General features: G+C 43.0%; 1 protein-coding gene and 1 pseudogene across 3 annotated transcripts; one reads left to right on the forward strand and one right to left on the reverse strand.

Moving 5' to 3' along the window:
• Nucleotides 1–5,177: 5,177 nt before the first annotated feature.
• On the reverse strand, nucleotides 5,178–65,692 carry SERPINE2 (serpin family E member 2). Of its 2 annotated transcripts, none has more exons than XM_080933006.1 (9): nucleotides 65,010–65,351; nucleotides 32,223–32,503; nucleotides 27,500–27,727; nucleotides 21,812–22,009; nucleotides 13,988–14,186; nucleotides 12,724–12,824; nucleotides 10,852–10,938; nucleotides 8,284–8,367; nucleotides 5,178–6,706 (listed from the first exon to the last, which is right to left on the reverse strand). In XM_080933006.1, the coding sequence occupies exons 2-9, from the start codon at nucleotides 32,479–32,481 to the stop codon at nucleotides 6,669–6,671; spliced, it is 1,194 nt and encodes a 397-aa protein (XP_080789132.1). In that variant the 5' UTR covers nucleotides 32,482–32,503; nucleotides 65,010–65,351; the 3' UTR covers nucleotides 5,178–6,668. The 2 variants fall into 2 exon arrangements, with proteins under 2 accessions (XP_080789132.1, XP_080789131.1); XM_080933005.1 differs by lacking the exon at nucleotides 65,010–65,351 and adding an exon at nucleotides 65,521–65,692 and having other exon boundaries at nucleotides 5,179–6,706.
• A 77,251-nt stretch (nucleotides 65,693–142,943) lies between these two features.
• On the forward strand, nucleotides 142,944–143,190 carry LOC308433233 (protein S100-A6-like; annotated as a pseudogene). The gene has a single exon. The product of its transcript is annotated as a protein S100-A6-like (transcript).
• The last annotated feature ends 989 nt before the right edge of the window (nucleotides 143,191–144,179 follow it).

A 144,179-nucleotide genomic window follows, 5' to 3' on the forward strand; every position in this document is an offset into this window, starting at 1 on the left:
GAGGAAAGACCCTCATGACTTGATTATTCACAGAGTAACTTTTTGCCAGGGTCATGGTATATAAAAATTGCAAAATGTTCTAGTAAGCTCCATTCTGTCTCATCCTTTCTCTGCAGACAAGATGAGGTTATCTGCAGAAAAAAAAGGTTATTTTAAAACCTGAGAATATCTCACTGAAGATGTTTCCTTTATACAGGTACCTTCACATAAAACCTTGAGACATTCACAGTGACCTACGGCTATGAGACAAAGGTAGAGAATGCTCATCTGACCACACTGATGAACTGAGCACATAGAGATGTTTATGGGGAGCCCTGATAGGTTGCCATGAGGATTCAGTTTTGGGCTCCAAGACAGTTGTCACATCCTGGAAGAGCTGATCCTAAACCTGTCACATCTCAGCTTAGAGCTGGGCTCACTGACTCCAGACAGAGGCTGGTCTGCTAACATTCCACTTCTATTTTTCCACATGATATTCAGTTAAGCACATTTGCAAGCGTTAGTCAACAGTTTTGTGGGCATAATGGAGAGCTGTGATTTCTATTTAGCAAGCTTCTCATTTAAGTCACATCTGTATCTTTTCCACAAGACTCAAGAGAGAAGGGGAAAGTGGTTTGGAAAATGCTGGAGGGGATGTGGGTTGGTGGAATTGCAGATTGGTTCAGTAGCCCTGGAAATCCGTGTGGAGAATTCTCAAAAAGTAAAAAATAAATCTACCATATGACCTAGTTATACCATCCTTGGGCATCTGCCCAGAGATGCTCAGCTGTGTTCACTGTGGCTCAGTTCACAGTAGCTAAGAAGTGAAGACAATGGACAGTAGATGTAAATATGCCCTGTGCATTTTATGGATGAAAATCAGCTGGCAGAAATGAACTCACGGACAGGTAACTATATAAGTGGATGGAAGTAGAAAAGTCATATTGAATGAGGAAATCCAGACCCAGGAAGGCAAACACTGAATGTTCTCTGTCATCTGAGACTCCCAGCTCCAACTACCTGGAGTGACTGCAGAAATCAGGAAAGTAAAATGGGGGGCAGGAAGATAACAAGGGGAGGGCGATAGCAAGGTATATGAAATCTAAAGTGGGAAATGGGAAAATTTGGGGTGGGGTAGTTAGGGGAGGGAGATGAATACAGAAGGGGAGAGTAAAACAACCATAAGGTTGTCTGAAAGTTATGAGGGATCATATTGTTATCTAGCTACCTTAGGATACCTATAATACATGTGAGTCTATATATATATATATACATATATATGCACTTTTATTTATTTTTTGAGACAGGGTTTCTCTATGTAGTTCTGGCTGTCCTAAAAATCTCTCTGTAGACTAGGTTGGCCTCAAACTCAGATTTACCTGCATCTGCCAAGTGCTGGGAATTAAAGGTCTGAGCCACTATGCCCAGCTACATATATAAATAAAATGTTCCCATGTAGGCATACTTTGCAGTAACCAATAGCTCTCATTAAAATTAAGACCTACTCAATAAGAGGCAAATCATGCCTGGTACTAGAGACCTAGCAAACTACCTCGGGTAGTGAAGTTGGAGATCCTACAACTGCTACTTTACTAAACAATCATGATCCCCAACTATACTCTAAATACTATCCTAATACCTACAGATAAGTGGAGACCTTACCCCTCATCCAGGAGACATCTTTTTTTATTTTATTTATTTATTTATTTTTTTTGCAGCAGGAGACCATTACAGAAAACTATAACCAAAACTGCAGAGCTGTGAAACCCAGTCCCACCTGATACATCTGCAACACAACGTCTGCATCCAAGACTCCATGGACACCGTGGAAGACAGAACAGGAAGATTAAAAGCCAGAGGTACAGAAACTTTGCTAAGATAGTGTGTCTTGTAGAGATGGTGATTCAACACACATGGCCACCTAAACATGACCTTAACGAGGAAGGCACCAATAGACATGTGAATACAGAAGGAAAGCTAATAAGCTCTCAACCCCAGACAAAGAACTACAGGTAGTTGAGGAAGATTGAGAGTGGGAGAACGTCTTCCCCAAAGGAAGAGCACATTATCCAATACCAAACAGTGAGTCCTGAAACATTCGTACAAGTAACATTTTACACACCAGGCAGCTTGTATTTACATATATAGGAACACACTCGCACGAGTGCACACACACACACACACACACACACACACACACACACACACACACGTTCATGCATACTTAATGAAAAAGAGGCCACAAATCTGAAAGAGAGCAAGGAGGGTGGGTAGCACATGGGAGAGTTTGAAGGGAGAAAAGGAAAGGAACAAATGACATAATTATGACAGCAAAAAATTAAAAACACTGTGAAGAGTTTAGTAGTTCAGGAGTCTTCAGGGATGTAACTGTAGAGGACCTGCCTAGTACATGCAAAGCCCCAGTACCACATAAAATGAGCATGGTGACCCATGGCTGTAATCCCAGCACTTGTGAGGTAGAGGCCATAGGCCCAGACGGTCAAGGTTATCCTCAGCTGCATAGAGTTTGAGATCCTGTCTGAAAAAGAACAGCAATGGCTATCAACCTTGTGGCATCTTCAAGTAGACTCTCAGTAGGCAGCGAACACAACATTTCAACCTTCGTAAGGAAATGTAAGCACACAGCTGTCAGCCACAGCTTAGCCAGATCTCATCTCTACCACAAGTCATGGCTGATGGGTCCTGGAAGGGAGTGTTTGGTGTCCTGTTGACTCATGGAGCCGCTGTAGTTCAGACTCCTTCATATGAAGCCCAGGAGCCACTCAATTATTCATTTTCAGAAAAATAACACAAAACAAACAAAGAAAAAACAGAAAGTGACAGGCATAAACCCTTAAACCCTTTTGCAACGTTCTGGATGACTGAAGTTTTTTTTTTTTTTTTTTTTTTTTCCAGGTCACCTGTCATTATTTATATCATGGGACAAATACTTGATAGTCCAGTAAGGCATCAGAGCACCTAGCATATCTGGGTCAACGTCTGCTCTCATTTTCCAGTGTCCCAGGAGAAATTGAAAGTACCCATCTCATTAAGTGACAGAGTTATTTCACTGGTAGTTGGCTCCATTTTCCCCTAGGTCTACCATTTTGTTACTTTAAGAAAATTGCAGCCGGCTTCTTGCTCAAACTCAGTGTGCCATCTAATCTATGGTAAATCATTCACTCAACCATGTCTGCAGAGTAGAAGTCTCTCACAGGCCTGTAATTTTCCTAGCGGTCTTCGTATCTTAAAAGGATTCCAGTTTCCCTCCAGGAAAAGAGCTTTCAGAAAATTGATATTTTTGAAGACAAGGCCTGAAGACTCATTGGCTTAAATATGTCACAAGGGAAAAGGCTACACGTTAAAAGTTAGGAGAAACATTTCCCCTCTGGTTCCAGGGATTGCAGATGGATTTGATTCCAGAAGTCAGCTAGGAGCAGTGTGTGTGTGTATGTTCAGTAGAGGAACAGCAGAGCTGTTGGGATTGAGAGAACTAAGGGAGAAGAGGGTACCCTGACTCATGACTTTGCAAGTTCTGAATGTCACTGCACTTGAGAACTTTACCAGACACTTGAGAATTTAATGTAACCAGTGAAGTATGGCCAACATACTGTTGGAGAGCAGGAGAGTAGCCCATCTCTATACAACACACTAGGTCCACCCCAACATCCCTGTACAATATTCCAGCATCTCTATACAACACATTAGGTTCATTCCAACATCCCTATACAATATTCCAGAATCTCTATACGACACACTAGGTCCATTCCAACATCCCTATACAATATTCCAGCATCTCTATACAACACACTAGGTCCATTCCAACATCCCTATACAATATTTCAGTATCTCTATACAACACACTAGGTCCATTTTAACATCCCTATACAATATTCCAGCATCTCTATACAACACACTAGGTCCATTCCAACATCCCTATACAATATTTCAGTATCTCTATACAACACACTAGGTCCATTCCAACATCCCTATACAATATTCCAGCATCTCTATACGACACACTAGGTCCATTTTAACATCCTGTCAACTCTGGTTCCTTTTGGAAGGAGCACCAATAGGGAGAGTTGGGAGTCTAGGGACTGTTTGACTCTGTAGATATTTGAATGTCTTCTCTCTTGGTCTTATTTCCCTTTTGTCCTGCTTCTGTATCTCATAAACATACTTGAAAAGGGCAAGCAATTGTTATGCTAAGACTGTGTCTGCGCATCCCAAGTTTATTTGGGAAAAGGACCACTCCCCTGCACTTGATACCTGGTAGACACTTGTGAGGTTTAAGTTTTAGAGGTCAACCTGCCTGTAAGGAAAAAAGAATGTATGCCCATGTATGTGGTAAAACACTGCTCCTGGGTGTGTCTGTGAAGGTGCTTCTAGAAGACTGGCAGTGAACAATGAAAGACCCGTCATCACTCAGGGTCGGGGCTGGGGATGGCATCATCCCACTCATTGAGAGTAAGCTAAGCTAGGACAATACGGAAAAGGCAGCATTTTCTCTCTTCTGGAGGTGGGACCCTCATCTCCTGACTAGACATCCGAGCCCAGATTCACAAGTCCTTGGCCTCTGATACATCATTGTTCCTCCACCTTGGGCCTTACGGTTTGGATTGAGATGTGCTGCCATACTCTGTGGTTCTCCAGCTTACAGAGGGTGTACTGCAGGAGTCTTGGCCTCTATAATCATGAGACAATTTCTGTAAACCAACCCCCTCTCATGTGTCTCTCCCTGTAACATACTAGTTCTTTACCCAGAATTCTCCAAACAATACAGCACACAAAATGACATACAGAGGAAGACCGAACATAATTCTGATTCCATGGCCACTGGTACTACACTTTTAAGTGATTCACAACGTGCTCCTGACTCAGGGTATATAAAACCTACTAGGACTGGCTTTAGAAGGCATAACTCACAAGGGGCACAGTTGTTAGAATGTGCGAACTCTTCAAAATAGGGTTTTAGCATTGACGTTCCTTTCTTCTGTGGATGTAGATACACACAACAAAGTGGTTGCAAACAACATAGTCTAGTCTCCTTTACAAGTAACAATTATTGTAAACAACAAGGTCAAATAGTGCTGACATTTTGTTATTAGCGTAAGGCCCAGAACTTCTGGGCTTAACAAATACATTCTGAAGTTTTGACAAGAAGTGCTTTAAATCGTTTAAATTTTGTTTACATTTGGTGTGTGTGTGTGTGTGTGTGTGTGTGTGTGTGTGTGTCTGTGTCTGTAACTTCAGTGTGCATGTGAAGGCCAGAGAACAACCTGTGGGACTCAGTTCTCTTTCTACCACATGGGTCTTGGAGGTTGAATACATGTCCATCAGCCTTGGCAGCAAGCCCCTTTACCTGCTAAGCCGTCTAACTGTTCCAAAGTTTTTAGCTCTTCTGATGACAGGCTACACAAGTCAGAACCTCATCTTAAAATGCCCTTTATGTGGTAACATAAATGTGATATTTAAATTCCATGTGAAAAATTATCCCTCTGAATGAATGAATGAATGAATGAATGAATGAATGAATGAATCAAACAAACAAACAATAGTAAATTCAAAGATCCACCATTCTAGCTTGTTACCATAAACCAAAGATTTACTGTAGCTTAGATTTTTCAAGATACAGAAGTCTCCAGACATTTCTTTCTGTACTTTTTAAAGACCGAAGTCTGCGGAGAATCCTTAGGCACTGCTCCAGGGAGCTGAGAGCAGAGCTGGGATTACTGTGGCAGCCACGCAGGCAAAGCCCCATAAACGGAGAAACATCCAGACAAGGAATAGCGATGGCTTGCCAGGTTGCAGGAAAAAGGACAGAAAACGTCCAGGGGCTTTGAAGCTCCTGCAAGCTACCGAAGTAGAAAGGCTTCTTACCATAAGAGGCAGAGTAAGGTTTCCGAAATGGTTGCGTTTTTTTTTTTTTTTTTTTAAATACCATTTTCTTCAAACAGAAAAACGGCCTCTTTTAAATTTGTACTACCCGGAACACTTTATTTCTTTTTACTTTATACAAAATACAAAAACGCCAACCCAAAGAGTACAGAACAGTAGTGACGGGCACGTGGCTTGACAGCAAATTGTGTCCAGCGAGACGTTAGTTTTCCAACTTTATTTTAGTGAACACATGCAGTATATAAAACAACACCAGCAACAGAAACAACACTCGAAGAGGCTACGGCTTTCGCTAGCTCCACCCACCACCAACCTCAGCCTTTGGGTGGAAGTGGGAGAAAGGAATTAAAAGGGCAAGTGATATTGTTTTCCATAAAAACATAAAAACTACTACAAAATGTCCCCCTCCCTCCTGTCACACTGATTAAACCTCTCCCAGAAAGTCACACTTAAACCCAAGAACAAAACAAAAATGCTGAACTTGACAGACAGCAAATACTCGAGAGGGTTGTTAACCTAGGTAACCGATCAGTAGTTTAAAGAAATCTTCTAGACATCTTGAAGGCCGCCTGTTCTTTCTTCACTACAGCATGCTAACCATCCTGCCTTTTCTTCTGACACAGCCCTGACCAGAAACACTTGTGTCACTTAACTGTCTCCATGAACCAGGTTCAGGAAAGAAAGCAGTGTATAAAAATATTTAACAGAACTATGAAAGATGTGGGGAAGGGAGTCTTTCTTCAGAGCAAAGTCGTCTTGACTTTGCATGGCTTTCTTTTGTCCGTCCTTCAGGGTTTGTTCACCTGTCCCAGGAACAAGATGGCACCTAGAGGGTTAAAGAGAGATAATGTCTGACATCATAAAATGAATTCATGGTGCAAGACAGAGAGGGTGCTGCTTGCTGGGGAGAGAAGGAGCCATGGCTAACCTCTTGCTCAGCTGTGCTATTCTGTAGAACTTTCCCCAAAGGCAGAAACAGTCTCCATCTTCACTGTGCAATTGATACAGTCATATTTGGAGCTAAGTTGAGGACAGTGTGACAGAAGGTGACATTTTAATTACGTGTCATTTTAATAGACTTTAGGTTAAGTAGCTAGAAACTCCAGCATTAAACTGATCAGCTCTGATGCATTAATGAGGTCATATCAAACATGAGATAAAAGAATAAGGAACTATACCTTCCGATTAAAATAACAGCACCCACAGTGCATGGATGTGAAGCCAACATTTCCATAAAGGCTTATACGTCACAATTAAGTAAAAAAGGGGGGAGCTGTAAAAAAGGGGGGAGCTGTTAGTATTCCTACTTTACTTCTAAGAAGATCTACTGTAGCTAGGTATGTGTGTGCCACTGTGAGTTTATGTGTACTGAATGTGTGTGGGCGCCAGGTCACCTGGAACTAGAGACGCGGGCAGTAGGGACAGGTCCTCTGCAAGAGCAATGAGCACTCTTAACCGTGAGCCATTTCTCCAGCCCTACTGGCCTTATTTTTAAAAGTTATTTATTAATTTTTTAAAAAATACTATCATTTAATCAAGCAAGGTTTTCATACAATATATTTTGATCAGTTCTTTTTAAAAGATTAATTTAGTGAGCTGATGAGATGGCAAAGTAGGTGAAGTAAACATGTAAACATGAGGACCTGGGTTCACTACCCAGCACCCATGGAAAAGGACAAATGTGGTGATGTACTCATAGCTTATATTCTCACAGAGACAGAGGAGTTTCTAGGGCTAGTGAGCCAGCCTAGCTTAATCTTCAAGTCCCACGACCCTATCTCAAAAAAACCTCAGGAATGACAAACAAAATTTGACCTGTCCTTTATACACGAATATATGTGCACATATATCCATACAGCTGCCCCCACTTACCACACACACACACACACACACACACACACACACACACACACACACACACACACGCACACAGTAAAAAAAAAAAAAAAAATCAAAGCCCAATTTAACATCTGAGTTGTGGAGCTCAGCTCCTTTGAATGGACAGTTCCTAAGACATTATATCTGAGTGACCTCACAGAAGCTAAAGACACAGAGTTTGTTGTGATATTTAAGGTATCTTTAAGACTACAAAAAAAATTCAACAGATGTCAAGAGTTTCAAAGGTTGTGCTGCACCTTTTCATATGTTAAAAACCACCACCTTCTTCCAAATCTACACTCTGGGCAATAGCTAAAAGATCCCAACAAACTCTGTAACACGGACTTCATTTTCTTCCCTCTTTAAAGTGTGTGTGTGTGTCGGGGGGAGTTTATAGTATCCATAACGTCTCCTATAGATGACGCAGGGAAAACAGGTAAGTGCCACACTGATGGGGTGCCGGTGCAGCTGCAACGGACCTTTCTACACACAAACAGCTAGCGATAAAACAGAAGAACCACTCACCTGTGGGATTGTGTCGGATGGAAAACATGAAAGGCCTGTCTACAATGAACCAGGGAGGCGACGACCTTGCAATTAGGATGGCAGCTATGGGAAGAAGAAGAAGTGATGTTACCCACTAAGCACCAGGGCAGCGACTGGACACCCAGAGGCTGGTGTCTGCGGATATGTTTGCTTGCCTCATAAGCAGGCAGGCTATAACGGTCTCAATGGTCACTGCGTATTGGCCTGGCCTTTTTGGTTACTGTCTCTCTTAGTGTGTAAAAGCCCCATCCGACCAATAAGTGTACTTTGTTCTCATAGATTTATGGGGATTGAATGACATAAAACACACGGAAGCTCTTGGGACAGAGACTGCCACCAAATGAGCATCCAGAGAATACTTGCTGTTATTATAAGCTATTTTTACTCATACCATCTGTGCTGATGAAGTCTCTGGACCTCTTTAGTCTACCCACATCGTTTCTGCACATCAAAGGCCAGCTCAGAATGCTTAACTGTTGGTTCTGCGCCTTCTCATTTAGATACCCTTTCTGACAATGACATAGACTGCTCAGTGGCACCTGCTCTAGGACACCCCTGCTCAACTCATTAGCTGCAGACCATCTGCCTTAGAAAACAACTTTTTGTTATCCTTGTAATAGCGGGGATAAAACCCAGGACAATGTGACCGCTGAGCAAGTCATTTGCCACCCGAACTATAGCCTGAAAGAAAGGTTCTTTAGACACGTAAGTCTTAGACCTGCCTACTTTCCCCAGTGGCTGATCCTGTTTGGCTATGGTAAGGCTAAGGAGAGAAAGAAGGGTGGGATAACTACCAGTGCCTGGCATGCTGGTTCAGTCCTTTGCTCAAACTTCTGAAGGGCATGAAAGGCGTGGCTTGCTCTTAGAAAAGGAATACTCAAAAGTTACGCTGGGCAAACTGCTTAACCCAGAATTACAACTAGATAGCATGAAGTACATAGATTGGTATCTCCCTAACATTCCTACAGTGAGGCACTAATCTCCTAACATGATTACACGTGGAGACAGGCCCTTTAATGGAGGATATTAAGGACACAGAAGGACCTAGTGATGAGGCTCTGACCCAACAGGACGGATATCCTTATTAAGATGAGGAGGGGCTCCAGGGACATAACAAAATCACATGAGCACACAAACAAGTCTCAGGAGCACACAAAGCCATCAAGAGAAGTCAAACCTGCTGCCACCCAGACCCTAGACCTCTGGCCTCAAGAACCGTGGGAAAATAAACACCTGTTATTTAAGTTCTCTGTTCTCTGTCATCATTATGAGAGCCCGAGCTAATTCAGCACCCACAGAGTGCTGACACAGAGGCCGGGACTTGGTATAACAGTCTGCTGTCATGGTCTTGAAATCCCTAGTACAATTCAGACCAAGGGAGTCTATAGTCCCTTTCACACAGGGCTCCTCTACAAATCATGTGGCTGGTCTGACTGGAATGGTAGTTGGCAAAACGGACAAACCGTTTTTGTCAAATTTAACAGAGAGCAGCTAGAGAAGACAAAGGATATTTTAAAAAAAATCATCGAAACTCATATTCTAGGTTTTTATGTTAAATGCTATTTTAAAGCAACAGAAAAATATTAAGCATCTTTTGAGAAGTGATAAGGCACTGACTCTACAGAATGAATGATAACTTCGTCCCATGACTAGAAATAGTCAAGCATCCAGCAGGATGTCCAGTGAAGCTATGCTATGAGCTTACAATCTCATATCCAATCTTCTTATCTCAGTACACAGGTTACTGATGGCTTTACTGGTGCTGATGGGGACAAGCTTAGGTCTTCTTTCTTTATAATCTAAGAGGACAGAGGCAGATACTCTAATGGTCAAAGAAGGCTGTAGACGATGCTGATTCTCCACATTGTCCTGGGGAGACTCAAGGAGCTAGGCCCCTGTACTTGCTGTTAGGTTTCTATCTAAAGATAAGCCTTCTCTGCTGGCAAAGTAGCCAGATGTGCTTTATCCTGCTGAGAGCAGGGACCACTATGCAATGGTACTTGGGCTAGGTCTATACTGCCAACCCCTGGTTTGATAAATACAGCTTTATTGGAAGACTGGGAAGGCCATACCTACTCAGCTGCATGCCTTTGGTTGCTTTCCTGCTGTATTTGCAGACTTGAGGATTGGGCTGAAATAACACACTAGCTAGCTCTTTTCCAGGGAGATGGTGACTTCCTTCCTAGTTGAAATTTCTACACCAACATGATTTATCTTTTCTAAGTGTTCAAACCCGTGGCCTTGTGTATGCAGGGCAAGTACTCCACCCCCGAGCTACACTTGATATCAACGTTGTGGTTATTATCATTGCTATCACTACCATCATCATCAAATCTTACCGATACTCACTGCTGACTCCAATGCTCCTTCCTATCTCCCCCTTCTCCTCCTCACCGCCACCACCACCAGCTACTTCACCAGCCCATACTCATTGCTGTCTCCCAAGGGTCAGCTTTCAAGGCTCCCTAGGAGTCTGCTAAGCTGAAGAGTGAGCCTGGAGTCTGGTTTGCTATTGGACGTGGCCTTGCCATGTGACCCAGCACTTACTTGTTGCTGCCGAGGCTTTGGTTCCATCTTCACTGACTTCGATTTTTGCTTTTTGCAAGATGTGAGAGACATGAAGGCTCTCTGACCCTGTTCCCAGAAAATACAACATCAGCACTTCTTTGATGAGCTTGCCATCTACAGTTATTTGCCCAAAGCTATGGCAAATCCCAGTTTATGAAAAGGGTCAGAAGTCACTCGACAGTCCTGCAGATTGAGGGCTGTGGGTGGCTGTCACTTGCAGTAGATTTCGATGAATGCTAAATGATTTGCGATTGATACTTCTGGGATGGATTCCCAGACCCCAAATGGTTTAGCGACTCTAATCACTTCAACTCAGATGACTATTAATTTTGTCTTAAAAAGTGAAAAGAACAGAGATCTGTAAAGATGCCATTTTTCCCCCAGAGGAAGAAGAAGAAAGACAATAATAATATTATCCAACTAGACTGTCTGTCCCAGAGAGGATTTCAGATGGGGAAACTGAGGCTCACAAGGTTAAGAAATTGTCACACGGTTAGTTAGGCTCCAACCACACCATCTGTCAGCGCAGCAGTATGAGAAGAGCACTCCTGGGAAGGGCCAGGCACAGAACTGCAGCTGTATCTTGGGGACCCTCCAGTGAATTCAGTTCCAAAAACAACCGAACAAATCCCAGGGCTGCAACTACCCAAGAGGACACCAACTCATCAGCATGAGCCCGAGAGGACACGGAGCTGGTTAAAGAGAACAAAAGAGCTTATTTTTGGCCACCTGGTTTTTATTTGCATTGTCTGCACAAATAGCCAGCTCTAATGTGGCTAGTTGAGACAAGGTGCAAGTTTATATGGCTCAGGTCAGCTTCGAGGTTAAAGAGAACAGCTCAAGAAGACTCAGGGCACCTGGTCCTCCTATTTATTATTCAGACCATAACAGGTGATTTTGAACAAGTGCTTCTTTCTCAAACTTTATTAGGCCAAGGATCCCATTAAAATAAAAGTATGATTCAGGGGTCTGGATCTGAACCAAGTCATGCATTTCTAACAGGATTTCTAACAGGTTATGCTGATGTGCTGGGCTGGGAACCAGGAAAGAAAAGAGAATGGGAAGATGGAGGCAGGAGACATTCAGATACTCTTGAGCACACAGTGGGGTTGGTAATAAAACTAACTCTACCAGTCAAGAGTTAAAATACACACTAGAGTACTGCGCATGTCAGCATTACAGCTTGTCATTGGAAACTGTGTTCTCAGTGTGGAAGTTAGAGACCTGACCCATTCAAACCGTTCCAGGCAGAGTTACATGTAACGGCAAACAAGGAGAGGTGATGTACTCTGCTTGGATGAAGGACAGTCTCAATCAGACGCATTGAATTAGTTAATTCAGACCAATGGCAGAATACATTTTAGATACAAGGCAAGCCTACATTACTCTGTGGAAGTAAGCTAAATGTTTGAGAATTCAAAAACTTTCAGGTTTTTTTTTTTTTTTTTTTTTTTCAAACCCAAGGGGAAAAGTTGATTTAAAAAATAAAGAACTATGGAGTCCTAATCAAGAGGCAAACTCTGGGGTTACAAAGTTCCTCAGCGGTAGAGCACTTGCCTAACAAGAACACAGATTCAAGTCCTAGCATCGAGGAAGGAAAAGAACCAAGTGTTTGGGTAGCAGGCAATGCAGAAGTCCTTATCCTTGTGGTCCCTCAGGCCTCATGTGAGATGCAAGAGGAAAGGATGAATGCTAACTGAGCCAGTGATACTCAACAGCATCCTTTGGCAATACATCAAGCTAAACTTTGCACAGGTTTAGAGCAACACACTCCTGATTTTGCTATTTCTTTTCGTGAGCAGAAGGACCTGTAACACTGTCTTGAAGTTCTATGTTTTAAACTCAACATACTTGTTATTTTTGCAAAATTTGCCTTTGATGGCTCAAACATCTCAGTGATGCCAAGGGCTTTCAGTGGCTCCTTCAGATCTGTTTGTGCCACAGCTGTGAACCTATAGGAAAGCAGAAAATATGCTGGGATTCAAACATGACAAAAATCAGCGCATAGTTTGATATAGGTTCTTTAAGTAAAACCTTGTTATCTCTCTGAACTGCAGCCTGACGTCTAAACCTAACAGTTAAATGCCAGCAAGTAGACAACACACTCTCTACCCACTCACAATGGGCATGGCCATCCAGGTATGACAGGCAGTCCATACCAGATATTCAGTTAAGCATTATTCAGTGGCTTTCTATAAGAGTGTGTTAGGATGCATTTAAGATGTCTTTATCTTTTCAGTGAATTTTTTCTGCATGCATGTACACCTGGCCCCAAGGCAGACAGGAAAGGGCATCAGGTCCCCTGGAACTGGAGTTATAGATGGTTGTGTACCACCATGTGGGTGTTAGGGACAGAATTGAGGTCCCTTGCAAGAACAGTGAGGACTCTTAACCATGGAGCCACCTTTTCAGCCCCCTCAGGAGGAGGACTTCTGATGCTTGTAGTGGTACCACACTGACTACTCAAGACTTATTGGATTAACTCAAGTTATTAGCATCCTCTGTTCCCACTGAGGTGTGGATAGACACCCTGGATTGTGGGGAAGCTGGTAATGATGAAAAGTTCACAGACAGGAGACAGATTCCACACACCCACACACACATCCTGGAGAAAATGTCCTTTGAACTGCTAGAGATTATGATGCACACAGAATTGCGTCTGCTTTTGCCCTAGTCACAAGTTGTAACATCAGAAATTCCATCTATAATTTACTTTGGAGGGATAAAAGGAAAGCTGCCTTAAATACTGATGGAATCAGCCTCATGGGCCTTGGTCTTTCATAGCTTCCAGCCTGTACCCGAATGAAGTTCCTTATCTTACCAAGTTCCTTTGACTACTGTGTTCTAACCCATATGTATGTCTCAATTTTCACATGGAAAGCTATGCTAGAAGTTGTCACAGAGTCATGAAGACTTCGTACTCATCAGGGTTCTACGACCAGGGCTGCCCGCTCTCCTTTAGTATGACTGTTGTCTCACCACAAATAGGCACCATAGGATCTCAGAGAAAGCTTTTAGAAAACACAGCCTGGTTCTCAGGAAGCACACTTTCCATAACACTATCTTAGCACCCTGTTTCAGAGCATCCTTTCTTGTTAAGGAAAGGGGTACTCACTTGGGCAGGACCAGCTGCATCCTCTTGGGTACCATGGTGTTCATCCAGCTATCGATGGTTTTGGTACTGATGTGAGGGATGATGGCAGACAGTGGGGTGGAGCTCTCTGTTGGTAGGGCGATCAGCATGCTGATGCTCTCACCATGGTAGGGCAACTCAATGAAGTTATACCATAAGCCATTCGGGGTGCTGGTAGACCCTAAAGAAACCAGAGGCAGATTTAGTGTATGCCTAATGGCTTCTAGAGAGGGGGGAACAAGTGGCTGGCGGTCACCAGGGAAGCCGTAGGAGAAAGACAGTAATTCAGCCTGCAAAGCTCCCTTTGCTACAAATAGCTCCCTCAGAAGGACAAAGATAAGGACAATGACTTCTTTCTTCCCTGGTGCAGAGTTCTCTGTCTTCAGTCTAGACAGAACGCCTCTGGGCACCGCTAAGCTCACTTTAATTCTGCTGAGTAGAATGTAAGTAGACCATTAGGTTGTTAGGTACCCACAGCACAGTGCTTTGTAAGAAGACAACCTTTATATGGGTAAAAGAATAAATTAAGGCTACTTATGAGTTTTGCTTTGCTTTGTTTTGTTTTTACATTCTACTTTGTTTCAGAAAATACGCTTTATTGTATTTAAGGTATACAATATGACGGCCAAGCCAAGACACAGCAAAAGCATTTCTATGGTAGAGCTAATTACCCATCATTCCACATAGCTTCCAGTTTTAAAATGAAAAAGGATTGAGCTAGGTGAGCACCAGGTTTCATCTCTCTTTCCCAAGTGCAGATGCACTATGACCAGCTACCTCAAACCACTGCCATCGTTAATTAGAGATAGAATAGACTATTTCCTCAAACCGTGAGCCAAAATAAACCCTTCCTGTCTTTAGCTGCCTTTGTCAGGAATTTTCTTACAAGGAACTCACACAGCAATGGAGAACAGCCTGGGATAGCAACTGCATAGTACAACTGAGCAGTCAAAAGGCCCCTGATGGCGTCTCTAAATTGATGGAGGCTTTCAAAAGCGTGTGTTAAGCACTGAACCTTTAAAGATGAACTCTGTGAGCTTGTTGAGGTGCCATCCCGCTATACAGATGGAAATATTGGGATATATGTATATATATGTGTGTGTATATATATAATATTGTATATATGTGTGTATGTAAAGATTACACACAGCATTTATGAAATATAGTGATATTAAAGTATGGACCTCACAATGTTACTGAGATGATCAAATGGGAAAAAACTATGCGCAGTAAGCAGGTCGCCCACGGAGCTCCCCTTTTCCTCCTCAACTTGAAGTACAACAAAGAGAGAAAAGAAGCAGAAGTTCTTATGATTTTTGCTGGAGTTTTCTTGGTGGACGGCCTTGTTTGTTTGTTTGTTGGTTTTTGAGTCGAGGTTTCATTATATAGCAGCCCTGGCTATCCTGGAACTCACTCAGTAGATCAGGCTGGCCTCGAACTCACAGAGATCTCCCTGCATTTTGCTTCACGAGTGCTGGGATCAAGGTGGAGAACTTTGGACAGGCCACACCTCCAGAGAAGAAGGATGGAAGTCAAAGAAAGAAAGAGAACAGCTAGAGACAGAAAGAGAGCAAGATTTGTTCTGTCGCAAGCACGTTTAGCTATAAAACATAAACAGCTAAAGGTGCCAGGAGAGCTGCCATCATCAGATAATAGAGTCCTCTTGCCGCTGCTGGAATCTCTTCTTCTCCCCAAGCACAGACGGCACTGGGCTGCAGGACAGCTAGGCATCCAGTGCCATCAGACTCAGCTTGGAATTGCTATGAGCTCACAGCAGTCTAGATTCTGGGTGGGGACCACCCAAGAATCAACGTGAATCTACTCCGTCTTTATTTTTACCCTGAGTGATAAAACGGTCTCAGTAGAAACCGAAAAAAAATCGATGAGAAAGTGGGAAAATACCCCCTTAAATCCCCGAAGAAAAACATCACGTCTCTGGCTCTAATGGGGCTGATTTTTAGAAACTGTGAAATGCAGGAAGTAGTTATTAAATTATTCCTCTGGGGCAGAAAAAAACGAAGGCGCGGACAGAGCAACTGCTGTGGAAGTGTGTCTAGTTGAGCTAAGGAGAACCGAAGCTATGAATCATGGGGTGTATGAACTGGAGTGGCTGGGCGGTGGGGAGGTAAGCAGGCTCCCAAACTGACCCAGCTCCGACCAGACACATCCTTACTGACCAGTGGGACCAGCACAGTTAACCATTCAGTGTAGTCACACATTCACTGGATGTTTGAGCTTTTTCTATGTTTGCATTGGATCCAGGAGACCCATATGAAAGGCACAGCCTTTCATACTGATGGGAACAGCTTTGTAACCACCGATCCAGTTTGGAAAACACACTTTTGCCAGAGATTCCAGATTGACCCCAAGCCTGAGATCCTTCTGTCTCAGCTAGATGTGGGGATTACAAAGCACAAGCCACAATGATGCCTGGGTGCCTTACTTCCTGAAGGACTCTTACTCCTCAGAGTGTAGACAGAGCTGCCTTACCATGGGAAACCACACCTGCGGCAGGGGGTGTGACACCTCCCCATTAGGACAAGTCACACAGGGTATTTGGGAGCTGGGGTCAGAGCACAGGCCTCTGGCTGTCCCATAAATATTTCTTTTAAAGTGTCATGTCCTAAGCTATCTAAAACCCAGCATCTGCAGGGTGCACTATACTTTTCTGTGAGGATGATTTCTGTGGTGTGTAACACATGAAGCTGCCCACCTCACTGGAAAAAGAACAAGGATGCCTTCTGTCTTAGAGGAAAGATGTAATTAGTCAAAAGTCAAGTATGAAAAGTGTGGATACTTTTCTTAGAAGATCCATTTAGCCTAAGAGCTTTTATTCTAGAAATGTCCCTGTAATACTCTGATTCCTATGGTAACTCCTACGAGGAAGGACATAACTGAACTCACTGAAATGCTACAAATGCTTTATGGTCTGTAAAAGCAAGGAGAATGTTTTAAATACTTACTATCGGGAAAGCGTTATAGATGGATTTCCTCATCCCACTTGAACAGAAAGTGAAAAAATGCATTTGGAAACGACACATATATCCTCTTGAGTATGGCTGTGTCCATTACAGACTAGAGCCCAGAGCAGGACTGAAGACAGCTCTGACCCCAGCTCCCAAGGAAGGCCCAAGGAACTGGGTGAGCCAACAGAAGTGCTGTGCTGGGAGATCTTGGTAGGTAAGGACAGAATACAACTAGTCTTGGGAACTACAACTTAGTAGACAGCCAAAGGGGACGTGCTATTGGTGGAAGAATACGAGCTGGAAACAGGGGAAGAAGGGAACTGGAGAGAGGTAGACCGTGGAGACATCCCAGGTGGTCCAGTGCCTGTCACACAAACATGATGCCCTGAGTTCAATTCCCAGTACCCATAGAAAAATCCAGATAGGGTGCCAAACTTGAAATTCCAGTTCTGGGTAAGCAAAAAAGAGGTGGCTTCTAGAGATTCGATGACGAGTCAGCCTAGCTGACAGTGAGCACCAGGTTCAGTGAGAGACCTTGTCTCAAAACATAAACTGAAGAGTTAGTGAGGAATATACCCAATGGGACTTCTGGCTTCTGTCTGTGTACACCCTTGGACAAGGGTGCACTTGCATGCGTATGAGCACGTGCACACATATACATACAAAGCAGTCTGATTATCTGTAGTCCTTCCCCTACCCCCCAGGGTAAGGTCTCTAATAGTGAAAATTCAAGCATTTATGCTGAACATTTATAATAACTCTGATTAGCAATTCCTATTTAAGCAAATTTCCTGTAGGAATAGTGATAAAAGCTCTTCACAAATGTATGCATTAGAAAACAGTGATTATTTATTAGAGGAAAGAAGCAACTGACTAGCCAGAAATTATTATGTTAAGTCTATATCACAAAATAATGTTCAGCTAAAAATTGGTTTTGCAAATCGTAACAAATTTCTGAAAAAAATGTTCCATGATATAGCAGCTAATGAACCAGATAGATTATGGAATAAACACTGCAGTGTAATCCTACGCATACAAAAAGGCTTCAAATACATTTCATATCTTCATAGAATAGGTAAAAAGTTATATGCCTAGCACTTAATAGAGGTTTTTATCCTAGGAAGTGGGATTATTGGAACCTTTTTCTTCCTGCTTTATACCTGTGGCAGCTTTGCAGAGAGCCTGAAATTCCCTTCCACCAAATAGCACTTCAAAGCTCTTTCTAAATAAATAATAATTTTAAAAAGTCTACCCCTTGAAGGCTATTCTTTAAGAGTCACAAGTCAGAGGTATTTCTCTCCCTCTTTTTTCCCCCCACCATCTTGACTTGATCTTGCCAAGTGGGTCTCCTTAGAGATGCTAATGACATCTTAGGAGAGAAGTAAAGTCAGATCCTCTCTGAATGGCAGTGTTTCAGAAAGGGGGCCAAGACTTGGCAGAGGCCCAGAAAATACCCAACAGGCCCTGTGAGTCATGTGGGCTCCGAACAGCAGCCTCTGAAGTCCCAGCTGGTAGTGTTGGCAGAGGTGAGTATCTGGGTGGAAATGGCCAACAGGCTAAGAAGTGTGCAGTCAGGAAAATGAATGCCTACTTGAGCCACCAAAGTCTGCTGGACCTCACAGACCATGCATACAAGCCCATCCTACCCTGATAAGCTGCTGTCATGGTAACCTGTGAAATAGGGGATGTATGACAGTCTCATATCACACAACCCAGAAAGAAGCCAGACTCCATGCTGGGATTCTAGCTAGACCCAATGACATGGGCACAGACAGAGGGATGAGCTCAGGCTGCCCCCTGTACTGACTAGTAATGAAACAGGACGGAGGCAAGAACACTTACATAGGCTGTCCTGAGCTCACTACAGCAGACAGGCCCTCAGGCTGGATCATCGAAGCAGATCTTAATGATGGCATTATATAGAGCACAGGAAGAACACAGGGAAACTGCTGCATATAGGTTATAAATGGTGGTCACTATTCCCAGCCTTGTGGGGTGGGTGACCTAGAGGGAAAGAGCTCCTGATCACATGCAGAGGCTCTGGAAGGAGCTGAGACCCTGGAGGGTAAGAAATCTGCAGCCCTGGTGTCACAGCGGGGACAGACTGGGAAGTAAATGCCACAGCCTTCTCTCTCATTCGTCACCTGCTGTTTCTATACTGGCCATTCCCATAGGAAGCCAGGGACAAAGGGAGTCCCATCAGGCAGCCTCAGCTGCAGACACTGAGGCAAAGGAGGTGGAGCGAATAGGAAAGGGAGATACAGATATTCATTCTCACATTCCTCACTTCCTCCCTCCCTCCCTCTCTTCTTCCCTCATCTCTCTCTCTGTGTATGCCTCCTCTCTCAATCTGAACTGATAAAAATACATTTATATCAAGGATGCTGTTGAGTAATAAAGTCTTTGTCTAGCCTGCCCAGGGTCCTGGGTTCAATCCTCCATACCACATGAAGATGCATCTGTAAACACCTGTATGTTCTTGGACAAATCAGTCCTGAACGCCGTACATGCCCTTAAGTGGTTTTCTCTGAGAACAGACTATATATAGTCAAGAAGAGCACACTATACTCCTATAAAAAACTGCATGTCTGAATCTCCCAGAGGAACATCTAAAGAATCACCATATTTTAATCTTCTGTTTTGTTTTGAATAGAAGACCGACAGCATAAAGATTTTATTTAAAAGTAAAACATTTCTGTCTGGCTATGTACTAGGGGGTGCTGCCAGCCTTCCAAGGTGTTCTCAAGTAGAGTAGCCCAGGAAGGGAAGGTCAGAGTGGGTGGAATGACTTTCAGGAAAAAGGAGCTATTTCCTGTGCTCAGGTATTTGGGATGAACTTCCTGTGGTGTTTTATGTGCCTGAGATTTGTCAATGAACACTTATCGAATAGCACATTTGGAAAATTTGCTCCCAGAAGACTGCTGACTGGCAGGATGGAATGCGTTCTGATAATACACTCAGAAGCCATGACTTAACTTCTACCACAGGTAGCCAGAACCATGGTCAACTGGATGTAATGGTGACCGAATATGAAAAGGGACATCTTTAGGGGCTGGAGAGATGGCTTAGTGCTTCAGAGTGTTTTCTGTCCTTGTAGAGACTGAGAATTCAGATACTTAGCTCCAGTGTATCTGAAGCTTTCTTTTGGCTACTGTGGGCACCTACAAACAGGCATACACAAAATTAAAAGACTTTTTTTTTAAAAGGAAGATTAAAAAAAAAATAAATAAAAGGGAGTATTTGGCATCCAGGGGGCTAGTATAGACTGGAAACTTGACAGGAAAGAGATTTAAGGTGGATCAAGAATGTTTCAATGACGTGAAATGTAAAAGACAACCAGTCATGGTGATCTGTGCTGTGGAAAGAATGGGGTAGATGGGAGACCCTTTCCTTATGTCTAAGGTTGATGATACACGCTGACTAAGAAGAAAGTTCAGGGGCTGGAGAGAGGGGAAGGAAGCTTGTGGTGGAAGTGAGAGGATTTAAATTCCAAGCTACAGAAACCACAGAAAAACTGGGAGACAGGAAGATTGTTGGAGCATTTTGGATGTTAGCTCCAGGCTCAGTAAGAGATCCTGTCTCAAAAGAAAAAACTTAAAAGAGTTACAAAGCAGGACTCAATGTCCTCCTCTGGCATCCAGAGGAATACACACCAGCATACACACACACACACACACACACACACTGACACGCACACATACATACGCAGGACATTTCCATTTTAAGTACACAAATTGTGAAATCCTACCACTGTGAACATTTTACCCAACATTCTCCAAGACATAACTGTACAGACAAAGGTACAGAAAGTATTTTTTTGGTAAGCACAGCTCATCGGCATCTGCTGTTTTATAACCTGCCTTCGGAAATCAGATACACACCACACAATCTTCCTACTCACGTAGCTCTAAATCTAATCACCACCTGCGTTCTGGCGCACAGCCATTGTCTCCGGATCGACAGCATTTGCCATGCTAAAACCCCCCTCCCCCACATTCTGTGTGGTCTTTCCATGTAGCCTATACCAATCCCACTGAATATTCTAAATCATCTGTTACTTATTATACTCGAAACAATGTGGATTGCCATTCAGGGACAATGACTAGAGAAAAAAAAAATCTGCGTTATATTTGATATACAGCCAACTTTTCCCTCATTTAATACTTTCCATCTGAGGTAGGTTAAATCTGAGGACACAGAACCCAGAGCTCTGAATTTAGCTTTGTATTGGGCTTCTATTTATTTGCCAGTGTGTGATTATCTTCGGGTCGTCAGCTCTCTGGATTGGGGCTGCCAGGAAATGACAAAGAGAAAGTCCTTCAGTTAATAGGTAAGCCCCCCCCCCCACCAGGCAAGCTTATGGGGCCTGCTCATCCGATGCAGCAGCTGTAAGTGGGTCTTATTAGCCTTCCTAATGTCTGTGAGAAGTAAAAAAAGAAATAACTTTTATTTGGTAATGCAAGTTTGCTATGGGTGACTTGGTAGTTTAATGCATATATATATATATATATATATATATATATATATATATATATATATATATATGTGTGTGTGTGTGTGTGTGTGTGTGTGTGTGTGTGTATGTATGTATATTGATTTTGCTAATCATCTTTTCATTCTACATTTTCAACCCAGAAGCCTACACAGGTGAAATATTAATACATATTGTTTTTACATGGTCTTAAGAAACCTCACCGGCTCTGGAGTTCTGGCATTCCAGGTATGAGCCATGTCTTTCAACGCCCCACAGACAAAGATCTGCTCTTGAATAAAGAGGATCAGACCTTGCCTTTCTTCTACTGGAACATTCTGGAATAGACCTCACCCAGCCCACACTCACCAGAGCGGAACACAGAGAGCTGGGCTAGCATGGGCACTTGGTAGGATTTTCCATCACCCGCCACGAACGTCCGCTTCTTTGTGCTCTCGGGTTGAAACCGGGATTTCCACAAACCCTTGAAGTACACCGCATTAACGAGGACCAGCCTGGTAAGGGCGCTATCGATCAGATTTGGAGAAAGCAGGTTGTCAATCATGCCTGTGAAGAACAAGGGAAAAATATCAGCTGTGGAGGCCACACCGAGGGCAAAGGGCAAGCTAGCTGCAAAGACACAATGGAAAAAAACAGTCAAGGCTTAGATCAGACATTCTGATCTCCTGGAGCCCAGGCTGGGTCTCAAACTCTCTTTGTAGCTGAACCTGAGCTTCCGGTGCTTCTGACTCCAACTCCTAAGTGATGGGATTTCAGGGTATGGCCCGTGTCCACTAGAATATAAGACATTCCTAGTTGAATTAAGCAAGCAATCTGCCTACTGAACGACATCAGCAGCTTCTCAATTAGATCTCTAGAGCAGACTTTTTACACTAACTTTTTTCTCATTCAAATTTAAAATTTTCAAATAAAACTGAAACTTAAAATTGCTAAAAAGATAAAAAAACAAAAACAAAAAACAAAAACCTTTACTGGTTAGTTAAGAGTTTACCAAACTTCAGCTCAAGAACTCACAACTAGTTCCGTAAGTCCCTTGTTTTAGAAAATGTTTGTTTCTAGAACAGGCTATATTTAGTTAGGAACTGTTTTGGATGTTTTTACCGACAATGGTCATGTGGCTGCTGACAAGAGTCCTAGGTGTTCATGAGACAAGTGGTTTTGGCTTTTCCTTGTTTTTAAGCCACTGGGCTCACAAAGTCTCCATCTGAGTAAACATTCTAGCTTGTGAAATGTCAGAGCTAAACTTCATTTCTTCTAAGAGTTCAGAAATGCTTGAAATCAATCTCCTGACCTCACAGGCCACTTGACGACTACAGCAAGAACTGCATTGGAATACCTTGTTACTGTTTAAGGGCGGGGCGGGCGGTGAGCTAGGCTCCAAGAGAACAGAGGGGATGGGCTTAGCCTATAGGAAACGATTTTGAAGGCAAGTGATCTCCTGCTGGATGTAGGATGTTGCCCTTTACAGCATCATCAGTGAAGGAACAAACAGGCTCCTCCCACTTCAGAGGGATCTTTCAAAAGCTACCCATGCTTGAAATCCAGGTTCCTTTTTGCTTCGTCTTGGAAGGTTTAAAGGTGCGTGTGTGAGTGAGTGAGTGAGTGAGTGTGTGTGTGTGTGTGTGTGTGTGTGAGTGTATGTGTGTGAGAGAGTGTGTGTGTGAATGAGTGAGTGTGTGCATGTGTGTGTTGAATATGAGTTTCTTATACCCAAAGCTATTAACACTTAATTCATTTGATTTTGGTCCATATACATATCAACACATAATACACATTCAAGTTATAATACGTAAAATGGTAAGAGTAAAATCAACAGCTTCCAAAGAGGCCAGATGTCTAAATTAAGCAGGGAACTCCATGTCTCTTAGAATGAAGCTCAAGGCCGGGGAGTCCTAATAGTCTCTGAAAGAGCTGTGTTATGGTTTGCATATGTTTGGCCCAGGAAGTGGCACTATTAGAAGGTGTGGCTTTGTTGGAGTAGGTGTGTCACAGTGGGTGTGAGCTTAAGACCCTCATCCTTGATGCGTGGAAGCCAGTCTTCTGCTAACAGCCTTCAGATGAAGATGTACAACTCTCAGCTCCTCCTGCACCATGCCTGCCTGGATGCTGCCATGCTCCTGCCTTGATGATAATGGACTGTACCTCTGAACCTGTGAGCCAGCCCCAATGAAATGTTCCTTATAAGAGTTGCCTCGGTCATGGTGTCTCTTCACAGCAGTACAACCTAACTAAGACAGAAGTTGGTACTGGGAATGGGGTATTGCTGTGATAGTGCTGCCCATGCTTTTGGAAGAATGTGGAATTTGGGTCTTTGGATTTGGAAAGCAGTATAATGATTTAAATGGGGCTTAGTGGGCTATTCTTGTAGGAATAGGAAAGACTTTGTTACTGAGAGTGATTTGAATGGTTAAGTATTTGTCCCAAGAGGTTTCATTGAAGAATTTCAATATGTGGCCTAGAGACTGTTTTTGTGGTCATTTGGTGAAGAATGTGGCTACTTTTTGCCCTTGTTTGAAGAGTCTGCCTGAAGCTAGGGTAAAGAGACTCAGATTAATTACACTGACAAAGCAAGTCTCGGAAACGCCCATCACAGACTTTGTTAAGTCTCATGAAGAATATTTTAAACAAGCATAGCAAGCTGAGAAAGAAAAAATGTAAAATGTTTGGTTCATATTAAAGGGTTACCAGGAAGTGAAATGGAGCCGAATCCCGTGTTCTAGGAGGTAACAAATTAAGGAAGTGGGACTTTGGGGCAAGATCCTACCCAGCTAAGTTTAGATCCAGGCATGGCGGTGCACACCTTTAATTCCAGGAGATAAAGCCAAGCAGATCTCCGAATTCAAAGCTAGCCTGAGACAGAAGAACAAGTTCTAGGTGAAGAAACTCCCCCTGCACTGGTACCAACTTCAGTTGGAAACCTGCAGCTTCTGCGGCACTCATGCAGTAGCAGAGAAGCATGCAGGAGCTACACAGGGAAACAGGATGGAAAGCATTCCAGGCTGCTGCGGAGCATGATGGTGGAAAGAGAGCAGCCTTTGTGGCAGGGAGAAACTGAGGCTGCCATGGGCCCCAAGTCAGCCCTGTCACAGAGTGAGCAGAGGACCCTGGTGCTAGCACTCTCCGAAAGACAATCATCTCCCCAGGGGAGCTTAGCAATTTGAGGACAGAGGTCGTTTGTCTGGGGATGTGTGGGAGTGTTTTGGTTGAGCTGGCAGTGGTGAGGCGTGCTTCAAGTTCTGTGGTATTCAGAACAGTCCCACACAATGCTGTGTGCCTCACTTAAAAAAAAAAAAAAGATGCATTTCTACTATTTTTAACTACGTCTGTATGTGCATGTCTCTGTATAGATCCGTGCACCTGAGTGAAGGTACCCACGGTAATGGGTTGTTGAGATTCCTCTGGACCTGAAGTCGCAGGCGGTTTGTAAGCCACTCAACACGGTTGCTGGGAACTGAATTCTGGTCCTCTGCAAGAGCAGCAAGCGCTCCTAAGTGCTGAGCCATCTTTCCCAGCTCCCACTTTTAAATATTTCCATTCTGTTCTCCAGGAATTCTGGGCCATGATTTTTACAAGTTGCATCAGGTGGTGATGACAGGTTATAGTAAGATCCGGGAGTCCCTCTCTTCATCAAGCCCCATGCGGCTCACTGATTTCCAATTATGTCACGATAATTGCTAATGAGAAGTGAAAGACAGGTCTGCTTGTTATCATAGCAGGAAAGTCCTGGCAACAGCCTGTTTGCAGCTATAACTGTGAGATCCAGAAAGTCTCTTGGTTTGCCTATTGTTTTTTTTAAAATAGCATCAGCAATGGCAGCAACATGTATTTCCTTGTGTCAGGGCATAACACACCTGACTTTCTTGACTACTTCCAGCTGACACTCATCCTGAGAATTTGGCCAAAAATATCAAAAGGAAAACATGTGTCATGTATTCACATGTTCTCGGACCCAAAGTTATAGCTATTTAACCACAACTATTAATCCCTGTTGCTGCCATTATATTGTTTACTTTTAAAATATAATCTGTTTGTGTGTGCAATAGGAATATATATTATCTATGGTAATATCTATAGATAATATGTTATTCATGCATCTTTGTCTCAGGCTACAATGAGGGGTTGAAGGCTAAGGATGTAGCTAATTGGTTAAGGGCTTGTTTAGCTTGGTACAAAGCTCTATGCTCCATCAGGAGTGCTGCCAATAAACAAAGAAATAAACTAACAAAGGGAGCTGGGTCTGATGGAGCTGAGAAACCCTGCTTGAGGTTCCCAGCACAGGGGTCAGGGGGCTCCATCAGGGTACACCAATACGATGCACTGTTATCTCTTTACGGTTAAAGAAGGCATATGGCACAATGACATGATGTCACACAGCACCAAGCATCAGGACCAAGCGTCGTTTTTGTGTGTATCTCTTGTCAACTGCTACCACCAAAATTGCAGGATCCAGCAGCCTAAAACTAGCCCTGGACACACATGCCATCGCTCTCCCGATAGGAGCATGGTTTTGGGAGTGGACCCCAGATTGTAGAGCAGTTGAGAAAGTCAGTGGTTCTCCTCTGCTCCCTGTACATCTTTCTCCTCTCTCTTCATTAGCTCCCCTGAGGTGATCACATTTGCACATGAGTGATGATGGGTGACCAGGTCTGGAGGTCCCCTGCCCATCTATCCCTCAGAAATTCTTCCCTAGTAAGCTACGGGTCAGAGAACTTTATTCTAACCATACATTTTTAAAAATTATTTTTTAATTTATTTTATGTTCATGAGTGCTCTATCTGCATATATACCAGAACGCCAGAAGAGGGCAGCAGATCTCACTATAGGTGGTTATGAGCCACCAGGTGGTTGCTGGGAATTGAACTCTGGACCTCTGGAAGAGCAGCCAGTGCTCCTAACTGCTGAGCTACTTCTCCAGCCCCAGGGACTGTATATTAAAACACAACACTGGGTAATCAGGTAACCCAGAAACAAAGTCCTGAGAAGCTTGTCCACAAAAGGCAGGGTTTACCCTACCTAGTCTCTGCCTCTCAAAAGTCTCTAACCCCAAGAGCACATTTCCAGTCTTAGAGATTCTAAGGGTTAGTTTAACTGTCACCTGAACAGAACCCAGAATTATTTGGGAAGAATGAACCCATAAAGTATTGCCTTGCCAGTTTTAATTGAAGCAGGAAGACCCAGCATGAAAACGAACAGCACCATTTCCTGGTTTTATGGCCCCAGACTGTGTGGGAACAGTGAAAGCTAAGTGAGTACCGGGCATGCCTCCATTTATTTCTCTCTGCTCCTGAGTGGGGACATTGATTGACCACCCTGCGATGATGGTCTAGGACCTGGAATTGTGAGCTAAACAAAAATCCTTTCTTCCTAAAGCTGCTCTCTGCCAGGACATTTGATAACAGACACAAAAGCACAGCCTTGCTTTGATGTGGTAGTTCCTTCTGAATGTCTCTGAGATTTCCAGCCTACAAGTCAGCAGGCTGGAAACACCAAATACTGGCAAACTCCTCCACTTCATGAGAAGAGAGGTCTCTAGCAAGCAGTCATTATCTACTGTTCAAAACGCCATAATGGAGGGGTTCAAACTGGTGGTATCACGGGCCAAAATAAAGCCAGTGATACACTACAGCCTGGCAATGGTGGATGAGGCTGGGGCCATGAGAGAAACAAAGCCAAGGCATGAGAAGGCTGTTCCAGGCCAAGGAAACACTAGGTGCAAAACCAGGCAAGCCAAGCAAGAAAAGCAGCCAGCCAGACATGAGCCTGTGGGTGAGGGCTCTAGGGGAGGGTGAGACAGTCCAAGAAGAGAGAGGGAGGGCTGTGTTCTTTTCTGCTGTCCACCCTGCTGGAGGAAAACCATAGGTATGAGGAGTGGTAACATGGGAAGGCAGGCCGACTGAACCTGGCCCATGGAAACGCCTAAACCCATGTAGTTCTTGGTGGAGCAGCCATTGGTCTTGAGGACCACCGCCAGAATCTTTATGTCCCACTCTCCCATTTACCAAGTTTGGGTCCACATGGAATAGGAGAACCACTCACCCCTGGTCTCATTTTTGACCCAAAAGTTGATGGAATCACAGGCAGAGGCTGGGTCCTGGAAGTTCACGTTCTGCACTTCACACTGAAACACCTCTTTGTTCCTTGCTGCGAAAGGCGCTTCCATTTTAAAGCCATTCCTGACAAACACAGCATTGGCCACGGTCACAATGTCTTTATTCTTTTTGGAGACAATTGCCTTGTTGATCTTCTTCAGCACTTTACCAACTCCTGAAGGAGAAATCAGAAAACATGGCAATATTCTTTAGGATAATTTACGTGTCTTTAAAAAATCCTCTTGTTGGGCACAGTGGCTCATGCTTGGAATCCTCAGAGTTGGGAGGCTGAGACCAGGGGTGAGGTCATCCGAGGCTACATAGCAAGACCCTATTTCAAATAACAAGGCTCTGTGGGGACATTTCAGCAGGTCACATGCTTGTCCTACAGTCTGTAAGGCCTGGTATTCAGATCACCAGCTCCCACATAAATGCTGAGCAGGCACGGCAGCCCACCTAAAATTCCAACCTTCACAAAGAGGTGGAGACAGGAGATTCATCCAGTAGAACTGGCTAGCTAGACAAACCAATTTGGTGAACTTCAGGCTCAAGGGAGAGACGGTGCTGGTTTATATATGCTCGGCCCAGGGAGTGGCACTATTAGAAGGTGAGGCCCTGTCTGAGTAGGTGTGTCACTGTGGCTTTAAGACCCTCATCCTAGCTGCCTGGAAGCCAGTATTCTGCTAGCATTTTCAGATGAAGATGTAGAACTCTCAACTCCTGCACCACGCCTGCTTGGATGCTGCCATGTTTCCACCTGGATGATAATGGACAGAACTTCTGACCCTGTAAGCCAGGCCCCAATTAAATGTTGTCCTTTATAAGAGTTGCCTTAGTCATGGTGTCTGTTCACAGCAGTAAAACCCTAACTAAGACCGAGACACTGATTAAAGATTTAAGGTTGGGAGCAATCAAGGAAGAAACTCCAGATCAGCTTTCAATCCTCACACGGATGCACATGTATGCTCTTAAACACACACACCAGCAGACATTACATACACAGGAACACACCAAAAACCTCACCTGCTGTGCCACAGCATGTAAGAAGCCACAAGGCAGGGGTTCCAAGAGACCAAATTTACTTTATAAGGAGCCTCTATTTCTGGAGGCATGGATAGTGCTAAAATAAACCATGAACTTTCTTTTAAGACAATTGTTCCTGAACCAAGCAGGTATGCTATGCTCTTCTTGTGGCAAGCATGAATTTTGGTCTGCTGTGCCTGGCAGCCATGGAAGAAATGAATGGCTGGAAGCTTCCTCACCCAGGCTCCCTTGCCTAACATTCTTAAGCACTATTTCCTTTTCTTGCCAAGGATTTAACAATGTGACATTTTTTTTTTCTATTTGGAGAGAAGAAAATGAATAAAATGAGCATTAGGAAGACTATTACAAATCGTCATGTGCCGCCAACCAGAACACTGTGGTTTTTACTTGATATTAAGCTTGGAAAGCAAAGAAATTAATTTTATGGCAATGTAAGCTTTATTCTACATGAGCCATTCATCCATGCTCCATTTAGTTTGGGGGCATGAAGAAGAAAAAAAAATGTCATAAGGATGAGATGCATTTCCACAGGGAACCGGATTACAGGAATGCACTCACTAATCATCCAGGGGCTTTTCAAAATTATAGTGTCCTAAAACATCCGGTCACAGTCACCTTGATGGGGCTTAAGGGCTGCCTAGTCATTCCAAATGTGCATCTTTCTCAGCTTCCATGAATGCCAGGGTCAGGGCATGCCCTGGTCCACAAAGAGGGCTTTACCTCCTGGGTGGAGCTTCAGAACCTTCACACCTTCACAGCACGCTATGGGGAAACCATTTTATGGAGAACGGCAGGCTGTGGGGGAGAGAGGGGTGTCAAAGGCACCTCTAAAGCCAAGAACCAGTCCTGGCACTTTTTGGCTCTACTCTCTCTACAAGAACAGTTTCTTCTTGTGATAACCAACTGCCAACTTGGTAAAATCTAGAATCGCTTAAGAGTTAAATCTCTGGGCATGCTTGTAGAGGAGTTTCCAGATTGGGTTAACTGAGGTGGTAGGACTCAGCTGACACCCGGAAGATCCCTGCGCCTAGGAGGTACCATCACCTGAGCTGGCATCCCAGCCAAAAATACAGGAGAATGTGACCTGTCACCTGGGTACCAGGCACTTTATCTTCACTTCCTGACTGGGGATACGTGACAGCTGCCTCCAGGTCCTGCTCTCTCCATTTTCTCTCCAAACTGGGAACTGAGCAAGATCTTGTTCAGTTGCTTTTGTCCCATCAACGAATAAGAGGAACGAATATACTTTTCAAGGGAAAAGATCAGAGGTCATTTTCCACATCCTCATATACACCCCAAATAGTCTCACTTCGTCCTCGCTGAACATCAGCTACAGCAAATCCTCAGAGTCTGAGCTCCAAAAATAGCCACTAGCATGCATATATATGAATCCCAACATCATATTCTACATATGACTGTTGACAATTCTGGAGGGGGGGAAAGGGGGGGCTGGATTGGTAGCCAACAGGCCAACATCAAGAAAAGTGTAGATCTAAAATCATGGTGGATCAACATTCAAACCAAACTAAACCTGAACAAAACAAGACACAACGCCAGTTGCTATTTTGGAACTGTGCTGGCTGGCAGGCCCTGATGACAGTAAGAGAGGCCGTAAATTTAAGCACAAAGGTCATTTAAATCACCAGAGCCCTGAACTTACAGGGACAGGACACTATGTCCCAAGAATCCAGCCCTTCCTCACAGCTAACTGGTAGGTGAACTGTCAAAGCCGGCAAAGTTTACCCTGCAGACAGAGGGCGCCACTGGGCACACGGGGCTCCCAGGCCTGGTGAGGGTCACACTAAAACACAAAGGAAGTGAGAGCAGCTAGAGCCAAGGAAAGGCATTCCTCCACCACTAAACCAGCTCTCTCGGCAACAAGAGCCAATGTACTCAAGAGTCCTAGAACGCCATCACTAGAAAAGGGAGGAAGAACACGGTGAGAAAGATCCTTCATTTTCCAATGGCGCCTGACCAGTTCACCCTCAGCGTGCACGACAGCAAAACAGAACTCAGAAACTTCCTGTTCCCTCAGGTGCCAGGGCTACGGAAAGGGACACGAAACTAGAAAGGGCTAGCCTACAGGGAAATCCTGCCTGCAAACATGGGTTCCTATGGCTAAGCAGGTGATTCAAAACAAGCTTTCTTTCTCAATAACACTGAGCCTCTCTCACCAGGCCTTACCTGTATCTGTTAAAATGTTTTGCGTTTGTTTGTTCGTCCTTTTGTCGGACTGAATACCAAACCCAGGGCTTTGTACATATAACTCGAGCACTGTGGAACCCAGGCATACCTCCAGGCTCACACCATTGTTCTGACACTGGCTTGTTACAGAGCCAGACTGGTTCTGAAGTTGAGCCTCCTGTCTCGCTTCCCAAGTTCTATGACTACAAGCACATGTTAGTTCCATGGCCAGTGCCTGGGTCTTAGTTTCTTCTTTTCTTTTCCTTCTTCCTAAGTCACTCAGCTTTTCACGTATGATTTCCAAGTGGCTTTAGATCAGCAGACAAAGCTAGTCTGGGCAGACACCTCGGTCAGTAAAGCGTTTGCCACAGAAGCATGAGAACCGGAGTTCGGATCCCTAGCATCTACTTAAAATCTGCCATGTGGTGGTATGTGTCTAGTCTGTGATCCGAGGACTGGGGACGCATAGGTAGGTGGATCTCCAGGGCTCACTGGCTAGTCTTGCTCAGTTGGTAAATTCCAGGTTCAGCGAGAGACCATGTCTCCAAAAATAAGGACCGTGATGGAAGACGACGTTCAACACGCACGTCTCATATCCACATACTTCCTCACCCATACACACACATACATGAACTTGTCTAGACCACCCCCACAAAGTCATGTGCTTTGAAAAATTGAACAAAAAAATAGAAAAGGGACATTCTTTGTGCCCTCCATGTAGTTTTCCTGAGTGGCATGGTGAAGCATTGGGAAACTGTCATGAGGACATGAGTCATTCTGACTTGACTCAGTTTTCTTCCTTTTTAAAATTTATTTATTAGATATAGCTATCTTCAGACACACCAGAAGTGGGCATCAGATTCCATTACAGATGGTTGTGAGCCACTATGTGGTTGCTGGGATTTGAACTCGGGACCTCTGGAAGAGCAGTCAGTGCTCTTATCCACTGAGCCATCTCTCCAGCCCCCTTGACTCAGTTTTCATTCACGCTTGGTTTATGCATGTGTTTATGTGTTTGTGTGTGTGTGACTGCGTGTGTATGTGTGCAGTTCTGTGCATTTATATGACCCCTGTGGACTCACTTCACCCCATCCCCATCAATCCAGGGGAACTCCACCATCATAAGGCTTCCACATGGCCAGTCTCTAGTGTGGACCTGTTTTGTAAGGATGCTTATAAGGCAAACAGTTTTCCCTAAGAGAGAAAACATTAGCCATGGTAGAAGACAGAGGACACAAAGCCCAACAGCTACAGAACCAAGAGCATAGCTCCTAATGTTGGGCATGTCATCTTCCTTTTAGAAGACTGTGGTGACATGTTCCATATGGCACTGCATGACTTCTATTGGCTGTCCTGCTTCTCCAATTAGGCAGAGACCTGGCTGTGACTCTTCATATGCAGGACTGTGGGCAAGCCCTCACTGATGAAGAACACACACGCACCGTTTACGTTGTACCGCATCACCGTGGAGAGCTGCTTCTTTGTCCTGCCGTCAGCCCCCAGCTGCAGCATGCCCAAGATGGATGCAATCCCATGTGGAGAGACGACGACATTCTCATGAGGCCGTGACTTGATGATCTGGTTGAAAACCTGGATGCCTGTGTCAGAGCCTAGTTCTTCCAGTGACAGAGAGTTGAACTGGGAGTACACGGAGGAAAAAGTCACTGTGGTCAAGATGAAGAAGGGAAAGTGCCAATTCATGGTTCCTTTCAACGAGGACAGCCTGGGGGGGGAATCAGAAATATATCACTCTTTTGCAAACACAAAGGATGAGTACTCTACTCAACTAGAGCTGATTTCCTGTGCTCATGATAACTGAATGTTCTGCTAAGTTAGCCTCTACTGCATAGGGTTTAGACAGATAGACAGACAGGGCTGGAAAGAAGTAAACGTTCATCTGCTGGATCCTTAGTATGTACCAGACATTAGGCTGTAACCATTATTTAAATCTTGAAATCGCCAATCATTTAAAGCATTATTTCCAAGGGTCTTCTATATGGCACGATCTTGCTAAGCAGTAGGCAGACAACTGTAAGTCTGACGGGTGTAACCCTGGCTTTCTCAGCCTACCTTTCTAGAGGAACATGGAGAAAATAAGCCAGCAAGCTATTAGGTAACTTCCGAGAAGACTAAAAGTCAGGATCACAAAGCAGTGGGGCTAAATGAGGTGCCAGGGGAGGGTCGTCGTAGGGAATGCCGCCTCTGCGGTAGGAACACAGTGGAGGACAGCTGAAGGTTGAGAAAAGAATCAGCCATGGGTGTGGGATGGGCATGCCAAGTGGAAGGACAGCAGCACATAGGGGCCGTGTGACAGACACCAGGGTAGACCCACAGCAAGCCTCGCAAGAGACCACACAGGCTCGATTTCCTTACTGTATGTACCACATGCAACCTTTTAAATTACAGGCCTGCTAATTAAAACAAATGTCAGTGGTAGCTTTAAAAGCTACAACAGGGCAGAACAATTGGTAAATCCATAAACTGTGTGGACGGCATTGCTTACGCTGAGAATTTCCATTACAGCCATTTGCTTTAAATATGCTCCAGTCCTTGATTGCCACCGACAGGGCTTTCTTTGCGTACGACGCGAGGCAGGAGTTTACGTGTATTTATGGGAAAGCGGATACTTCCATTAAGTTAGGACTTAACAGCAGCCTTAGAAAAAACAAAGGCTGAGTTAGTGATGTTACTAAATTTGATCCCTGCTTTAGAAGCCGAAGGTTTTTACCAAGGCACAAATCCCCCCTGAAAGCTAATTTGATCCCCTTGTCACCTGTGGAAGGTTACAGAGAGAAGCCTTTGATGAGATAGGTGACCAGGAATGAGAGGAAATCAGTGGCCACATGGGAAAAGAAAGAGTGTGGGCGAGGCTGGGAAAACTGTGTCTTCCTGCCTTCCTTACCGTGTTTTGGGAACTTCCCACACTATGCATGGCCGATACTCAAAAACACTCATAGGATTAAGCCCTAGGGGTGAGGAGGGCGATTTTTAATTTTATCATTTTTCATTGCATCAAACCAGAGTTCACTGAATGTGGTTGAGGAAACGCTTGTGTTGAGGCATGAGTGTCCCAGAGAAGTCCAAAATTTATCGAGGAAAATGCCACCATCTAGGTGGGGCAAGGACCATCAGCACAAACAGGATTCCCCACCTGGCTAGCTACATGCAATGAGCCACCAAGAATGTACCACTCAGGTACATGCTGTCATTTTCCTACACGTTGTGAAATAGGTACCTTCTTAAAGTTCAGAACATTTGGGGTTTCTCCAGAGCTTAGCTGTAAAATAACTGCATAAACTCAGCCTGTCTAAATTCACCACGTGTAAGTGACCTACATACGCTCCCACATAGCCCTCTCCTTTGGTCAGTGGTAGCTGTATCTTGACTCTGGCGCCTTGGACTGGTTCTAATGCTATGACAATTGCCCGAGTTTCCTGGAGCCTGTTGGACCTTGGAGGGCTTCCAAGCACTGACCATGGGAGCTTTGCTCACCCCTCCTGCTTTTTCTTCTTCCCTTTCTCCAGGAATGCATTTCCTCTCTGAAACTTGACATAACCACAAACTAATCACAGATAGAAAGAATGTGTCGAATCTTTGTACCCACCAACCTCATCAATTTCTGTTACTGACTCCTAAGAAACTATCGGGTCAGGGAATAAATGGTTGGATCTGTACACTTAAAAGGCACAAGAGGCCATGTTGTTTTTGCCACTGGTAGCTAAAAGCTCTGGGGAGCGTGGGAGGGGGGTCTAAAGAGTACAAATAAAAGTAAAAATCTTAAAGAGCCCCAATATCTTGGCATCGGTATGGACTGTCCCCCAAACAAAGTTACTTTAGCTACCAGAATTTTGCTCAGTTATGACTTTTTTTTCTTTTTTAAAGAACAGTTTCATTATACTGGGAGTGTTTTTCTTGGTTTCTTTGCTGGGGGAAGTTTTTGAGAGATGTCCACATTCGGCTTCATAAAAGCACACTGGGCAGTTTCCAGGCTGTGTGAGACTTGGAATCAGGGCAACTTTTGATAGATGTTCTAGGCCTAACTTCTGCTTGGCCAAATGCTCCGAAATATAAGCTCACCTGGCTTGCACACACATCTAAGTGTACACTCATGAGCCTGGAGAATAGGGATGGTCCATAAATCCTGAAAATGAAAGATACTCATACCTCAACAGATACCATTTTATATGAAATACGTGTGGCAAGTTTTAAATGCTTTGTCTCAAGATCAGGGAGAGTCCTGCCACAGGGAGAATGCGGCAATTCCCCGCTTACTTTTATTTCTAAAAGCAATCACTCTTCAAACCCTGGTATGAGAGAAAGAATAAGTGTTTGGCCCAAATGCACTAGGAAACGTGGATACACAGGTCCATAAATCTGTTCTCGGCTGTCTCTCCACTTTTTTTTTTTTTTTTTTTTTTTTTTTTGTCTCTCCACTTCTTGACTAGCGCTTTTACAACAATAAAAAGCGATTTGTGTGCTTTAAGCCATCACTAAGGGAGACCATAAGCCTACCAATAAAGCTGCTGCCACAGGCACAGCCTTCCAAACTCCTGCCCCATGACTTTTCTCCTTTCCAGCGAGGGGAACGTTCCTGAAGTAACTGGGTAGTGCTCCAAATGTTAAGTATGGCTTAGCATAGTAAACAACGGACTGCTAGTTTTGCAAATGCCAGACTAAAAAATGCACACTTGAAAATGTGTCACTTGCCGATGGCAGACGTGAGAGAAAAGCATGCCATGGACCTTGTGGCTTCAACTGTCACTCCTACACAGGCGAAGCTGAGATTTCTGCTAGTTTTACTGTCACGCCTTTGGCAGCTTGCTACCCATTTTTCGTCGGATTGTTTGACCCGGTGGACGGGATGCAATCCTTCATCGGTGGGCTATGGAGACCCTTAGTTTCTCCGTTCTCTTTGGGGGCTCTTGATGGCTCCGGGCTTCCCTTTACTTTTTCTGTTGTTCACTTAGAGACCAGCAGAGCTTTTCCAACTCTTCCAGACAGTGTTTTAAGCCTTTCCAGATTGCCTCTGATGCGTTACTCACCCCCTTCCTTCTCTGAACACATCATCCTCTCTGCATCTCTCATTCGGTTTTTCAAATCATCCCACCCCTTACCCAGTAGACAGGACACTCACAGAAAATAGAACCAGTGGCCTTTACAGTCCCGGGGCCCACAGGGGCTATTTAGAGCCGTATCATGGGTATGCACTAAATCAGAGGCTGAACTGAGGACCTAATCCCACGGCTCAGGGTTTGGTCTGGCGTATAGTGTTCCCAAAATATTTTAGGAAACTAAAATTCAGGAGATAGCACATCGAAGTCTGGATTTAGAGTTACTCACAGGAAATGTGGAAAAAAAGAGAGGGCTGCTTCTGCTAGGCCCCCAGTCTTACCACAAATGTCCTGCTTTAGTGTCGCCCCTCTGGGGCTGGGTCACGTGCCTTGATTTCTGCAGCCCTTCTGCCTGAGAAGCTGCTGTCCATCCCTAGCCTGGGCTACATAAGGACTTGGAACCAGAGCTTCAGATGGCCCCATTGCTGACCTACTAAATAGCAGAATATAAGACAGTCCTGCAAACAGTGGCCTTTGTTTTCTACTTAGCCAGCTCTTTTTATATAAAATATATCTGCCCCACAGCACAAGCAGATGATAAATACCATTTAATATAGCAAGTTTATGGAAATGGGCTGGTGTGAAGGAACATGACAGGTCTACACGCTCTGAGACTTTGTTTCTTATCTGCTCTCAGGGACCCGAGAGTGTCTAAAGAAAAGATAGTAGTCCATCCTCCATCACTTCCAACATACACTGGAAGAGCTAACAATAATAAACTATGTGTGTATGCATGCACATACAATATATACACACATATGTATACATACAATATCATGGAAATTTTCAAATATACATAAAATATATGAAAAAAATGTAAGTCAGCAGTATTTGACATTTACCAATGATAATGGTCAATTCACGGCTTATTTCTTCAAAGTCAAATATTATTTTGAAGCAAACTATAGACATATAACAGGACTCAGGATCATTCTAATATATATCCTAATTAGGATATAAATCCACAATATCATTATCACCTAGCAAAACAATCAGTAACTCTTCAATATGCTAACTGTCATGTCCCCACTGTCCTGATTGTATTGTTATATTTATAATTTTATTTGATTCAGGATAGCCATAAGCTATAGCCATTACAAGTCGATCACCCTCTTGCTCTTTTTGAGCAGCACCACAAATTCTTAAGTAGTTTTGTCTTTAGCTTTGGTCCTAATACCACTGGACTGTGATAACAGCATCCCACTGTCCTATGTAAAATTGGTAGAGTCAGAACAAGGCTGTTGGCCACAGAGACAGTTTGGCATGAAGAAGAAAAAAATTACCACCTGGAAGGCTGTCAAAGCCCTGATCTAGAGGCTAAGCAGCTCAATTAATTCTTCAGGTAAGACCATTTTGTAACCGTTTTGTACAAAGCATTAGGGTGAGGAGACTGAACAACTGCCATCTTTGCTTTTGTATCATGATCGTCACCTAAGTGCCTTTTATTAGAGGATCCAACATGGTACGTGCTATTGTAACCAAGTTTCCTCTATTCACTGGTAGGAATATAAATAAAAAGAAAACCTCCATAATTGACTACTCTGAGCTTCAGTGTGTGCATTAAAGGTGGGACAAATGCGCAGAAGAGCTCTCATTTTCAAAAAGACTTGGCTATACAATTATGAGTTCACTAGAATGTTTTGTTTTCCTGTCATTGCAAACTCATGTTTTTGAACATCTTCTTGGGGCTTGATCCACTGTAGATATTAACTCTTGTTGAGACTCAAAACAAGTCACTTCACGTTGGTTCTTGAAACATCCAATTTGATCACATAGTGTCCTCAGCTTCTTGTCTTCTGATCCTTGGGTTCATCCGTATATTTCTTGTCCCAAGCACAGTCAGTTACTTCTCTGGTTCCTTTTAGAGTGAAATAGTATTTACAGACTGAAGAGAGAAAACCTTACAGTCTACAAGAAAGGGCAGAATGGAAGGTGGGATATCCAGGAGGCATACTGGATCCTGGGATAGAGCCAGGCAGGGAAGGTTGGCCTGGGTAGATGTGGCAAGATGGATAATACATGGTACCTGAGCCCAGGAAACCAATCTCATGGCAGAATGTAGGTTAAAAGAATTGGGTTATTTTAAGTTACGATCTAGTCAGAGTAGAGCCTAGCTACAGGGCCAAGGTATCTGTAAATATATTTTGAGTCTCAGTCTTATTACTGGAAGCATGGGCTGAGAGGAAGAACCGTACCTAACTAATCACATTTCATAAATCCCAAGTAAACTGTAGCAACATTGGGAGACAGAGACAAGGAAGAGCCCACATTTATTTGTGTTGTTCTCTGGGTCTATCTAAAACCTGAAAGGCAGACTGTTTGCACATGAATTGGCTTGCCTTCTAGGGCCAAGAAAGCCATAGGAAGCTCAATGCTTGAGGCCAAGATGGGAAGTCAGTTGACTTTAAATCAAAATACACCACTGGGGCTGAAAACATGGCTCAGTAGTTAATAGCACTGGTTGCTCTTCCAGAGGTCCTGAGTTCAATTCCAAGTAACCAGATGGTGGCTCACAACCATTTGTAATGGGATCTGACGCCCTCTTCTGGTGTGTCTGAGGACAGTGACAGTATACTCATGCATAAAATAAATAAATCTTAAAAACAAAATATACCACTGATGGGTAAGATCAGTCTTCTGAATTGTCCCTATCATAAAATAGTAGGATCACAACAATGCCACAGACCTGGAAGGTACAACTGACAGTACTTCATCCTGAGCCTGTATCTCCTTCTAACTTCTTCTCAGCCTGACCATCAGCCAACTGGAAAAGCTCTGGAAAGCTCTGGTCTCTGTCTAGGATCTTGGTCCTTCAAACCCAGATGCTCCCTTAATGATCTGTCCCTGTCCCCATTCTTCTAAAGGTGGCATGTTCAGCAAGAACACACCTGTAAATTACCCTGCAGGCGAAGAATCACATCTCCCAACGGCTTTCACCGAGAATCTCTCAAAGGGAACACTAAAACTTCTGCACGGGTCTGTGATGTTCAAGCTGTGGGATCTCATATTTCTCAGCAACATTTCTGCCGGCAGAGAAATGTTTCCAACTCTCTGGAGTGTTTCACAAAAGGCATAGTAGTTACTCTCCGGGAGTCTGGTGGTAACTGTTCACCCACAAGTGACTGGAGCTGAGATTATGAAGTCAAGGCAAAGCTTGCCTTGAATATGGTCCCATAGAAGCGAGAAGACTAGACTTAAAACCTTTGCAAACCATTCTTGAAATTATGTCCCCACCCCAGGCTCTGTCTCTGTTGTCCGAATAAGATCACATTTTAAAAAGACAACTAAACCAGAAGATCAAGCAAGCCAGAGCATACCATGATGTGGAGCTCTGCTAAGTCTGGAGCTGTCCGTGAGAGTCAGCATCTTTACAATTTAAGGACAAACAAACCAGAGGGCAGCTGGAGTTGCTGGGCTTTAAGATGTTTTTTCCAGGTCACTATGAAGAAACCTCAGTCCTAGGAAGTTCTTCATACGTTTTAACCAGAATGCAAGAGGTATGAACGTATGTTCAATCAATCTATGACACTAACCAACTGGGTCAAGAGCCAATGTAAAAATGCTCAGGGAAGACACTTTCAGCCACTGAAATATTGGAAACAGTGGTTGTAATGAAAAGGTTGTGTAAGGTGTACCCTGACACCGCAGTGCCCTTTACTCGTGTATTTTTCATTCTGAAACTTTTCTTTGGGAAGAGGGGGAGAAACCAAAGAGAAAAATAGTGGGGAATTTGATTGCTGTCTACTTCCAAAGATACTTGACCAGCCTCCCTCCCCCCCCCCCCCCAGCCCTGCAACCCGTTTCCTTCAAGTTTTCAGAATAATTTGCTGAGGGCTCAAATCCAACTTCTGTGCCGTCACCAGGGGATGCAGAGTGAATGAGCCTTTCATTAAGCTTGCTTTCTCCTCTCCTGTGTGCTTCCCCGGTTTCCTTGGATGGTTTAACAGAAGAAATAGAGTGAGGTGACATATTTTGGTATGAGGTATTAAAAAAAGGGGGGGGGGTGGATAGCTAGTGGTGGGAAGATAAAGGTCTTGTATATTCTCCCTCCAAAAAGAAACACTCATAATAGTAAGATATACCTTTTAGTGTGCAGACTTAGGCCATTGAATCTATAATGCTTTAGGAGGGCGATTTCCTCATCTGGCATCCAAGAGAAGGCCCCAGTACTATAGTTGATACAGACCAGTGACTCAAAATCTTTAAAAACAGGGAAAGAATTTTGTTGAATTAAAAAAAGGCTCTTAACTTTTTTTAAGAGCACTGTCTGCTCTTCCAGAGGTCCTGAGTTCAATTCCTAGCAATCACATGGTGGCTCACAACCATCTGTAAGGGGATCCGATGCCCTCTTCTGGTGTGTCTGAAAATAGCTACAGTGTACTCAAATAAATATAATAATAATTAGATCTTAAAAAAAAAAAAGAGAAGAAAAAGAAAAAAGTATAGCAGGTAGCATACTTTGAAAGATAAAAAACAATCATGAATTCACAAATATTTCAACAAAAAAGAAAATTATTTTTATAATAACATAATTAAAATCCATTATAAAAACTATGCTTACATTTCAATTATTTGTGGACGGAGAGTGTGCCATGATATTCATGTGGAGACTAGAGGGCAAATATGGGAATGGTTTTCTCTTTCCTTTTGCCATGTGGTTCTGGGTTGACCTTAGGTCATTAGATTTGGTGGCAAGTGCCTGACTGAGACAAAAATACATTCCCTTTGGCCCCCTTTTTACCTCCCATTGAGATATTGCTTACTCAGTCTATACTCAGTCAGATTATGACCATAACTTCACTGGCCCTTCGAAATAATCTTGATACTGTCTGTGGGTCCTCCTCTTACCAATGAGAACACAGAACTCTTTAAATTGACGCTGGCCAACCATGAAGGCAAAGGCTTTTAAGAACAAATTGATTAAAAAATATCTCTGAAATAAGTATGTTTCTTAAAAGAAAAGGGAAAAAAAGCATACGCCCGTTAAACAGTGAACTCCATCAACCAACTGTAAGAAAATAAAAGTGACCTGGCTCCCAAACTGATTATCCCTAGAAGCAACATCATCCCAATAAGTAGCTAGCCACACTGGCAATTTTAATTGCCACCTAAATCTCCAATGGCAGCAGCACAGTGGGCAGCCTTTTAGCAGCTCAGTATACTTGCCCTCTAGCTTTTGTGTGCTCTGTCGCTAAGCTAACTGTTTGCACCTGTTACCTCTGGACCGCTGCCAGTGGGAAGCAAAGCCCACTTTCCTTAGTGGGCCCTAAGTGTTTACAGACACTATTTCCTCCCAGAAGGCTAATAGCCATTGACTCCTGGTCTTGCTGTAAATGACTCCAAAATGCCCATGAGCTCTGTAGTGGGACTTGGCCCAGATACAGCTCTTGCTTAGCTTCTTTCTTTCCCAACATTCTCTTCCCATTCTGCCGCCGAGCTTGCTTGGGAAGTGCTTTCCTACCCAATCGTCTTGTTGCTTGTCAGAGAACATAACCTATGCCACCCAAAACTGAGTGGCAGTTAATGACATCCACCCAACAGTGCCACTGACTGTAATTGTTTCTGGCTATTTTGGGGGCTGTTTATTTTTGTAGCTGAGACACTTTCGCTAGACAGCCCAGGCTGGACTCAATCCTGTGTCTCAGCCTCCCTAGTGCTGGAACAGACATACATTAATTGGCAACCAAAACTATTTATCATATAAGCAACTATGCAAAATTATACCCACGTATAACAAGACCAACGGACATTGCTAAGTTAGCAATACACAACTGTTTTCAACGAGAACATTTCTCTGCAGATTGTTATGTATTTTGCAAAGTTTCAGAAGAAAAAAACAAGCATACTTAAACACTTAAAACAGGATTTTCTTTTCTGCTTATAAAGGCACACATGACAGGAGCTGAAAGGTGAAGGCTGGATGCAAGAGAGCATAAAAAGCTGTAGAGAACAGGAAGAACGTGAAGACTGTAATGACGTGGTATCTACAGGGAAAGGAAATCTGTGGACACACAACACAGCCAGGTCCTTTCACTCCCAGGTGAATGCTACAGGCTGCATGTTCTGTTAATAGAGGTTCATCCACACATTTAAAGACAGAGACAATTATTTACTAATATCTTAGGCCATGTATCTAGTATAGTGCCTAGATTATAGAAAAAATTCAATACATGCTTATGAAACAAATCGCCATTCAATAGAAGTTAACTGTTCTGTTCCTGTTTTATGTGACAGAAGCAATTAAATTCTTCTGCCCAGTTCTAGCTTACTTAAAAATCTATAGAACGCGCTCTTAAGTACTCAAGAATAATAGCCATCGTTAACTGGATGCGCTTTACTACAGGCTGAATAGTTTCTCTTCTCAAAATTCACTTTTTTCGAGTCCTGACCTGCCATGTGATGTTTTCAGAAGTTGATTCTTGCTGGACACGGTAGTGCATACCTTTAATCCCAGCACTCCTGGGGGAGACACATCTCTAATGAATTCAAGGCTAGACTCATCTACATAGTGAATTCCACGCTTCCCAGCCTGGATAGCATCAATGTTATAGTTGTTACTGTTGCCGCTGCCACCACCACCGCAACCGCCAGCCACCACCACCACCGCCACCACCACCACCACCGACAGCTAGTCCTGCTTGATGCGTGAGGAAAACAACTAGAATGTACCATCTGCAAACAGCAAGCCTTTACCAACGACTGTAAACGCCAGCGTCTTAACCTTAGACTTCCCTGGCTCTAAGACTGTGAGAAATGAATTTCTGTTGTTTGTAAGCTCGCTAGTTAATGATAGTTCATTACAGCAGATTAAAAGGACATTTCCTAAATGCCAGACATGGTACTTTATACAATGAAAATACAATGTAATCCTCCACTTAAGAAGCAGGAATTCATCGTTCTATGTTACAAATGCTGGAAACTGGGGATCTGAAAAAAAAAAAAAAAAAAAAAAAAAACCCAAATAGCATACACAGGTTGTACAGCTCAGACATGGTTAGAGATCCCAGCCTGTGACTTTGGCTGTTATGCTTTTTTAGGCGGAGGTTAAAGGCCAGTGGAGGGAAAGGTGAAGAAACAATGTCCCTCTACCTGGGCTTAAGTCACCAAACACTTGGAGCAAACAAGTGACCACAGCTTTCAAGAGTGCCAAACTGAACAGAATGTTTGTTACTCTAGGGTGGTGGCTTCCATCCAGGGTAGGGGCAACTCTGTCCCCAGGGGTTATTTGGGAATACTTTTTGGTTGTCTCACTTGGGTAAGCAGTGGTGTGCTGTCCAGTGGATACTGCTCCTTAGTGGGTAAGCATCTTAGGGTATGAGTCAGTTCCCGTACCTTAGATCTCAGGACTCTAAGAAAACCTATGCTCTGAGGCACAGAAGAGCACACATTCCCGCTCTGCCCAGGTCACCCGCGATGTTGCTGGTTTCCCATCATTTAGACTCATAGCCAAAGCCATGGGCAGTGCTGACGCCAATTTACAGCATGAGTCTCTCTGGGATTTTTAACCTGAAGCTCCCGTGTGGAAGAGGAAGGGATCCAGCCAATTTCTTCTGTGCATCCGAGAAAGGGAGGCTTAGGCCCAGCAATTACAGCTTCAGCCTGATAGCTCACCACATCCAATGTGTCAGCTCCGGTTTGCGGCAGCCCGGGGAAGACCTCTGAGGCTGGAAGCAGAGATCCAGGTATTTTAACGAGCTTCTGGCTTCCAGCAAGAAGCTTGGAGAGGTGGTAAGACCAGGCTGAGTCACCAGCAGTTATTTCCCTAAACTCTCCAAAGAGCAGCAGCAGGAAGCCAACTGGCATCACATCTTCTGCCCTTGGTCCATCCTCCAGCTCACTGCCTCTCAGATCTCTCCCCATGGGTACCGTTTTTTATGCTAGACCAAAGCTACGCTATCATTCAAGTTCAGGAACCAGTGCTTGTAAGTATGGAGAGAAGAGCCAGGTACTCCCCAAATGCACCCTCGCCAAACCCTATGCTATGTTTCACACCCCAGTACTTAGTCCCTGACATTTTTGAACCCGTTCGATCCACTACCTGGAGAGCTGAGCCATTCTGAATTCCAACCTCCATTTTACTCCCTCCTTTACCTGAGGGGACCTGTCTGGTTAGCCAGAAAAGACAGAATACTTGGCATTAGGTCTCAAGTTCTGGATTAGATGTCAAGACGACCCCATGCCAAATTACCTTTAAAAGTGTGTGTGTGTGTGTGTATGAGTGTGCATGTGTGCGTGTGCAGGACCATCATCATGGGGGAGGGATGCCTTCTTTGGCAGAAGGAGAGACCAGTGAGTGGGTAGGTGACATCTGAGCCCTGTAGAGCACAGAGATAATTTGTCTGGGCCATGAGGCCCAGCTTTGAGAGCACTACCAGAGGATGTGGGTTTTAATCAGGCAGGAACCCGAAGGCCCTGGTGCTCCTATTTCAGGCAGTGGGGATGGTGAGCAAGGAAATCCACATTCAACCATGCAGAGAGGAATTTAGGCTGCCAGGGTTCAATTTCACTGCTAAAGCCTCTTGGCTCCCCTAAAGTCAGGTGGTATTAAGAATTGTTTTGATATTAAGCATAACCATCCACTCCTGTATTTCTCAAACACTAAGGCAGTGTGCTGGGCTCAGTACTGGGCTACCAGAAGAGAGAGAACCAGGCTGTGGTGTGAGCACTCGTTATCAGCATGTGATAATGGCACCAATAAGGCGCTCTTTTCAACCTGCATTCCAAATCAATGAGCATGAGCGAATGAGGGTAATTAACATCTATCTCCCTGCAAGGTTCTTAACCCAAGTGGTCTGGATCCTTAGACATCATCGTGAAAGACATACGTGTTTTTCAGAAATGTATAAAGGCAGGTAGGGAAGAGCTGTGGGATTCCCCAGGAGAAGGCAGGGACACTGAGCTACAGAAAGCCCTCCAAAAATCAGGAACCACAGTCCAATCTGTCCGCAGAACTGAGGTCAGTACTCTTTCAGAGAAGAAAGACACTTTAACCAAACCATCACGTTATGGAGGTGATACTTAGATTCGTTTTTAACCTATCTTTGGTATCTCTTGTGCTGAAAGCAAGTACAGCAGAAGCCAAGGCACGCCCACCCAGAGAGGGACCTGAAGAAGTCTGCGGAAAGCCCCACCCTCAGTGCGGACTGGAGACTGAGCTGTAAGGAACTAGCCTGTGGCAGTGGGAGAGGTGAGAAAGCTGTTCTTCAAGTCGTTGGTCTAGAGGGGAGAATGCCTTTGATTCTTTAGGCACTTTGTCTCTTTCAGGCCATTCTCATCCCCCAGTCTTTGCAAGGTTCAAACAACCAGTGTTTGGGAGGAAACTGTGCTAAACTGGAGAGCAGCTGAGAGAACCCCCCCTTTCTCACATGCAGCTAGGAGGAGGGTCTCAAAGCCCATACCAACAGTGACACACTTCCCCCAACAAAATCACACCTACTCCAACCAGGCCACACCTCCTAATAGTGCCACTCCCTGGGCCAAGTATATTCAAACCACCATACTGATGACCTGAAAAATTAATAATAATAATAATAATAATAATAATAATAATAATAATAATAATAATAATAATAATAATGCCCTTCATGCTTCAAAAAAGATCCTGTGAAGAGGGTAGGGAGATATTCAGTTGGTGAAAGTATTTGGTGCTCAATACAGGATGACCTGAGTTTAATCCCTAGCATCCATACAAAAAGCTGGGTATGATGGTGTGGGCTCGTAGTCACACAGTGTTAGAGAGGCAAAGATCCAGATCCCTGGGGCTCACTGGTCCACTAGTCAGCCGAGCCCAAGTCATGAGCCCCAAACCAGTAAAAGATCCTGTTTCAAAATACAAGGCGAGTAGCTCTTAAGGAACGACATCTGCAACTGATCTCTGGTTTACACACACAAACATAAATATACACATACATGCACACACATACATACACAAATGCATACATACACATACACATATACATGCACACACATACATGGGCATACATATACATACACAAATGCACACACACATACACACATGCACGCACACACGTGTACACATACACACACACCTGTAAAAAAACAAGAAGGAAGCTGGTACAATATGAATGAGTGATAGGCTGTATACATCTGAGTCAATTTGCTGGTTGTACCATTGCCCCATTGTTAGGCAAAGTATTATCTTTGTATAGACTTGGTAAAGGTACATAAGTAATTGTAGTAATTAAAAAACACAATGTGACCTGGGTTCATTGGCTAGCTCTTTTTTAAAGAACAAAATTAGGATTTATTTTTGTTTTGCACATATGGATGTTTTGCCTACACGCACATCTGTGTTCCACTTGAGTGTCTGGTACCCACAGAGGTCAAAAGAAGGCATCAGATCCTCTGAAACTGGAGTTACAGATGGTTGTGAGCCACTTTGCGATTGCTGGGAATTGAACCCAGATCCTCTAGGAAGAATAACCAATATACTTAACCACTGAGCATCTGCTGAGAGCTTAGGAGTAGTTCTTAAGGATCGTATCAATGCTGGCTTCTGCACCACTACTATACCATAATGACCACCACAGACAGAGATGATGATCTCATTCTCTGAGTGTCTACAGACCACCTTAACCTTAATGTCAACTACAAAAGACTTGAACCCTAATTCCTGAAAACAAAAAGAAAGGCACCTTATTTATTTATTTATTTTTACTGTGGTCTTTCTTTTCCATTGCTGATACATTTGCTATACTTCTTCAATACAAGAGGGACTCAAAGGTCTAGGGTATGACATCACAAGACCTTTGAATCTGGACACTTTGAATCTAGAAAGATAATCTAAGGGCCTTTGTCCTCTTTGAGACAGTATTAAGCTGTGCTGCTCCACGGACAGTCCCCACAACAGGGTTAGAAGCGACTACAGAACACCTGGTTAGCTTGGGAAATGGGAGTCGGACTCTGGCAATTTTCCTTGTGTTTTTTTTCCCCAAGGCTGCCAAGCACATGAATACGAAGTGTTTTCCTACGAGCCCGAAACTGAAATAGTGTGCAATTAAGCTCAAGTAATTTTTGAAGGTTTTAGTGTAGTGGGACCAGACAAACCCTGTCTCAGTGGTCTCGGGATTTAATGGAGGCTGTCTGGATTTTTAAGCTGACTCTCAGAGCTGTTTTGTTTGTTTACATGGGTGGAATAACGTGAAACAGGAAATGCTTGACAACTACTCAAAGAGTGCACTTACAAATAATACAGAACCACACTATAAAGCCTAGCAGGGTGACCCCGGAACAACAGGCAATCTTGGAGAAGATTGGAGAAGTTACCTGCATATAGGTAACTCCTTAGCAATTTTCACAGAAATCCAAGGAAGGGGGAGGGGCTGGCCCTATCCACTAAAGTTGCTATTTGCCAGACTTTAATAAGCAACATCACCCACCACTGAGTCCCCACCCAAGAATCCAAGCCAAAGGTCAGGGAACTACTTTTTTCCTTATCCTTATTAGAATAGCAATAAATCCATTCGCTCTCTGTAATACATCTCAAATATTCTCTCTACCTCCTTGTCTCTAGTCTCAGGCACCAACTTCTCTGGAAGAGAGCACTGATTTCCTGCACCCGAGTCACTGCCCACATCCCTCTTGGACTACTGAGAAGAAAAGCAGGCTGTGATGTTTTGCACTGGATCTGCATCAAACTCTCCAAGGGCTTTCCAACGCTCTTGTTAGCTAGTTTGTCTTATAGCCTGTAAGGCACTACCTGGCCGGGATCAGGCTCTCTTCCTCCAGATAGATACCGAACCCATCAGTCTCTTTTCAGCATCTGCTTTCCATGTTAAAGTTCTTCCCAACTGTGACATTTATCTTCTTCTCTCTTCTTGATCCCTTTATCTGCTCTATCACTGTATCCAGCATCCAGAATGGCACATGGATACCCAGGTGTTCAATATACAAGCAAGGCATTAAAGAAGAGAGGGGTGATATCGGGATGTAAAGTGAATAAATAAATTAATGGGAAGGAAAAAGGGAGAAAATGAATAACGTCTTAGAGTTGGGAGTTCCTGTAGAAAGTAGCCTGTCACAGAGAATCAGTCTCCTTTCCCTGCTGGGGTTAAACTGAGGTATGAGACAGGAAGAGCTGAGTCTCTGCTGAACTCCCCATTCAGTCCGTTCTAACTAAGGCACCATTGAGCTCACTGCCACCTCTTCTGGAATGCAGAACGACTTCCTAGTTTTACCTGCCACCCTGCAACAATATTTTCAATTATTGGTTAAATTGCAAATGCCCCACGAGTCATTTAAATAAATCTCACATGTATAAAATAGTCAGTTGTTCTCTGAGAAATCCCCAGCTGTAAAAATAGAGCCGTGCTGAAGGATCTTTTTTTCCCTGCAACTAATTGAAAATACCACACATATAATGCATGATTTAAAGCACCCGGGAGGAATTTCAATTTGCATTCCCTATTTTAAATGTACAATCAAACGCTGTCTTAAAAGTGCGCCACACGTTTAATTCAATAGAGCTTGCCTGAAGTCTCAGCCACTCCGAAATTTTAGCACTGTGAATTAATGACCAAAGGTTTTGAAGGCTCCAAGTGACTTCTAAAAACAATGGCTCGAAAGGAGCTCTGTTTCTGGAGAAAACAAACCATACATAGACTGGACTGGTTCAAACCTGTGAGACCAGAGAAGCAAGAAGAAAGTGGGTACAGGCTGCCCTGACAGGAGGAAGGCTCTGGATATAAGAACATTCTCACCAAGGAGGCAAGACTGAGTTCTCAGGCGTGCCCAGAGCTTTACAATTCAAGATACAAAAGCCCCCAGGACACTCCAGATGGAGGTGGTGGGCATCGGCGTGCGTGGGGATGAAGACAGAGGCTGGAGACTTAAAATGTGTTATTTGGGGGAAAGGTATAAGATCACAGGTGAGCACCTTCCACTTCTGACAGCTTTGCAGGTTACGAAACAGTCTGTTTACTTCCCAAGAAAACAAAACACAGAGGACCTCCACAATGGATGAATGACAGAAGCCGTTACGGGAAAAAGAAACAAGACAGAAAGTGACATGTAGCAAGAACATCAGACCAACAGGGGAAGAGGGAGCAGCTATTTGCCCTTATAAGTGGCCACTGTTTGATTATTCATGTCTCCCCATGTAGTAAATAGGTAAGAGACCCTGAGAGCAGATGGGTGGCCTCGCCTTAACAGACATGAGCCACTAGCATTGGTGGCAACTAAGAATTCCCAATTTAAAATGAAAGCCATTAGAATCAAAAGTTGGTAAGCACAAAGGCATTAACCATGCATCTTCCGAGGGTGTCGACGTTCCAGCCACACTCTGACTCCTTACCTTTGGTCTATAAAATAAGAAATGAAAAACGGTTGAAAGAACTCACAACCTAGAAATTTCAATAACCCGTCCCCAGGGGCGAGGCCCTTGTAGCATCTACAGTTGTGTGTGCGTAAGAATGGAAGGGTTGGTTGTGTGTAACTTTCGCTACCATAACTACTCCTGTCTACTGACAAGCAGTCTACATGGAGCTACCTTGGGTTTGTAGTTCTACGAATTGAGCCTCTAACTTGTACAATCTGAATTTTATTTTTAATGTAGCCTTGACTGTCCTAGAATTTTACTATGTAAGTCCAGATGGCCTTACAGATGCACCTGTCTCTGTCTCCCCAGTGTTGACACTAGAGACACACATCACCACACCTGGTCACTTGCACAACCTTACCAATCACTCCTACTATAACAAGTAGGTTTTCTTGAGTATCTGTTGTTGTTTTGCTCTGGTTTTACAGTTTTTAGATAGGCCTTGCTCTGCAGTCCTGCTTTATCAGCAGTTAATAGACCAGGCTGACCTTATATTTATGGAGATCCCCTTACCTCTGCCTCTGAACCATCACACCATGGCGTATGCTATTCAGTCAAAGGACCCTGTTTATTAGTCATCTGTCTGTGAAGCTGGTAATTATCGATCCTTCTAACTCTAAATAGCACTGAATGTCCTGACAAACTCTGAGCCTTTATCCCTTTCTTCATGCTGTGGATCCCAATAGGAAATGTCATCTAAGCAGCCCCTTTTCCTGAAAATGCAGCACCAGTTCATCATGTATTGCATGCTTCTTCCCACCCTCTGGCACCAGATAGTATTTATTATCTTGTGATACAGAAACAGCAAGGGGGAATGAAAATATCCGAGTAGCTAAATCAGACTCTTAAGACACCCATATTCCAGAATAGATGCAGAAACCAAAATTCAGGTTATTAAAAAAAAAAAGGTTCTTTAAATCCATTGATGACATCACACTTACAAAATGGATTCCACCAGGAAACATGGAGCCAGTGTTTCCCATTTGTTATTAGAACTGTCTTGGCTGTTCTGGGATACACTATGGCAACAACTGTGATATTTAGAGTCTCCTTCTCTTCAGGGTGGTTCTCATCACCAAATCTCCTGTGTATCCACCCAGGCTTGGTAGAGCCAAACTTCCTAAGCAGAACTTTCTAATGAACTATAGTAAGAAAAACAGCTGGGAAGAAATTATTACCAACATGTAAGTAGGTGGGAATAAATTATATGAGCCACCTTCCAAGCTAAATTAAACACACATACACACACACACAGAGAGAGAGAGACACACACACAACACACACACACACACACAAAAGGCAAGGATCTAGAAATACTTCCAAATAAAGAAAGAGGGTGAGCAAAGGGGAGTGGTTCCTGTAGGCCTGAGGATAGAGTTCAGTGGTAGAGAGCTTTAAAAAGTTTGCCCATGTACTACAAAAAGGTAAGAAAAGGTCCTAGACTCTTACTTTTAAGGCTTTCATTACAAAGAATGCATGAATAAATAAATTGGGGTGGAGTAAGAAAAGGAAGAACAAGAAGCAGGGGGAGGACATGCCTGTGGTGGTTTGAATCTGAATATGCCACACAGGTTTATATATTTAAAATGTTTGGTAGCCAGTTGGTGGAACTGTTTGGGAAGGGTTAGGAGGTGTGGCCTTGTTGAAGGAGGTATGTTAATGGGGGTAGGCCTCAAAGTTTTAAAAACCTGTAGTTTTTATTTATCTAGTCTTTACCCCTCTCCCTGCTCCTTGTAGGATGTAAACTCTTAGCTCTTCCCACTGGCATGTCTTTGATCCCCCATCATGGACTTTTAATCCTCTGAAACTGTAAGCTCCAAAGTAAATGCTTTCTTCTCTAAGTTGCCTTGGTCTTGGTGTTTTATCACAGTGATAGAAAAGTAACTAAGACAACATTCAATGCATAATCAATACTTGTATGAAAAATAAGAACAAATCTAAGCAGAATATATATGTATATGTCATCCCCACTATGAAACTGAATAATTCTTCAAAGCTTAGAAACCACCTGGGGTGATAGAAAGCATGGTCTCACACTCGGTTTCTTGGCTTGCCTCAACTTCCCTTGCTACAGTAGATGTTGGCACCTTATGAAGACATAAGAGGAGGCAGTAGCAAGAGGGGCATTCAGCTATTTCCTACAAGAAGTCTAAAGTTCACAACCCAAAATGTGGAAGCAGAACAGCTGCCTCATCTTTGCCTTTCATGGATCTCATACTTGCTCTGTGACTCAGTTTCTCCCCTCTTTTTTTTGCAAGTACTAACCTGCTTCCTCTGCCCTGTCCTGTACCTCAGAGAACTGCTAAGGAGGGAGGATGATGTAGATCTGAGAGCTTTTCCTTGTAGGATTGGCTGCTTCTCTCTGCCAGATCTGACCTACTGCCGAAGAGCACGGATTTCTTCTAACTTTAAAACAAACAAACACCCCCCCCCCAAAAGCTTAAAGTTTACTTTCTCCCTTTACCTACCCTGGAATAGACAGTGTACCACGGAGTTGGTAGGGTAGGTGAACTGGCTGAGCTTCTTGTCAAGGTGCATATTATAAAGAGAGATGATATTTCCCAACAGTGAAGAAGGTAAGTGGACTTATAAAGTCCCTACTGGGTACACAGCCTTGTAGACATGTTGTGTCACACATGAGATGTGCAGATGATCTAAGTCTATATCCTGACCATGTTACAAGCCAGACAGATAGATTTATGGGCACATGTAGGGTGTGTCTCCCTCAAGGCTGGCATTTCAAGTGCTTCATCCAGAGATGGAAAATCCCCTCCACCCAACGAATCCCCCTGGTCCTTCATACTTCATCAGATGGAAACAGTGCTCATGGTAGGTGAAGGTGCTGCTCCTAACTGTCTCTAATTTCCCTCCTAGATATCCCAGATGTGAGTTGATTTTCCAGTACACTGAACACCCTTCTCCACACTGTTTAAAAAGGGGGAGGGTCTTTCTTCCAGAAGACTAGTCCATTAGTGGATTTCTAATTCCCATGTGTGGATGACTATCATACATTTCTCAGATAACCTAACTCAGTTTTCTCTTTTCTCAGTGAAAAGATCCTCGCTGCCTTCACAAATTTGGGTCCACCAGACTAAACAAACTTTATGACTAAGACATGAAATCACATGTATTCTGAGCTAGAAATAGCACTTTTCCTCCACCCCCATCTTCCATGAAGCAATTTATTTTGTCCTTTTCTCGGCTTTCAATACCTGCCATTGTTTCTGTTCTTCCCAACTAAGTTCCCAGGCACTGCATCTCCTTACCAACAGATGTCATAGGCACTAAGAGACCTCTAAGGAAAAGGCAGCATTTTTCCCAGAGGCAAAAATATCCATGATCCCTAAGGCCAATGACTGACTGACTGTGTTGCTGCCAAAAAGTGACATTTAGTAGTCTTTTCTTCTGACAGAGTAGGCAGGGCATCAGCTGTGCTGGATAACCTGTCAACTTGATACAAGATAGAGCCATCAGAGAGGAGGGGATGCCAACTGAGAAACGCCCTGTAGGCAAGTCTGTAGAACATTTTTTTTCTTAGTGTTTTGATGGAGAGGGTGCAGCCCATTGTTGTTGGGACAACCTTTGGGCTGGTGGTGGTCCTAGTGCTATAAGAAAACAGGCTGAGCAAGCTGTGAGGAGCAAGCCAGTAAGCAACACTCTTCCATGGCCTCTGCATCAGTTCTTGCCTCTAGGTTCTTGCCCTGACGGCCCTCAGTGATGGCTTGTGACCTGAAAGTGTAAGCTATAATAAATCCTGTCCCTCTAAAGTTGCTTTGGTCATGGCAGGTTAGGGCTACTATTGTTATTTTGTATCATAGCAATAGTAACCCTAACTAAGATAATAGGTAATCCATTTCCCCATTATCATAGCCTCAGAGCAGGATGAAAACGTAAGACTGAATACTTAGCAAATTGGAGAGATGATATATGCTGTTACCAGGCCTGGCCCATCATGCAATGCTCCATGACTTGCCAACTCCCACCATCTCAGAACTGAGCAGCATAAGCACTGGTTAAGTAAAGTGGAGCCATGAAGGATTAGAAGGCTGAGTTCACATAGCCACGCCCACTCTGCGCTTCAGGCATGTGGAGAATGATTTTCTAATGTGTTTGAACTATGCTACACATTTAGGCATTATCTGTCATAGCAATGAACATGACCATAACTGACAACATTCAATTAGTTAGCAATTTCGGTCCTATGGCTTTAGCATGTCTCTGCCTCCTAAAAACAAACAAACAAACAAACAAATCCCACACTCCCTTTCATTGTGCAATCTTCCAACAATTCTTCAAGTACAAGATGACTGGCAGGATGCCAGGCTAATGTGTGTCTCTCTCTCCTCTATTCTCAACCAGCTCTCTCCCTCTGTGAATTCTGAATAATGAACTTACTGTTGAACACAACACAGAGACAGACTACATTCGAGAGCAGCCCCCTTTTCCCTGAAGGACAATCTTGGGGAGGTTCTTCACATCACATCCAGGCAGTCAAGACTCATCCACAGAGAAACTTTCCATCATATCGCCTGTGGTTGACTTCCGATGGCACCGCTTAGGCACGATCTGCTGCCTGTACACCTGGCCCGGAGACATGTGTGTGCACAGATCCCCAGGTGACTGTTCTTGTAACCATGCATGCTGAATAAAAGTACCAGCTTCCCATGAACAATGGTTCACACTTTGCAAGGCTGTCCACTAAAAACGTTTATCATTTTGTGTGCAAACTAATTTCTCCTCTGTACAGGCCTTCTACCTGTAGTCAGCCACAAAGAGCCAAACAATTCTTGGCAGAAACAAATCAATACAAAACAACTCTACCAAGCTTATGGTGCATAGAATTTTGCGAGCCTACAAGTAAAAGAAACAAAGACAGCATTTCCCACGGGGCATCTAGACACCCACACTCACTAGCTATGCTCTTACCATTCTCCTCTGCACAGACTTACTTCACAGACATCCTGGTGACATTTACGTCACTTCTATGCACAAAGAGTGTCTCATGAGCACCATGAAACTTCCCAGCTATCGAGCTGCCTAAGACCTGGCTATCACTGTCCTCACGCCACAGAGGAAATCCTGTCACTTGCCTGTATTTTTTGGGGGGTGGGGGGAGAGTCTGGGTTCCTTGTTTACAGAACCACCCTCAACCACAGTTCCCCGAAAGACCGGACCACTTGACAGATACAGCACAGCCTTCCCAGTCTATGGCTCCAGGGACCTCAGTAGCTTCTCTGTTTTTCTAGACTCCTTTATTACACTCCTTTTATAAGAGACATAGAAGGGAGAGATTTCAGTGTAGGCTTCTCAACAATCCGATCCACACTGACCACTATGCAGTCTGACCTGCCAAACACCTCAGTAGCACCATTAATTTTGCCAGCTTATGGCTGACGCAGGGAAGGACTAAGGGCAAGATGAAGGTCATAGGATCAAGTCTGCTCTGGTGAGGGAATATTGACTAGCACAGTGGGTGATGATCAAAAGCAAAGCAACTCCACAGAAGCCTCACTGTCTTCCGAGCGCACACATCTGTATGCATTCATGTGTGTTTTTGTATGTATACGTGAATGTGTATGCAGTTGCGCTTCCCAGGTGTCCATGCGTAGAGGCCAATGATCAATGTTTGATATTCTCCTCTATCGCTCGGTGTTTTATTTTTTGGTATGGAGTCTCTTATTGAGCTTGAACCTTAACCACACCCACTAAAAGAGGTAGTCACCTAGCCTCCGGGATCTGCCTATCTGTCTCCCAAATTCTGTGATGATAGATACACACTGCAGATTTTCCATGGACACTGGGGTTCCAAACTCAGGTCCTTACACTTGTACAGCAAGCACTTTACTGACTGAGCAATCTGTCCAGTCCCTTCACTCTTGCTTTTGTACCCCACGGAGCACTCCGGTTGCTTTCCTTCTGCCACTGTTCTCGGTTGACCTGAACATGGACGCGTTTCAACCCCCAAAGTCGATGCCTGTCCTGTCCATACACCTAGGTGTCTCCAAGTACCTATGACAGAGTCGGTGCTCAAAACCTGGTCCTTAAGTTGGATTTAAGTGATAGGACTGTCATTCAATTTCTGGATGTTATTACGGGAGGGGCGCGTGCATTAAGAGCCGATTTGTGGAAGTTCTTTTACTTCTGACAGATTCCTCTTCAGGATGATGAGAGTAAATATAGACTGGTGGGGTGGGGGGGGGGGCATAAGTCGGCCACAGAGTTATAGGGAATGAATGAGAACAGCCTGCAAGCCAAAGGGTCCGATCACGGGTAGGAAGCAGGCAGGGAAGCCTGTTGCAAAACTGTACCCAGACCTGACAAATGAGAAAAGAGAAAGGGGAGTTCTATCACATCCCTGACCTGGACACGGACTTAGGTCCCTGCATTTTCCTGTTCTTTCCGTTCGAAATGGGACATGATCCCTCACTACAAAAAGGGAAAACCCATGACTGTGTACTTTCCACCTGTGGGGACAGAGCACAGACAGGTGAATACTTCACAGGGGCTACACAGTAAATTACATGTGGAGCTGGGATTTAAACCCAAGTTCCTCCGACTCCCTGCCCAGCAATGTCCTGACCTCTTATTGAAGTGGTCTTGCCTTGTTGCAGAAAACAGTGATTCAGAATAAAAATTTTCCTCTACGAGGGACACATGGTTCTGGTCTCTGTGCTCCCTGAGCGCCTTAGCTGCTCTGCCCATTTAAGACTCATGGTTTCTCACTATCAACTTTGACCCACCCCCACCTTCCTGTTAAGAGTCCTCAAGGCTCATCAAGGTCAAGTATAAAACCTTCCTGGCAGCGCTTGACATACTGATCATCTGTAATTTTTTCACTTCCTACTTCTGCTTGAAGCTTCTTTTCAGCTTCTGTATACCAGGAACAGTGAAAAGGAACTCAGAAGGCCATAACACGGTGTGTGTTGGTTCCCACACAACACACAAAGCACACACAACCAGAACAAAGAAGGCGGATCATGAAAGCATAACTTAGCCAGTGTACATACAAAAGGCGTACTTACCTTACACAAAAAATTGAGTCAATTAGGTGACACAAACCTGTATGAACAACTTTTCAGCCCTTCAACTATGTTGAATTAATTCATCGATATTAATAATTTACTACCTTGCTATACAAGAATAGGTTTATCATGAATATTTGAGCATCTTTGGCCAATCTTCTAAAGTGCTATCTTAACCAGTATGTCGTATTAAAAAACTAACATAGATTGGGCAGTAGGTGATATGAATCTCTTAGAAAATTAATTTCAGAAAGAAAATTCATGTATTTGGAAAGGAAACTCCTTTTATAATTAAGTTAGCCACTGCTCCAAACCTTCATGACATCTTCCCAGCCATCACCGGCCCCACAACTCACATGCGGGCAACACATTCAGAGTGCTGTAATAAATCTCAAAATGGCTAAGTGCCAGAAAACCCCTAAGACACTCTATCAACTAAGGCAGAAAATGCATGTCTAATCTGGGAATACTTGTGAGTCAAACATTCTTAGAACTCTTGCATGTTTAAGGAATCCAAACATCATTAAATGACCATGTTTCCTAAATACATGTGACGCTTCTTTAACATGGTCATTTCTGAGTTAGGAAGATGATCCTGGGTCAGCTGCTGGCTATATAAGCATGAAGAGAAGAGTTGAGATTCCCAGAACCCTCAAGAGCCCTGGGAGGGTGATCCATGTGTCCTCAGCACACAGTGGGGATACACATACAGAGTATCCCCGGGGCAAGCTGGACCAGCTCAATGAGCTACAATCAGGCTCAGTGGCAGACCCCACCTTAATAAAGTGGAGAGCAACAGAGGGAGATACCTCTGTTGACTTGAGGCCCATCAAAGGGAATACTGCGCACTGAGCATCCCCGTATGGAAGACTGGAGAGAAAGGGTGCCAAATACACAGAGCAAGTAACACATCAGGTCAGAGACACACAGAATAAGAACCCTGGGGAAGTCACACACTCACCTACGCCACTGTGGCAAACACAATCCAAAACTATGGCCGTGTCCTGTTAGACTCCATTCCTCCTATTATGAAAAGCACCTACCTAAGATACACTCTCTGCTCTGTTATCCTGGAGCTGGTTACCTTCATAATCAACTCACAAAGCTGGGGCTAAAGGAAAGCTTAGAAGCTTAGCTATCTTCTCCTGCTTGCAATCAATGGGATTGAGATTCAAACCAAAGGCTACCAGACTCCAAATCTAGAAGATAACAGAAAGGAGGAGAAGGAGAGGGGTGGGGGTTGGGGAACCTCTGCTATGTAGAAATGACAAGTTTTGAATGAAGTATAAAAGTGACCCCAAACAGTTAAATTTAAAAAAAAAATCATGTTAGACTTATTCTTTGGTCCTGGGGCATTTTAAACCAGCCTAGGCTAAATTGGCCCTTAGGGCCATGTGTAAATCATTCTAGCTTCTCCACCCAAAGGTCAGCACTAATTTTAGACTCCAGTCTCAGAGGGGGTGGGGGGTTGGGCACATGGCTGAGGAAGAATCCTGGAGGCCAAATGACACCGACACACGGCTCCCAACAACATAACAGTGTCAGCCTCTTCCTCCCTTGTGGGCCTGGGATATCATGCCCTGTGGAAAAGGCAGGAGTGTGAAAGGAAGGGTGCGATTTGGAAGGTTATCTTTTCCCAGAAGACAGAAACACTGCTGAGAAGCGATGTAAGCCATTGTGATGCATGCTATCAGCTCGAGTTCACAGACTTACAGACCTCTCTCTGTCCTGGAGGGACACAGTCTGTTTAACCACGGACACATAAGCTTTTCCAGTCTTCTCTCATAACTGTGTAAGTGGAAGAGATATTAGCACCTATTGCAGAGGTAGGCACCATGGTCAAGGAGCCCACAGAGCCTCTGCCAACAGACAATAACTCACCCGTTTAGCACACCTTACCCCAGGCTAATCCCATAGCACTGGTCACCTGACTCTGACTCAGCCCCTCCTAAGAACCCTGTTCTCATAACTGCAGCCTTCAGTGCAAAGAAAGGCACGTGGCCACGTGGCCAGAACCAAGCCAATCAGATCTCCTCCCGGCATTTTATTTTTTTTCCCAACTAGAACTAGAAGGAAAGCTCCTCCCCTCTTCATGATAGGGCTCTGGGGCGATGAACTGGAGCTAGTTGTAGTCATGTGAGGAAGAGAGAGGACAAAGGGTGAGCCTCTAGGCCCTGTGTCTCTTGTTTTAGGGTCAGATCCGAGGGTCAGCAAAGGCAGAGCCCCTACAGGACATGTTTCTGCTGGGGCTGCTTTGATTAGGGTTTTGCACTGTACAGGAAAGATAACGTGGGTGTTAACAGCAATTGGTACGATCTGAACAGAGACCAAAACCTCAATTGAAGAACTTCTCAGGTAGCTCCATAGTCAGAACATGAAGAAAACAAACAAATGAACGAACAACACCTTTCCCCAGGTCCCACTGGAAGGAAGATGTAACCACTTGTTTTTGGAAATATCTCCATTATTCCTACAGGGCTCCCTGGAAGGAAGATATAACTACCCTCCTATGTAGTAACCTTACAGGTAGTTAACTCTCCTGTTCTGTGTTTAATACGGCTCCACAGGACGGACAGACATTTGACTGTAGAACTACATTCCCAGCTGTCCCATACTCAAAACAAGTGTGTCTTGCGTTCGCTATAAACTCTCTTGCTAACTATACCCATGTCCAGGATTCTTTTCCTATAGGTACGTTTGTCAGAATTTCATAGAGGAGGGTCGGTGGAAGGGTGGCCCTCAAGAGAAATTCCTTAACCAAAATCCTCATATGGTGCTGTTGGTGAGCAGAGAGGCAAAGGTATAAAAACCAACTGTATCTACCAAGGTTTACAGCCACAACAAGAAAAGCCTGCAGCTTTCTCATTGTGTGTGTGTGTGTGTGTGTGTATATGTGTGTGTACAAATAGGTATGTTTTAGTGTTATAACTTTGTCCATATTTTCTTCCTTCTTAGAATCAGTTGATAAGAACAGAAGGCACAGTGGATTCCCATTCTCCATTTATCTTTTGAAGTAAAGATAAAGTCTAAGGTCAAATAGTAGCAGAGGTCTGGGTGTTCCTCATCTGATCATGAGCTAGGGTACCCACCCAATCTTGAGAAGGAGTTTCAAAGATGAAAAGGAGGACATGCTTGTCAAAGCACATCGAAAGGATTACAAAAGAGGAGGTTGCTCGGGCTTGCTGATGGCCGTTTCTGGCAAAAAGGAATTGAGTGAGGGTGCTGACTTCTCCAGCCTGGGTTTAAATCCAGATCTAGAAATCAAACAGTAAGATAAAGCAGAGATTTGTGGGCTACATAAAAGACCCAGCCTATTCAGTAGAAGATGGTGCTTTTCTAAAAAATAATAAAACAGTACAGAGCTTTCAGCATCCTTAAGACAAATTAGAAACTTACAGATAAGAAATAACCTTAAGATGCAGTTTACTGTGCTTGACTCCCTTTAGTACCCAAGGGTATTTTTTTTAACCAACATTGATTTCCACCCCAGGCATGCAATCTATTCATGAAGAAAGATGGTTTGGAAGAGAGGACGGGGAACATTTATATATGGGAAGCGGGCTCACAAAAAAGATCCAAGCATAGGGGCCCTAATTCATTTAACAATTTCATAACTGCCTCCGAGTAGAAACATCAACTAAATCTTACCCCTGGCTCTCAGTGTGCTGTTTCTAAGTTCTAATGCTAAACAACCTCAAAGAATTAGAAAAAAAGAGATGGCTAGGAATGTCATGCTATATAAGCACAGAATAACATACACAAGAACAGAAATGTCACCCAGACTTGATAGGTATGAGAAAGCTAGATTAGAAAGGAAAACTAAGAAGTTATAGATTTTTCAAAAATCTATAAGACATTTAATAAGACACCATGGATGCCATTTATTTCAGTGAACAGCCACTCCATACAGAAGGAAAGCGAGTTCTACATGGCTAGACTGTCAGCAGCACAACCCAGACTTTTTACAGCCCAGGGTCCTTTTCACAAAATTTGGCTGAAGAGAGGGCCGGCACCATGATGGAATAAGCAAAAATACAAAGGAAGAAAAGAAAAAAAATAATGTCACCAAGAAGGCATACACCATCATCGGTGAGGCCAGGGGAAGTAAACCACGATGCATCGTCCCTCTTTGGACAAACCGTGGGAGGTAGAGCGCAGTCTGACCAGTGGATCTCAAGGAAGACGGCAGTAGGCTGAGAAGGAACTCAGGCACAGCAGCATGTTTGAACTGCCTACGTTCCCTCACGCTCTCCCTCAAAACACTTGGTTGCTCAGGACACTTTAAGACCTGAAGACAGGAGTGGTTGCCCAGCAAGCTCAAGGACCCAAGTTCAATCCACTAGAGCACATGTTCAAAACAAACAATCAAACAGCCAGGCATGGTGGAATATACCTGCTGTCCCAGTTAGGGAAGATGAGACAACGGGATTCCTAGAGCTCTCCGGCTAGGCAGCCTTTGCCTAATTGATGAGAGACTCTCAAAAAATAAGGTGGCTACCACCAAACAAACATCTGAGGTTGTCCCCAGCCATCACACACACAAGCATCTCTCTCTTAAAAGCTTCTCCTTTAAGCCTGAAATACAGCTACTGGTCCACACAGGATATGAAGCTGACTTCATGAAACATGGAGATGGTTTTTCATTCACACATCTATTAAATGCCATTAGGCTGCACACCTCACTGGGGCAAATACAATCAGCAAACAAGAGTGGGTAAAGCATTTGACGGCAAGGCAGCAGCTGGCACCATGGAGCTGTGTATACACCGTGTGTGTGTGTGTGTGTGTGTGTGTGTGTGTGTGTGTGTGTGTGTGTGTACACTGTATGTGTGCCACCAAGGGCTAGAAACGGTGATTACCAGAAATGGCTTTTGGAACAGGAGGTAACTAGAAAAGGTGAAACTAGCCAGACGGTGGTATGGACGAAGGGAATAGAAAGCAAGCGTACAGCAAGACCAGGGCAGGGAGACAACGGTGCAGGGTCCTAGCCTGTGGACGCCATGTAAGCCAGTGTGGAAGAAACAAGACATGGCAGGGAGGCAGGAAGGGTAAAGAGAGCATAGACATGATCAAGTAACCAGATGGCCACCAGCCTAGTGAGTTCCCGGAGCATTCTGGAAAGTTCCCCAAACACCATGGACACAGGCTCTAGCTTGGAGAGTGTAAGGTCTGTGTGACCTTGGGAACTGCATATCTCCGAGATCGTGCCTCCACAGTCTCCTCAGTACTGCCCCAGGGTGTTAGTTAACCAAACCTAAAGGAGTATGTGTATGGAAACAGCACAGGCTGCAGGGTGGACAAAGAGAAGGTGATATCAGAATTCTGAATGAGCCACAGAGAAAGCATTCTGAGATGCTCAGAGACAACCCCGCATGAAGACCACTGGGCGCTCCCCTTCCAACCTGAGGGAATCTCCCAACACAGCGATGCTATGCACTGCATCCACCTCCACGTCAAGAGATGCTGGATTGTGTCAGGAGGGATGCAGGCTGATAGACGGAGGCTGCGGCGATCTGCGCCAGGAACAACACGGAAGACAGACAGGATTCGAAACCTGATGCAGGAAACTTTCAGTAAGCCCCTGAGACTCCCAGGTTGCCAATAGCTGTCCCAGCCCCGTTACTAACTCCAAAGACACAGAGCTGATGTAAGTGTGGAGGCCACAGGTCCACAGGGACTGGCCGGAACACAGCTATCTATCACAGATATAAGCTAGAAGCTTAGCATCTGTAGGTTCTACACTGAATGTAAGCCTCACGATGCCTTTCATGAGAAACAACATACTCAAGGTACCTCCAGATCTCTAGGAATTAGTTCATTTTCTGTACATCTCATTCAGGCCAGTATAGGTCTGCCAGCCAACAGTGATGCACCACCCTCCAATTTGCCATTTCTACACACTAAAGCAAAACAGAGGCAAGCAAATAGATTTGGAGGCTTATGGGATCTCACAGCCTAGAGAAGCATCTGGACCGTGACTTCCTGGAGCAGAATATGCAGAAATTAGGCATTTCTGGAGGCTCCCACCTATATACCTTGATGAACTACATAGTCATGAAAGGATACATTTTGGCTAACGAGCCACATATGGGGTGGACATAAAAAATGAGGGGCTGATGAGATAGTTGATGAGATAGTTTAGATCATAGGTTCTCAACCTGTGGGTCTGTGACCTCATGAGGGTGGGGTGGGGTGGAACAACCCACTCATGGGGTCCCATATCAGATGTCCTACATTTTAGATATTTTAAATTATGATTCATAACGGTAGCAAAATTGCAGTTATTAAGTAGTAACACAAATAATTTTAGGTTGGGGGGTCACCAAAACATGAGGAACTGTATAAAAGGGTCACATCATTAGGAAGGTTGAGAACCAGGGGCTTAGATGATAAAGTGCTCGCCACCCAAGGTACAGGTATAGGAAGTTCAATCCACAGACTCACATTAAAAAAAAAAAATCAAGAGCAAGATGGTGTGTGCTTATAATTGAAGGGCTGGGGGCGGGGGTGTGAGAGGCTGCTCTAGGCTCACTGAACAGTCTAGTCTGCTTGTGGTGCTCCAAGCTAGTGAGAAACCTTATCTCTACAAAACAAAACAAACCAGATGGGCAGTGCCTGAAGTGGCTCTCTGGCCTCCACATGTATGCAGACACATCCATGTACACCAGCATACAACAAGCAAACACAGAAAGAAAGTCAGTCTCAGACATCCAGGCTGGTAACCAGTTGAAAAATAAGAGAATGCTCTTAGCTTAGAGGGCAACCCAGGACTCACTTCATACTGTTTACAGAGGAAACTGGCTCCTCTAGAGACTCTCTGGATAGCCTAACTAGGGAGAGGCAGAGGATTGGGAAGGAAACCCAGAAGGGGAAACAGTTATAGATACACATGGAAGAAAGTGCCTGGAGTCAGATGGAACAGAGGCCAGCTGAGCACCCAGGACATGGCAGAGGCCAGCTGAGCACCCAGGACATGGCAGAGGCCAGCTGAGCATCCAGAAGACAGCTCATGCAGGAAATTGTAAGTTCTTCTGTTCTGGAGAGACTTTCAGGGGCTGAGGGAAAGGGAGACTGGAGAAGTGGGAACTAATTTAAGAAGCATGGGGTGATCTGGTGATCACTGGGGATACGGTAGAAATGCCAGGTCAAGGGAGGTAAGAGCAATGTAAAATTACAGCTGAAATAGGTTTCCTAGTGAGAGAGGGAACAGAAGGCAGGAAAGAGGAGCAAGATTCCTGAGCAGAGGATTGGGATTCATTAGTCACTGACACCAGGAGCCTTCTCTTTCATCTTCTGCAAATTCCCAGTTTGTGCTTGTCTGTGTTTTCCCACCATAAGAATGATAATCTCAGGAAGACAGGGGTTGGTACATTTAGCAAAAGTGAAAAAAAGAATCGAGGCACATACAGGCCTGGGGAGACAGAGCAGATGAGTGGGTGGATGTGGAAATGCTTACAGGCTGGCCCAGAGGTGACACATGGGATAAGTCTGGTGGTCTTTGCTTTCTCAGGAGAGAGGGTCATTAGGTCACCTGTAGAACCTGAAGCATGGAAGGCACCAGAAAAACCGGTTGTGTTGAAGACTACAATGGAAGAGCCTGGGGGAGGGGGGTGAGCCTAGAGTTTAAAGATAATGGTGTGTGTGTGTGTGTGTGTGTGTGTGTGTCTTCTCCAGCCTCCCACATGCTGGGTTTTAAGCATATGTTCCACTAATACAGCAGGCGCCAGAGGTTTTGACATTAGGAGTGTGGCACCCCCAGGTGAGGGCAAGTCTCGAACACGTTGAGAGGACTGAGTAAGCAGAGGGTGTGTAAACCACTGGACCTGACATGGCCTCAGAATAGAGAGCCTGCAGCATCCCAACCGCAGGAGGGGAAAAAGGCCAAAGTTCCGAACCATGAGAGAGAAGAACTGGCTAGCAGACGATAGCAACATGGAGGGGGACCAGGAGCCTTCCAGTTCTCCATCTTAACCCATCTCTGGCCACTGTCAAGTCACCTGTGTGTTCGGCTGAAAATCAGCATCCTTTGGAGATTCTGCAATTTCTGTCTTATTATGATAACTTGTCAAGTTCATGGTAGAAAATTCCTGCATAGATTCTTTCAAAGAAGAAGGGGGGAGGACCATGGCATGCACTCATGACCTTCAGGAGTCACCCTTAGCTGAACAAAATGTTCAAACACTACTCTGAAAAACAGCTAAAACTCCATGGGTGACGTGCCATTATCGGTGGCATAGCTCTTGAGAATGGTTTTTGCTTAAATGTTGCCAACAGGGTATAATTATTGTTTAGAGCCACAGAAAGTGTTGAAAGCACCTTCAGTTTTTAAGTGTGCTTCAGATACACAAATGGGTAATGCTGACATTTCTCCCAGTTATCTGTGTTGCCATTCTGATACAAAATCTCCCAAGTACAAAATGATCAGATCAATTGTTCTAGAACAGTTCAGAAAAGTAAACTGCCTCCTGGCTTGAAAGAGAAAGTTCAACCTTCAAACACCTTTTTATGTTCATGCTAAATATAAGAACGTTCCCAGCAAAGTAGTCAAAGCAAGACCCAGCCGCGTTTGGAGATTTCTCAAGAGAGACACGCGGAGATTCTGTTTTGTTCATTAAAACACTAAAAATCCTCAACAGCACCTTCCCTAATACCTGAAGGTGGAGTGCTGTCTTACGTAATAGCAGCTTTCCCTCTCTGCTCATTGTGGGGGCAAATTAAATACCTAATTCCGTTTAAGATTTCTGGGTACTTTCACCTTACCTGGTGTCACTCAGCGGCCTCGCAATTCCCCGGTCTACAGATGATGAAAATGAATAAGAAACAGCGACGATCTGCTACTGCATCCTAGGGATAAGCCTGTTGCAAAGGCCAGTGAGAACTGAAGCCTTTCCCCAAACCACTACCCACCTCCGCACTGCTCAGGCAAAGGTTACAAGTGAGAGCCGGTCGCCCGGGACAGGGACCCGCGCACAAGCAAAGTATGGGGTCAGTGCTACCCGTGAGTGCACAGACGCCTCGGGTTCAGGGTCACCGTTTGCAGCCCTGCCGGACCCACGGTAGCCACGCCGAGCTCGGCAAGCGTTCTGCCAGCCTCGGGCATACCTGGACGCTCGAGCCCTCCGGGACTGGGACGCGGGAGCAAGGCGCGCACGCAGTGGGGGGGCTGGGAGGCTGGAGAAAGTTCCCGCCCCAGCACCCCGTAGCGGTGCTGCCCCGGGGACAGTCCCGGGTTCCCCTCCGAGCGGCGGGGACCCCCGCAGCCGGTACTCACCAGTCCTAGTTTGGATCCCCAGGTGGCGGCCGGAGCCGGGAGGGTGGTCGGCGCGGCGGTGGGGGACAGGCGGCGGGGACGCGTGCAGCACGCGCTTCCGTGCAACCACTGCACTAGCCGGCCGGGCGGCGCGGGGGCTTTATCACCGCCGCCGCCCCCGCCCCTTCCTGCCTCCCCCCGCCCCCCGGCCCGCCCAGCCCCGCCTTCCCGCCGTCGCCTTTGTGTAGCAGCCGGCCGCAACGTCTCTGCACCGCAGGGGACTTCAGGACACCCCCCCCCCAACCCCCGCGCCCGACCCGTGGTCGCCGGATGCCGCCCTCTCGCGGGGGATGGGGGAGCTCGGGTCCCCAGAAAGCGCCGGTCAGACGCGCCGGGCTCGAGGTGCGGCGCCAACCCCGGGTCGAGCTGCACGTGGGTCGTCCGGATGAGCATGTGGGGAGCGCAGAGGAGTGGGCGACACTGAAGCCAGTGTTGTGCCCCTGAGACGCAGGGAGAGTCGTCTCAGGGCTGGAGAGGGGGCGACAGTGTGCAATCCTGCAGGTGATGGGGATAACGGAGCCGGGACGTGGAGGTCTAGAACAGGTCTTCCCTTCCAGGTGCCCCGGAGCCAACTTATCCTTGCTTAGTGGATGAGCCGGCTTTGGGATTCCTAGGCACAGGACAAGCAAGGACATGCAGACAACTGACCCCTTGCTTGTGGTGACAGCATGAAGTATTCTCAGAGCTCCGGAGATCCAGGTGTTTTGAACCTCTACCTTCGGCCCAGGAGACCTTATCAGTAGAAAACTGTTGCAGACCCGAGGCCAGCAACAGATGGCTGTTCTGTCCCATGGTCTGTCACCTGGGTGTCCCTTTCTGTATTCTTCGGTCTTCTGCTCAGGTTAGGTTTGTAGGGACTTTCATGGTAGTTTCTGCAGCCTTTGTTGCAACACCCTCCGAATCAGGCCTCATGCTTGGCCCCAATGAAGGAAAACAACAACAACAACAAAAACCAAAAAAAAAACCAACCAACCAAACCAAACTCAAACAAACAAACAAAAAACAAACCAAAGAACCGGCAGTAAATCTCCCTAGGGCTGTGAAGAAATAGACTGCACCCACTGCTGGGGCAACTCAGACCACAGTGTAGCAACATTGACACAGCCATGTCCCTATCAGACACTCCCCCTCACATGTGTACGTGTGCGTGTGTGTGTGTGTGTGTGTGTGTGTGTGTATGTGTGTATGTGTGTGTGTGTGTATGTGTGTGTGTGTGTATGTGTATGTGTGTGTGTGTGTGTGTGTGTGTGTGTGCTTCACAGTTCCCTTTGTAGGGACAAATGCTATGGAAGGTTTGTCTGCCAAATAAGAATAGGCAATCTACAAAAATAATAAATAAATAAATAAAATAAGGGAAAGAAAAAAAGACACCCCCCATCCTGCAGTCATGACAGTATGACAGCCGACAAATCCCATGTATTTCTCTTGTTCCCTCTGTCCCAAAGGCTCCTGAGAGACTGCCCTCTCAGTCCCAGTCACACTCAAACCTTACTTCCTCTGGGAAGCCTTCTTTGACTACAGAGTTCAAATCACTTCCTTCCCCATCATTGTTCTCATAAACCTCATTAGGATTTGATTTTTTTTTCTTCCCTATTTGCTTCGTGCTGTTTTTCTTCTCTCCCTCTTCACAATATGCCCCCAGAGAGCAGGAGAGGAGGGGGTGGGGGGAAAGAGACAGACAGACAGATGGAGACAGACAGAGACAGAGACTATTCTAATATGGGTCCGGGCTCAGGGCATCCCTGTGCCCAGAGCATTGTTTGACACTCAGCATCAAGGAGACTTCCCGATGTGGTAATGACAGGGTTGTAGCTGGGTTTGCCTGCGAGGGTGGGCTGTGGATAGAAGAACTCAGATGAGGTCTGGTGGGGGAGATAAAAGAAGAAAGCACCCCTCCAAGCTCCCTTCCAAGCCTCAGTGGTGTGTGTGTGTGTGTGTGTGTCTGTGTGTGTCTGTGTGTATAAATCTAAAAGCTACTTTCCAGATGAAGGCATTAGGGGCTGAGGGTGTAGCTAGGTGGTAGTATGCTTGTCTCACATGCACAAGGCCGTGAATTAGGGCCCAAGCGCTGTGGATAGGAGGGGGAGCAGTGGTTCTTAACCTTCCTAATACATATGGTTGTGGTGACCCCCCCAACTGTAACTCTGTTTTCCTGGCTACTTCATAACTGTGATTTTGCTACTGTTACGAGTTGTAGTAAAAATGTCAGTGTTTTCGTCTTACCTGATCTCCATGAAAAGGTCGTTTGACCTCTAAAGGGGTCACGGCCCATAGGTTGGGAACTGCTACACTAGAGAGCCGAGCTGGAAGTGTGAGTGAAGGCGGATGGGCAGGGCTCGCTGGATTCTCTGCATCCACCTCTGTCTCTAGGTCTTCACGCTGACACTGTTAGCTGAGATAGTTGTAGGCACGTGGCTGAGATCCCCGCACACTTTGTCCATCTTTTCCTCAGGCCTGACATTTTGCAGAGGGATTTTATAGTATCACATGGATGTACTGCTTTGTACTTTAAATACTATTTGCTGCTCTAAATGTTCAGGAAAGCTAACTAACGTTAACTGTTTGGGGGAGAGATGCTTTGACTGTCTTGTAATGCACCTTATGTCTCCGAAGGGAAACACTCTGATTTTCCCAGTTAGAGCATAAGCAGGATTTAGTCCAGCAATTTTCAGCTGGGTCACAACCCCTTCGGAGGTCAGTGACCCTTTTATTGGGGTCACATCTCAGATATCCCACATAAGAGATATTTACATTTTGGTTCACAACAGTTAGTCACAAAGTTACAGTTATGGAGTAACAAGGAAAATAATTTGTGTGGTTGGAGTTCACCACAACTGAGGAGTCATATTAAAGGGTTGCAACCTTAGGAAGGTTGAGAGTCACTGGCCGGGACTCTATCAAGTACTCTGTTCCGGAGTCTTCAGGATTTGCTGCTTTTGCTCACAATCTCACAACTGGCGTGCACTTTGCTCTTCTCCCCAGCAGTGTGGAAGGAACGTTTTGAGCAATTCTGTACTTGTCCTGTCCGTTGAAATCAGGCAGGATACAGTGTTAACGAAAACACTAAAAGAAGCCCAGCCACGAAATGTTCCCTTCTCTCTCTTTGGCTCCTGGACGGATTGTGAACTTCCCCCAGAGGAAAGCATTCTAAACAAAGCCTCATTCTGCCAGTGGGATCTGCTAGGAATACCAACATTTGTTACTGAGCCTGTGTGGCTGCTGTTGGCCCAACTTCCTCATGCCCACAAGGCAGGGCAGCAGCAAAAATCCAGGGTACACTTTGCAGGACATTCACGCCACCAGGCACTTTGCTATCTATCATCGGTGCCAGAGAAGATGTGGGCCTACCTCTGCTGGAGGGCTCAGGCTGCAGGTTTCCCTCTCTGTGTCCAACTCTTCTTGCCAGTATATTTCTCAAAGACCTCTGTGGGATGTGTCCTTCCCTGTCTCTGCTTTGTTTGAGCAATACAAATCACTTAACTCCTACCTGGCTCTTTCTTCCCCAACTTCACATTCACAGTAGAATTTCATCTCATCCTTCAATTGTGTGGCTTGCCTTAATCTTTAGCTACAGCTTCAAAAAAAAAAAAAAAAAAAAAAAAAAAAAAAAAAAAAAAACTGACCTGGCATTGAGCCAGCTCAAGCCAGGGTTCTGAGTTTGGCTTTGTGTCCATGAGCTGCAGTTGGGAGAGACACAAGAAATTCCCAAACAGAATAAAACAAATGATCTATTTAGTCTCGTTTCCTCTCTTGGATGGGGTCCAGTGCCGAGTGCCGTGGAATAAATGTGAATCCCCCACCTCCACTGCTCCCCGGCAGACCCTCTCCTATCTACCCTCTATTTAAAAGATATTATACCACAAAGCTGCTTGTTACACAACATTACAGATGCAAATCCTGTTTTGTAAGACTGTTCCAACCCAGAGAGAGGAGACTGGTTATAACAGTCCACTTACACAATTACCTTCCGAGGCTCTTGCACCGCTGTTTTGTCCCTGTTGAGCTTATAAAAGACATTTGTCTTTTTATTTCCCTTTAAAGTTGGCTTTCAAGTAAATCCAATTTCCTCTTTCTGCAACTTCTGAAACTGATTAAGGCAGAGGGTCGGTTTGCTCTTTCTTATTGTCTACTTTTCAGCAATGGCTTCAGAGCACAGGCATTACTGGATGCTAGGCTGGGTATTACCGCTTACATCTCAGCAAGCACAACGGACTGTGCAGCTTTTACAAATCACCGTGGTTCCAAGGAACCTAGCCCTTCCTTAGTGAGCGCTCAGTGGGTGCTACCTGCCTACTTCTATGAGTTTCTTGAGTCTGTCACTCAACCTATCACTGGTCTTTCCTTCCCTCTCCACCAGGCCATCCTCTTCTTCCAAAGTTACCAGGAATATTGCTAAACCCAGTAGATTTGTACATTCCTCATGCTCTTCTGACAGTAGTGAATTCCTGTGCTTTGCCTGTCTTCTGCAACTCTTTCTAATTCCTTTGCTTGCCTGTATCTTTCCCTCCTCATCCTCCTCTTCCGATGGTTGAAACTGACTGCCCTTTCCTGCGTCTTTTCTATGTTCCCAGAGATGTGCACTGAGGCATATGTAGCCATTCTTCCCATCTCTAGTGAAGCACTTCTCTTGCTTCATGTACCATCTTGTTGGGAATTGAACTCAAACTGTCACCACTTCCCCTAGATTATCATCCAACCAGGTTAAGTGGATTCCCTCCTGGTACTTTGAGTCTTCCAAGGAGTGGGAAGAATAGCTAGAAGCTTGCCAGTCCCAGCTTCATGAGATTGTGTGTTATCTGGATCTCAGCACCGTTCTTGTCTCTCCCCTTCCAAGGAGAAGCTCAGGAATGTGTGTTTCTGTGAGCCCTTCTACTTTATAGGAACATTTATTTCTGTAGTATAATTGAGGACCCTTCACTGACTTTCTCGATACCTGTGAGTTTGTTAGCTTTGGATGGATTTCAAAACTATATTTATAAGTAGTCTGGATTATTGTTCTGAGGGGATGTTTATGTATAATGTATATGTGCAGTGTATATGTATAAGGTATATGTTCCATGTATAAGTACAATGCATAGGTGTAACTTATAGGTGAAATGCATATGTATATGTATAATGCAAAGGTGCAATATATAGGTACAATACATAGGTGTAATGTATATGTATGAACACACACACATATATGCACAGTCACCAAATGCCTAGTAGGCAGCTTCACTTACTATTTCGCCACCACATCCCACTTAGCAAGTCTAAAAACAAACATGCTACCTCCATCCATATATTATTAATCTTGTTGCCAAGACAAAGCATCTAACAAGAGCAATGAGAAGAAGGGTTTGGTTTGGCTCATAAGACCGAAGGTACAGCCCATTATAACAGGAAAGGAACCTGAGGCAGCTGATCACACTGCATCTGCAGCCAGGAACCAAAGAGCAATGAATGTTGGGGCTCTGATAGTTCTCTCTGTTTTACTCAGCTTGAGACCCTAAGCCCATGGAATGATGCCACCCACATGTAGGATGGGCCTTTGAACCTCAATGAACCTATTCTATACAATCTTTTACATTGTCTAAAAGTCTGTTGCCACGGTGACTCTAAAATCCATTAAGCTGACCATTAAGATGAGTCATTGCCATCCCCAAATGAGTTCCCCTTTACATGTTTGCTAACAGGAGCGACTGAAGCCGTAAAGAAAAGAATGAGTCTGCACTCCTCCTGGGTCCATAACCTCTCTCCATATTCTGCTAGTCCTTGGGCATTGTTTTTTCTCCAATTTGTACTTGTTCATTCCTCTTTCATGTTCTTCTCAATGAGTTCACACCCCTATTACTTAACACCTAGACCACACCAAGTCCCTCTTCCTACTCTGGAAGCTTCCAGAATCTATCTACAGCTGCTTAGCCTTTCTAAAGCGTTGTATCTGTTATTTGCTGAGACAACGCCTTTCTCATGGCTACTGTCTAATCCTTAGCATAGGCGGTCTTCTGCAGAGGTGATAGGCGCATAATACCCAGGCATTTGAATGTCTGTGTTTTGATCTTAGCCTCATTGCTAAGTTAATGGTAACTTAATTTCTGAGTCTCTGGTTCATTCGTTTGTTTTTTTTCTCCCCAGAATGTGGAACACCTATAGAATTCATAGGTTCAAGTGACGACCAGTTAATCCACGAAAAGGGTTTAGCGGAGCACCTGACACATCCTAACTGCTCAGAATAAAAAAGCACCGTAAAAGCCCCACAGTCTACCCTAGCCTACGTTTGTAGGATCTCTGCTATATTCTTTAAAGCCATATCAATCATAACTATTTACCTATAATCACATTATCATTTTCTCTACTAGTGAACCATTGTTCAAACCATTTTCTCTCTCCCCATGACCCCCTTTCCCATCCACGAAGCCAGTTAAGCCCAAATCATCATAGTTTAAATAACAACCATCATTTGCTCGTTCTCAGTGCTGTGTATTGGCTCCAGTAGATTTCAGCAGGATGGCTGGTGTCTAATTCACTTTGTGTTGTCTGACCATGCTGGCGTGGCTGCAAGGTGAAGGTGGCTTCACTCACATGTGAGGCTCCTTGGTGGGGCTGACTAAAACTCTCATTTTGCCTCCTTCAGTGTCTCTTTGTGTTCCTTCTTTCATGTTGTCACACTTCATACTCAAGCGCATCTCCTCTCTGTGGCTTCTCCAGGAGTAATTAGACTTCGTGTTATAGTTCAGACCTCCAGATGGCGAAAACCAAAGCTGAAAGGTCAAGTAAAGAACTTGTCTTGGATTTAGCACCATGTCACGTCTGTGGCCACAATTCAAAGCAAGTCATGAGTTATCTAAGAGCCAAAGAGGAAAAGTTGGTTTTCATGTCTGAGAGGCATGTCTGTCTGTTTACGCCATGGACTGAGTGGTATATGAATGGGCATGTATTTCTGGGACTCTAAGAACAAGGTGTTAGCTGTGCTGGGTTTTGGAGACTATGTACTTTACAGATGGCTGCTTTCTCATTGTTTCTTACCTGTCAGAAAGTGGGGAAGACGGGGGGGGGGGATTGATGGAGAAAAGGAGGGTTGGACAGAGAGAAGGAGACACCCCCATTCACACAGAAAGACACACACACACACACACACACACACACACGAGAGAGAGAGAGAGAGAGAGAGAGAGACAGAGAGAGAGAGAGACAGAGAGACAGAGAGACAGAGAGAGACAGAGACAGAGACAGAGAGAGAGAGAGGACGCTAGCTCAGAAACAAGTTAAGGTAGGAAAGGTTTCTTTTGGCTCATGGTCAGCCATGGCAAGGGAGGCACAGCCATGTTTATGGCAATGGAAAAGCCCTTCAGAATCTTCTCACCTCCCAGTGAGCTAGAAGACAGAGCTCTCAAGCTGGAAGTGGAGCTGGTCCTAACCCTCACAGGTCCATATCCAGTGACCCAACTCCAGCAGTCATGCCTCCTTCCCCAGAAGCCTCATCCCAGCTTCCCAAATGTGAACAGACTGAACAGAATGTACGAGCAAAACAGCGTGTAAGCATGTGACCCATGCCTCATGTGCACCATTGCGCCAGTGTTTCTGGGTTAAGACTTCACACTTAAGGCTTCATTTAGTCTTAATTACCGCCTTAAGTGTTCTGTCTTCAAATACACTCATAGTGAGTCTAAAGCTTCAAGATGTAAAATTAGGAGGACTGGGAATCTGGTTTATAATAAGGTAAATTACAAAATCACCTTTCAGAGGGATATGTGACACGAAACAGGCTACGATGACCATTCCAGGGCACAATCCACCACCTCTCTCCCTAAGACCATTACTGTTGTTCTTTCTCAGACAATACCAATCTCTCTCCACACTCAGCAGTCCTGTAACTCAGCTACTTACTGCATACAATCATATCCTATCTTCAAGTCAAGGATTTGGTCCAGACAACTTTATTTTTTCCATAAGTTCCTTCAACTGAGAAAACTATAGTCAGTTATTATGAAAGAATATTATTGCAGAAGACTACAATATGATTATTGGATGAATGGACAATTGCATTTATTTCATAGTTCCAAAGAACAGCCACTCAAAGACCAAGTGAGGCATGGCAGCTGTATTACCTGTGCATTTTTATACTTGAAGTCTTCCACTTTTATAGCTTTGAGTGATGGAAAGAATTTAAAAGACTTGACACAGGGATCCAGAAGATCTGGATTTCTGTTCATTTCTGTCATTTTCTTGGGATCATCTGGGTGTCATTCAATGTCTTTGGGAGGCAGTTTCCTTAAGACTGAAAGAAGAAGAAAATTTCTTTCACAGAAGTAGGTGAAATATACTGTAAACTCCAAAGTACTTCATGTATACTACTACTACTACTACTACTACTACCATCATCATCATCATCGTCATCATCATCATTATTATTGTTATTATTATCGACTATTCAGAAATACAGTTATCTTTCCTGGTCCAGCAACAAGTTGTTGTTGTTGAGTCTTTTCTACACCATGCTATGTTCTGCATGTTTGCGTCCCTCTAAAGTTCACATGCTGAAAATTGTAGACCAATGGATGATATTAAGAGGTGATGTCTTGTTGGGTGGTGGTGGTGCACACCTTTAATCTCAGCACTTAGGAGGCGGGTCTCTAAACCAGGTGAGGCTAGTTTGATCTACAGAGTGAGTTCCAGGGCATCCAGTGCTACACAGAGAAACCCCATCATCTCAAAAAAAAAAAAAAAAAAGAAAAAAAAAAAATCCAACCAGCCTATAAGGTGAGATCTTTGGGACAAGGGTAGACCATGAGGATTCTTCATGAATGGGCTTATGTGCCCTTATAGAAGAGGTCTGAGGAAGACCCTTATCTACCTGCTCTATGATGCTGTAGACGCCTATAGTATATAGAGATGAAGATGGCTATCCATAAGCCAGGAAATGGACCCTCACCAGACTCTTACTCATCTGGCACCTTGTTCCTAGAGTTCTTAGCTTCATTAATTGTGAGAAGTAAATTTCTGTCCTCATAGGTCATCTAGTCTAGGGTATTTTGTAAGAGCCTCCCAAGAAAACTCCTCTAATGTACCTTCTATCGTGCCTGGAACATTGCTTAACAGCAAATGATAGCATTTATTATGGGTTTCTCCAGACCCCATTGACAGGCGTCAGAGAGGGGGAGTGGGAGACAGAGACAAGTGTTAGAAGATGAGATGGTTAGTTCTCTACTGAACGAAAGAATTAATCCTCAAGTTCTGGACCTCATGCCAGACTGGAAAGCTTTCTAAGAACTGTGTCAGTTTGCATATAGATGTTTGAGCCGACCCCATAGACTCTCAAACTTTATTCAGGTCACACAGAGAAGACCAGCTAATTCCCAAGATAGCTGTTGAGTTAGAAACAGTCATCGTTAGTGTAATAAGCAGTTGTTAAGACCAGACTCTTGGTCAGTGCTAGCTGGCCACAGGGCACAGATGCTCTGTGCTATGTCTTGTGGCACTGTCATACAGCAGTTCTTATTTTCCAGGCCACTGGGGTCTCAATTGTGAAGAGGTACTCTGTGTCCACTTATCATCATTTTGGTTTAATGAGGGTAACACTGACCCCATGTTTATGAAGTTCAGAGGAAAGACTGGCTCTTATTAAAGAACAGAAGCCAACTATTGTTATACCAGATGTAGAGAGCCATGGTGACTTTTAAAAGCAATTATCACACAATGAGCCAGCTAAAGGGCCCTTCTCCGCCTCTCCAGTCTACTTTGGAGACTTTTGCCCCAACGGGTTTAGGGATAAACAGCTAAGAATGATCTAATGCTGGTGAGTCATGGAGTAGGTGTATCTGTAACGTTTTAGCAATAGCTTCAAAGACTTCTACAATGAGGAAGGAGCCTTACAGATCTTCAGGCTACTGGGCTAAAGTGTATTCCCCAGGGCATCTGCAGGATCATCTTGAAGATTCTGTTGAAGAACACATTTGGGAATTTATTCTTCACATTTGTGCTTGGGCAGGCATTCCTGTGAATCTCAACTTGTTACTAAGCTTGTTAATGCACAGTGATCAAAACGTATGTACAACCCCATTTCTAAAGATTTACACCCTGTCCATCAACCTTACGAACATGCCTGCGAGGTAGCATTTTAGGCCTGTCACACCCAATACATTCATTTTTTTTTTTCTTTTCTTGAGGTAGAGGGGTCTCACTACACAGCCTTGGCTGACCTAGAATTCACTATGTACAGCAGACTGGTGGTGAAGTCACAGAGATCAACCTGCCTCTGCCTCCTGATCACTGGGATTAAAACTGTGTACCCCAGTACTCTGGGACAATGACCTTTACAAAAACAACAACAATGTTTAAAATGTTCAGTCGAGCCACACGAACATTAAAGTTTAAGAAAGCTGATGTCACTTGCTTAGGGATGAAAGTCAACTGACTTATTCTAGGACTTAGGTAAGCCAAAAAGAGGTTGAGGTGATGTGATAAGAGCCTGTGCCTGGGGTCAGTTAGATCAGTGCTCTTATCTAAGCCCTCTCCTTGCCTAGCCTGCAATCGTAGGCAATTCCCCACATACCTTTGGGCCTCTCATTTATCATAGAAGGAGTAGTGAAACTACCACACATACTCACTGGGAAGTTGGAATGAGATTATATGAACACACACACACACACACACACACACACACACACACACACACACACACACACCATCCAGAAAGCTTTTAATCAGCAGCTATTATGACCACTATTCTAATTTAGATTTCCTGGTTCTGTACTGCCTCTCAAGTGTTCCGAATCATGTGCAATAAATGGGAAATACTGCATTAGATAAATGTGGCCTTTTTGAGGCTGTTATATCTCACTTAGATTGGATGGTCTGAAGGAGTAGGGATAAGAGAGGGAGCGTCCAGAGGAAGTAAACAGAATGTGGTCCAGCAAGGCTTTCAGGCTCTTGTCTGTGTCTCTTTGCTTGGCTGGTCCATAAAGGCTTGCAGAACCAGCCAGCTGCCTCACCACAGACAGCTCACTGCCGCGGGGCTTCTTCTCTGTCCCAGCCTTATGCAAAAACAGTCTCCTTCAAAAAAAAAAAAAACGGTCTCCTTGGAGCCCTGAGACTGGCTGGGTCTTCCACCTATCAAACGTCATCCACATTGAGCCTTCTTCTAGAAAACTGCCCAGCTGAGGTGATAAATGAGTTTCAACACTGGCTACACTTCTCTTCAAATGATATTTGCATCTTAATGATATTATTTTGCCTTAAACCCTAAAGGATGACTAATGTGTCTTTCAATTCAATGATGCAGATTGTATTTGAGTGGGGGGGGGGGTAAGTATAGAACCTTTTGCCATTTTCTTTAAAATTTCAAACCCTGAGCTTGTAAACAACAGATAATATCATCTCACGTTACATTAAACTTCCTCTGGAGTCTCTCTCTCCTTCCCCCCCCCTTTTCTCCTTCTTTCCTATTGTCTCACCCACCCCTTCTCATTTACAAACTTCTTGTCATTTCAAGCGTCATGGGGAGTCAGACTTCGTGGGTTCCAATCCAAGCTCTGTCACGCACTCCTGTACCGTGGGCAGTTTTTTATAATTCTCTATCCTCACGTTCACTTACCTCACCTGTAAAACAGAGAGGAGAGTGCTCGCAGTGTTAACAGATTGGTTTGAAGTTTGTAAACACTCGGTGGTTAATCCTTGGAAGGCCTCAAGGCGTATGATAAACACCATACGAATTCTGGATGTAAACCACAGCCAAACTGGACACTGGGGTTCTAAAGATGGGCCCCATTTCTATGTGTGAAGAAGAGGGCAGAGAAGGGAATATGGTCACAGTAAGCTCAGAATGGCAATTGTCACAGGATCTGTACCTGAAGTCCTAAATCTCCTAGAGGTGTTGGGCAGATTTGGCTTTAAGCTTCCTGGCAACTGTGCTGTCTTAGCTGAGTTAGAGAAATCATGGCCGTCTGGGGCATGAAATCTAAAAGGCATCCCCATGGACCTTCAGGATGCACTGCAGCATAGCAACAGTCGTGGATCAAGTTGATGTTATGATGCATTGAGGCCCTCGACAAGCTGATAACATTATACCCAGGCGCATAGAGCCCTGTAACCGAGGGAAGAAAAGCAGGGGAGTGGCACCGTCTGGGGAACTCGCGCAGCTCAGAGCCTTAATATTGTTGCCTAGACCAAAGACATATATTTATTTATCTTAATTGCATAAATGTCTGTCTGTCAGGGGAGGGGTTGTGTGCACATCAGTTCAGGTGCCTGTAGAGGCCAGAGGATCTCCTGGAGCTAGGCTTCCAGGAGGTTGTGAGTTGTTCAACCTGGCTCCTGGGAGCTCTTTCTTAATGAGTCACCTCTGCATCCTCCCAAACATGAACTTTAGAACATTGGTTCCCAGTTTTCTTTCTTTTTTTATGATCAGCATTCACAGTTTTGTACTTTGAAATACGTTTAGGCTCATAACAAAGTTGAAAGGGTCATGCTGAGTGTCCACCATTTGTCACAGTTTAAAAATTAATCATGACACCCCATCAGGAACTAAATTCCATCAGACTTACTTGGATGTCACCAGTATTTTCTCCAATGTTTAATTGTAACTCCAGGTTCTCACCAAAGGTACCCATTGCGTTTGGTCATCCTGTTTCTTTAGTCCCCTGTAGTCTGTGACAGACTGAGACAAGTTCTTAACCTTTTCCAGTCTTTCATAATCTTGACCAGTATGAGCCAATAGTTGTATCGTGTTGGGTATCTCTCGATTTGTGTTTATTTTGTGTCCTTTGTAACAGGATGGGGATTGCAGGACTCAGAGAGGACCATGGAGGTGAGCCTCTCTCTGTCTTCTCCCATCATCTTGGGGCTGCATGAGGTCAGGATGCTTCATCTTGGCAGTTCCCTTGGCCGTTTGGCACAGGCCGGATCTGCTGTGTTTATTCACTGAAAGCCACCATTTCACCTATTTCACCCCTTGATCTATAAGTTTACAAGAATTTTAATATATATATATATATATATATATATATATATATATATATATATATATATATTAAGGATTGCTTCTAAGTTAATCCTGCCCCCTTCCCTCCCCATCTTCCCTCCCAAATCCATGATCTCATGATCTCATTTTTAGCCATTACTGTTATGATACCCATATACGCACATGTATGTGAAATTACTCAGTACTATTTAAATCTGCTTGTCTGTACGTGGGCTCCAGGTTGACTGTCAGGGACAGGAAACCCTTATGTGGGAGCTTGTCCCTAGAGGAGACTGCTTCTCCCTCCCTCAACAGGCATTAATAGCTTGCAGCTCTTAGTCTAGGGGTTGGGCCAGGTAGGACGTACACTTTCCACACTGGCATGCCAACGGGTGCTGTCATTATCCTCGGTTCCCTGGATGCTCATGGCTAAGTCCACCTCACACGGAAGGAAGTTAAACCTTCTACAGGCGGGAATTCCTGCTTCTGTTAAATAGACTTGGTCTGTAGTAAGGATGTGTCTCTTTCCACCTATTTAATTTAGTCACATGTTTATATCAATATGGATTCATGAGTGCTTACAATTTGGGATGTGATGCAAAACCACAGTTTTGTTTTGTGTTTTCACTCTTCAATTTCCAGACTCAGCCACTGAGGCCTCTTCTTACATTCCTTTCACATCCCTTAACCCTTTGCCTATTGACATCTCCCCTCCACTCTGCCTTTTGCCTTTTGGACCAAGATGTACCAGACTTAGCATAACTTATCTTTCCATCCTCGACATGAAGTTGAAGTTATGGTTTTGTTAGCAAAAGGGTATGTAGAAGCCTGGATCTAGACACTATGTGTGCTTGCTGCTGCTGAGAAACACAAGAGTTTTGACCGGTGCACTTTTATTGCATGTGTCATGTTGATGGGCATAGTGGGGATTTTTCTTCTTGTGGTGGCAAAATAGCCAACAAGAGTGAAGTCAAGGAAACAGGTTGATACAGGATCATGGTTTCAGGGGACACAGTCCTTCCTGGGGAGAAGGAAGAAGGTATGACTCCCAGACACATCTGGGTGGATCAGGAAAAAGAAACATCTAGTGCTCAGTTGCCTCTTCCCTCCTCCTGGCCCTTTTATTCAGTCCCAGACCACATCCCACAGTGCCCCAGAGTGGGCTCCTACTTTCTAATATGATTGTATTTGAAACAGGAAATTTGAGAAGTCTGAATAAGACGTAAACCCAGCACCACTGCTGCTATGGTTTCCATGTGTGTCACCCCCTCCCCAGGCTCATGTGCTTGCATACTTGATCTTTAGATGGTGGGATTTTTTGGAACAGACTAGGAACATTTTCAGGGCTAGATGTATGGCTGGTGGTGTAAGGCTACAGAGGCTGGTTATTTGGGAGTTAGAGCCAGCGCTGATTCCAACCTGGACACTTTGCTTTCTGCTTTCCTGAGGTGTGAGGAGGCTCTGACATGCTCCCATTGCCATGGGTACCACTATGTCTTCCCAGGACTGCCTGCAACAGTGAGCCTCAGCCCTGTTGCTCTTCCTTAAGCTTTTCTTTTTTTATTTCAGAAATTCTGTTGCAATGGTTTCTTCTCAAAAAGATAGAGATGTCAGATCCCATCAGCCATCTTTTCAGCAAATGTTCTCAGAGACGCACCTCAATGTGTGCATCACTAACACACTAGACATTTGTTAAGAATATCCAGCTTGCAACTAAAATGAACCATTATCAACTAATCTTCTTGGTACCTCTTCAGCCCCATTTGTCCAGTGTCCAGAACACATGGCTTGCATTACCAGTAGGACAGGATTTCCTATCTTAGTACCCACATATTGGTGAAGTTTTTTGTTCATGGAGAAATAAAGCCTGTACCACACCACAAAAGGATTATCAGCTCTAGAATACTCTAACTAATACCTACCTATTAATACATCAAAATGGGTGTTCACACACTAACTTATACACACAGATAAAAAGCTGACAACAGACCCATGAGAGCTCATGGCAGCCTGCAGCACGCTGGCTGTCAACTAGGCAGAGCAGAGGTATTTATCCATAGTTATCACCTTTATTGCTAGTAGTATCTGTATTCTGTTCAGGTAACCTATCCGTCTACTTCTTCCAGACTGTCTGTTTAGTACAGAATCCTGATGAGTCCTGGGAAGTCATGATAATTCTGTCATTAATTTCCAGAATTCGCCGACGCATTTGTTTCAAATAAACATTTACCAAGATATGGTAGCCACAGAAAGGTTGTTTAATAATTGCACAAACGTGCGCAACAAAGAAGGGAACTTGTCAAAAGCTGTATGAGGGTGAATGGGGGCTACAAGTCAGCCTATGATTTACTACAACCTACCTATCATCAAGGTATGTCTTCACTTAGTGATGTGCAAATCAGGTCTTAGATAAAGTTGGGATGGAGCAAGGTGGTCCTGGAACTCAGGATAACAGGTCCAGAGTCCCTTATAGAGGCACGGGAGGCAGAGCTGCTCTGTGAGGCAGAGGAGAACAATCAGATCAAGAAGAGTGCAGCATCTAACAGTCAAGAGGTTATCAGAGTCCAGGGGATATCAGACAGATCCCGGAGGCGTGGAAAGAATTGTTTTTTTCAATTCTTAAAGAAAGAATGTAACAACGGTGTTTGATCGGGGGAATGATGAGCTAGTATAGCATACGCTCTTTCTTTCAGATGTTTTTAGGGCTCAGTTTTGCTATAGTAGAGTGTTTAGTGCAAAACAGTACCAATGAAATGCAACTAAAGATCTTATCATCATTGTGTGTGACTTTTAAAAAGATCACCACCCCCCCACACACACACACAAAGAATATTTCAACTCCTTCAGTTTCTGGTGTTTCTCTGCAGTTTCCAGCCTCTGCTGCAGTTGACTAAGGCAATGGGAGTGAATTTGGGTAGTAAAGATGTGAGCCATTTTCAAATCTGGTTCTTCTCCCTTTTCGTCTTCTTTTTTAGATCTATTAATTTTACTTCTGAGTGTTTTGCCTTCCTGTATATATGTGCACTGTGTATATGCTTGGTGCTCACGGAGGTCAGAAAATGGCATCTCCTGATGCCTACAGATGTGAGCTGCCATGTGGGTGCCAGGAACTGAACCCAGGTCTTTTGTAAGAGAAGGAAAGGCTCTAAATCCTGCTGTATCTCTCTCTAACCTATTGATTCTGGTCCATAAAACATTCACTATAACCTTGCTACCCACAATGTCCTTAGAGGACATGCAGTTTCAAAATGAGTAGCCGACCCAGCGGAGCCAAAGGTAGAAACAGGGTAAGGTAGATCCCCAGAATCAAATCACCTGCTGCAGGTGCTAAGTAGTGGAAGTGCGTCCAATGGGAGCGGGATGTAATAGTCCTCTCCATCCTCAGAAGTCCCTGAAGTTATGTGGACCTCTGCACCCTGGGGCCTGCTGTCAGTCTGCATGAATACTTCCTGCATCCTGCCCCACATTTCCTAAGACTAGTCAATAAAGCAAGTAAGTGGCTTTGATCTCTGTGTCACAATGAAACACTCTCTCAGCCATCTACTGTTCGACAAGTCTGAAATCCACCAACATGAAAGGGCAAGGAAAACACCAATTCTGATGTCCTAATACCAGTGAAGATGAGGTTTAATCTGGTCTGGCATCAGAATCCAAGTGGTCCAGTTTGGTGAATGAGTGGGGATAAAAACATCTCTGCGTTGTCATAGTAGCAAACATGCATGAATACTATCAGTTTTCATAGTATTTTCCTATTGATGCACGTTGAAGAATGGGGTTCAGCTCACTAGAGAGAAAAAGGAGCAGACAGGGAGAGAGGCTGGATGTTATTTTTGGCTCTGGTTCATCAGACAAGAGAGGACCATTGGAATGTCAGAAGGACAGTATGAAAGGGGCTATAGAGTTCACAGGTAGGGAGTATACAAGGAACGCATGGACCCTAGTGATTCTCTATGAATACTGCCTTAGGACCAGATATGAACCTGGCTCTAGAGTTTGAAGGCTACAGCATCATGGCCTGGGCGTACTTGTACTGGTTCGTAAGCTTTTCCTGAATACCAAATACAAGAAGGTGGTTGTGGGCACATCACAGCCTGTTGAAGTTTGAGGCAAAACCCATGTTCTTGAAGGCTTGAGTAGGTTCCCAGTGTCCTTTCTACGGCTTCCACCTGCCTGCAGGAATCCAGGAAGCCACTTTCAGACTAAGGACTCTTTTTCTCTCTCCACCTCTAGCATTGGGTTTCATTGTCCTTGAGAGTACAGTGACTTCATCCTGGCCTCTGGAGTCACACCACCTCATCCACTCTAAAGCCTTTTGTAAATGTAATGACGTAATGTCTTTATCCTCCAAGCTCTAGTTTCTTCATATACAGCAAAAAATACAAAACAAAAACAAAACAAGAAAGCATACTTCACCCAAACCATAACTCTCTAAGGTTAGGGTCATAAGACCTCAAATAAGATCATGCATGTGAAACACTTGATTGATGTAACACCAGCACATGCAAATTCCACTTGTTATCATTGTTATATTTTATGATTAAATGATATTGTTGGGATCCAGTCCAATAGCTGGGGCTGTTACCCTGCCTGGCCCTAATTTCTTTTTGTCAGGAATTTGATGTCCCTTCCTCACTAATCTGGGATGCACGATTCTAACATCTCTCCAGGCCTTAGTATATTCTGAGGAAACTCAGACTTTGACATCTGTGTGAAATCTCATGCCTGGGCATGTATCTTTATGGAGAGATGACTGTGAGCGATCACCGCGTGATTCTTTCCTCTTTGTATCAAGTCCACTCTCAATAGACAGCAAATAGAACCTTGGCTTGTCAGGGCAGACAGCCTGCTGATTATTCTGTTCAGAAAAGCTTGTTAAAAGCCCAGGAAACAGAATGGATGGAGGAAGGTGTTTAATTGTTCCCCTCAATTTATAGCAAGCTCTTGAACAGGTTTGACGTCTGCAAGCATATGAGAACTATAGGAGGGGATAGCAACATGTTGTCTCCATCACTAATGATATTACATGACTAAATTCGATAAATCACAGGGGTAAACAGACAGTTTTATAGAGACAGTACCAGGACAGACTGGGCTGTGCAGAGAAACCCAGTTGGGGTGGGTGGAGTAAGAGGGAAGGAAGGTGAAAGGGAGGAAGGGAAGGGAGATTTGGATTGCACTAGGTTTCCTGGAATGTTCTCTTATGACACAGGATGAAGGGTTATAAATATGACAATTGCCCATTCTGGGCCTGCCTGTCTAGCTCCCTAGAGAAATAATAACCAGCCAGGCATTTTCCCATGTTGGTTTTTGGCCCTTCCTTTGATTGTAAAAGCCTTTCTACGCCATTCTAATAAGTTCCTTTTTGCTAGTTTAGTACCAATTGATGTGTGCTTTATAAACAAAGGAATACTCTGATCCACTGTCCTTCACATGATGATCACAGTCTAGCAAAGAATTCCCTCATGTTCTTTAAGAACTGATTTCTTCTTGCTCGGAGCCATTAATGACATCAGCACGGACAACTGCAACATGCGGGGGAGTCACCAGATGGTGACATTACTTATAATTTCCTTAAGCAATTTATCTCAAGGTACGTGTTTGTTGACTCATTAGCAGGACGATTGTCATCGGCCTCATGCCGCAACAATGCCTTTTAAAACGCAAGCGATAGTAGATCTTGTGGGGATAGACTTTGGAGATGATCAAAGTAGTTCCTTTGGCAGTGAATCAGAGCCATACACCCTAACTTCAGAACAATTTATGTGCAAAATGGCTGGAGCCAAACAAATATCCTCAGAAGGGGAATATTTCCTATGCGGCTGCAGCCAGCATGTAGATTTCATTGCAGTAGTCGGGAGCCAGTGACTTACACACTGCTGCTGTTTATACATAAACCTATCATAGGTTATGACCAGCACTTCTTTGATGTGCTAGGTACCATTCTCCGCAAAACCCTTAAGCAGTGGGCTCCGTCTAGTAGCCAAATGAGTGGTAGGGAGAAGAATATTGCTTTAAATTTGAAGGAAAATTGCAGATTAAATTATTGTGTGGGGTGTGTAAGAATGTCTACATTTGTTGTCGAAAGTGTCGGAGTAGTATTTACATTTTTTATCTCTTATTTTTGTTAGTTAGATAAAAAGAAGAAGGGAATGGTAGCAAATTAATCCCAATGTTGGTTTTAGAAATGCTTAATTTATAACTTATAAAAAAATGCCAGCTTCCACCAATTGGTAACAGGAATTTATTTATAAACATTTACTGAGTCCTCTTGGCTTCCAGCTCTGATCAGTAGCCAGGTGGTGTCTAACAAACCACTCCAAAGGCAATAAGTAGTGAAACCTATCCAAGCCAAATTAGCTCATGTGTCATTGCGTTGACCGGATTGATCTGTTTCTCTTGGCTAGGCATGCTCATACATTGGTGAGGATGGGAGGTCTAGCTTGAGGCTAGACCTTTTATTTATTTATTTTTAATTGCTATCACATGTTTGGGTTGTTTGGTAGAATGTTCTGGGCTGGGATAGCTAGACTTTACTTCTTTCCCCATTTGAGGCCTAGTTTGTTCACATGACCATGTCAAGGTTCAGAGAAACAATGGAAGGAAAAAAAAACAAATGAGGGGGGATGGAAGGAGGGACCAAGAAGTGACAGAGAGACAGAGAATGCCTGAGAGACAATGCCACCTCCAAGTTCTCACAAGGCACCGTAAAGTGAATAGAGATGTATGTAGCACAGGCTAGTCTGGTCTCATACTAAAGAATGCTGCAGCTTCGCTGTTCTGGTTCCTAGGTGTAGTGTCAAATGAGAAGAGGGGTGGGATGGGGAACCAGAAAGGAAACAGTGGAAGGAAACCCTGAGTTCCTGCAGGGTGCCTTAGAAGGCAGGAATTTGGCGATGAGGGGGCGGTGAGGGGACGCAGGGAGTGGAGTCTCTCAATTTAGGAATTTTATCCCTTTTGATATTCTGTGAGTGATGTAGGCAAAGAACAAAATTTCAATTAAAGTTACTTTTTGGCTACTGGGCCATGCAATTTTAAACACAGCTGTGCAAGACAGAGCTATGTGGAGTCCCAGGTCTTATTTAAATTAAGCATTTAAATTTCTAAAGGAAGTCAGTTAACACACTCACAAAAGCTCTACTAAACTGGGGAAATAGCAAAACATTGATTCCTTTTTTCCCCCCTCAGGAGAAGAACCAATCTTATTTAGATGTTTCACACTCCTGCCTTCAGCACTTTGAAAGGTTGAACATTTGTGGTGTTCTTTGAAGACATAGGGAATTTAGATTTTTTCATACTCATAGAAAAAGAAATAGAATAGAAATTCCAAGAGACATTCTCTTGACTGCTCCTTGGTGGGGTACGCTGCCTCAGACAGCTTCTCTCTGAGTTCAAGCAGATCTCATCAATGCCTGGTTCTAGAATACTTTGGAATGAATGGAAGTGCCCACCCCTGGAAGTCAAAGTTCAAGGCCAGAGAGGTAGCCCAGTGTGTATACACATCTGGTAACTTTTGCTATTGTTATTTTAACACAGGATGTCCCTATGTATCCCTGGCTGGTCTAGAAATCTCTATGTCTACCAGACTGGCCTCAGACTTGCAGCAATCCTCCTACCTCTCATTCTATGAGCCATCACAACTGGCTTGGCTTCACTCTTAACCAAGTACGTGAACATGGGCTTATGGTCTTATCTGACTAGACTTGGTTTTAGTGATAAAATAGAATAGTAATTTCTTAGCATGAGATTCTAGAAGGTTTCAAGATAGTGTATAATCATAATATTTATTTTCGATGCCTCAAAAGACACAGTAGGCTGCTCTTTACTGAGCTGATGTCAAGGCAGTGCAGATTCAGTCAATACACTTAGTTAATATACAGTGCCAGGAAGCCACCATGACAGAGGAGACCTCATTCATTCTTATTGCCATTAGGAGGAAGCTAAGTGAATAGCAAACAACACAGGTGGGGCACTAACTGGGCCACTAGGGCCATTTAAAAACAAATCACTCATTAGATACAGTTTTTGTTTTTCATATTCTTATTCCATATCTCATTGCATTTTCAATTTAGTTGAGGGGGAAAGACAACAGGAATCAATAAAAACATCAAGTTCTATCCTAAGATATGGAGCTGCCTTGCTGTTCATAAACAGATAAATGGATGATAAAAATGTGGTAGCTCTGTACAGCAGAATTTTGATTAGGTGTAAGGAATGGAATTACAATGGATAGCCATATTGAGAAAAAGGAGTGCAACTCAGAATCAATTTCACATTTCCTCTTGTATGTAGAATTGATTTAAATGGCTTCATATACATAAGACATGGAAATAGAGGGAGGGTGACTGAAGGAGAGGGAAAAGGCACAGTTTGAAAGGGAAATAAGAGCAAGAGAAAGTGATAGAGCATATGTGATGCAAAAGCGGAAGGGAAGGTCACAGAAATACAGCGGGACAGATGGACACGGAGGGACGGAAGGACACAGGGGGACTGATGGACACAGGGGGACTGATGGACACGGAGGGACGGATGGACGGAGTTCATGGGAGAATGGGAAAGGAGGACAGTGGCAGATGGTGGAGTATAATTGTATATACATACAAAACATCACAATAAAGCTTACTAATTTGCATGCCAACTAAAAATAAAAATAACGATGATGGCGATGGCGTGAGGAAAAAATAATCGCAGTAAAGCATTAAATATGGAGCTTAAAGATGGAGAGATATAAAATCCAGCCCAGGTTCAAGTCAATCTGGAAAACAAACCAGGTTATCAAGATATCAAGGCAGCAAAGAACACTTTGGAAGATGCCCAGAGGTGGATCCACACCAGAAAATAAGGTAAAAGTAAATGATGGGTTGGTTGGTGATCAGATCAGGAAAAAGCAGAGGGTGCAGGGCTTTGAAAGCCAGGCTGAGGATCCTGGAGTTTCAGAAATCATTCCTGAACGAGTGAGAGAAAGCATGCAGATTAATGCTGGCTGATATTCTCAGAGTCACATCCCAGAACCTGGGGTCAGCTAGTCAGCAGAGAATATTGATAGAAGCCAACTTCACGTAGGTGATGGAGGAAAAAAAAAAGGAGGAGGAGGGAAAGGGGGAGGGGGATGGAGGAGAAGGCACAGCGGGGAGGAGAAGAGAAGGGGAAGAGAGAAGAGGAGGAAGAGGGGAAGAGGAAGGAAGAGGAGAAGGGGTAGGGGTAGGAGGAAGGGCAGGTGAGGAAAAGGAAGAAGGAAGAAGGAAAGGTGGAGGGGGAGGGGGTGGAGGAGGAAGAGAGAAAGGAGGAGGTGGAGTGGGGTGGATGAGGAAGAGGGAAAGGGGGAGGGGGAAAAGGGGGAGGAGGAGGTATCAAAGACTCTTCACTATTATGACAGTAGAGAGCTACAGTTTTATACAATAACCCACATTATCCAGACTGACCATCACTATTCTGGTTCAAACAATGGTGGACATGAAGTTTTGGAAGGCAAGTATTTCCCTGTTGGAAGCAGGCTGAATGAACCAAGATCAGCTTTCCCACTGAGAGCGTCCCACAAGTCACACTACTGCCTAGTAGTTGCTTAAGGGCAGTGTCTAATCCCTCAGCCATCTCAGGAACAGAAATGGAAACAGTGTGCCTCCTCCGGAAGAAGAGGACAGTGGCTGCGATTTGTCTTATACATGATCACTATAATAAAGCAGAGGACAGCTTTTCTCCCTATTCTTGGGCAAGGACCAAACAGAGAAGGGGAATGTGGGATAGAAACACATAGGGCATCCCCTCTATTACTAATGTTCATCTGTACCTTCCTCAGCCTGTCAGTTACAGGTAAACCAGCCCTGCAACACGGCAGGAAAAAACTCAAGGTCAATCAAGTCTTCTGGTTCAAGTGGCAGTGAACTTGGGCTGCTGGACTTTTCTGCCAGATAAGGATGAAAACCCAGATGTTTGTTTTCTTTGACTTCTAAGTAAGGGACCAAAAGCCAGAGTTGCAGTAATTTCTCTTTTGATTTCAGGTGTTTTCTTACTGAACAATAGCTCTGTTGAGCTGGGGAGGTGGTTCCATGGTAAAGAGCCCTGGTTACTGTTCCAGATGATCCAGGTACTGGTCCAGCACACACAGGCATGTACTCCCTCACACACGCATGCACACCTTCACACGTACCTTATATAGATGCACACACACACCAATGCACACACAGAGATGCACATACGCATGCACACACACAAAATTTAAAATAAAATAAACATTAAAACAAACAGCTCTATCATGATTGGAGATTAGGGAGCTGAGAGGGAATAGAGGGGACTCTCCTTTATTTATGGGGATAATGTATCAAGATCTCGTTTGGGTATTTAAAATTGCAGACAGTGCCAAACTCTGCATAGACTACATTTATTTCTACATATACATACCTATAATAAAGTTCAATTTGTAAATGAAGCATAGTAAGAAATTAATAAATAATAATAAAACCATGACAATGTACTGTTACATATTACATGCAGTTGTATACTATAACAAAAGTTATACAGAAGTGGTTCCTTTCTCTCAAAAGTATCAAGACAAGAAATACTTTGGAATCGTATCCATACCATGGATAACTAAGGCTGTGCAAAGTGAAGCCAAGCATGAGGTTGGAAGGCTAGAATCAATGGTTCAGCCATTGAAGGCCAGTCTCACAGTCAAAGTGTGAAGAATAAGAGTGGACTGCTATGTCACTTTTGAAGGACACTGGCACTAATAACAAGAAAGGAAAGTTGCCTGAACTTACTTGATTTTTTTTTCTGTAAAAACAACCATTTAAAACACTTTTATATAAAGTAAAATATAAGTGATTCCATTTTCTTTATTGAAAGGGCAGTTATTAAGGGACTCACTCAAGTCAGACTATCATTTCTTAGTCTCAGGGAAATAAACACATTAGCCAATGGTACAAATTCTTGCTCATTTTGGAATTGTCATGAGAGTGGGAGAAGATGAGTAACAAGCCCATGAGAAGTGCCCTATTGGGCTACTAACATGTTACAAAGAACATAGGGACAGGATGCAGATAGGACTAGAGGCGGGGATGTAGGACTAAGGGCACACCTCTTCAAGATGGTGATGTCTGAGAGAACCAAGGATCTGAGAGACATGTAGAGATTCCTAGGAATTCCCTGTAGAGGAACTAGGACACAGGACCCTTGGTTCAGGTTGGATTCCATATGAAAACAAATGTTTCCCATATAGTCCATTGTAAACATTGCTAGGATGTTATTGGATGTTAAAGACCATCAGTTTATGCAAACTTTAACTCTATATGTATGTGCTGTAATTTTATCTGTGGAGTCGAGCAGCCCTGGCTAGTCTTCAGGAAGGAGAGTTTGTAGCAAGGGCAGTGAATGATCAAGGGAAGACCGATAGGAAGTGACACTGAAAGTCAGCAGATGCTGTGTCACAGAGGTCACTGGAATGACTTTCCCTTTTCCTTGGAGGGTAATGGGAAGTTAGTCAGAGGTGTTGAGCATAGGAGTGTCAAGAGTTATTCATTTAACTGTCTAATCAATCGTATTTAGTATTCAGTTATTCAAACAAATTATTGATCATCTATTGCATTTACTGCATTAGAACAATCTTAGGTATCTATTTTAGCTTTTCAGGTGCTCTCCTACTATGTGAGGAAGATAACACTTAGCAAAGCATTAAGCAGTAACAGAAACATATGGGGCAGCCAGGGAGGCTTTGTCCAGAGTACCATGGGTGGATGGATCATTTGGGCCAGAAAAGCCTGCAAGGCACTTTGGAGGAGGATGACCTAGCTGGCCTAAGAAAGATAAATGGGAGTGATTCTCTCTCCCTTCTGTGTTAAGTATACAGATGTGATCTTCTAAGACACAAAGATTCTCTAAGCGTGATGGGAGAATATCAGAGTCTGCACCCTCTATCCAGTAATTTTCCAGGGCGGTGAATTGTGGAGTGAACACGAACACTCCCAAACTCTGTAGGCATAGTCTAAGTAGAGCTTTACTTATTTTTTAAAAAGATTTATTTATGAAATGTATATGCTCTGTTTGCATATACACCTGTATGCCAGAAGAAGACATTGGATCCCATTACAGACGGTTGTGAACCACCATGTGGTTGCTGGGAATTGAACTGAAGACCTCTGGAAGAGCAGCTAGTGCTCTTAACCACTGAACCATCTCTCCAGCCCAGACCTTTAACTCTTAAAACCACATGCACAGCTCTGGCCTGTAGCAGGAATGTGGACCTCAGTAAAAGTGCATTGAATAAGACAGCCATTGCTTTTCTGTCAGCGTTCCTGCTTCTGAGAAGTTAGCACCCAGAAAAATTCTTGGCAGACGATAGGAGGTGATAAATGTTGGTGGAATAAATAGCCAACGTGTGCATACATTTGAAGAAAGCACCGCGATGTGCTTCTGATCAAGTTTTCAGCTTTATCAGTCAGTCTTAACATAACTCACTTTTTAAGCTGTCTGAGAAGGTGTGGGGAAGACTATATTCCTATCACTTTTCTGAAATGGCCAGAGAATGTGATATCACAGGGGGATATTATTGTAGTCTGGAGCCAGGGGACCTGGGTCTAGGACCTCCTGGGTCTCAAGACAGTTCTAAGAAGTAGAACATATAGGTAGGTCCTGTAAGCCTGATTTTTCACTGGATTGGTCTGTGTTCATGTTAGTCCAGGGAAGTTAAATTTCTATAAAGACAGTTAGCATCCTCAGAGGAAGTGGCAGAAACAAATCCCTAGAAATTGCTTAATTCTTTTGTAGAAACTGGAACCCTGGAGTCTTCAAGTCTTCACTCGGAATCTACCCTCCGACAGAACTAGAAACTAGATACCAAAGAGACGTGAGCATCATCAGAGGCACCTTTTCTTCCCAAGGTATCACGAGGTAGTTCTGGGATCATGTGCGAGGTAGCACACGATCTAAACTCTGTTTCTGTGGTCATATAGAACCTCTTCTTCTGTTTCATTGATTCCACCAGTCCATTTTCATAAGGACTTTGACACTGGGTTCAATTGCACCTTTAAAGACACTGTCTCCAAAAAAGTTTATTCTCACCGTCTTCAGTTGTTGAGGTATGCAGATATTTTGACACTGGGGAGATCAAACACTCATTGTGCTCCACCCCTGCCCCACAATATGACAGTGAGAGAACCAAGAGCAGAGGAGAGCTTAGAAGGTTGTTGGCATGTTGTGCTTTGTACAAATACATGCTACAGAAAATATTCTCCCATCCTTATTCCCTTAGCATCCCCAGTTCTCAAACACATCTGTGGTGTCTACCTCCTTGTTCCTCTGACTTTCTACCTGAATGCTTTCACTAGTTGGCAAATTGCCTTTTTTTTTTTTTTCTTAACAGCAGGTAAGTCAGACTAAAAATATATAGTAGTCAATGCCACAGCTGGGGCAAGGAATCTGGTGGATAAGACTTAGAGGTAAATATCCCTCCATTTTCTTTCTTTGGTGTTGCAATGTACTTAGAATTTTGAAGGCCTGTAGTGGGTTTTGGCCCTACTGACCACAGCAATAACTTCTCATTGATCGAGTAATACTGCTTTTCCTTTTCCTATAAAGGGAGTCAACTAGGACTACCTTCCCAATAAAATAGCTGTATCCAGATACTTGGATTATGGTTTGCTCTAGAGAAGCTTGCAGTAGAGGATGAAATTATATGCACACACTTCTACTTATTGAACATACTTATTATTCCAAGTGTCACAGTGAGGACTTTGTGACAATGCACCTATTCATTAACGACACCCCATTGACTTCCACATTGCCATGCCACTGAACCAGAAGTGCAGAGAATGGAGTGTCTTGATTAAGAGTGAAAGCTGACATTTGCACAGTCTCCAAAGGAGTCATAAAAGCATGCCCTTAACATCTCTGTTATATCATATTTTGGTATTCCAGTCCCTCATGGTCACCAAAAATGGTGCACAGAAAGCACATCTTGGAGCGTTGCCAGTGTCAAAATTCGTGGGGTAATGAACAAGCCATGAACGGGCAGAGGGAGAAGTCGGACTCTGTTACAGTCACAGAAGCCTCATCCTCTTTCAGTGGAAGGTAAAAAACTAGAACATCTTTTTATATTTTTTCTGTGTGAAGACAAAAGGGCATGTTCCTTGTATGTCCCTGACATTAATATTCAGATCGATGTCCCCTACCAATGGGAAGTTAACATGACTCTGTATGGTGACTTTGCTTAACATAGGACAGCTACAGAGTACCACTAAGCTGGAAACCTTCCACTATAAGTATGGCAAGTACTTAGGTGGGAGGGAGGAAGGCTCTGGTTGGCTCACTTTTGGAACACCACTATATTCCATCCCACACAGTACCTGGATCTGTGTTTTATTTATTGTAATAATCTGTGGAAACAACTATTTAATATGTCAGGTTGATCTTTGAGATTTTTACAAGAAAAGAAGTTAAATAAATATAAATAAATATAAATAAATATAAGCCTCATCTTTATTGGTCTTGAAGCTGCAGTTTATTTACTCATTCTAGATTTACCCCATCCTCAGCTGTATCTTCTGTTAGGTAAATTTACTTATGGTACAAGTTAAACCCTCAATTCCAAAGATTCTTAACATTGGTCAATAACAATTCTTAACAATTGGTCCTTCTCAGGATATTTATGGCTACCACATTCATCTACTAACTACCTATGTTAAACATGAGAGCTAGATGTTCAATGCATCATACAGGATCCAAACATACTCTTCCATATTTCTACTATGTAACAAAGCCTTCTCTTTATAGACATGATTACTTCTGTAAAGATGAAGGTAGCTTACGTTGCTTCTTGTTGGCAAAAGGAGCCTAAAGTATCTGGGTACAGCTCAATAGCTTAAAAGTTAATGAAATTCTCTTTAAACTTTTGGTAAAAATATCCATTCTGGCAATCACAACCTATACTAGAATTATAGAGACAAAAATATATTCCTGGGCATGATGATGCATGTGACAGGAGAGGAAGGGGCGCTTCCACTTCTACCTCTTGGTGGTGGTTTGAGTAAAAATATCCCCCATAGGATCATATGTTTGATTACTTATACAGTCTGTGGAACTGTTTGGAAAGGATTAGGAGATATGACCTCCTAATTGGTTGAAGAAGTTGTATCACTAGGGACAAATTTTTCAAAAATATTTGGGAAGGTACTCCTAAATGGTTCTCTCTGCCTCTACTTTTGGATAAGGATGTAAGCTCTCAGATACTGCTCCAGCACTATGTCTACCTGTCTGCTCCCATGTTCTGTGGCATGATGGTCATGGATTCATCCTCTGAAACTGTAATCCCTGAGAAGTTGTTTATTCTGTACGTTGCCTTGGTCATGATGTCTTATCACAGCAAGAAAAAAGTAACAAAGACAACCTTAATTCTGAATTTGTGCACTCTACATACTAGAAATTCAACAACATATGGTAGTCACTGCTTTAGACTTTATGTTAACTTTTAGGAGAAAGGCATTTTCATCAGGGAACCATATACAAGTTTAAAACTCAGTTGCATCTTTGAAAGTTCTGCTACTCTGTCAAGTCAATAATTTCCGCATAATGAAAAATGATGCCAATATTTGGTAGTCATGTGATCAATGTCACACCTCTATGGCATAAAGTAAATTCTTTTTTTCAATGTGATGTCACAAACTAGATGTTGTGTAAGTCTTTTGATATTACTCCTCGTTAAGGCACAGTGGGAAAAAAAGATAAAGCCATATACTCTAAAATGAGTCTATAATTTCTACACAATCAAATATCTTTAATATTTACTAGCCTTTTAAGATAGAGTCCAGTTTGGTCACTTTGCTACTCTGTGACAACTGTCCTCAGTGGACAATGTCATATCAGGGCAGTACAACACAGATCTCATTTTTGGGAGCTTCAGAGACAGGAGCAGTTTTTTTGATCTAAGGCAAGAGGGTTGAATTTATATCTATGCTCAACAACCAATTATTGAATTCTAGCTGTCCTCAAGAATGCCTTGAGAGTGACAGCCATGACTTCTACCAGCTGACATCGATCTCCCCCAAAGCAGCTCATCTGAAAGCTTTCACCATCAGCTATCCTGGCATGGATAGAGTGGAAGGATCTGGAGACATAGTATTGACTAGGGCACATTTATTGTCCCAAAAGATTGTTCTTGTTCCCTCCCTGGAGAAACAGATTGGCCTTGAATGGTCCTCACTCAGGGAAGTTAGCAGATTGCTGTTGTTTTTAGTAGGAGCTATTTCAGAGGTGACAGGAGGAAGGAGGAATTCACAGAGTTAAATAACTGAGCTGGCAAATGGATGTAAGCCTCTCACAATCATCTTTCTTGGGAAGAAGAGGGATTATGTAGAATTTACAGAGGATGACATAGACCACCGTTCTTTCCCCCAGTGAGTGCCCTTCTAAAATATCAGGCTTGGGTTATGAGGGAAATCGGGAAGGATATTTCTTGCGTGTGAAACTAATTAGTCCCCAGGGGAGCAGAGTCTATAGCCAGGGCTTCATTAGTACCATTCCCGCTGAACCAACTGGCTGGAGAGTAACCAAGCTTCAGGCAGGCATTAGCAGTTAAATCCTAGATTACTGGAGGGGTCAAGTTATTTACTGATTCAGACAGACAAGGAGGCTTTATGTTAATGTTATATACAAAATGTTCTATCCTAGTGTGTGAGAACTAACACTGGAAAGTCAGAGAGTGGCTTAGCAGAAACTTTGAGAACACATTACTATTTGTGCCCCCAAAACATGATTTAAAAACAGTTGAATCAGGGATCAGGGCCATTTTGGTGGGGTAGATTTGAAAAAGGAAAGGAGATACAGATGTGCTCAGGTCTTCTATGGCTTCTGTCTTGTTAGAATTTCTATTGCTACCAAGAGTGACCATTACCACAGCAACTCACGGAAAGGAAAAAATTTAAATGGAGCTGGCTTACAATTCGGAAGTTCAGTTCATTGTCATCATGGCAGGAAGTATGGTGTACATGGGCAGATATGGTACTATAAGGGCAGCCAAGAGTTTTACATCTGGATCCACAGGTAGCGGGAAGAGAGACATGACACTGAGCCTGGCTTGAGCTTCTGAGATGGAAAAGCCCACTTCCAGTGACACACTTCTTCCAACAAGGCCACACCCATGTAAACAAGGCCACACCCACCCCAACAATGCCACACCTCCTAATAGTGCCACTCTCCATGGACGTTTTGTGGGGCATTTTCCTTCAAACTACCACAGCATCAAATCATCAGGCTGTGAGTGAGGCTGCTCTCTGAACATGCTGTACACATTCTACATCTATTCAGAGTGTGAAGGGAGTATGGAGAACTGAACTCACTGTATAATAGAGTTCACATATAATGGATGAGGTGGGTGGAGCTACTTAAATTCCTGAGCCCTATGCTTTAGTTTATTTTTTTTATAATTTTAGGATCTGTCCTCTGTTAATTTGGGGAGGAGTCAAGTCTTTAAGCAGGGAGAGTAACAAAGCCTAGCTATTTCATGCCATATGTAGGGGAGAAAATGAGAAAAAGATCTTTCGTATGGTACAAGAAGCATTACAGGTGCTAGGTCTGGTGGGAGACTGAGGCAGGGGGATTTCAGGTTCAGTGAATGCCTTGATTAAAGACTGAGTTCATAGTGAGACCCTGTTTCAATGTTTAAAAAGGTAGAAAGCTAGGGATAGCTCAGTGCTAAAGCACATCCTGAGGCTTTAGCACTCAGGCTCTTGGTTCAATCCCCAGTGATGGAAGAAAAAGTTAGAACAAACAAATAGCAAAAGGAAGTATCACGGAAGCAGACTAAGAAGCCAGCCAAACAAAATGAAGGTCAAACAGGAAGACACTATTAACAGCTTCCTTCTCCAGTGAGAACCCTCAGGCCCAACAACACTGACATTACCTCTGAATTTGTGCAAGCTGCTGCTGCTTGTGCCTCCCAAAATGCTTCCCACAGCTTACTCACTTTTAATCCTCTAATTCTCAGAACCCAAAAGTTACTTCTGTCAAAAAGTGAAGTAGATAACCACTGTCTTTAATGGGGGTTATCATGCTAATCTGAATTGCCAGCTTGACTGGATAGAGAGGTGCCTAGAAGATTAGTGAAGCCATCCACTCTGTGTGTGTGTGTGGGGTGTGAGTATGTGAGTGTGTGTGTGAGTGTGTGTGTGTGCGTGTGAGTGTGTGTGTTTTCAGAGGTGATTGACTTATGAGAGAGTGAATAAGGAAAACAGTTTAACCTGAAAGTACAGAGCATCATTTACTGGGGGGGAGGGGTCACGTGTGGGAGCTAAGTAGAGGAGGAAGGCAGTCAGTGTGTGCAAGCTCTACTCTGCAGAGACAAACTATTAATGCTGCTCCTTGGACAGCAGGCTGAGCTCCACCTGTCTTTCAATGAAGACCTACCCTGATGATTTTCAGGGCATTTCCCAGGCTTCAGTCTCAGACTGGGGCAACATCATTGGTCTTTCTTGTTTTAAGACTTTCAGTTTCTTAGACTGAGCAGCTCTGAGTTCTCTGTTGCTTCTGCAGACAGATGGGTATCTAACTGAGCCAGCCAATTCAGTGAAACCTCTTTAACCATACACACACACATGCACACGCACACACACACTCATACACACACTCATACACACTCTCACACACACTCTCACACACACATACTCACACACACACTCATACACACACATTCACACACACACTCACACACACTCACACACACACTCATACACACACATTCACACACACACTCACACACACATTCACACACACTCACACACACTCACACACACACTCACACACAGACTCACACACACACTCACACACAGACTCACACACACACTCACACACATTCTGCTTCAGAGAGCCCAGACAGACACTTCCTATTCTACTCTGCCTTTGTTCATTTTCCTTGTTCATATCTGTGATGGTGACGACAGCAATGACAACCTATCTCATTTACTTGAATGTAAACTCAATGAGGGCAGGGTAAATGTTGGCATTATTTCACAGTCAGGTCCCCACGCCTGGCGGGAATGAATCCTGTGCAGAACAAATGCACAGACTTAATGAGATGGTTTAGAAAGCAAGCACAAGGCTTCAATTGAGAGTCAATGTTTGGAACTCGGTCCTGTCCCTGCCGTGAAGCATCTTTATGAGTAAGACTTTCAACCTCTCTGGGTATCACTGTGAAACAGAATGTCAGAAGTTGATTCTAGTTCTAGAGTTATGCATAGGAACTGACTGCAGCTCCCGACATTTGGTATTGTGTCTGTCCACAACTGAGCCTCACATAGAGCAATCCTAGCTGGTTTATGTGCCTTAGCTTTTCATAGAGCTTCTTCTTCTGACCTGAGGCATTTTTATGTCCAAAATTGAACAAGTTCTTATTGGAAAAATATGTCCATGTAATTAAATTCCAGTAGTCACGATTTTCCAAAACCACTTTACAGAGAAAATATGACCAGTTCGTGTAGAAATCCCCAATACAAATTAAATTAAGTGTTGGGGTCCATTTGAAATGTCAGAATAGTTACAGATGATAAAAGTAATTCAAAGCTTTTTGGTCTGTTAGAAAATTTTAAATTCTTGAAGGAGTAAGAATATTAACCGAGGTATCAAGATGTTCTTTTGTGCTAACAGAGGTATTGAAACATTAAGAAAGCCCCTTGGCAGACTCATTGCTGAGGTCAAAAACTGAACCTCCGTGATGTTTGTTCTCAGTGGAGGTATGGTAGAAAATCACAGAGAGGCCGCTGGGTCTCAAGGAAATGCATGTCCCCTGGAGCAGAGGGCATGCTAATGTCATTTTCCTAAGTAGAACAAAGTTATGTTGGATTTTCTGGGCGCCTGTGGGATCAGCAAGCCTTCGGGGATATTAAGATGGTTTCTAGTTCTTAACTGTTCATTTCTTCCTCTTTTACCCCACCAGTTACTTGTAGGAGTAAATAAATAAGTAATCTGTTTTACTTAAGACTTAGAACCTATAATTTTTTTTTTAGAATGACAATGTTTTCCTAGTGAGTTGAAATCAAACCTTTAATTGACAGAATGGTATAAACACAGTTCTAAGTGCAGAACCGGTGAGCTGGAGGCAAAGGTGACAGGCTGTCGAAGGCCTCATGTGCAAGGCCTCAGGTCTTGATTCCCTGAGAAGGGCTGGCTGGCTCAGAAATGAGTGTCACACAAAGTGGCCAGGCTGCTGTGCATGGTTGTGGATACTCTGCCTTTCTTCGGAGCACATTGTGACCCATCTTTCCCCCACCAGTATGAGCCCTCGTTCTGAGATTAAACGGGCTTCTGTGTTTTGAGAGCTGACTGGAAACCTGTAAACAGAGCGTATGTGAGAAAGGGCAGACTTCTTTAGAAATCTGAATCCTAGCATGGTTACTGAGACAGCCCTTTCAGCCAAGGCACAGTGGTTAAGGGTGGCTTTACTAAGACTTCCAAAACACTCCTACTTGAGTAGCTGCATCTACCTCAGGCACAAGTGTTTATTTGGAGCCTCACCCTTAGCCTCATCAGGATGAAGTGGTCCTTTGTCCCTCTCTTGGCTCATTCCTCCTTGTGTCTTTGCACTCCTCCGTTTCCATTTCTAACTCCGTAGACGCTTAGGAGATACAGCCAGGGTATCCTAAGACCTACCTGCCCTCTTTTCACTTCTAGTCACGATGGATCCACTTTATCTAGGTTCAGAATCTTCTGTAAATGTATTCGATATTCATTTGGTTTATGCATGTTGTATTTCCTATATGTTATTTATCACATATATGCCAGAAAATTTGCAGGTATAGACAATACAGAATCTCTTCAAGGGCAGAGAATTGGAAAAGGTGTTCCCTCTTCACAAACTGAGCATGTCATAGACATCACCATGCATAATTATCTGGGGGTATGCTGATCTCAGTCACATAGAGTACTGTCAAAGTATTTTGGAAAAGTACCAAGAACTGGCAATGGTACATGAAGCCGAGGCCCAAGAAAGACTCCTGCCCCAAACCCCAGCTCCACACATGCACAGCTTCTGCCAAAATGCATCCCATGAGTCTGAAAAGCTAACCTCACCTCGCTTTTCTCAGTCTAGAGAAGGACCAAAGAAGTATAGGTTTTCTCTTTCTTCTTCTCTTTCAACTTGTTACTTTCTACATAGTGTGGACATTATTCCAGTTGTTGGATGGGCATTGGCTGATGTAGCAGATCCATGTTTTCATGGGCTAAAGAGTCTGGGGCCAAAGGTCATATACAAATATGCTTTCTACTGAGATGGTTCCTCAAGGGAGCCAACAGGGCCCCGAGACAGAATAACTGCTGAAGGTCCTCTCAATAGATAATAGATAGGTTCTAGCCCCTCTCTGTGGAGGGGATAAGGATGGAGAGAGGGGAACCTATCAGGTCTAGGCAGAGGCACTAGGTAGGTAAACTGCTATGCTGGGGGCAAGTCAGCATATAAAGAACAATTTTAAATGAGTTCCATTTATTGATCAAGTGGGGTGGCATTTTGTAAAAGTTTCTTTTAATTTATGCCAACTGGGAGAGAGGCTGAAAGAGAGAAAGGGAAGAAAAGAAGAGAGAATGGGAGTGAGAGATTGATTGATTGATTGATTGATTAGATCTGGCCACTCACTAAACAGTTTTCACTTCCATCAAACGCTTTCAGAAAAATAAGCCATGATTTCACCATTTGGCCTTTTCATTTCCCCCCACATGCTGTCTGTTTCTCTTGAGGAAAATCCAAGTAGCTCTCTGGAGTCATCAAAATACACAACAACAAACTTTGGCTTCTTGAGTAGATTATCACCTGGAAGAAAAGCCAAAGTTCCTGTCTTCACATTTGCCTCTATGTTGAAAACACACTGCTAAGTGTGTTGTTTATGGTAATTAATTTTCATTGTCAGTGTGTTACAACTTCATTACCTAATTGGACATTTCCAGACAACTTTCTGTTCTCATTCATGACCAAAGTCAAACAAATCAAAAGGGAAAAAACCCAAACAACAAAAAAATTTAAAAAAACCCAAAACCAAAAAACAAATACCTCCCAACCCAAACAAACAATCAAAAATAAGACAAACCCACAAATCTATTTTTTATAGGTTGAGAAACAAATATATGTCTGTTTACATATTCTTTTTCATAGATTTCAAAAGAGGTGTCCTACACTGCCAGGGATGGTGGTGGCCTGATTTCTAACTTGTAGAAACAGTTCCCACTTCTTTCTGAACAAATGGCAAAACATAGTGGTGTTGTTGTGGCCAGGCTATTGAAGCTGAGCCCAGAGATGAGATACTAGAATTAAACTCTAGAAGAGGAAGATGTACAGGAGGGAAGATGGTTGGACTCATGACCTCGGTCTTTATCCTTCTCTACTGTGTCAAAGGAAAACATTGCCATGTGGTTAATTGGTGGCCCTGGCCACCCTAGCTTCAGGCCTCTGTCTCTCAGTGTTAAGGTACTGAGATGCAAAGCCACTAAGTGGCTTTTAGCTTCTTCAGAAGTGACTACCACAAGAGTTCCAGGGACGATCTACAAAAGACCTTGGTGGATGACATATGCAGCTGTCAGTTTTAACACTTACAGAGTGTGAACGGTACTTAAGGAAATAAAGGGAGTTCTTGGGGGAAATCTTAACTCTTTTTTTCATGGAGTCATAACTGAATCTTTGCAGTCAGGTTGGTCTGGAATCCCTGGGATTCTGTTTTATAGAATAGTATTTTTTTTTCACTTCTACTTAGGTCATTTGGTCGAATAAATGACTAAAATACTGCAAATCTCTGGTGGCAAATCAGAGACTATTCAAGCTATAAGAAAACTCAAACTATTTGCTTAATAGATGAAAAAATCAGTGGTTTATAGCAGTTTTGAGATGCGGTCAAGGTCTCATAAATGTCTGGTAATCATTTGAAGTGGCTTCGTCATTGGGACTATGCTCAAGCACCCAGCATTTGTCACAAATTCTGCCCAGGAACCGGTATTAACCTTGTTTGTACATTGGATACAAATAAAAATATGTTTTATGAAAAAGAATTAGCTAGAAAAATGAGTTTAGGAAATAATATGTATTCTCTAGATCTTCTCAGAGCATTCTAAAGACCCATGAATAATATTGTACATACAGAACTACAGGAATTGGGCTATTTTAATATATATTTATACAAATTTTACTTATACATATTTGAATATATAATTATACATAAGCATAATATATATAATGATATACATATATGCACAGTTCTTCATATATGTCCCTCTCTCTCTGTTCCTTCTCTCGTGTATGTCTGTGTGTGTGTGTATGTGTGATTTACACACTGTATTGTAGTGGCTCAGTGTATTTGAGCAGCAAAACCTTTGTCTGTAGAAGAAAAACCTATGTGACCCAGAAGAGGAGTTCTAAAATGCTTCAGGTACATCATTTTGACCAACAGTCAAAATGCAAATTTATCAGAGAAGCTCAGAGAGTCCTAGCTTTTTTTTTTTTTTTTTTTTTTTAACTAGCCAGCACAAATGCTAATAGAAAGGTGCCTGTGGTTAGGGCAGACCTACACAGTTTATTGACCAAATGTGGGGAGAAAGACATAATACACACTTGGTGTTGGCTATGCCATTTAAATAAGCTCTTAGGTACAGTTTAAGGTTTGTTCTAGATGTGTTGGGTCAGAAGAACTTTTATTTTAAATGCTTAATAAAATTTTAAATATTTCAGTGAGGGGGAAATTCCAGTACACTGGGTTTTTTGTTTTGTTTTATTTTAACAGCACAATATTAAAATGTCATCATTTAGGAAATATCAAAGTGTCACAACTTAATGACATTCAGCCTGTGGTTCTTGGAACCAACCAGACAGTTAACTAGCTGGGTAAACTTGAAGCTTAATCTATGAGTCAGATGGCAAAGACAGCTCCATAAGGGTGTGCCTAGCCAGCGAGAAGGCATCAATAACCCCAACTGGACATGCTAGCCAACACTCTTAGGGATTTTCCAGTGAATCTGCTAAGCATCTTAACTTATAATTAGCTCTCATGAATTTAGGAACCAAACAAGGGTATAAATGAAAAAAGCAGACATGGAGTGGTAGGGGCCATTTTTAGTCATATAGCACCCCTAAAAACAGAAAAAGATATGCATTATTTTATCTAAGGGCTACTTAAGCCACACAGGCTGCTGTGAGACATCACATGTCTTGGATTAGAAATGGAGGCAAGGGTTAAGAAATAGGATGCGGAGAGATAGTTCAGTTGATAAACTGCTTACCATGCAATTGTGAAAGCCACAGTTCAATCTCCAGAAGCCACATTAAAAAAAAAATCTGGGCATTGTAGCATGACCTTGCTATCCTGGAGCTAGGAACTGAAAGACAGATCTCTGAGACTCACTGGCTAGCCAACCTGGCCTACTTGACATGAGTTAGACAGGGTCTCTTACATATGCACCCCTAATGTGATAGTACCTGGGGAGTGACACCCAAGGTAGATCTCTGCCCTTCATGTGTCTGTACTTGTACATGTGTACTTACACGAACATGTATATATACATACAGCTAAGATTGTTCTAGAAAATAGTGGCATTTTTCTATCTAGTAAGATGAGGGAATGCAATAATTGGCTTCTCAACATGATTTATGATTCAGGACAACAATCTGTGAGCTTTATTTTATAAACAATATGTAAATTTGTCTTCCCTGTGAAATTAGCAGGAAAGGAAATATATTATCATCTAAACCAGGATGGTTATGATCAATGCTTCTGATGGCTCAAAGGAACCCTACAGTACTAATTGGAACATTATTGTGACCAGTAAGCAAACTGCCAGAAAAATTCAAAAAGGTTATTTTGAATTTGACAGAATATAAGGTTTTTTTTTAATTGCCAAGTTAGATCTGTAGAATTTTCCAGCCAAATCAAAATGCTATAATTCAAAACAACACACGAGTGATAAAAAGTAAGATGATTCAGTCGTCATATGGGAAATAAGATTTTTTAAAAGAATAGCCAGGGAGCTGCTGTGGGCCATAAGGGAAAAGAAGGTTGACATAGGCAGGCATTTTCTTTTAGGAAGATGTATTCAATAGGCCGAACCTTCATCATCAGCAACGGTAAGTGGGCATGTTCTTTCTCACACAAACAGAGCTGTGATCCATGTATTCTTATTCAAGGGCATTTCTAAATTTTCTTCAGTTTCAAAATAGAAAAATCCACTTGTGGTTTCTTTCAGATTAATAGTGGTTTTTTTGGGTTTTTTTTTTTTTTTTTGGCTTTTTCTGTCTTTAGGAAAACTCCTACAAAGCCTGTCATTGGGTCATGCATGGATTATACAGCACAGATGTAATGTATTTCTTGAAGGAACAGTAGTGCTGCTGGCATTGGCTTTGCTCTTTCTGTAGACCAGGAGCAGGACACCGAGCAGGGAGCTTTCCATATAAGGGTATTCACACTGTGGCCAGTCTCACTGTGCGGGCAAGCAGGGTAAGCCTCAGAAAGGGTAGACACTTTTCCATGGTCACATGACAGAGCCTTATGTGCTAGGATTTGGGTCTAAAGCCCAAGTTTGCAGCAGCACCCTCTGTAATGAAATATATATATGCGGAAATGCAGATGTCTGAAAAAGAAGTGGGTTTGGAGAGGACAGCCGTGATCTATGGGAATAACTAGGTTGCCACTCTAATTTAGATAGATGAATTGAGAAGAACACCAAGTAAAGAATGAGAGTGTGCTGTGAAGTGAAGAGGGCACAGTACAGGTTAAAAGGGCTTCATGCCACCCCTCCTGTGTGCACTACAAGAACAGTGATCAGTATCTGTATCTATCAGACAAGAGCTTGTTCTGACAGAACATGTAGGGAATGAATGCATTCCTCCAGAAAAATGTGTCCAATCTCTAATCCCTGGGACCCCATAGTATATTCATATTTGGAATAAGGGTCTTTGAAGGTGAGGGTCTTTTGATGAGGCCATTCTAGACCTGAGTGGATTCTTAATTTGAATGAGGGGCCATTATAAGTGGCAGAAATAGAGAACACACACACACACACAGAGAGAGAGAGAGACAGAGAGAGACAGAGGCACAGAGACAGACAGAGACAGAAAGACAGAGAGACAGAAACAGAGCTGGAGCCAGAGAAGATGATGTGGGAAGACAGAGTGGGATTAATGGAGAGTTACATCCCCAGGAACACCAAGGATTGCAGACAAGCTCTCTCGACAGTTTTCAGAAGTAACTTGACTTTGTTAATGCCTCGACTGGCCTTCTGCGCTCCCAGTCTATGGGAGAACAAAGTCTGATTGTCTTACCTCGAAGTTCATGGCCATCTGTTATAGTAGCCCTTGGTGACAAATATCAAATTTCTTTCATAGCTGCCATTGAGGATTTACTTCCTGTAGCTCAGATTCCTCTCGGGACATTCTGGTCTAGATGATAAAAATATATCTCCTAATTCTAACTTCTTTTTGTGTATGTGTATTCATGTGTATCTTCATATATGCAGCTATGCATGCATATGTGTAACTGTCTATGTAGAAGCCACAGGTTGAGATCATGTATTTTCTTTGATAGTTTTTGTACCTTGTACCCTTGAAGCATGGCATCTACCTGCTCTGAGGATGCTACCTCTACCTTCTAAGAGCTGGAGCTATAGGCAGGCTGCTGTGCCCACCTGGCATTTACCGTGTGTGCTTGGGATCTAAACTCTGGTCCTTGTGTGTGCACAGCAAACACTTCACTCACTGAACTCTCCCCCCAGCCTCCATTGTGCACTCTCTCTTCAGTGACAGCTTTTATTTAGTTGTTATCAAGTAGGTGTAACTGCCAGGAAAAAGCAGACCGCTACTTTGGATTCCTTGCCAGTTCATCACAAATATTCTTTTAAGTCATTCTGGGCTCTAAGTATTCACAGATTGTTCAATCTTGGTTTCCTGGTCAGTGAACTGGGACTTCGGTGACAGTTGTTACACGGTGGTGGTTGTTCCCCTCCCCCACTACTAGACAAGAGAGCATCTAAGAAATGTGTGGTGAGCCCAGCATAAGTCACAGGTAACCCAGATACTTGGATGTTTATTACTAACACAATTGCTATGGATTTATCTTTCAATGTTTAAGACGTTAGAATGATCCACATAAAGGGTTACTAATCTCCCATGAAAATATGGCTCAGACTCATGATGTAATGCCCTGTGGGTACCTTCTGCAAGCCTGCTATGGAAACAAAGCCCAGAGCTCTGAGAAGATGCTCTGAGATAGACCTTCAGTGTTGTCACAGACTCAAAAACACACACCCTGGATCTGTAATAAGAGCTGAACCACTTTTCCCCAGTGGATTGGACTCTCAGTCTAAGCTGCACTCACAGGTTCCTTGGGGCAAGCTGCACTTGAATGCAGTGCATCAAATATAAGTCAGTCAAAATGAAACATGCCTATCCTAGTCGAGTTCCCATCTGTGCATTTTTAAAACCCAACCCCATCCCTGCACATTTGTTTCCTGTTCCACTGTCTTCTTATAGGGATTATGTTGTGATTCCTATTTTACCTGACCTACCTGTGTAAAACATTTTCTGGCTTTACTAGGAACAGGGAGACATGCTAAGCTTCCAACGGAGGAAAAAAAACAGTGTTCTCTCTTTACTAGTGAATGCACAAAACATATCCCTGGTTTTTCCTCATTCATTCAACTCTCTCATTAAATATGTATTGATGATGTCTTTTAGAGGTTGTAGAAACAGCAGTGATTAAAACAAAGTCTCTCCCCGAGGAGCGTGTACAGATATGGGGGGGGGAGACACTAACAAAACACAAATGAATACGTCAGAATCGTGCTGCTGGTGATATGGGTGTGGACAAAATTTACTACAGGAAGTATAGGGTGCTGGTGGGGCCTAAACACGACACAGGTGGAAGTCTGCAGCAGGGGAAATTCATTTTCTCATTGTCTTGGAGGCTGAAAGTCCAAGGTCAGGGTACTGTTCCATTTGCTTCCTAGAGAGACCTTTCTTCCTAGTTTGTAGATGACTTCTTGCTATATCCTCACACGTGGTCTGGGGAAATGGAGGCTGATGGGGAGTTAAAGAGGGAACAGGAAAGAGACAGCAATATTCTACTGTCTCTTCTTTTTTTTTTTTTTTTGTGGACATTCTCTGTATTTACATTTCAAATGTTATCCCCTTTTCCCTCTTTCCCATCCCCCCTTCCCCTGCTTCCATGAAGACGTTCCCATTCCCAACCACCCACTTCCGCCCCAACACCTCGGTATTTTCCTGCACTGGGAAAACAAGGGTCTACTGTCTCTTCTTACAAAGGCATCAATGCCATCAGATTAGGGCTTTGCCCTTAGGATTTTGTTTAATACTAATCGTTTCCTTACTCCAAAGAACACTCCCTGAAGGGGTTCAAACTCCTGTCTGCATGCAGACTTTGGAAGGACTCAATTTAGCACACAGCCATGGGACTGTGGAGATGGTGGGTCCTTTATTTGGGCTAGTCAAATCGGCCTCCTCAGTATTTGATTTGAGGGAAGGGACTTTGGGATTGTGTGCAAAACGCTTTCCAGACAGGGATAAAAGCAAACAAATGAACAATCAAACAGACAGAAGCAAAGGCAAATCCTTGAGACAGGAATGTGCCTGGGAAGCTGGAGGAGCAGCCGGGAGATCCGGGTCTGGAATGCAGTGAGCCACTGGGTTGAGGGGGAGCATGAGGGTGGGTTCAGGGGCGCTCTGGAACAGGTGTAAGTTGAGGGGGAGCATGAGGGTGGGTTCAGGGGCGCTCAGGAACAGGTGTAAGGCATATGCTTCCCTCATAGACTGTTGGGACAGCTCAGGTGGAAGGCTGCTAGCTCTGATCTGGCTTCAGATCATGGTTTCTGTGTCAAGAAGCAGAAGAGGGTGTGGTAGCATCAGATAGAGAACTTCCTGTAATGATGCGATTTCAATGGTGATACCAACAATTCTTCTCTAACCTGTGTCTGTACCTCTTTTTTTTTTTTTTTTTTAACATCCTGAGGCAGAACTGAGTTTTCCTCCTGAATCAGAATGATCCTTATGACGGGCTCTGACCATGATGATTTAGGGAAAGTGACACTCTTGTTCTTCTTAACCCACACCTAAGGATGAGAGAGGGAGAGAGAGAGAGAGAGAGAGAGAGAGAGAGAGAGAGAGAGAGAGAGAGAGAGAGAGACAGACAGAGAGAGACAGAGAGAGACAGAGACAGAGAGAGACAGACAGACAGAAAGACAGAGAGAGACAGAGAGAGACAGACAGACAGAGAGAAAGACAGAGAGAAAGACAGAGAGAGACAGAGAGAGAGACAGACAGACAGAGAGAAAGACAGAGAGAGAGACAGACAGAGAGAGAAAGAGAGAGAGAGAGAGAGAGTACTGAAGTGATTACATTATATTTCTGTTGTTCCATAAACTTTAGAGCTTTAAAAGCAATGTCTCTTAGTTCATACTCTCTAGGTCAGATGTCTGAGCATGATAGTGCCCTTCTTAGTGTCTTAAAACTATAGTCAATGAATCAGCCAAGTAGTGTTCTTGCCTCAGGTCTCTGGGCGAAGGACCAGCTACCAAGTTCATTTAAGATACTTAAAGAATTCCATGCCATACAGTTGCAAGAGTGAGTGAGGTCCCATTTCTTTCAGACTGTCAGCCAGGGACTGTTCTCAGCTTCTCTGTGTTGCTCAATTCATTGACACAGGGTCTCCCCTATCTTCCTACCAGCCAGATGCATCTAATTCTTCAGCTCCACGTGACTGAATTCTGTGACAACTGGAGAATACTGAAAGTGGCTCATGATCTTAAACCAGGTCCACATGAATACTTGTCCCATCTTAAGGTTCACTGTGGCACATAGCTTAATCTGGTCATGGGGGAAAAGTCATTCCATTGATAATCTTGGGGATTATTCAAGTGGGGTAAATGACAGATGATGTTGGGGACATCTTAGAATTGTATAGATATAGGACAGCTTGATGTTTATCATTGTTTTAAAAGATATGGCCGAGTGACGGGGGCCTGAGACCTACTTGGTCAAGCTGACACAGAAACTCTGCCAGTGAGTGTTTGTGTGGATGGGAACAGCTTAGAGCCACACACCTCCCCAGTGAGCTGACTATGGGCCCCATTGGAAAGAAAAGTCCTCAGTGTAAAATGGAACTCAGCCAGGCTCTGAGGAGACATATTGTGTACAGAGGAGTCTCTTGAGGCCTGTAGTAACCTAGGATAGACGACCTCCCATGCCCCACTACTCCTGCTGGAGTTCACATGCTACTTAACTTGCACACTGATTACAACTTTTACCTCCACTGTAGATGCTTCTGGAAGAGAACTCTGAGTCCTCAGAGCTATAGAGGAATATGAGTTGGCTGATCACACTTCTACTCTGGAGAGAACAATTTGGGTAGCTTCTTAATTTTTTTTAAATTAAATTTTAACTTTTTTCAAGAAAACCAATGATTAAGAATAAATATTATGGAGTTAATTTCAGTGTTATCATGTCTTAGTCCTAGATGCATTTAAATAATTTCTCATTAAAAACAATGCAACAGCATTCACAAGTTCCCCTTGTTTTGTTGCTGGCAAAGCACACACCAAAGACTCACTTTTCCATGTCTAGTTCATCCTGTTCTTTAATTCTGTAAAGTCTTCTTGATTATCAGGAGCAGAGGTATAGCTGGCTGCCTCCTGAGTTCTAGTAGCTTTGTGGAGAATTCAATTACTTACTTCATTTTATAGCATGTCTGGACAGCAACAGAAGATAATTAACCCAAGTCTGTGTTTATATAAATATATAGCACATAAAAGTAGTATTAATGATTTTTACATTAGTGATGACAGAGTCAAAGATTTAACTATGTATTCATACAGGATCTGCTTCTAGATTATTTTTTTCATGAGTGATTTTTCCCTATCTCTTATCCTTTCTCTTTCTCATGAAAAGGGGCTTAGCTATGCATTCTCATTAATGAATGAACAGTACCTTTTGGTCCAGAGACTGAAGGTGAGGAGAGAGTAACTTTGCCAATTATCTAGGCACAATGCATATTGCAAAATGCAAAGTGTAAAGCACATGGACTTGCTCTTTCCCAAGAACTCAAGCTTAGTTTTACATCCACATCTGGGCACACTATTCTGTTTTTGTGAAACCATCTTCCGTATTTCTGAAGGGTTCAGTGATTTCCATCATTTTGATGGTGTATACTCATATGCCTCCTCCTCAATGCTGATGCTTTCGTCTCTACCTTAACTAGTTCCTCGTGAGACACAGAAGTCACGAGGATGGGGGAGCCAGTCTTCTAGAGCATTAGTAAGGGTCAAGATGTCTAAACCCTGAAAATTTCATCCTGAGAGTGAGTCAGGAGTAGGGCTGTTTTCTTCCTTGCTCTGGGCCTGCATGTCCCAGCCCACATAAGCCTTATGATTCCTACCTCTGCCCCCCTTCAGATAGACATGCATAGCCTGGTGGCCAAATTACAGGTTACACTTCCTTTATCCCTATAAGGACATGTTCAGCAAGTACCTAGAATTCCTCTTTATGCAAATGAAGCATTCTAGCACCTGGGCACCAGCCAATGATGTACACTGACCCCACAAAATCCCTATCCATCCCCCAAGGTTTATAAAACCCTTTATTGTTATCCCCAATAAAGGAGAGCTGTTTACCTGGAAACCATTTCTGGCGAAGGCTATTACTCCTGCTCTTATGCTGGGAGTGGGGGAGATCTGATGAATCCATACAACCTGGTTAAGCTTGATTCCTTGCAGTCCAGCCTGGTGCTTGGATATCCCGAGGACAGAAGCAGAACACCCTGGCAGTTCCTTGTCACTGTCCCACCTCTTTAGGATTTCTTCATAACATCCATAAGTGAAATAATGGGACTTATATATTACTTTTTATTGCCTTGAAACACTCAATCATATTATTTTATAATTAGCTGGCTTAGGAGAGAACTGACAACAAATACGCTGTTGTATACTCCGGATGCTCTAGAGATCCACACAGAAAGTCAGGGTCTCCTGAGCTTAACTAATTTGCTTTTGTATGGTCATGGTCCTTAGCAACCATGGGAAAGGAGCTAATGTATCCAAGAAGGAAGTGGAGAGGTAGAAAGGTGGAGAGTCAGAGACCATTATCCTTGCATAATGAGGGGTGCTAATTTCTTCCATCTCCACCAGCATCCTATTCAACCAAATTCTCCTGAGTCTCCATAGGAATTGCTCCTAGAACCAGGAGTTGTAGCTGAGGGAGGCTGCCATCTGTTCTATGGAGAGATGATTGATCAAGCTGCAGAATGGAGAAATTGGCAATGGTGCAGATAGAAGGGTGGAGTGGGTTGATCTCTACATGGATTCCAGAGAGCCTGGCTCATCAGAAAACATGAAGTGTTTCACACCATTCATCCTGGAATGTCTGAAGTGGGGGAGTTTCATGGAATTAGTGATGAAGCCAACAGGAAAGGCAGGCTGTGGCCTGATTCTTTGCAGTGCTGGTTCTCCTGTGACCTTTAGCTATTATTGGGGATTCCTGCTGCACAGGAAGAAGTTCACAGGGGTTAGTAGAGTGCATAAGATCATGTAAGAATTCAAGCACATCTGTATGCTTGTAGAGACTTGGAATGGGCTCATTTGTTCTAAAACACAAGCCCCTCATTAAGCCATGATCAGACAGCTTAGCAGATATCATTCTAAGAAAGGTTTAAAGAATCGATTCAGCTAAGCAGGAAGATGTGGTCACCACAAGAGACTTGAGTCCTGTCCAATCCATTTCAGTTAAGGCAGACTTGGACTTTTGTGTCAAAAGGAATGTTTGCCATGATAAGACATATATCTAAGATTTTGCTGATGCAAATTATTTTGGTTGTGAAATAAGACTGTAAACAAGAGAATGACTCAAGAGGAAATATCATTTCTAAAATGTGCACAATAAAGAAGTTTCAAAAAAATTCAAATTTCTGCATGAATCCTTCCAGTCAATGTGCACTGTAAATGTCAGGTGCCCAAAGATGAATGAGTAAGACATGACCAACAATCAAATCAAAAGTGCACAGTGGGAGCAATGATGGCTGTGTATGATGAACATTTCTAAAAATAATAAGAAAAGCCAACGGCATCATATTTACACTTTGTGCTTTGGCAAAAAGGTGCAACCCTGGCTGGGGAAGGATAAATCAGAATTTCTTTTATCTAATTTTTGTTTCATCAATAGGCAAATGTGGAAGTGCTTTTCGAAGGATATTTAGTTTGCATGAGTGAGAAGATCTTTCATGTTCTTGAAGCAAAGATAATAGGTTTTTAATTCTCGCCAAAGTTACTTATAAAGTTAATAAATACTCTAATTAAAAGACTCATAGTTATATCTCCCCCAAAACACATATCCAAGAATACTCATGGCAGGAGAATTGTTTATGGTCAAAAGTACCAAAGTTATAGCAACTCAGTGGTAGACGACTTGCCTAGCATGTGTGAGACAAAAAGTCTAATTTCTAGCATGCATGCACACACACACACACACACACACACACACACACACACACACACACACACACAAACTGGACATAGGTCATCAGAATGTAGAAACAATTGCTGTAGAATACCACATAACAATGAGAATGAACAACCACATGCTGCAACTTACAGCATGATGAATTTTGTAAACATTAAACTATCAATGGTAAGACAGATTTCAAAAAATCAAGTATTGTATGTATATACTGCTAACAGAATTGGTCCATTGTATGGGGAGGTTTTATTGTGGATATCAAAAAGAGGACAGCCAGAGGTGTTTGAGGAAGTCTAGAGCAGAGAGAAAAGAAGACTGGGCATGGCTGGGCTAGAGAAATGGGAGAGTAGGAGAGGGCAGTGGAGAGAGAAAGAGACAGAGCACACCGTGAGAGACAGATCACAAGACAGCAGAGGACAGAGAGTACCAAGAGCTCAAGAGAACATGAAGTGGACCAACTGTGCAGGCTACAGGACAAGTGGGCTCTGTGTCTAATACTGTCTAACTAATACAATGTTCAAAACCAGTCAATCCTACTTGTGATGTTAGTCAGGACAGGTTATAAATAATTTGTCCTCAGGATATAAAGGTTAGAAGGTGTAATGTTTTGGGTACCAGTGGAAGAAGTAGGAATTTGTTATATACATACATATATATGTAAATAAAAAATAAGTTCTATACTAATGTAAAGATATGACTTTAGCTTAGTTACCAAATAAGATTATGGCTATAGAAATCAATCTGGCTAATTCCTCCCTGTTAAATTACAACCATTTCTAAATTCCTCAAAAAAACAACCTTAGAATAACCACCTTCAATCCCCCAAAGTCCCAGGAATCAGGGCAACAACTCTCCTTAGGCTTCTTCAAGGTGCATATGGGCATTGAGGTATCTATAAGGAGAAAGGGGAATATGGAAACCAGCCTGGCCTCAAGAAGGAAGACCACACAACCTTCTGATGTCTGTCCTAGCTGGACCTGGCTGAAAGTCCCTGAGATCAGGAATCCAAGCAGGTCAGTTCAGCATTCTGATGACAAGCTTCACCATAGCTGCACATTCTGCAGTACATAAATCTCCAAACATTTTAGCATTAAGTACCTTTTTGTTTGATCCACCCAGGACAGAGGCAGCTGAGGTGGGCAGAGTGGATCGCCTGGGAAGGGAGCGGGCGAAGAGTGCCGCTTGCAGATCATGTGACAGAGTCCGTGTGCTCAGCTTCACACTGGCGCGACCCCTGAGGAGACCGATAGCCACAGAACTCATTTTAATTTTTACTGCAACACACACATACATATAAATGTGTAGTTTTCTATACGTGCACTAAACTTTTATAAGATATTTGTCTTGCAGGTAAGTAAAGAAACATTTCCAAAATCTTCTGAAGTTATTTGGAAAATTATAAAGGTTAAGTATTAATCATAATTTCTTCACCTATCTATCTCTATCTATCTATTTATCTATCATCCATCTGTCTGTCAGGCTGTCTACCTACCCACCCACCCACCCATCCATCCATCCATCCACCCACCCACCCACCCACCCACCCACCCATCCATCCATCCATCCATCCATCCATCCATCCATCCATCCATCCATCCATCCATTCATCCATATATCCGTATCTATCTATCTATCCATCCATTCATCTATCATCTATCTATCTATCTATCTATCTATCTATCTATCTATCTATCTATCTATCTATCTACCTACTACAGAATCTGTACCCACCTGGGAGATTGGTCTCAGAATTCCCTCTGTTATAGCAGTCTCCCCCAAGATTAACCCTTTGCACGAAGGGAAGCTCCTAAAGACACAGTATGTCAAACAGAAAATGAAACAGCAGGATGCTTCGAGGGGAGGTGAAGTATTTCACCCATCAGGAAGCTCTTTATGCTCAGGAAGTAAATAGTGTAGAGCATTCAGGAAGTCACCTACACGACCAGTCAGTCTTACTAGGCTCCTCCCTCTCCAAGCACAGACCAGCTGTAAGAACTGTGGAGAGACATCCTCAGACCAGCTGAGCTGCCTAGAAAAGGCGTACACCAAATGGCCGAGGCTCAGAATTGAGCTACCTGGAAAGGACACTTTCTGACCTATTGAGCTGCCTGCAAGCTATATATACAGTGTGATCCAGGTGTCCAGCTTTTACAAACTAATGCCCACGCCTGGACTGGGCTTTTGGTGACCCAGATATCTTTGCGTGATTTCTGTTCCTTTTAGCAACCTGATCAAATTCATTGATTGATTCACTAAGTTGGACTTCAGTGGCATCTATACTTTGATCTGTCATCAGTTCCCTGTCTGGGTGGGTAGATGTTTGTTCATGTCTCCTTAATAATAGCATCCAACAACAAGGAGATTGTCTTGATTATATTCATTGGTATGAGAAGACCTACCTTAATTGTGGGTGGATAGAGGAAAACAGGGGAGAATTATTCATGCATTCACTCCTCTTCAGCCTGATGGGTGTGGCCAGCTGCTTCAAGCTCCTGATGCCTCAGCAGGATCATACCTCTCAGGACTGTGAGCTATTTAAGGCTACCCAGAGAATTATACTGACATGCCTCTTCTGCAGATCTCTTTGTTACCAATTTTCCTCTTAAGTAATTGGACCATCCAGCTAATCAATGTCAACAATCCATGAACTAGTAGATAATTACGTATTGGCTATTTCTACTTCTAAGTGAAGCGGAAAACCAGCTGTACTGCAAAATCTGCCATGGGGAGGTTTTCCCTTCATCTGAAGGGGGCTGTAATGGTACAACCATTCAGTTTTGTGGGAACCCATATATAAGTCAGGCTCAGTATTCTCAATATTGCTGGTGACAGAGGACCCTCTGTGAACCCATAGGTGCACGCCAACAGGGAGAAGGCAGTGCAGCGGCTGTGGGGACCATGAAGATGTGAGCTACTTCTGATTGCAGTTCACTCATGTCCTAAGGATCTGATCATGCCCAATCAGTTACGTTCAATTACATCAGATAAATCAAGTACATGATGGACAGTTCATGCTGCAAGATAGTCCAGTGGCTTATGGCTAAGGACTTTAAAAAGCGATTTCTTTAAAAGTGAGCACTTAACACAAAGAAGGATGGGGCTTTGTCCTGTAATCCTGTGAGCTCTTTCTTCTTTGGATTAGGGTTTGCCCAAAGCTTCCAAACAGTTTGCCTATCTTCACATACCGTTGGAACTTGGCTCAAATGGCCCATGCCACTGAGCAGCTGGCCAGCCTTCTGGACCCCTGTTAGGGTTTTCTCTAACTCTGGTCTCCACACAGCAGTGTTTCAGGAAATGAAGCAAATGGGCCAGAGGACCGTCTCAGTAGGGTAAATAAGTCACTTCCGATAAGATTCAACAGCTTACCTGTTACCTTGGGAATGACCACTTTTTCAATATGCCTCATACCATGCATTGAGGTAAAAGGTCTGGGAGTTTTTGTAGGATTCATGTCTAGCTCTCTGACATCCGTTTTTTTTTTTTTTTTTTTTTTTTTTTTTTTTTTTTTTTTTTTTTTTTAACCAGTACAACAGGAGTAGAAGCTATTCCATGCACACTAAGTATGATCAGCACAAACCCCACATATTAGACCAGTGTGGTATCTCACTAAAGGAAAGACTAGTTTACACCCTGCAAACTAAATTATGGCAAAGGACTATAGGATTTGCAGATCTCTGTGTAGGGTACCAATACTATAGTATTAAGACAATGGAGAGCCCACTGCTTCTGATGGCTCTTATTGTCATGGATGGAGGAGAAGGCATATGGATTTTCTGAAGTCTCATCCTTGTGATTTAAAAAGGTAAGAGTCAACTTCAAAGCTGGTCATTTCGGCAGGCTTTAATCCATGCTCTCAGGGGTGGGGTAGGGGGTGCAGATATTTGGAGAATTACAAACTTAAACCCAGCCTGGAGACATAGAGAGGCTCAATCTCAGAGAGCAGGGCACTTTTAAGCACATAAAAAAGTTTCCAAGTAATTTGAGCAGTCCATCTCAGTACATCTGTTTCGTTGCCACTTTTTCTGGTGACTTTCAAAACAGCCATCGCAGCTCATTATGTTTATTACTTTAAAAAATAAATAAAAGCTCAAAAGTTTATGTGCAGAGTTTCCCAGATCCTCTCCTCTTGTAAAGAGTTGATTAAAAGTACCTAGTGGCAACATCTCCAGGACCAGGTCTTGTCTGTCAGTGTCTCTTAACTAATGAAAATGGTCATTAACATTCTGAATCTCATTATAGAGCCAATTCCACAAATTCCCAAAAAATGTGGACAGTTTATCCTTGAAATTTGACGACAAAATCTGGGTTAGTCAATGTCTTCCAGAGAATCAGGACCAGCAAACATGCCACAAGCTGTCTATGCAAAGGTGGTTCATACAACACTGGAGGCTGACAAATACCAGTGCTTGAAGCTGACAGATCGGAGGCCTAAAACAGCAGACTGCAAACTAATAGACTCGAACCCTGAGAAAGGATAATGTTCTATCCTGAGGTCAAAGGCAAGAAGAACCCAGCATCCACGTCACGGGTGCTCAGTAGTGCCTCACATTTGCACATTTAGTTCCTTTCTGGACGTTAATGAGTGAGTGAGACTCATTCTGGGAGGAAATTCTCAACTTATCGATTCCAGTATTGATCTCCAGAGACACGCTCAAGATACAATAAAGTTAATGTGACCAAATTTCTCCGTTCCCTCTTACTCAGTCCAGCAGATGCATACAATTAACCAGCGAAGAGAGAAAGGCGGAGCCCGGGTTTGAAAATGGACTAAAAGCTGCTGGTTCCCTGCTGCACGTACTCTTCTCTTCAGCCTGAGGTAAAGCCCGTCGTACAGTGCACAGTGAACATCGCATCTTTGCTTGTGCTGCTAATGTGTTGACTTTGAGTTAATGAACAGGGAGACCATCCTTGTCGAGCTGATCTAATCAGAGGACCCCTCGAAGGAAGATAAGGAGAGAGGGGGATGTGTTACTGTTGGTCTGCAAGGGCAGTCATTAGTCACGCTACAGCTGCAAGTAGAAACTGTTGGTGGCTTCCAGGAGCTGAAATCCGTCCCCATGTGACAGCTTTCAAGGAAACAGGTAGGTGACAACCACAAGACAATGGATTCTGTAAAAGCCCATGAACTTGGAAGATGACTGCAGCGACCGTGGAGATTCATCTTCTTTCTGACACTTCGAAACCTATCCGTCCGTGCAAATATCCTGACCTAGAAATATGTTACAGTTAGCCACAAAACACGTGGTATTTTTTTTTAAATGCAGCAGTGAAAAATTGGTATAGTAAAATATTTTTATTGAACATAAATTAATATGTACTTTAAAGTGCTGCTCACTGGTCATGCCTGCACACATCTGTAATCTTAGAACCTGAGAGAAGACAGAGAAGCAGAGTTCAAGGTCATCTTTAGATCTGTAGGGTACTCCAGGCCAGCCTAGGCTACCTAAGACCCTGTCTCACCCCTCACAAAGGTTAGTCATTGTATCCAAAAGTAATGTTTTTTTTAAAAAAAATTCAACAAGACAAAATAAAACAAGTAATCCTATTATCATCTGATCAAAAGCATGTTGAATATAACACAAAAGCATCTAATATAATTATGGGGAAATTAGCGAAATATCAGTGTATAAAATTACAACCTCCCCTTCCAGCAGTGAAGTCTGAACAACCAAACAAAGCTTGCGTTAGTGTTTAAGCCATCGAGCTGTAAATGTTAATGTTTGCAGCTATAAATGACAGTTAGAGTTAGGGTTAAACATTAACATTTACAGCTGTGTATGTTATATAATGAACATGAAGTTCAAAATATGACTAGGAAACTCCCTTTAACATGGCAAAAAATAATTAAAACATTAGTCTTCAGCAAACAAGTTTATGTAATAACAAAATTGTAAACACGTGTCATTAATAAATGAACTCTCCAGCAATAGCACCTTATTGTCAGGTTAGGATAGGAGGTAAGCAATGGCCTTTGCTCTGGCCTGTAATGTGTGTGGGGGTCTATGGACCTCTTTAGCCTATGAGTCATCAGGATGTAACCCTGTTCCTGACAGTGGAGTTTTACTTGGTGACATAAGATATTTAATTGGGAGCACTGTCTCCTTCATTATATGGCGACTCTATTGAAATTCCTTTCATGTATGTATGTATCTATTTTAGGAAGTAGTAGGTTCCCATATGGCTTTTCAAAAGGATTTTAGTGTTAGATGTCCATCCCTGTATTCTCTCCTTTACTCTGCCTCCCATCCCTCTCCCTATTCTATTCTTGTTTCCCCGTTTTGTCTTTATAACATTATATCCTATTTTCCCTTTCTTGAAAGATCTCAGACTCCCATATAGACCCTAGCCAGCTACCCAACCTCTTTTGTTATTCTGATTTATATATGCTTATCGAAAGTTTAAAAGCTCACATTCATATATAAAAATGTAATGTTTTTCTTTCTGGATCTGGATTGCCTATCTCATGATGGTTGATTTTAGCTCCAACTATTTACCTGCAAATTTATTAATTTCACAACTTACATAATTAAACATAAAGAAATTGAACTTGTGCCCAACTAGGAGCTTTATACTTGCTGGCTTGAATTCATGGTGTTGGAAGGTACTATACCTACTGCCTGAGAGGAAATGCAATCACCATTATCACTGAGCTATGATTTCTCTAACCTATAACAATGACATGCCTGCAAGACACACTGGTATAACAGTGGCTCAAATGTTATGGGAATAACCAACCACTCTTTGAATGAATTTGAGATCCACTCTATGAGATAGACCCCATAACTGGCATTGGTAAAGTATTCGAGGTCTGGAGGTTAGATAGATTATCGGCCATAGGGAAAAATATACTATTATTATTCTGCTAAATTAAAATAGCAATAAGATCACTCCTAATGATACATCGATATACACACAGATTAATGTACTGCTTCACCCTCATCAGAGAAGCTTCTTCTGGCAGCAAGTGGTAACCAAATGCAGAGACGCATAAGTGGACGATGTGCAGCAATGGAGGACTCCAAGGAAACAGTATCTTTCAGACACAGCAAGGCTGATGTTCATGTGAACTCACAGAGATTGGAAAAGCACGTATAAACCATTACTAATTTGAATCACATAAATTTACACTATAGAAATGAAATGTAGACACAGAGATTTACCCCTAACCAAGACTATATGTAATTAATGCCTGTTGAGAAAGGGAAAAATCAGTCTTCTCCAATGGAGAGAAACTGGGTATATCAACCATACTCCAGGGCAGGTCCATGCTTAGAGTAGTTGGCCAACACAAAATAGTCTCCATTTTTGCGTGTGTGCTCTTGTTTTGATTTAGAGAGCTTTTGTTTTGTTTTAGTGTCTATATGCTTTTAAGCTGAGAGAGAGAGAGAGAGAGAGAGAGAGAGAGAGAGAGAGAGAGAGAGAGAGAGAGAGAGAGAGAGGATCCAGTTAGGTGAATTTATGAGGGTAGAGAAGAGGGGAAGATCTGAAAGGTGTTGAAGAAAGGGAAAGAGTATCATCAAATATATTGTATGGAAAAAATTAAAGATAATAAAAAATGAACCCTTTCAGAAGGGTTTCTAGGAAAAACCATTCTGTAAGAAGCGTAAAACATATTTTAGTGTCTAATTTAGGGTAAATGGGTGGTGGTGACCCATCTTTCATTTCTTGGAAATTCTAATGTTTTGGGGCTATGCCATCTTCCACAGTGTTTTTCTTGTGGTGCTGGGGGTGTAGCCCAGGATCTTGCACATGCTAGACCAGAACCCAGGAAGGATGCATCTCCAGGCTGTCTTCAACATCTGTGCTATGGCTCTGCATCCGGTCTTGGACAGATTAGCCCACTTGGGCATAGACTCTCCTGCGTGGCTACTCCACACTCGGTCCCCTGAATCATCCTGAACTGCACCTACAATCCCCAAATCTGTTTTCCTGAGGTCCTCTAGGGAAGGTCATCTTTGTTCCACTTGTTTATGAATCTCAATTCAGTTTTATTCACTGGTCAACTGGGATCACTCACGACCCCTCTCGCTTTGCACTTCCCCCACCATCAACGGATGGTTTTAAATGGGATTTTATTTAACAGTGGTTTTAAATGTGTTTATCGTATCTCTTTTCTGTGTTGTGAGTTTATATCTTTCCTAATGCCCTTGACATAAAAATGATGGAGGCACAAGAAAGAGAGAGATTCATCATTTAAATTACCTTAAACTTACTTCAAATGTAGCGACTGATTGATTCTAGCCTGTGAAACCTTTTCATGTACTAGGTTGATGTCTTTGAGCCCCAATTCCTCCATTTGTGATAGGAGTGCAGTAAAGCATGCCCTTTCTGCTTAGAGATCACGGGAGACTATTGCATCCTTACAAAGAGACCTTACAGAGCACAAAAGCTACACATTGGTGATATGACTAACGCATCATTTCATTGATCTCTTGGGTTGTAAAGGATTTCCTCAAATAATATACACTTGTTCTTTCCCAAACCTATTCCATGTAAATCAAAACACAATATGATTCTTTTAATGGTCAAACAACGTTGATTTAAAACAAGAGTTTCTTCCTAGGTCAGTTTATTGTGCTTTTTTCTATTTCATAATATCATGAGCTGGATAGTAAGTGAGACCATGTCTGGATTTTTTTTTAACCAACAGGAAAGCCTATTAACTGATAAAAGAAAAATGCATGCACTTGTTAAACCTCTAATCAATGTGCTAATTAAACACAAATAGCTCCTTGCTGCTGTCACAAGGATCACCCGCTGTAGCTTGTTCTTCAGCCTCCAAAGGAAAAGATGTGGCATTGCTCCCACCCCCCGACTTCTGTTCTTCCAGACAATCCTTTTCCTAAAATGCTTTCCCTTAGGCTTCCTAGCTTGCCTAGAGGTAAATTGAAAATTATCGATATGACTAAATTTATCTCTCTCATTTGCAGCAGAGACTCTATGTGGCTTACGTTTTTGGTGATTAATAACAAGCTAGGGCAACTTGCCTGTGGACTGGAACCAGATTTCCTGTCCAGCCACCGAGGCATTAATCCGAAAACATCAGCAATAGACATTAATCATTAATGCTAAAATGCAGTGGTGTTATTAGGCAAAGGGATAGGGAGAGAACAGAGAATTCTGCTGCTGGAAAACAAAAGAATTCAGTACCTATTCCCAGGCTCTCAATCACACTCCTTGAAAAATTACTAATATACATTAGCCTATTAATATAGGCATGAAAAATTAAAAGTTCTTACTAATTTATATGCCAATTTTATCCTCCATTAGTTAAGATGGCTAAACTGAAGCCCAGGGTGTTTGGAACAGTTTGTGATGCCTGTGGAGCTCAGTTTTAGGGGTTTTGGTTATTTCTAAAACCCAAACCCACTTCTCTCCAGAAATTCTTGGTGCTATTTTTGGTATTGTTTGGTATATTTTAAAAAAACTATTCATAATTAATATAAGATTATTCTATGTAATATTTCTACTTGCATTGATAGAGCAGAAGAGTCAAACTGCAAGAATTTATGGAAATTAGCATTCAGATCTATGCCTTTATTCAAGTAAAAATACAAATCTTCTTGGCTAATGCTAAACACAAACTGATTGCAGGAATTATTTAAGATGTGTAGTAGTTAGACATTAGTCCCTCATGGCACACAAACAGGCTAGCTCTAGGTCTCTTGACTTAGTAGCTCAGCTTGGCTCAGCTTGCGTGTCCACTTTGCCTCTAGTGAGCTCTCAAGAATTCAGATGGTCCAAGTCAGATGTCTACTCAGTGATTAGCCACCATCTAGGTGATAGGTATCACCAACATTCTGATTGTGTAGACTGAGCTCGCTTATTTAGTATTAATTACTACTACAAAGCCGCACTCAAAGTATTAGAGAGAACAATAACAAGGAACAAAGATGCATCTTAGTTCACAGTTTCGGAGATTTTTAGCTTGTGGCCCTAGGCTGCTTGATTCTAAAAGCTGGTCGTGAGGTAGAACGTTGTGGTGACAACAATGTGACATAGTGTTTTTATCCTTCTTTGTTTTTTGATTTTCAACTTCATGGTGTATAGAGAAAAAAGGAGGGATCTAGAAAATCGTTGGAACCTTCAAAGGCACACTTCCACTGACCTCACTCCTTTAGCTAGACCTTATCCTCTAAATCCTACTAATATCGCCACAGAGTGGTGACCACCAAGAACCAGGTGTTTACCACGAAAAGCAGACAAAGTGTCAAGGCCTAACACACAGGGGCAGCAAATGAAAGGAGGCACGAAGCCAGGCCTCTGAGGATCAGGCTTAGAACTGGCCAAGTACAACTTCTGCCATGTCTGTGGTCCTATGGATGTCACATGACCAGCCTAGATTCAAGGGTAGGGAGGTAAGACTCCTCATCTTAAGAGGAGGCGGAGTGACACATTGGAGATTTCATGGTGCATCTTCATACATGGAGAATCTTGGTTAGTGTTTCAAGATTCTACCTCAGAGTGCAGGAGTAACAATATAGACCCCTAGGCTCTGCTCCAAACAGCAAAGTCCCTCTTAAGAACAAACATCCTTGTCAACTCTATTCAACACCACCTCATCCATTGTTCTCACGCAACATAAGGAATTTTCTAGGTAGTTTCTTCTCACTCACAGCATCTTCCTTTTGTAAGTCTCAAGAGAAAAGACTCCTCAAAGCCCATTTGCTTCAAAATGAGGTGAACTAGACTGAACTTTTTCATCCTCCAAGAAAGTATATGGCAGTAACATAAAGCAAGGACAGTCTGAAGCTTCATAGCATTTGTATATCAAAGTTATAGGCTACGAGGCAAATGTGGTCCTCAGTATGATGCTATGAACCCTTAAACAAACTATCCCTAAATACAATCCACCCATCAATATGTATTACCTACTATGTACTAGATACCACAAACATAAAGATGTTAAGCACACATGCCTGCTTAAACATAAATAAAACATTACTTTTATTAGAAGACAGAGAAAAGCATTCCTGATAGAAAACTTTCCCAAAACTGTCTTGAAATTGGTGGTAGGAAGCAGGCAATGCAGGTTACTATTTGTGCAGCTCAAGTACATCTACAAAAGCCTTCAGATGGCATCTTCTCTAAGAGTTAAGAGGAGAACTTAATGTTCAGATCCCACATTAGGGCTTTACCTTTGGAATGTGTGTTTTCTTAGAGACACCGTGGTTATGGAATTTTTTTTTAAAGAAGAGTAGGATAGACCCCAAAACAACCCACATACACAGAATGATTCATGTTGTTAAGACACTCTTATTTCTTGTTGTGGAAACTGATATGAATTAGACTATTTAAATGTTCATCCTTAAAGCGCTTATCCATCTGGTCTATAATGATGATTCTTAAATAACAAGCACTTTCCTCCCTTGAGTAAACTTTTTATTGAGTGTCTATTAAGTGCCTAAGCACTTGCTCTGTATCAGTGAATGAAGCAAACAATCGTGACTCTGTGCAGTAAAATTTGAAGGATACCATGTTCATGAGTTTTTCTCTTGGGTGACTCCATCAGCCTGGACCGCTGCAACTGATCACTATGGGGTGGGTTGCTTCAACACACAATTGATCCTCTTCCTGGGAAGGGCTTTCCTTTGGGTTACAGACAGCTGCCTTCCTACATTCTAACAAATAGAGATGAAGTCCTCTCTCAGTCTCTGTGTCTCTGTGTCTTTGTGTCTCTGTCTCTCCTTAACATGTGGTCCAAGCCTTCTTTTACTCTTAAAATGACACTCCCATCCTAAGAAGTTTACCTTCTCCCATGACAGTTAATATTGACTGTCAACTCGACAGAATCTAGAAACAGCAAGGAGTTGAATCTTTGACACATCTGTGAGGGAGTTTCTAGCTTAGGTCAACCGAGAATTGGGCAGCCCCATTCCAGGGCCTGAAATACTGAACTAAATAAAAAAGAGGAAGTTGGCTGAGCACCAGCATCCATTGCTCTTTGCTTCCAGACTTCAGATGCAATGAGAAGAGTTGACTAGTGGTCCTAGCTACCCTGACTGTACCCTCAAACTGTAAGCCACAGTCCACCTTTCCTCCTTTAAGGTGGTCTTCGTCAGACATTTTGTAATAGGAATGAGAACAGTAGCTAAATGACTAGATAGTTCTCCGAAGGCTCTACCTTAAAAAGGCCATCACTTGGGGTCTAGGAGTTTCAAGAGGACTTGGGCATTCAGTCCACAACAGAGACTGCAAGTAGATTGTGCTTAAGGGAAAAGAAAGAAACAAAGAAGAAAATAAAAGTTAAGTCAAGGGTGAGGCAAATATCCTGTTACAGGAGAAGTATTGTTAGTTTCTCCCCCAGCAGGTTTTCATTTTTTCCTTTCTTCATTTTTAATCAATTGCACATCCCCTGCAAAGAGATACATTTCAATGACAAAGTCCTGAAAAACAAAGGTAGGGAATACATCTCAAGCAGACTGGGCCCTGACAGTGTCTGAGGAGGAGTATGGGAACTTGGCTATTTATGATTCCCAGAAAGGCCAAGTTTGGAGTTTCAGCAAGAACCACTCACAAGCAGCTGGAGGGGCTTGCAAGCCAGGGCCCACAGGAAGCTGAGGGTGTGGCTGGCTAGAACTTAAGGAAAAATTCCAGGGCTCAGAGGCACTGCCTTCATTCAGGACGCCAGTGTCTTCAGCCTGGACTGAAGACAAACAATAAGATACAGTAACGAAACAACAACAACAACAACTGACAAAAACAACACAAAGAAACCACCCTTTAAGTGGGAATATTATGAAATAAAATAAATAAATAACACGCAAGTGGTTTGTTTTCTTAAAAAGAAACGGGGTGATGTTAGCCTTCAGGCTTTGTGGATGAAGGAGCCACCAGGAAGGGGAGCTGGCGCTCACTGCACAGGAAGCAGGCAGGACTCCATGCGCCCCCGGGAGCCACCCAGGAGAAGTCCAAGTTTGGACAGAGCTGAGGCTTTGCAAGAGGCTGGGAATCACTGCCTTCCTGTGGAGCAGAGACTAAAAGAGGCTCTGAGATGAATATGAGATGCTTGGCCTTAGCACAAGACTGGCCACAGCACAGGTTAAAACAAGTGATGTTTAAGAGTGTGGTCTTCCTGACAGCCAGGTTATCCATCTCTCTGTGATCTTTTCCACCACGGAACAAGTTCTGATTCATTCTCATCCAACAGACAAAACTTTTCTGTTCTTTAAGGAACCAAAATAATTAGAATAGGTAAATAATTGTGTGATCTGATTAGCAGGATATATATATATCACATGCCAAACAAAAATAATGTGAAGTCCTTTATCCTTAGTGTAATGTTTATCTATAGGTGCAAGGTACATGAGAACTTAGTAAATAATGGCTGTTGCCCTTTGATCAGAACTAGTGACAAAGAAATTGATACCAATTTAATGCTCTCTAATTTAATTTCAAAGAGGCTTCTAAGGTCCAAGCAAGAAACCAGGTCCAGATTAAGCCAGGGACCAGTGGGTTTTGTGTGACACGTGGGGGTGAGCTCTGTGTGTGCAGACGTGGATCCTTCCCACTGGTATCTCTAGATCTTTTGATCTGGTGAAGTAAATTGGAGGCTGGGAAGATAGCTCAGTTAGGAAAATGCTGGGCTTACAAAAGGAAACAAGCTTGATTCCCATACTTCACACACACACACACACACACACACACACACACACACACACAAGCCAGGTATGGTGGCACATGCTTGGAACCCCCATACAGAGGAGTTAGAGACAAGGTCCTTGAGGCCCTTTGACCAGCCAGTCTACATGGTATGTTCCAAGCCAGCGAGAGAGATCCTGCCTCAAAACAAAACAATAACAAAACCACCTGTAACAGATGAATGTGCACATGCAAGTACATGTACACACACACACACACACACACACAGAGAGAGAGAGAGAGAGAGAGAGAGAGAGAGAGAGAGATTGGACCTTGAGAGTTTTATATGAAGCCTCCATGTTTTAAGAGTTGGAAACAATTTTTACAAAGTATTTTTAAATGTATCTCTTTTATTTTTTGAGATTATAATATAATTGTATCACCCTCTCTTCTTTTTTTCCCCTTCAAATCTGTCCATGTACTTCTCTTTACTCTCTTTCAGTTTTATGTCCCCACCCCTGCCACATTCTTAAAGATATAAATACAACCTACTTACTCTGTAAATTACTTCACTTGTATGTATGCTTTTTTGGGCTGACCATTTGGTATTTGTGATGGTTTGTATATGCTTGGTCCAGGGAGTGGCACTATTAGAGGGTGTGGCCAGTAGGTGTGTCACTGTGGAGGTGGTCTTTAAGACCCTTGTCCTAGCTGCCTGAAAGTCCATATTCTGTTAGCGGTCCTCAGATGAAGATGCAGAACTCTCATACACCATGTTTGCCTGGATGCTGCCATGTTCCCACCTTGATGATAATAGACTGAACCTCTGAGTCTGTAAGCCAGCCTCCATTAAATGTCCTTATAAGAGTTGCCTTTATCATGGTGTCTGTTCACAGTAATGAAACTCTAAGACAGTATTAGATAACTAGTTGGTGAGCTCGCCCTGGGGAAGGCTATTTTTTTCAGCTGTCAGCATTCCTTAGTGGCCTGCAGTTCTTTGTATAGTGTTGAGGCCCTGTGGTCTTTCCTCCATCCACTTATCATGTTTATTGTTTTCACCCTTGTTCAGGTCACACTCAGACAGTTGTGTTGGTGAAACTTTATGGGTGTAGCCTCTGACATTCCTGGGAGATGAAATCTCAGAAAACTTCAGGTTCCTCTGGCTCTTACCATCTTTCTGTTTCTTCTGCTTCAGTGATCTCTGAGCTTTAGGTATGAGAGTTATAGTGTAGATATATCTGTTGGGACTGGGCTCCACAACTCTGAACTTTGTTTGGTTGTAGTCCAAAATATTTTTAAGAAATTCTGTGGAAGTCTTTTCCAGCATCAAAAACAAAAAAACAAATTTCTTACAGGTCCAATAAAATGTCCCTACAGTCTACTTCCTGCCCATAAGCCAGATGTTACAACTAATGAGTACAGATTGTCACAGTTGACAGTCCCAGATGTTTGAACAAGAACAGTGTTTGAAGGACATGCATAGGGAAACACTGAGCAGAACTCACTGCCAGGAAAGAGTTGGATTATTGTTTAATTTCCAAAAAGACTGTGATGCAAATCATGTCTCATGTTTGCTCTTCCCAATGACCCCTTTCTGTGGTCATCAGACACATGGCCCTTAACTGTCACCACTCACAATAACTAGAACCTCAAGGACTGCAGCTGGTATTGGGTTGGTTTTCACCAAAGCTCTCTGCTCAATGTCCCCTCATTAACTAGAACAGAGCTCAGCCAACTCCTACCAGCTGCCAGTTGTCCAAGCCCTTGTAGGAACCCAAGGTTGGGCAAAGAAGGGGAAATATACATGCTTGTCTCAGAAGAACTTCCATACAAAGGGAAGAAAGGTAGATATAAGTTGCACTTTGAAAAGTGATCTTGCCCACAACCTCTCATGACAACAGATATTGCTGTAGAACTTGCTTAGTGAAACGTTGAAATTTTGTTTGGCCACATTCCTGAAAAAATGGCTTTTGTCCTAGGTCTTACTTGTGGTAGAGGAAAATGATCAATCTGAATAAGGAAGACCCTGCTGTCTTGAAAGACAGAAGGAGCTTAACTTGTTGGAATAAAGAAATTCTTGATTTCTCAGGGGAGGTTTTTAATTTACTTATTATTCATTCACCAACATAGCACAAATATATCTCGTTGGTTTGTTTTCTTTTTTGATTGCTTTAAGAAAGGGCTTAACTGTGTAGCCTAGGCAGGCCTTTGATTTACTGTGTAGCCCAGGCAGGCCTTTGATTTATTTAGATGTGAATGAGAATCTATTAATAAGGCAGACACCAATTAAGGACATATGTGGGTTCATTCTCAACAAGGATTTGAGTTGATTTGGGCAGTGAGACTTGAAGTTAGATTTCAGTTTAGAAATTAATGATAGAAGATGAGTTGTGATTTCCCCCCTTGAATGTTCTTCAATTTTTTTCAAACGAGTGATTATTTTTGTACTTAGTGCCTGACATCTTGGGTTGCTTAAGCCTATAACTTTTGTTTCTCCTCTCCCAGATGACCCCAGCTTAGCACCTTCTAACATGGTATATTGCTTCTCTCTTTGCCTATTCATTGGCTATTGCCTGTATATATGCAGAAATGTCAACATAAGGACAGATTGCTGACAGTGTTGATTGTGGACACTGTTTTATGCCTCTAGAACAGTGCCTGGGATACTGGCAGATACTTATGAAGATTTCGTAGATGTTATGAAGCCTAAATGTTCATGGTGACTTTGTTCTCTGCCTCTCTTACTTCCTGTGATCTTAACTACAATATTCTTGAGGAAGGGCACATTTTTGATGGGTTATGTATTAGACTGTCCTTATTTTGCTGATTTATGGTGATGCTACCAAGGCTTGAATAAAGTGGAGATATTTTCTCCAATCGGGAGCTGAAAGACACACCAGGAAGATGCACTCAGTTCCTGGGACATCCTTTTCTTGGGTATCTGCTTCCCAGGTTCTCTTCCTCAGCACTGGCTGGGAAACATTCCCTCTTCATAGTTTAACCTATTCAGTAATGGGGTTGGGAAGCAAAAAAAAAAAAAAAAAAAAAAAAGAAAAAAGAAAAGGAATTGGGAAGAAATAAAAAAATAATAATAACCAGCGCTAACAGCTGGTTGTGTGATTACCTAAACAACCTTTTGCGCTAAGTCACACACTGCCCACACCAGAGGGGAGTAAAGGAGGTTGGAAGTGCAGAGTCTACTACTAAACTATTCTCAGTGGGGCTAAGGAGGTAAACCAAATGGAAGAGTCCTTGTCATGAGGATCCCGGTTAATACCAGAACCCATACAAAAAAGCTAGACATTGTAACAAATGATTGTAATGCCAGCTCTGAAGAGAGGGAGTCAGGTAGATCCCTGGGAAACTGTTGGCCAGCCACCTTAGCCTACTGAGTGAGGTCCAAGACAGAGAGATGTATAAATAAACATTATATATATATATATATATATATATATATATATATATATATATATTTTATATAGTATGTATGTAATACTATATTTATGTCTATGTGTATGTATATGAATATGTATATATATATATGAGTATATGAATATGCATGCATACATATGCATATGTACATGCACCTGCACAATACAGGCATGTATGTGCACACACACATATACATACATACACATTATAAATAAATGCAGTAAAAGTTCTCTTGCTTAGTGGAAGGCTTAACATTTTAGCTGAGATGCCGCTAGTAAATGAGCATCTATATTTTTCTATCCTATTCCTTCTAAAAGGATTTGTAAACATGTTCCTTCTGAAGAAGTCATGAAACTTAAACCGTGATTCCTGGCTGTTCATGGTAATGTCTCTTTCTGTTTTTCACTGGGATTTTTTTTTTTTTAATTTTCCTTATGAACTTGAGTGGCTACATTCCATTCGGAGACACTGGAACATATAAACCAGTGAGTTATGCGTAGTTTAGTTTCTGAAAGGCATTGGTGTTAGCTTTTTGCCTAAGCTCTACCCCATAGTTATCTGGCAATAGCCAGGTCTGCCTGACTCACTCTAAAAAGGGCTCCTTGCCCCTTCCACTCTCTCGTGCTCTTGTCTTGTTGCTCCCACTCTGTCCTCTCGCCCCTCCCCCCTTCCCATTCCCTTCTCCCCTCTCTTCCATGTGCTCATGGCTGGCCTCTACTTCTCTACTCTCTCTTCCCTTTTTCTTTGTTGACCTTCTTTGTCGACCCCCTTTGTCTCCACCCCCCCCCCCCCCAATAAACCTCTCCTATGGAATTGTGCTGGTCTGGTGTGATCTATCTGGACAAGTTGCCATTCTAACACAAGAATTGGGGTCCATGTAGAAAATGAAATACACACTTTCCGATTAGAACTTGAGTTCAGAACCATGTGAAAGATCATGTACTTGGGTCATCCACCAGTCCCTTTCTGTTGGAGGCAGCTGCCTGCCGTTACACTGGTGACAAAACTTTGGGTAAGCTGGTGGAGAGCCATCCTTCCATGCTTTCTCAGGTTGGAAAGCAATGGCCTGTCCTAAGAGGTAGAGTTATGTGTCTGTTCCTGGCATTACTTTAGAGGCTTAAGGGGAAGAAAAAAAATTCATCAGGAATCCGTCTGCACAGTGAGTTAGAAAAATGAAAGAGAGAAGGACTTAATGAGTCCAGGGTAACAATAACACAATTTTTTTTAATCATTAAAGATATAAACAACCATTTCCCAAGTTTCCCTTGAGGGAGACTGGCCACACAGAGTAGTCCCAGCTTGAGTCCTAGGACTGAGATCTATTTTATATTGAAAATCCTCCTTCAGCCCTTAAGGGTTCTAACAGTGACAAAGAACCCTGAGTCTTTGAAGCCAACAGCTTTGGGCTGGGAAAACAAACAGACTTCTATTCATGCAGAATCTGAAGGTTCAGGTTTCTTCTGACTCTGGTAGTGGTAGACTTGTCCTCCCTGGCTCTTGACCAAGCTAAAGAATCTGACTCTTAAGTTTTTGATGGCCACAACTGTCTCGTCATGATCCTGAGTCTCTTTTTTCATCTTCTCTTCCTTTCCTCTTTCCCAACTTTGCCTTTGTTTTCTAGACAGCATGGCTTCAGACTTTTGGCCCCTTCTTCTAAGAGACCATTTCCTTACCAACTTTCTGTCATCCCATCCTTTCCTGGCACTTGGTCTTTTGAAGTGGACCATTAATGAAACTTCTTCCCCTAGGATGTTGAGCAAAGAGACAGGCGTCGGTGAAATTGAGATGTTTTCAGGTAAGTCACGTAGAGTAATGATGAAATTCTTAGAACCTGTTTCAATAACATCGCTCATTGTTCAAAATCTCTCCTCACGGTGCTAGACGGATGGTTCAGTGGTCAACAGAACATACTGATTTCATAGAGAACCTGATCTGAATTCCCAGTACCAGTTTCTCAATATTACCTGCAACCCCTGATCCAGGAGACCCAAAGCCCTCTTCTGACCTTCATGGGCACTGCACACATGGGCACATACATATCATCCGTTAAAAATAAAGTAAATATTTTTAAAAATATGGCTCATCATGTCTTCAGTCTCTGGACAAATTCAGTTTGTATATCCATGCATATGAGTATAAATAAAGGTAAATAAAACGATGACCTCCTGAAGAATGCTTTGTCTTCCTCACTTCGTCAGCATCTATTCAAACTTTACATTTTGAATTAATTGTCACCTTCCCAGGAGTCCCCTTTTATAGTCTTATGCATCCCTATAGCTCCTTTTTCTTCTCAGCTGTGATTAATGTAGTCAGTGCTTCTATTTTATATGTAATATTTTGATTGTTGAGCTTTTCCACTACATGGTAAGCTGGATGCTCATTTTTTTCCCTTTTGAATATGCAATGTCTATCAGATACAGTAAATAATTGTGTAATATGTGTTGAGTAATGGCATAACTTAAATGTGACTGTCAAAGAACATTTGCTGGAAACTTAATCTCAGTGTGGTACTGAGAAACGGAACCTCTGAGAGATGCTGGGGCCATGAGATGTCTACGCTCATGTATGGATCAATGCTAATTATAAAAGGGCTTGAGGCTGTGAGTTCCACTTCCTGCTTGCTTTCAAGTTCTTCCACTCTAGGTCATGGGATGACACAGCCCGAAGTCCCTTGACAGATGTGGACGCCTTGATCTTGGACTTTGGCCCTTAGAACAGTAAGAAACATGTTTTGCCCAGAACTTATCTACCCTTTGGCATCCTGTTAGAACAATACATAGCTGGCTGAGATAAGCAATGGAAAAAGTCGGAAGAGAATTACATTTGATGGGATGGCGTTTGCTGTTTAACTAACACAAAAACTGGGTCATGGGAAAAAGAACAAGTCCCTTATGCGGTACCTTTGGTCTACTCACGTCCTCTCCAAGAGGAGGAGGTTCTGCAAAGTTTTTTTTAAAAATTAAATAAGCAGAACCACCATCGGCAGGCATAGGAGCTTGTGGTACTATCCTTTCAGATTCCAGTAACATCATAAGTCACTGTGGAGGAGGGAGAGGATCGAGATGATCTCTTGGATTGAGGAGTCTGATGTACAGGGTGTGAGCAGATTAGATGTGAAAATTAAGGGCACAACCTGAAGGCTGTATGTGTTCTGCTGAGAATTTTTGACCTCATACATAGGGTGGAGGCATGAGCAGACATGCTCTGGTAGATAAGTAGGTCTTTGTTTTCATTATGGATTATGGGAGGGATGGAGTGTTAGTTGGCTTTCTGTTACTATGGCAACATGCATGACAAAACCACCTTATTAAAAAAAAAAGAGGGTTGTTTTGATACACGTATTTGGAACTCCTAGTCTATAATCAGTTATCTTTTTGTTAAAATATATACAAACATATATGTTTTAATGTGTACACATACACATGTACATAAGCATATGCAAAGAGTACATTCCTGGCTTGTGGACACGAGAAGAAGGTGACATATTTTCTGAACCTAGGGCTGTAGATGATTGTGCACCTCAGTGAGGGTGTGAAGAACTAAATGGAGGTGTCCTGAAAGAGCATCGAGAGCTCTTGACTGCTCGGCAACTCTCCAGCCCCTTTAAGTTATTACTAGTATTACTATTGTAGTTGTTGTTAGTGTGTGTATATATCACTATGGTTGTATCAGTCACACCCACGTTGTATGTATGCATGGGGGTCCGAGAAAAACTTTCTCTCCTTCTGTCATGGGAATTGGGACTTGAACTCAGGTCATCAGGCTTTCACGACAAGACAATGTACCCACAGAGCCATCTTGCTGACCCCTCCATTGTTCTTTTTGCTTTACACCCATGGAAAACATCTCACATGGCAGAAGTATATGTTAAAAAAATATTCATCTCATGTCCAAGAAGCACAGGGAAAAGGAGGGTCTTGGATCCCACAATAATCCAAAAGACCAGGTCCCTCCTCTTAAAGATTACAATGCCTCCCAATGCTAATAACACCCTGGGGAACAAGTCCTTAATACACAAGGCCATTTGGAGAACATCCAGGATTCAAATTTTAGCAGTTGGGAAATTAACTTACTAGTTCTGCTAAAAGAACTGCCAAGACAAGGGGAAGTCTCAGAAAAGATGGAGCTGTTGCCTTCAGCGATGTCCAGAGGTGAAGGAAGACAGCTGGGTTGAGCTAATAAAGGGAAAGACTTACTCTTCTCAACAAGCCAGCATGGCAAAAGCCCATCTTTCATTTTCTGGGCATGAAACAAAAGCAAGAGATTCCTGGGTGTTTGGGAGTACAGAAACCCAGAGAGGGCAGCTGTTCTTTTTCTTCTCAAAGTGAGGTTTAGGGACATGCCATATTTCATTTAATGAACAATGGCACCAGCGACGTTTTCATGTCTACCATAATGCCTGGTGTCGGGGGAAATGGCACACACACATACACACACAAAAGAAATTCCAAGGAAGAGATACATGAGAGAAGGGAAATACATTCCATTGACCACAGGACAAGTTTATGATTAATTAGGGCTTCCCCTTGAAGTTTTTTCTGAGTTCTCTATGCTCGCCTCTCCTGCACATGAAGCAGATCTTCTCCTCGTCCACACTGGCTTTGCATGTTCACCATGCCGAACTGCTTCTTTCCTCAGCACTCACAATCATCTCGGAGTCAACCCTCTACAGTGCAGGGTCCCTGCCCAAACTGCCCATATTTGCACTCTGATCTCTGTCTCCAGGTACTCTCATAGTTACATATTGTCAACTCTCTGGGATGACGTCTCAGCCATTGCAAAATTTATCCCCCAAACACAGGGATTCTTCACATTCTTCAATGCTGTGCTAGTCTCAGCTGGAGGAGAGAGGCTAATGCCTCTTAAGAGCAGAGCTAAGAAACACGCAGCCCGGGCCTGGGGAGAATGCCGCTCTTTGGGTGGGACTCCCTGAACTGACTATCAGACTGGTGTCAATTCAAAGTGACTGTGAAGTGAATGACCTCAATCAAGTTTATTCTCAAGTTTTACTCCCTGTCCGTTTCAGTTTTTCTCTTCATCAGTCATAATAACCTTGCCCTGAGTAGGAGAAATGGGATATCAAATAATAAGAAGGAGCTCTAACTCCAATATACAATATAAAAGCTATGAAGACATGGGGAGGGGGGAATCTCTGACCTTCCCTAGGCTTTTTATATATTTGTAAGAAAAGGAGACTGACCCGTCTGTGATGGTTACTGTGAAAGAAAAAAAAATTATGGCATAGGCATAGGCGCTTTGCAAACTGTAGAGTGCCATGGGCAATGTGGTCTGTTGTTAATGGTGATTGATTTCCAGAGCCTAGGACCTGCAAAGCTGCTTTGACAGCCCACTACTACTTCTTGCCAATGTTTATCCTGGTTCGCTGGTGAGGTTCTGAGCCTGGACAGCATCTCTTTAGAATCTTTGCTTCACCATCTCTTTTCTACTAAAATGGTCCTGTAGGTTTTTCTTTAGGTTGTTTCACCCATGTGATGATTAAGCTCAACTCGTCTGAAAGGATAGGTCCTTGCAGAGCCCTCAGCTTTCTTGATATGAAAGAAGATATCTGGAAAGTTGGCTCTCTTATAGGTAAATCATGATTTGGTCAGTTGGTTTTTCAAGAGGTGGTTCTGAACCTGTGGCTTGCACTCCTTTGGAGGGTCAAATGACCCTTTCACCAGGGTTACATGTCAGATATCCTGCATATCAAATACTTACATTATGGTTCATAATGGTTCATAACAGTAGCAAAATGACATTTATGAAGTAGCAACAAAAATAATTTTATGGTTGCGGTCACCACAATGTGAAGAAATTTATTATCTGTTGCAGCAATAGAAAGGTTGAGAACCACTGGTTTTTTTCTACACATGCTCACATTTATATTTCTTCCTGTGATCTTTTTTTCCCCTCCAACAGTCACAGCCTTCCTGCCATAAGTCAAGGTTGAAGCTTGGGTCATACATATTCCATTGAGTTTGGTGGTCTCAGCCAAGTGGACAAGAGCCACAATAAATCAGATCACCATTTCTTCTCTTGGGGTTAAACACAGAAGGACGTTTGAGCTGAGATGGCTCTGTGTAAACCATGCCTTTTCCCATGTGAACAAATAGCCTAATTTCTCATTCTGTGCTAAACTTGGCCCTTTGTTGCCAAGTTATCCTGATTGCACTAAAAACAGTTTCCAATTTTTCATCAACTCTGATTCTGATTTGAAGGAAAACTGTTAAAATAGATGAGGGGTGGTGCCGCCGACAGTCACCTAAAAGTTCAATATCACACGAACACACACACACACACACACACACACACACACACATTCACTCATACTGTTTTCACTGCTCTGCATGGGAGAACAGAGCAAATGTAAAAAAAAAAAAAAAAGAAGAAGAAGAAATGAAGAAAGAAAATGAATGGTTGCAATAACAGGTACCTTGACAAATGCGGGGCATTTTCCATATACTTGATCTTCACAGGATTCAGTGACAAGCACAGAGAGATTTAATGTGATTGTGAAAAGTGAGAAGCCTGGAAAATAATAAGACACAGTCCATGGGGATGTATCTGTGTCAGAAAAAAAAATTCCTTTAAAGGTGTTCTGATACTACCTACTATCTTATTGCTAGCTTTGTTTTCAGGAATGTGTGATGGGCTGTCTCAGAGCAAATAACTTCAAAGTCTTCTTTTTTTTTTTTTTTTTCTAGCCCTGATGATTTTTTGCAGGGTTTTCAATCATTCATTCACTCACTAGATCAGAGAGCACACATTACATTCCAGAAACTAAGGGTTCTGTGTATTCATTAAAACATCACTTTAAAGCAAGATGGGCTGGGAGCATATGGGGAAAATGATTGGAACCAAGAGGAGAGTGCAAACAGCCCCCAGCTTCACATTCGTCTCTGCAATCAGTGTCTCGGTCAGTGCAGTGCCTAGCAACATGGTGTTGAGTGACACTCGCCACTGGTGACACTGGCGGGTCAGTTCTGACCTTTATTATTGACTGGGTCACTCTGCAGATTACATTTTAAAAGCTCATGTTTTGGACTCAGTCCTGAGACAGCAGGGTCCAGGAGTGGAGACTTTGGGAGGTGAATGGATCACCAGGGCTCCAACTGTTACCAGGAGTTTGCTTGGGCCTCCTTTCAGCTCCACGGTTCTTATTCTTTCCACTGAAAGAACTGATGTTGAGGCACACTATAGAATCAGAAGACAGTTTATTGGAGAGCAAAGTTGGGGCCATTTCCAAGGCTTAGAGTAGTTAAGCAAAAGAGCCATTTTGGAGAAAAGCACTCTCAAGAGGTGACATTGGCTCTGTATTGTTTCCTAAACTGTCTAGAATTATTGTTTTCTTATTCAAGTGATTATCAGGTCCATTTGGATTATCAAGGGAGGAGAATCCTGCAAGATCATGATCTTGTAACCTTCCTGGGAATTCAGAAACTCATGCCTCCCTTCATTCAGAGCCAGATTCAGGGGAAGAGCTTCTGTGTAAGAGAAGCCTGTCTCCTTACTTCCTTGCCAGCAAGATCCTATTATATGTTCTCTACCAGGGTGTCCCACCTTGCCACAGACTTAGAAGAAAACAAGAAGGCTGGAGCAATGGCTAAGGGTTTAAGATCTCTTGTCCCATGTGGTGCCTTGCAATTACATGTAAATCCAGTTCCAGAGATTCAGAAGATCTTTTTCTTGTTCCTGTAGTCACCAGGCATGTGTATGGTTCACACACTTACATGTACACACACACACACACACACACACACACACACACACACACACAATGCATGCATGCACGTGCACAGATATACACACATACAATAAAATAAAACATCAACTTGTTGACATAGTTGGTGATGAAGAAGAAGAAGAAAAGTAGCCAACTGACCATAGACTTTAGCATCTGAAAATAAATACTTCATTCATTATGTTGATTTCTTGGATATTTTCTTGCAGCAGTGGAAAGCTAGTTAGCAAGTCACTTTGAGTCAAACATTTGCAAACCTTGTGTGCCTTCGATTTCTCTATGGAAAATGCGATATTGCTCCTGTGCATCTTGGTTCTGATTAAATCCCGAGACAAGTTGCAGCCTGTGGATTTCTCGTATGCTCAGATGGAATACACTAGAGAGGAAAGTAAACCTTTGGCCTCTTCTAAGGTCCCTAATGCTAGGAATGAAGACGCCACCCTCACAATCTCATTACGCCTCGGAGCCTTGACCTTCAAATGCCATATCAAGTGTTAGGATCTCCATTTCTCTGTCTGAGCTCAGCAGTAGGGTGTCAGCAGCTCTCTGTTCACAGGGCAGATTGTGTGTGCTTCAGATTCTAGGCCTATATGTGAAAGACTGTTCGAAAAACTGACTGTGAATATGGCTTTCCGAAGACTGAGTGTGAGAGAGTCACACCCAGAAGTGTGGTTAAATATACAAGTACCTCACTCAGGATGATATTCTCTAGATGCATCCATTTTCACTGATAATTGGATACTAACCCCAGAAAGCTCAGAACACCCCAGAAACAACTCAAAGACTATATGAAGTTCAAGGAAAAAAATATGAAAATGAAAAACCATTATGCTTAATCTTTACACACTAAGAAAACTTTGACTAATTCCAGGTTACATCTTGTTTTACATGTACTTTTTGCTCGTTGTAACTAGTAAGATCTTAATGCACACTATAAAACCTTTAAAAAAACCAAGTACTGACAAAAATGTATTCATATACTTTTATGCAAAAATGCTTAAAATCTGTACATTTATCTTTGTTTTTTAAAATAAAGTTGTTCAATTAATATGTACACACACACACACACACACACACAAGTACTGAAACTTGACTTTCTGAGTTTAAGCTCAGATCCAGCAGTTACTAACATTAACATTTAACATTTTCTAGTATTTATTTATATATGTGTGCATTTATTTGTTTGTGTGTGTATGCACGTGCATACCATGGTGTTTATGAAGGTCGGAGCTCAGCTTGCAGGAGTCAGTTCTCCCCTTCCACCCTGTGGGTTCTGGTGATTGACCTCCAGGTGTCAGGTTTGACAGCAAGTGCCTTTACCCACAGAGCCACGTCACCAGCCTCAGTGCTACTATTATTGCTGTGTATGCTCAAACAAGAAACCTGTTCCCAGTCCCTTCATCTTTAATGTACGGATAGTAGGACAGTACAAGTAGAACACCAATATTAATGCAGTACACAGGGCTGCCACAAAAATTAAATAAAGTGAAATACATACGCTACCAAGAAAAAATGTTTAGTATATTGTAAATCTGCGCTAATCTAGAAGGGACACAAGTAAAACAGTATTTCTGTTTCTTGTTTCGTCACTGGCTGGCAGAGTGACTTCGGCAGAATATGCTGTCAAAATACAGATCGTTTCTGTTTGTTTGGTTCTATGTGTGTATAAAATCAATAGCTAAAGAAGGGGAGGCCGTGGATTTGCCAGGAGACGGACACAGCAGAGGTAGGAGAGAAGAGAGAGAGGTAGGAAATTGTGTAACTATATTTTAATTGAATTAGAAAAATAAAAATAAACCTGTTTCAAATTTGCAGCCTGGCTGATGGAATGCTAACAATACCCCTCAAATAAATCAGGAAGTGACTGATAGGAAGGGAAATTAGAACATCGATGGGAAAATTGTAAGTCTAATTTGTAAAGTGTGTGCATGACTGTTCCTTTTTCCTAGATCAGTTAAGACGCTTAACCTTTCAGACAACGGTATACGTGTAGACTGTCACTTTGTAGGGATCCTGAGATTTGATTTGCTCCAGGTTGAGTCTGGGGACATTGAAATCAGCTCTCAGACTACAAGCCAGAGCCGTGCTGGTGAACCACTGCCACATGGCATGGACAAAAGACAAGAGTGAACGAGTTTCACAGGTGTTGTGAAGTAGCTGGATTACATTACGTTTTCTTAAATAGCAACAACTGATTGTCTCGAATATCCCTGCAGATGAGGAACTGCCAGTGGCTGCTGTTGGCCTACACAAGAGAGCAAGCACCATGCCAACAATCCTACATGACGTAATCAGTTTGGAAAGAAATGTCCTAGAGTCCAAAGTCGTGGTTCTCAACTTGTGGGTCTCATACCAGACATCCTGAATGACATATATCTACATTATGATTTATAACAGCAGCAAGATTACAGTTTTAAAGCAGCAAGGAAATAATTTTATGGTTTGGGGTTGACCTTAAGAGGAATTGTATTAAAGGGTTGTGGCATTAGGAAGGTTGGGAAGCACTGCTCTAAGAGGACAAGAAGAACAGAAAGAAAATGTTCAGCTCAACCTGGCTGCACTGAAGAGAGGGAGTTTCTGGCAGATATGGTGAGAGAGATAAAGTTCTGCTTCTAGAGCTTTTGGGGGGGGGGAATCACCATATGCCATTTAACAAGTCACTGCGAAGAGGACTCTTCACTTTGAAAACACTTACTGTCCTATGGTCATCAATGGCTATGGTAGAAAGGACAACTACAACTTTTATTACATGACTAGGAGTCAACATCAGGCTGGTACAGCAGTCTAGCCAGATTGTCCATGAAGTCTACTTAAGAAGCTTCACCATGGCAACTGGAGAAGGAGTGGGGCTAACTCAAACAAGGTTCTTACATAAAACTACTCTCCTCTGAAGGACTTCAAGTCACAGCAGTGAAAACTTGATCTATGAGTTCAAGACGATCAGACATTACCAGGTCTCAGGGAACTGTTTGCTTACGTAATGTTTATCTAAGACAGGAAGTAATGATACCAGTTCCTTCTGATGCAATGTGCTAGCCTGTCTGGAGACTGATGAGTGATTTATTTTTGCAACAATCTGACTTCCAGCTTATAAAGTGGGCTGCCAGTAACTTACCGGTATCTCAAGTGAGCATTGCACCCAAGGAAAGTATGTCACCCCTCCCATTTCCACCCCCACCCCCTCCCTGAGGACCCACATTCTAGTGGGAGAGGATTTCATGACTTACGTCTTTGTACCAACTTTAGAGAGCTTCACTCTTGTTTTTCTGGATTTCACAAAGATTAAGTGACCTACCCAGGGCAGCAGGAATGGTTATTTCTGGAGCTTCTTTCCTTCTTGTGAGTCATCTTGAATAATATAACCCTGAGCCTCAAGATACTAAATTTAACAAGGAAACTGTTCTTATAAACACTCAAAAAGTCATAGGTGGGGGATGACAAGCAGAACAAAATAAGAGATGGGATAAAGCTAGGTATTAATGTGTGAGGTAAATGGGCTAGAATATTTCAGATACGCCTTCTGGTTGTCATAATAGGTTGGAGCAGGTAGACATTTCCTGGTGAATTGAAACTAACACAGCAGAGGCTTTGTTGACTGCTTTTCAAAACATTGTATTAGTCAACAGAATCTGAATTCGTCATTAACTCACTCTCTAGAAGACAGATTTATAATTAGGAAATGTGGTTGGACCATAAAATAAGTTTTTAAAATAAACTAAGCATTGCTGACCTATAATACAGCATTCTAAATTCCAGGAAGTAATGTATAAGAACATATAGATTGCATAAAGCTCAAAAAGAAGGAAGACCAAAGTGTGGATGCTTCAGTCCTTCGTAGAAGGGGGAACAAAATATTCAATAGGAGGAAATACGGAGACAAAGTGTGGAGCAGAGACTGAAGGAAAGGCCAACCAGAGACTGCCCTACCTGGGGATCCAATTCATATACTGACACCAAACCCAGACAATATTTTGGATACCAAGAAGTACATGCAGACAGGATTCTGATATAGCTGTCTTCTGAGAGGCGTTGCCAGAGCCTTACAAATACAGAGGTGGATTCTGGCAGCCAACCATTGGACTGAGAACAGGGTTCCAAATGGAGGAGTTAGAAAAAGGACTGAAGGAACTGAAGGAGTTTACAACCCTAAAGGAAGAACAACAATATCAATCAACCAGATCCCCCAGAGCTCCCAGGGACTAAACCACCAACCAAAGAGTACACATGGAGGGACCCATGGCTCCAGCTGCATACATAGCAAAGGATGGCCTTGTTGGCCATCAATGGGAGGAGAGGACCTTGGTCCAGTGAAGGCTCGATTCCCCAGTGTAGAAGAATGCCAGGGAGGGGAGACAGGAGGGAGTGGGTGGATGGGTGGGGAGCACCCTCATAGAAGCGGGGAGAGGGGAATGGAATAGGGGTTTTCTGGAGGAGAAACCACAAAAGGGGATAACATTTAAAATGTAAATAAAAAAGTATTAAGTAAAAGGAAATAAAAAAAACACTTCTTAATATATATATAAATCAGTTCACAAGAAAAAAAAAAAGATTGTGTTTACTGAACTAATTCCCAATACTTGTTAGCCCTATTCTGCCAATACATGTTGACAGAAATCAATAAATGATGAAGAACAGCAATAGAGCATAAGCAACATGAGTACTCCATATTGTAAAAGAAAATGCAAAATTGTTCTCTTGGGTCATATGAGAAGTGTTCTAAGCAAGAATCCTATTTCTCATAGCCTTTGTTCTATCTGTAAATGGAGGGAATGTAATGACCTTAGTGGGCACTCAAAGCCATGAATAAACCTTCTTTTGGGGAGGGGGTTCTGTGATAACAGGAGCCTCTTTTGCACAATCAAGACCAATGTCATGTCAGTTATGACAACTTCATAAATATGTCAGCTCCATTGAGTGTCATATGTTTTCTCATCAAGAAGGTGTGCATGCCCATGGTCCATGCTGTTGCCAGAAGCCATGTGGAAGTCTATGATCTCTGCTCCCACTGGCTATAAAGGACAAGGAAGCTACTTTTGTGATGGTTATCAATGACTCAGACTCACAGCTGAGAAACAAGGACACAGAAGGCTTTTGTGACAACTCCTTCAGTCCCTCTAAAAGTAATAGCCCAGACAGGAAACAATAGAAGAGAACTCTTACAAAATGCTGAAGTATCTCTACATGACGGAGGGCTTCTGGAGGTGCAGAGGGAAGGATGCAGATAGAAAAGGACTCAGTTTTCTTTAAGGGGCTGGCTACTGAGAGTTTGACTATGCTCCTGTGCATATATGGGCATCGCAAAGTGGACTTAGGTTTTTCTTTTTTCTTTTTGGGAGTGGGTTCATAAGGGTCAGAGATGGACGTTGGGAAAAGAGTGTGATAGGAAATTCCCAAATAATCAATAAAGATGCAATAACAATGATCTTTTTTTCTAAGTTTTCCTTTACAATTTAATAAATAAGTCTTAATGACTGCACATGGCTATAAGGCTGCTTGGTGGTTCAGAAAGATCACAGTGATGGCATTTTCCTGATAGTGTGGAGTCTTCTCTTGTGAGTGGAATGACTTGTATGATGTCACTGTCAAACCAGCAAGATTGCATGAATGCACTCATTGTTTTCAAGATTGTTGGTAACTTGGGTGTAGTTTCCCCCAATAACCTTGCCTCCTTGTGTCACGAGGCCCAACTCGCTCACACTCACTTCACTAACCGTACTTCTGGTGATCACACCCGGGGCTGTATGTAATGGGGATGACGGATTGTTTTCCACACGGAGTATAGGTAGGCAGAAGGTAGCTTTCAGCGCAGCTCAGCATGTGTGACATGGGCTTTTTTGAAATGTAGACCCAGTGGCCTAATAAACCTTTCATATTTAGGTGGTTGTCTTGTAAAACCATCACCAACAAAGCAGACTTTTGGTAACTATTCTCTTCCATGCCTTCTTTTTTCTTGTTCCTGTTCGAATATCTTTCAATACTTCTGTTTCTCCTTGGGCATGAACTTTGGGTGGAGGGACCTCCCATTTTTCACCTTTTCTTTCAGTTTCTGCTTATTCATGTTGGAAAGTACTTTTGCTCTCAACTGTGCCTCTCTGTCCAGAAGATAGGCAGGGACTGCTCCCCGTGGAGTCTTCTCCTCAGCCTTCTGTAGCAGGACTGCGAAACTTCCCCTCGACCACTCCTTTGATACTTCACGGTGACAGTGTGCTTCTAGCCCAGGGGTCAGTCATGGCATGCCCCTGGATCAAGCCACTGGCCTTCTCATGGTTACCTTCCACAGGTACTCTGGCAAGGAAGGTGACAAGCATATACTGAGAAAGAAGGGGCGGAAGGAGCTGACCCAGAAAGAGCTGCAGGATGCTGAAATTGCAAGGCGGATGGATGATCTGGACCGTAACAAGGATCAGGAAGTAAATTTCCAGGATGTATGTCGCCTTCCTGGGGACCTTGGCTTTGATCTACAGTGAAGCTCTCAAATAAAATGGGAAGGTAGAGGTGCCTTCTGGGGGCCTATCTCAGTCAAATCCAGGGGTGGGTAATTATACAATAAATACTTCATTTTTGTTATGTCTAAAAAAATAGTCTTTTGCTTTTATATTTTCTCAGCATGGTACTATTTTATGGTAGAGCTTAGCCTTCAAGCCAATCATTTCTTTTTTGCCTTCTTTGAGCATTCGTGGGCCTCCCAACCCTCTTTCTTTCTCTTTTTCTCATGGTAGTTCAAACAATATCCATATCGTTTGTTGTGCAATTCAATATATTCATTCTGCGGCATGATGACAGCCGCGGAGCAGCCGTCTGAGACCTCCTAGGCTCTAAAATTGTCTTAATTCCTGGGTGTCACATGCTAACAAGCCTGCTTCACTCAGGCTGGGACAAGATCTTAATTAATAGAAATAAAACCAAAGCCAAAAGTTCATCATTAAATGAAATCACTGTGGGAACTTTTGGCCATCTAGAAAGCATTTGATAAATAATTTGCAGCTCTTCAGGGTACAAGTGCTTCTAGCCGTGTCTAGCATAGAAAGACTCTAGTCTGGATGCTAATTCTCTATTGGTGACCACACCGTGATGACAGTAACAGATTGGGAAAAATGGAGCCAGCGAGGATGGGGACCTGCCACTTAAGAAACTAGCAAAGCTTGTCACCGACTGAGGTTCATATCAGAATACGTGACAACAGTGTTTTGGAGATTTGATGTATCTGAATTTGAAAATGTAAGATTCTAAGAAAATATTCTGCAGTGTTATTGAAACCCCGTTGTAAATATCTAGCTGTGTTTCTGCTAAATTCAAAGAGCTACTGTATGGCTTCCTCATGGCCTGAAAAGATGGCTACTCCATAGAAGTAATTTTAGACTGAGCAGATGAGAAAGTCCCAGGGTCAAGGCTTTTAATCATTGCTTTGTAGGAGACAATCTTAAGAGAACTGGGAAGAGTATAAGAACATACAATTCAAGGAGGGGAAA

Source organism: Micromys minutus (genome assembly GCF_963924665.1).
Source record: "Micromys minutus genome assembly, chromosome: 19".
NCBI classification, from domain to species: domain Eukaryota; kingdom Metazoa; phylum Chordata; class Mammalia; order Rodentia; family Muridae; genus Micromys; species Micromys minutus.

Bases quoted from the DNA above. Each gene is read 5' to 3' on its own strand.
- SERPINE2 (XM_080933006.1), bottom strand. From the start codon at position 32,481: ATGAATTGGCACTTTCCCTTCTTCATCTTGACCACAGTGACTTTTTCC. The intron at 22,010-27,499 runs GTGAGTGGTTCT...TGTTCTTCACAG, and splicing joins GGTCAAAAATGAGACCAGGG to GCATGATTGACAACCTGCTT. The intron at 10,939-12,723 runs GTATGTTGAGTT...TTCTGGGAACAG, and splicing joins AAATTTTGCAAAAATAACAA to GGTCAGAGAGCCTTCATGTC.